We start from the raw sequence: 110663 nt of genomic DNA on the forward strand, positions 1-110663 counted from the left end.
TAGAAAAACAACTTTTTCGTCATTTCGAGGCGGAAAGTGGAAGATTCGTTCACTAGTAAAGCTGCACACGAGCGTTTTAAGCTGAAAACTATAATGCCCGAGGCGTAGCTTTTCTTTATGCCTCAATGTGCAGTTTTTTGCGGTTATTTCGAGGCATAAAGTTGAATATTCGCGCATTCGAAAAGCTGCATATGAAAATATTAACTGTGCATTTCCTAATTATGCCATAGCTTTTATATTTCCTTTAAAATGTTTATTAAAACAATTTTTCTTTATACCTTGGTATAGTACGCATCTTCTGCGCCTATTTCGAGACGCAAAGCTGAAGATTCTTGAATTGGTAAAGCTGCACATTAAAGTCTGAATCTGTTGACATGTGCAGCTTTACCAATGCAAGAATCTTCAGCTTTACGCCTCGAAATTGACGCAAAAACGCGTACTTTCGAACGAGGCATAAAAAAAGTTGTTTTCATATACAATTAAACTAGGTTGGTGGGGGCCATCTACAAAAGATGGATAATGCAGTGTCAGTTGAGAAAAATCGGGAAAGTGAAATACCAGAAGGAAAAGGAAGATCACGAAGTAATATGGGATAAGACGCAAAGAAGAATCTTGAAAAAGAAGAAAATGTCGTAGGTCAAAACGAAGGAATTAACTAAGTAGTAAAATTAACATCTCTACATTCTATAGGGTAAAAAGGTAACATATTGTATTTAAAATTAATTTAAAGACGTTTTTGTAAGTTTTTATGCTTCTTAATTAAGATTCTAATACTAAATCTAATCGAATTCGTCATAATTTTAAATCAACGTTCAAAAATTAGGAAAACATAATTATGGATGTAAATACCCAGTCGAATTGACAATATTCCAATAGACTAGCGTTCGCAGAACAACTTTTATGAAAATAGCCGCTGAACGCGTTGCACGTAACTGTCAAATGTGCACGTGGGTGGACCAGTGTTTCTATCCGATTCTGCCTTTATCCCCACTTTATTCAACAACTCGTACGGTTCCGAACAGTCCTGAGTAGTAATATACAAAAGTTCGAACAAACTTCTCTTATAATCTCGCCTCGAATATCTCGAAAATTTATTTGTATAACTCTGGCTATAATTTTTATTCAGTTTTCCACTTCTCTTAGTGATAATCTCCCGCCACGTTAATATTAACACCTTTTAGAAGACGAGGAATTGGTATTTGATTTACAAATTGATCGAGAATAGATTTTTAGAATTTTCAAATATTTTCAAATTTTTTTTCGAAATTTTCAACCTTATTTTGAAACCCCAAAAGTATAGAGGTAAATTGATCCCAATCCCAATATTTTAGACACCTCTATACGTTTATGCTTTTTATCTGGGACATCCTGTATATTATATTCCACCAAATTCGTAACATCGTCTGTTGGAGCTCACTTAAAAAATTCATCAAACAATATAAAGCCTTTTATAATATTTATCAAGTATTATCTTCATTAATTGACGGCCTCTCGAAAATTTTGAATGAATAGAACGTTTTCTGAATTGGACGCACCTTATTTTACTTTGTTTATCGATTGTGTAAATGGAACGTGATTAAAAAAATTATGTAAAGTCATTAAAATAAAATAAATATGTAAATAACGAAGATCGTAGCTAATTTGTCTACATAGTCAATTAGAATGTCATTAAAAGTTCGTCAAATACGGTCAACGATTTGGTAATTACCGTACCCGACGTGACCTCTAACGGACATTTACATAAAAGAGAGTGAATTTTAACGAAACACGGGGTTGTAAAGGAGAAACTAAATTTTGGTAATACCATTTCGAAAAATATTTAATGAACAATAGATACACACAACCAAATTTATGTAGAATCGCCTTGTAAATAGAAATTTATTTACTAGTAAGAGTACGAGGGTTGCATGATTTATTTCGTACAACTTTTGATAATGAAGCAACAGAACAACATACACAAAAATATGTACAAAGCTAAGTCGCGCGTGTCGAATCTCTAGGAGCAGCGTCTCACTTGGGTTCACGTAATTAAGGAATAGAAGGGGATGGAATGAAATAATGTAAAAGGTAGAAGAACTTTGTATTGTAGGTTTTTCCTAATACGTTTACCAGGTGTAGCGAAGTTAACTTCATGTTAATAGGACTTCAAGGAGGTTATATAAGAAAGGTGACTTGGAATTCTTGAGTTCGAAGGATTATTGTATTATTGAGGAAGTTGTTTAGGGAAACGTTCGAAAAATGAAAAATGTCTACCTGTATTATGTATTTTTAAATGTGAGAACACAAGGCTAGGTCGCCACAACTTGTATACTGTTTTTATATTGAATTTATTCAGGTTAAGGCGAATTCTATTTTCGAATTTTGGAATAAAAATAATAATAAAAAAAAAGTTATAATACTGGTCATGAAACAGCGAAAATCTTTACAAAAAGAGATACGAATCGCCCTACTGCGAACTGAATAGTAAACAAAATGTCCAGGTTTGCATTAAATATTTAATTTTCATAATCAGTGAGTTATTTAAAAGTATAGATAAACAACAACAACACATTGGGATTCCTGGTTACTTAATTGAATAAAACTGAAAAAATTATATTTTTAAGTTCCAAATAAAGTTTTAAAGCAACAAATTCGTCTTCGTATTTAATTTTACTGAAATTATCTTCGCTTATTGTATTAAGTACAACCAAGGGACGATTCTTTCGGTCATTTTGTCTGTGATCAATGGATAGATGGATGGAAAGGTAAAATTTCTCCACAGTTTTCAATATCTCAGGATTTTTCATAAAATTTTGAAAACATTTTGCTGAATAACACGAATATGACATAAGGCAAGTTATTGCATCCATTTAAGTTGAAAATATCAATTCAAAATAACGAATTCAATATTAAATCAGAATCTGACTTCAACTTTTGTGGATTCTAAGGTGATTTCAAAACAAACATCTCGTTATTTTAGTAGAAACGTATAGAACCATATTCGAAACCCACGTAAAATACGAATATAGAAAATATGTAGGCTCAATGTATATATACTCGTTTTGCGAATCGGAAAAATATCAGTTTCGACCTTCGAAAAGGTATGTAGTTAATGGATTGCTTAAAATTTTATACCTGTCAATACAATTATAAATGTGATTGATTCTTGATCATTTGTATAAATCAAAAATCTACTACCTACTTTATAATTAAAATGTAAAGACATACCGAGTGAATCGATCATTATTTCGATCAACGTTTAGAGAATAAGAAGGAACTTTACTCAAAAATAAGTTACGTAACTTAAAATTAAATCAATGATTACATAAACTGCTAGTTTCGACGAGAAATTAAAACATACAACAGGCATAACAACTTCATATTTCATTGACTGCTTATAATGATTCCAAAATAATTTTTTTCCAATTAAAATCTTCTCTCTTTTATAATATCCTTTGATATATTTTCTCATCCTGGCTTTAGGTTGTCATTCCACCTCAACGTCTACAATCCTGTCAATTATTTTTCATTTTGCCTGCAGCACTTCTGGCACTGTTGTCGATCCCGAGCCTGGAAAAAAGAAGGATCAGAAGTTAGTTACGGATATGGGGACTGAATTAACAATGACAGTCAGGATTGCCAACTCCGGGCGACAAAAATCCGAGACAATAAATCCAACCTCTTGACATGTGACTGTTTTTATAGAGATGATTTATTTTTGTTTGTTTGCAATCTAGAAACAGAATTATCTCGAAATTCCTTGGATATAAATAAGCGATGGTTTAGCAGCAGCTAAGGTCAGTAAATGTTATTTATTAATTAATTTAGCGTATAAATAAATTACGCACGTTTAAATAAATGAAAATAAAAGTAACTAGAGTTTCGACATTGAAATGAATTTATTATCCCATCAAGTATTTGACGGTGAATATTCATGAAATTCTTAAATCGAACATAATTTTTAATATAAACAAAATTCTAATATCGATAACCATATTAAGACACACCTAATTTCCAAAATACTTAATACAAAATGTGGGCGTTCGTAAGAGGTCATTGCATGAGCCACTTCGAGAAATGTAAAAGAAAACCAGGTGCACTTGTCAATTATAATATTTAAACGACGCTATTTACTTTGCATAAAAGTAAATGAGCGCTTGTCAACGGACTCTTTTACATTTCAATCTTGTTTCTAATGACAAAATTATTGCAAAAATTACAAAACGAAAAAAATTACGAAATATCTAATGAAAATGCTAAATTACTACAGATTCAAGCTGAAAGAAAATGGATAGAATAAAAGAATGGGATGTAATAAAATGGAAAATGAAGATGGTAGTTATAATCCTATTGTAGATGTACACGGGAATCGAGAGACCAATGGGGCAGTGGTTTGGGATACTAGAACTAGTCTGAACACCACGAGGAACAATCTCTTGAAGGCTGAAAGACTGGCTTGCATATGTGCAACCGGAATCGTTAGATCGTGACCAACAGCTGCACTAGATGTGATTCAAAACCTCGCACCAATAACCAAACTTGAGATATGCCTTAGGACGAAATACCAAAAAAGTTTAGCTTTGAAAAAAAAATTCAACTTAATAATAAATTGATTAGAAAGCATCAGATAGAACTGGAATAGTAATAGAGCATTTTTCAAGCAGAAATTTATGCTTTAGAGCTTTAAGCTCAAATGTCATTAGATCTAAATTCCAAATTGGGACAGAAAAACCCTTCATAGGACCTGAACCCTTCTGTGGTATCATCTACAATAGAAAAAGCATTGGGAAAAATGTAGGTAGGGGTGAAACCAACCTAGAGGAACAGAGACTCTCCTGGAAAACTATTATAACCAGAGGAGATCCGCTGAATGCATCAGGTTAAGTAAAACCTAGGAATACTAACAGGTGTCTCCTTAATGAACACTCGCTAGAATAAGTACAGAATGCAATGTGCAGATTCTGTTCTGCAGAGGGGACTGGGAAGAAAAACAAATAATTAACAACCACGTTATAAATCAAAATTTGAAAATATGGAATTTTTAATAATAATAAACTACGATTCTCTAAATTTGAAAGCGAATAAGTGAATTGAGTCAGCAGATTTTGAGTTGAATAAGTGTCTAATGGCATTATTTCTATTGGATATCGAGATTCAGCTCACCATTCCTTATGGAGAACCAACTTCATTCCTTAAGAGCTGTTAATCATATAGTTAAGTGATTCAAAGTGTCCCTTATTTATAACTAGCCACATTAATTTTATCATCACCAATGAATAGTTTACATCAATTTTGTATATTGTCAACTATAACCCCATCTTCAATTATTTATTTTTATCTTATATTAATGTGACTCCTAACGACCTTAAATACCCTTATCTACCGATTTTATAATTATTATTGTATACGATAAGATTTAGTATTTAAGGTAGCTTGTACACTGATACTATGTTCTTAATAGTTTGACATTCGTCGAGTACGCTAGTCAGATGATTAAAATTAACTTTATTTATTTTTTTTGCTTAATAAATTGTTTTTTTGGGGGGGGGGGGTATTAAGTTGTGTTTTTTTTATATAATATGGTATAAATCATTTTATAAGTAACGCTTCGTATATTAGCAGGAATCTATAAACACATGTTCAATTAACACCTTCGCGATATTAAACGAGTTTTTTTTCTTTTCTGTATGTGTTTGTGAATCTTTAATGAACGTTCTAGAGACTAAAACGGAATATTACCAAGTAAATGTAAGTTGAAAAATCGGAATCCCACGTTTCTTACGAACGATGAAATATTGCAGTTTTCATACCGGTTCTACTGCTACCTACAGTATCATTTTTCGACTTGTATTTATTAGAATGATTGTATGTAGGCTAAATACTTTATTGGGAGAAAAAATTTAAAGAAAAAACGACGCCATTCGTCTATATCTAAATCATATGTAACATATAAGTTTTCATCGTTAATTAATTTTTAAACGTCCCGGTAGATATCGTATATTTAGAGTATAAAACGAGAGTGTTGTTTCACGTACAGGGTTAGGCTTAATTACGACTTTTAAAAAACATTTTTTATATATTTTATATACTATTTTTTTAAATATGACGTTATCGGGTAATATTTTAAATGCAATACCCTGTATCTATCATTTTTTTGGTAGATATGATATTACTGATAACAATTTTTGAGGTTCAATTGTGAGTACTAATATTAATATAACAAGTGTGCCGATAAATGTTTTTTTGTGGCACCCGCATTTTAAAAGATATTTATAATTAGAATATTATTAATTAAGCCGGAGCTGAGTAGACGTGAAAGAATCACTTTATTATAATACAATTGCTTTTGGAAATACAAAGAAATCGTTACATGAGACCGATGATTTTTTTAATGATCCTGACGGAATTCCTCATATTTCAAAATGTAAAGTATCTCGAAATTTGAGATAATTTAATAAGACGGGTGTTTTGACATAATAATTTTTCATTTAAATTTATAAACATTTCACAAATGTAACCCATACAGAAATACAATCTCTTGTGTGTAATTCCGTTCTTTATTTTCACCCTCCATTATACTAATATTAATGTAACTGTGAAAAGTCATAAATTTAGCTACTAAAATATTGAAAGTTTATTATATTCATTTATGATACACGATTTTAATGGGGACCTACATAATAGATTATTGATTCCGGGTGTCCCTTGAACGTCTACTGATTTTGTTAATGCAGCGGAATGTAAAAAATAAAAATTTTCTATAGAACATTTGATGTCGAGTCATCAATATTTTTTATATAAATTAATCAAATCAAAATTTGTGTCCTATTAAATAAAAGTGAGTTTTCAAAAGAAGATTCGTATTTCGTTCGTTTAAATATCGAAAAAATGTCATCGGAATTAAAAATAGATATTTTTTTTGTCGATACAAGCACCTACGCACAAAATTTTTTGTATAAAGTAGTACGACTTTAATAAATAACCAAATTGCCTACGAGATAATCTTAAAAGTATTTAGAATGTCGTTTGATTCGTCGATATATTATACAGATTATTTGATGTCAGCAAAAACCTACGTTTTCATTTTAATATTATTTTGGGAAGTATCGCATTGCCGAAAATCTCTTTAAGCGTGAAATAGTCGTTAACACGGTTATTTTTCTTTTATAACGCCAAGACTTTCGACTATCAGTTTGTGGTTAATTATTTTGTTTTGCATAACAGAAATTTTTGATTATTGAGGGGGTCAATTCGAAAATTGAGCCAGACACAATGCAAAAAAAAAATAATAATTCAACTAACGTACTGGACGAAAATCAAACTATTAAGAACCCTTACAAACTGCCTTAAACACTAAATCCTTCTGCGTACAAAAGCTGTAACTAATAATAGAAATGGATATTTATGGATGATACAGAGAATATAAAATAAAATTAAGTAATTTGATACGTTAATGGTACTTCAAGTGTCTATGGTACACTTGGAATCGCTTAACTATGAGGTTGGTTCACATTAGGTCAGTGTACAAGTTGCCTTAAGTAATAAATCTTAACGTATACAATAATATTCGGTAGACAAGTTATGGTGCTTCACAGTTACATTAATATAGGACGAAAATTAGGTAACTCGAGATGATTCATTAATGGAGGGAGAAATAAGGGACACTTTGTATCCCTTATGTATGATGAACAGATCCTAATGGTTCCCATCAGGATTGGTGAGATAATTCACTGAGGTAAGTAATTACTACCATAAAAAGTAATTCCTGTTGGATTATTCCATTTTATGCCTTTTTTTCATAATTATTATCATTGATATCATTTATAAATCGTCCTCATTATCATTATAGACAGATTTTAACATGTTTTGAACTTCTTTTATCATTTTTTAGACTCTATTTGGTGTTAAAGATTCTAGTTCCACTACAGTAAGTAATTACTGCCATAAAAAGTAATTCCTGTTGGATTATTCCATTTTATGCCTTTTTTTCATAATTATTATCATTGATATCATTTATAAATCGTCCTCATTATCATTATAGACAGATTTTAACATGTTTTGAACTTCTTTTATCATTTTTTTAGACTCTATTTGGTGTTAAAGATTCAAGTTCCACTACAGTAAATAATTATTGCCATAAAAAGTAATTCCTGTTGGATTATTCCATTTTATGCCTTTTTTCATAATTATTATCATTGATATCATTTATAAATCGTCCTCATTATCATTATAGACAGATTTTAACATGTTTTGAACTTCTTTTATCATTTTTTAGACTCTATTTGGTGTTAAAGATTCTAGTTCCACTACAGTAAGTAATTACTGCCATAAAAAGTAATTCCTGTTGGATTATTCCATTTTATGCCTTTTTTTCATAATTATTATCATTGATATCATTTATAAATCGTCCTCATTATCATTATAGACAGATTTTAACATGTTTTGAACTTCTTTTATCATTTTTTTAGACTCTATTTGGTGTTAAAGATTCAAGTTCCACTACAGAAAGTAATTACTGCCATAAAAAGTAATTCCTGTTGGATTATTCCATTTTATGCCTTTTTTTCATAATTATTATCATTGATATCATTTATAAATCGTCCTCATTATCATTATAGACAGATTTTAACATGTTTTGAACTTCTTTTATCATTTTTTTAGACTCTATTTGGTGTTAAAGATTCTAGTTCCACTACAGTAAATAATTACTGCCATAAAAAGTAATTCCTATTGGATTATTCCATTTTATGCCTTTTTTTCATAATTATTATCATTGATATCATTTATAAATCGTCCTCATTATCATTATAGACAGATTTTAACATGTTTTGAACTTCTTTTATCATTTTTTTAGACTCTATTTGGTGTTAAAGATTCAAGTTCCACTACAGAAAGTAATTACTGCCATAAAAAGTAATTCCTGTTGGATTATTCCATTTTATGCCTTTTTTTCATAATTATTATCATTGATATCATTTATAAATCGTTCTCATTATCGTTATAGACAGATTTTAACATGTTTTGAACTTCCTTTATCATTTTTTTAGACTCTATTTGGTGTTAAAGATTCTAGTTCCACTACAGTAAATAATTATTGCCATAAAAAGTAATTCCTGTTGGATTATTCCATTTTATGCCTTTTTTTCATAATTATTATCATTGATATCATTTATAAATCGTCCTCATTATCATTATAGACAGATTTTAACATGTTTTGAGCTTCTTTTATCATTTTTTTAGACTCTATTTGGTGTTAAAGATTCTAGTTCCACTGCAGTAAGTAATTACTGCCATAAAAAGTAATTCCTGTTGGATTATTCCATTTTATGCCTTTTTTTCATAATTATTATCATTGATATCATTTATAAATCGTCCTCATTATCGTTATAGACAGATTTTAACATGTTTTGAACTTCCTTTATCATTTTTTTAGACTCTATTTGGTGTTAAAGATTCTAGTTCCACTACAGTAAATAATTATTGCCATAAAAAGTAATTCCTGTTGGATTATTCCATTTTATGCCTTTTTTTCATAATTATTATCATTGATATCATTTATAAATCGTCCTCATTATCATTATAGACAGATTTTAACATGTTTTGAGCTTCTTTTATCATTTTTTTAGACTCTATTTGGTGTTAAAGATTCTAGTTCCACTGCAGTAAGTAATTACTGCCATAAAAAGTAATTCCTGTTGGATTATTCCATTTTATGCCTTTTTTTCATAATTATTATCATTGATATCATTTATAAATCGTCCTCATTATCATTATAGACAGATTTTAACATGTTTTGAGCTTCTTTTATCATTTTTTTAGACTCTATTTGGTGTTAAAGATTCAAGTTCCACTACAGAAAGTAATTACTGCCATAAAAAGTAATTCCTGTTGGATTATTCCATTTTATGCCTTTTTTTCATAATTATTATCATTGATATCATTTATAAATCGTCCTCATTATCGTTACAGACAGATTTTAACATGTTTTGAACTTCCTTTATCATTTTTTTAGACTCTATTTGGTGTTAATTGATATCATTTATAAATCGTCCTCATTATCGTTATAGACAGATTTTAACATGTTTTGAACTTCCTTTATCATTTTTTTAGACTCTATTTGGTGTTAAAGATTCTAGTTCCACTACAGTAAATAATTATTGCCTTAAAAAGTAATTCCTGTTGGATTATTCCATTTTATGCCTTTTTTTCATAATTATTATCATTGATATCATTTATAAATCGTCCTCATTATCATTATAGACAGATTTTAACATGTTTTGAGCTTCTTTTATCATTTTTTTAGACTCTATTTGCTGTTAAAGATTCTAGTTCCACTGCAGTAAGTAATTACTGCCATAAAAAGTAATTCCTGTTGGATTATTCCATTTTATGCCTTTTTTTCATAATTATTATCATTGATATCATTTATAAATCGTCCTCATTATCATTATAGACAGATTTTAACATGTTTTGAGCTTCTTTTATCATTTTTTTAGACTCTATTTGGTGTTAAAGATTCAAATTCCACTACAGAAAGTAATTACTGCCATAAAAAGTAATTCCTGTTGGATTATTCCATTTTATGCCTTTTTTTCATAATTATTATCATTGATATCATTTATAAATCGTCCTCATTATCATTGTAGACAGATTTTAACATGTTTTGAACTTCTTTTATCATTTTTTAGACTCTATTTGGTGTTAAAGATTCTAGTTCCACTACAGTAAATAATTATTGCCATAAAAAGTAATTCCTGTTGGATTATTCCATTTTATGCCTTTTTTCATAATTATTATCATTGATATCATTTATAAATCGTCATCATTATCATTATAGACAGATTTTAACATGTTTTGAACTTCTTTTATCATTTTTTTAGACTCTATTTGGTGTTAAAGATTCAAGTTCCACTACAGAAAGTAATTATTGCCATAAAAAGTAATTCCTGTTGGATTATTCCATTTTATGCCTTTTTTTCATAATTATTATCATTGATATCATTTATAAATCGTCCTCATTATCATTATAGACAGATTTTAACATGTTTTGAGCTTCTTTTATCATTTTTTTAGACTCTATTTGGTGTTAAAGATTCAAGTTCCACTACAGAAAGTAATTACTGCCATAAAAAGTAATTCCTGTTGGATTATTACATCTCATGCCTTTTTTTCATAATTATTATCATTGATATCATTTATAAATCGTCCTCATTATCATTATAGACAGATTTTAACATGTTTTGAACTTCCTTTATCATTTTTTTAGACTCTATTTGGTGTTAAAGATTCTAGTTCCACTACAGTAAATAATTATTGCCATAAAAAGTAATTCCTGTTGGATTATTCCATTTTATGCCTTTTTTCATAATTATTATCATTGATATCATTTATAAATCGTCATCATTATCATTATAGACAGATTTTAACATGTTTTGAACTTCTTTTATCATTTTTTTAGACTCTATTTGGTGTTAAAGATTCAAGTTCCACTACAGAAAGTAATTATTGCCATAAAAAGTAATTCCTGTTGGATTATTCCATTTTATGCCTTTTTTTCATAATTATTATCATTGATATCATTTATAAATCGTCCTCATTATCATTATAGACAGATTTTAACATGTTTTGAGCTTCTTTTATCATTTTTTTAGACTCTATTTGGTGTTAAAGATTCAAGTTCCACTACAGAAAGTAATTACTGCCATAAAAAGTAATTCCTGTTGGATTATTACATCTCATGCCTTTTTTTCATAATTATTATCATTGATATCATTTATAAATCGTCCTCATTATCATTATAGACAGATTTTAACATGTTTTGAACTTCCTTTATCATTTTTTTAGACTCTATTTGGTGTTAAAGATTCTAGTTCCACTACAGTAAATAATTATTGCCATAAAAAGTAATTCCTGTTGGATTATTCCATTTTATGCCTTTTTTCATAATTATTATCATTGATATCATTTATAAATCGTCCTCATTATCATTATAGACAGATTTTAACATGTTTTGAACTTCTTTTATCATTTTTTAGACTCTATTTGGTGTTAAAGATTCAAGTTCCACTACAGAAAGTAATTACTGCCATAAAAAGTAATTCCTGTTGGATTATTACATTTCATGCCTTTTTTTCATAATTATTATCATTGATATCATTTATAAATCGTCCTCATTATCATTATAGACAGATTTTAACATGTTTTGAACTTCTTTTATCATTTTTTTAGACTCTATTTGGTGTTAAAGATTCAAGTTCCACTACAGTAAATAATTATTGCCATAAAAAGTAATTCCTGTTGGATTATTCCATTTTATGCCTTTTTTCATAATTATTATCATTGATATCATTTATAAATCGTCCTCATTATCATTATAGACAGATTTTAACATGTTTTGAACTTCTTTTATCATTTTTTAGACTCTATTTGGTGTTAAAGATTCTAGTTCCACTACAGTAAGTAATTACTGCCATAAAAAGTAATTCCTGTTGGATTATTCCACTTTATGCCTTTTTTTCATAATTATTATCATTGATATCTTTTATAAATCGTCCTCATTATCATTATAGACAGATTTTAACATGTTTTGAACTTCTTTTATCATTTTTTTAGACTCTATTTGGTGTTAAAGATTCAAGTTCCACTACAGAAAGTAATTACTGCCATAAAAAGTAATTCCTGTTGGATTATTACATTTCATGCCTTTTTTTCATAATTATTATCATTGATATCATTTATAAATCGTCCTCATTATCATTATAGACAGATTTTAACATGTTTTGAACTTCCTTTATCATTTTTTTAGACTCTATTTGGTGTTAAAGATTCTAGTTCCACTACAGTAAATAATTATTGCCATAAAAAGTAATTCCTGTTGGATTATTCCATTTTATGCCTTTTTTCATAATTATTATCATTGATATCATTTATAAATCGTCCTCATTATCATTATAGACAGATTTTAACATGTTTTGAACTTCTTTTATCATTTTTTAGACTCTATTTGGTGTTAAAGATTCAAGTTCCACTACAGAAAGTAATTACTGCCATAAAAAGTAATTCCTGTTGGATTATTACATTTCATGCCTTTTTTTCATAATTATTATCATTGATATCATTTATAAATCGTCCTCATTATCATTATAGACAGATTTTAACATGTTTTGAACTTCCTTTATCATTTTTTTAGACTCTATTTGGTGTTAAAGATTCTAGTTCCACTACAGTAAATAATTATTGCCATAAAAAGTAATTCCTGTTGGATTATTCCATTTTATGCATTTTTTCATAATTATTATCATTGATATCATTTATAAATCGTCCTCATTATCATTATAGACAGATTTTAACATGTTTTGAACTTCGTTTATCATTTTTTTAGACTCTATTTGGTGTTAAAGATTCAAATTCCACTACAGAAAGTAATTACTGCCATAAAAAGTAATTCCTATTGGATTATTCCATTTTATGCCTTTTTTCATAATTATTATCATTGATATCATTTATAAATCGTCCTCATTATCATTATAGACAGATTTTAACATGTTTTGAGCTTCTTTTATCATTTTTTTAGACTCTATTTGGTGTTAAAGATTCTAGTTCCACTACAGTAAGTAATTACTGCCATAAAAAGTAATTCCTGTTGGATTATTACATTTCATGCCTTTTTTTCATAATTATTATCATTGATATCATTTATAAATCGTCCTCATTATCGTTATAGACAGATTTTAACATGTTTTCAACTTCCTTTATCATTTTTTAGACTCTATTTGGTGTTAAAGATTCTAGTTCCACTACAGTAAGTAATTACTGCCATAAAAAGTAATTCCTGTTGGATTATTCCATTTTATGCCTTTTTTTTCATAATTATTATCATTGATATCATTTATAAATCGTCCTCATTATCATTATAGACAGATTTTAACATGTTTTGAACTTCTTTTATCATTTTTTAGACTCTATTTGGTGTTAAAGATTCTAGTTCCACTACAGTAAGTAATTACTGCCATAAAAAGTAATTCCTGTTGGATTATTCCATTTTATGCCTTTTTTTCATAATTATTATCATTGATATCATTTATAAATCGTCCTCATTATCATTATAGACAGATTTTAACATGTTTTGAACTTCGTTTATCATTTTTTTAGACTCTATTTGGTGTTAAAGATTCAAATTCCACTACAGAAAGTAATTACTGCCATAAAAAGTAATTCCTATTGGATTATTCCATTTTATGCCTTTTTTCATAATTATTATCATTGATATCATTTATAAATCGTCCTCATTATCATTATAGACAGATTTTAACATGTTTTGAGCTTCTTTTATCATTTTTTTAGACTCTATTTGGTGTTAAAGATTCTAGTTCCACTACAGTAAGTAATTACTGCCATAAAAAGTAATTCCTGTCGGATTATTACATTTCATGCCTTTTTTTCATAATTATTATCATTGATATCATTTATAAATCGTCCTCATTATCGTTATAGACAGATTTTAACATGTTTTCAACTTCCTTTATCATTTTTTAGACTCTATTTGGTGTTAAAGATTCTAGTTCCACTACAGTAAGTAATTACTGCCATAAAAAGTAATTCCTGTTGGATTATTCCATTTTATGCCTTTTTTTCATAATTATTATCATTGATATCATTTATAAATCGTCCTCATTATCATTATAGACAGATTTTAACATGTTTTGAACTTCTTTTATCATTTTTTAGACTCTATTTGGTGTTAAAGATTCTAGTTCCACTACAGTAAGTAATTACTGCCATAAAAAGTAATTCCTGTTGGATTATTCCATTTTATGCCTTTTTTTCATAATTATTATCATTGATATCATTTATAAATCGTCCTCATTATCATTATAGACAGATTTTAACATGTTTTGAACTTCTTTTATCATTTTTTAGACTCTATTTGGTGTTAAAGATTCTAGTTCCACTACAGTAAGTAATTACTGCCATAAAAAGTAATTCCTGTTGGATTATTCCATTTTATGCCTTTTTTTCATAATTATTATCATTGATATCATTTATAAATCGTCCTCATTATCATTATAGACAGATTTTAACATGTTTTGAACTTCTTTTATCATTTTTTTAGACTCTATTTGGTGTTAAAGATTCAAGTTCCACTACAGTAAGTAATTACCGCCATAAAAAGTAATTCCTGTTGGATTATTACATTTCATGCCTTTTTTTCATAATTATTATCATTGATATCATTTATAAATCGTCCTCATTATCATTATAGACAGATTTTAACATGTTTTGAACTTCTTTTATCATTTTTAGACTCTATTTGGTGTTAAAGATTCTAGTTCCACTACAGTAAGTAATTACTGCCATAAAAAGTAATTCCTGTTGGATTATTCCATTTTATGCCTTTTTTTCATAATTATTATCATTGATATCATTTATAAATCGTCCTCATTATCATTATAGACAGATTTTAACATGTTTTGAGCTTCTTTTATCATTTTTTTAGACTCTATTTGGTGTTAAAGATTCTAGTTCCACTACAGTAAGTAATTACTGCCATAAAAAGTAATTCCTGTTGGATTATTACATTTCATGCCTTTTTTTCATAATTATTATCATTGATATCATTTATAAATCGTCCTCATTATCATTATAGACAGATTTTAACATGTTTTGAACTTCTTTTATCATTTTTTTAGACTCTATTTGGTGTTAAAGATTCTAGTTCCACTACAGTAAATAATTATTGCCATAAAAAGTAATTCCTGTTGGATTATTCCATTTTATGCCTTTTTTCATAATTATTATCATTGATATCATTTATAAATCGTCCTCATTATCATTATAGACAGATTTTAACATGTTTCATTTTTTTACCTCTATTTGGTGTTGAAGATTCAAGTTCCACTCAAATTTATGCCTTTTTTCATAATTATTATCATTAATATCACTTATATAACGTTTTCTTATCTTCACAAACATATTTTTGAGTTTTTTTCAGCATTTTTCTTATCTCTGGGTTAATGTTAAACATCCATAAATAACAATTTGTGATCAATTGAAAGTTTTTTGTTACACCCTGTAGAATTTTTCACACATCACGTTACTTCTAAAACTTTTCCCTATATAGAATTTTTCGATCGTTTTTCAAGCAATTTTCCATTCCAAAAAATTGATGTGACATATTTCATAACAATCAAATATCTTTATCCAAATAAAGTAGAGAATTTTTTTTATTCACTCTGTTACACATTTATCAAAATTAAATTTCGATTCGTGGGTTGATATTTTGGAGAAAGGCGGGTACCAAATTTATTAAGTTAACTGTATTCACTTGATGACTGGTCTTTCAAATAATTAATAATTATGTTAATATTGTAGAGATGGCGATAATCTTTTGTTTCGTATAACTGATATATTAGTTAAAAAGTGATACTTTCCATCTCTATTCGAAATTACTAATCGGTCGAAATATTTTATTGACGGCAGGTCATCAATCTTTTTATTGTTCAAATATCTAAGAGGCCCACGAATATTCAACTATCCTACTATCGAAATAAAAAAAAATATATTTTTGTATGGTCCTCGTATATATTAACGTTTTTATTCGAATTTTTGTTACTGATAAATAAAATAATGTCGTAGTCGAAGTAATAAAAATTGAGTAAAACATGATGATAATAATAAGAGGCAAGCCTTTACCTATATAAGGTAACTATCACCACCTCCGCGCTTAAAACCCACCGCCTCCGGATTTTAAATCAGTTAAAAGCAAAAACATCCACTCAGGCCGATCCAAATCAGATGCAAATTCCTACGCGTGTTTCAAATCACCAATATAGTCAAATAGGTGTTTAAATAACTACCTGCATTTTCCTTATTGGTATCTTTTTGTCTTTTGTCTTCTTCATTTTATTTTTTTTTTAACGAAACCGCCTACATCACGACATAAATATTCGATTGTACATTTTTATGAGAAAATTAATGTAGCAAGTGAATTTTGAACTATAAAGCCATAGACTACGAGGTTTATCCAAAAAAATTGAGCATCCAGTGATTAAAAGTTCTACACTCGTCCACAAACGTAAACGACGAAGCGGGTCAAGTTCTATTATGTTAATAAAATCTAAGGTTTCGCTGATGCAGTAAATACAATTATTAGAAGAACAATTTAAAACAACGACAATTTCTTTATATTGTTTTTATAACTTATTTACAACATGTTGTGGCAATTTTTTATAAAATCAATTTCTAATTAGAGATTTCAAGCATTCTGGATACGATTAAAGTGTATATAAACAAGCCGCAGATGAGAGCAATTAATATGGTGTCATCTCGAATATAAGTAGATAAGTAAACAATGAATTTAAATAAATTAGACAGAAGTGTTTAGTGTATAGTTTAGTGAATAGTGTTAATATGAAAATAAATAAGACAGTTTGATTTTTTGACACGCACGCAAATGGGAGAGAAATGTGTAGATAATTATTTACGAATGTTAAATTTTTGACAACTAAATTGAAACGTAAGATTGACTGGCGACAAGAGTCTGGAACTGCAGAAAAGTTCACCAAATCGAACTGGACGAACGAATTGTTAAACCACCCATAGTAATCACCAGATCTGGCCTTCTAACCTCAAAATTTCAATTGCAGCTGAGAGATTTTCATCATATGAGGATGTGTACGGAAGAGAAAGGACCTAAAAGGAAAAAATATTGAAATATAAAAATGATAATGGAAAGAAAAATAACCCTCGTACACTGTGTCGCATGTACTTAAGGCAACCGACGATTTATTTTTACTTCGTATGAAAATATACAGGAAATAATCGAAATATAATTAGTGGTTCGTCTGAAGATGCTATTTTCTCATGTTGACGAAACATTAAGGGTAAAAGACAGCCGATGATGACCGAACAACCAAAAAACCGTAAATATAATGCTTCTTTTTTTGATATAATTTTTCGTCGAAATTCAAAATTCCAATAATTCACTGGACTATAGTGAATTTTTTTAATTAAAACACGTTTTTTCGTCGACAAAAATATTGAAATACTTCCAGTTTGTATCAATTGAAGTAACTAGTGGAACTTTCGTAAAAGTTTTTGATTATTTCATTAGATTTCGATAAAAATATGTCGTTTCCAAGAGCAAAAAGGTTCAATTACAAATACCCTGGTAAGTTTTTATCAATTCAAAATTGTTTTGACAATTAAATCGCCATTTGTTTTTAGATTTTAATGCCTCTCCAGCAGACTACTATATAACCTCCCAATTCGGAAACGGATTAACGATTCCGAAATGCACGAGGTTTTTTAAGGGAAATGATCAGTCTTCTTCAACATCTACAAGATGTGAGGTATGTACAATCTCGAATATTTCCAACTTTATGGGGGACAAGTATCGGAGACAGTTGGAAGATTTTAGTTGCCAACCTCTTTTTTCAAGCAAAAAATCGATTATTATCCAAAAATCTACCGAATCAACCAATATACTCCTAACAATCACCGATAGGTTAAGTTTTATAACCTCATTTCTTGAAGAAAATCGATTATCACCGTTAAATCTACCGATTCTACAGATGTATTGTTTCCAATAACTTTGTTTCTTAAGAAAAAAATCTATTATTATCGATCCAACCGACAAATTCCTGCCAATCACTAACAAAAATAGTTCTATAGACTAATTTTTTTTAACTAATTGATTATTACTAACAAATCTACCGATTTAATCGACAGATTTGTTCCAATTATCGATAGTTGAGTTTCCAACCTCTTTTTTGAGCAAAAAATCTATTATTACCGTTAAATCAACTGATTCAACCGATGTATTGTTTCCAATAACTGACAAATCTACCGTTTTAATCGACAGATTTGTTCCAATGATCGATAGTTGAGTTTCCAACCTCTTTTTTGAGCAAAAAATCTATTATTACCGTTAAATCAACTGATTCAACCGATGTATTGTTTCCAATAACTGACAAATCTACCGTTTTAATCGACAGATTTGTTCCAATTATCGATAGTTGAGTTTCCAACCTCTTTTTTGAGCAAAAAATCTATTATTACCGTTAAATCAACTGATTCAACCGATGTATTGTTTCCAATAACTGACAAATCTACCGTTTTAATCGACAGATTTGTTCCAATTATCGATAGTTGAGTTTCCAACCTCTTTTTTTGAGCAAAAAATCGATTATTACCGTTAAATCAACTGATTCAACCGATGTATTGTTTCCAATAACTGACAAATCTACCGTTTTAATCGACAGATTTGTTCCAATTATCGATAGTTGAGTTTCCAACCTCTTTTTTTGAGCAAAAAATCGATTATTACCGTTAAATCAACTGATTCAACCGATGTATTGTTTCCAATAACTGACAAATCTACCGTTTTAATCGACAGATTTGTTCCAATTATCGATAGTTGAGTTTCCAACCTCTTTTTTTGAGCAAAAAATCGATTATTACCGTTAAATCAACTGATTCAACCGATGTATTGTTTCCAATAACTGACAAATCTACCGTTTTAATCGACAGATTTGTTCCAATTATCGATAGTTGAGTTTCCAACCTCTTTTTTGAGCAAAAAATCTATTATTACCGTTAAATCAACTGATTCAACCGATGTATTGTTTCCAATAACTGACAAATCTACCGTTTTAATCGACAGATTTGTTCCAATTATCGATAGTTGAGTTTCCAACCTCTTTTTTGAGCAAAAAATCTATTATTACCGTTAAATCAACTGATTCAACCGATGTATTGTTTCCAATAACTGACAAATCTACCGTTTTAATCGACAGATTTGTTCCAATTATCGATAGTTGAGTTTCCAACCTCTTTTTTTGAGCAAAAAATCGATTATTACCGTTAAATCAACTGATTCAACCGATGTATTGTTTCCAATAACTGACAAATCTACCGTTTTAATCGACAGATTTGTTCCAATTATCGATAGTTGAGTTTCCAACCTCTTTTTTTGAGCAAAAAATCGATTATTACCGTTAAATCAACTGATTCAACCGATGTATTGTTTCCAATAACTGACAAATCTACCGTTTTAATCGACAGATTTGTTCCAATTATCGATAGTTGAGTTTCCAACCTCTTTTTTTGAGCAAAAAATCGATTATTACCGTTAAATCAACTGATTCAACCGATGTATTGTTTCCAATAACTGACAAATCTACCGTTTTAATCGACAGATTTGTTCCAATTATCGATAGTTGAGTTTCCAACCTCTTTTTTTGAGCAAAAAATCGATTATTACCGTTAAATCAACTGATTCAACCGATGTATTGTTTCCAATAACTGACAAATCTACCGTTTTAATCGACAGATTTGTTCCAATTATCGATAGTTGAGTTTCCAACCTCTTTTTTTGAGCAAAAAATCGATTATTACCGTTAAATCAACTGATTCAACCGATGTATTGTTTCCAATAACTGACAAATCTACCGATTTCATCGACAGATTTGTTCCAATTATCGATAGTTGAGTTTCCAACCTCTTTTTTGAGCAAAAAATCTATTATTACCGACAAATCTACCGACTCAATCGATAAATTCCTGACAATCACCGACAGGTTGAGTTTTATGACCTCATTTCTTGAAAAAAAAATCGATTATTACCGTTAAATCTACCGATTCAACCGATGTATTGTTTCCAATAACTGACAAATCTACCGTTTAAATCGATAGATTTGTTCCAATTATCGATAGTTGAGTTTCCAACCTCTTTTTTTGAGCCAAAAATCGATTATCACCGACAAATCTACCGACTCAATCGATAAATTCCTGCCAATCAACGACAGGTTGAGTTTTATGACCTCATTTCTTGAAAAAAATCGATTATTACCGTTAAATCTACCGATTCAACCGATGTATTGTTTCCAATAACTGACAAATCTACCGTTTTAATCGACAGATTTGTTCCAATTATCGATAGTTGAGTTTCCAACCTCTTTTTTTGAGCAAAAAATCGATTATTACCGTTAAATCAACTGATTCAACCGATGTATTGTTTCCAATAACTGACAAATCTACCGTTTTAATCGACAGATTTGTTCCAATTATCGATAGTTGAGTTTCCAACCTCTTTTTTTGAGCAAAAAATCGATTATTACCGTTAAATCAACTGATTCAACCGATGTATTGTTTCCAATAACTGACAAATCTACCGTTTTAATCGACAGATTTGTTCCAATTATCGATAGTTGAGTTTCCAACCTCTTTTTTTGAGCAAAAAATCGATTATTACCGTTAAATCAACTGATTCAACCGATGTATTGTTTCCAATAACTGACAAATCTACCGATTTAATCGACAGATTTGTTCCAATTATCGATAGTTGAGTTTCCAACCTCTTTTTTGAGCAAAAAATCGATTATTACCGTTAAATCAACTGATTCAACCGATGTATTGTTTCCAATAACTGACAAATCTACCGATTTAATCGACAGATTTGTTCCAATTATCGATAGTTGAGTTTCCAACCTCTTTTTTGAGCAAAAAATCGATTATTACCGTTAAATCAACTGATTCAACCGATGTATTGTTTCCAATAACTGACAAATCTACCGATTTAATCGACAGATTTGTTCCAATTATCGATAGTTGAGTTTCCAACCTCTTTTTTTGAGCAAAAAATCGATTATTACCGTTAAATCAACTGATTCAACCGATATATTGTTTCCAATAACTGACAAATCTACCGTTTTAATCGACAGATTTGTTCCAATTATCGATAGTTGAGTTTCCAACCTCTTTTTTGAGCAAAAAATCGATTATTACCGTTAAATCAACTGATTCAACCGATGTATTGTTTCCAATAACTGACAAATCTACCGTTTTAATCGACAGATTTGTTCCAATTATCGATAGTTGAGTTTCCAACCTCTTTTTTGAGCAAAAAATCGATTATTACCGTTAAATCAACTGATTCAACCGATGTATTGTTTCCAATAACTGACAAATCTACCGATTTAATCGACAGATTTGTTCCAATTATCGATAGTTGAGTTTCCAACCTCTTTTTTTGAGCAAAAAATCGATTATTACCGTTAAATCAACTGATTCAACCGATGTATTGTTTCCAATAACTGACAAATCTACCGTTTTAATCGACAGATTTGTTCCAATTATCGATAGTTGAGTTTCCAACCTCTTTTTTTGAGCAAAAAATCGATTATTACCGACAAATCTACCGACTCAATCGATAAATTCCTGACAATCACCGACAGGTTGAGTTTTATGACCTCATTTCTTGAAAAAAATCGATTATTATCGTTAAATCGACCGATTCAACCGACAGATTTGTTCTAATCATGGACAGTTGAGTTTCCAACCTCTTTTTTTGACCATAAAACTATTATTACCGACAAATAAACCGATTTAATCGATAAATTACTACCAATCACCGACGTTTGCCTTTCCAACCTTGTTCTTTTAAGAAAACCATCTATTATAACCGACAAAACCGACAAATCTTTGTTGCAGAGATTGGGGAAATACCAGAAGCGATAATATTTGTACAAAACAACAAATCTACTCTTTTTTATCACCCTGTACTTTTGTTATTATTATTATTATTTAAGTATATCATAAAAATTATAAATTTTTGTTGTTTTAGGGTTGTACTTGTAGTAGATGTCCATCAAATTCCACAAGATATGTCGATATAACTTCATTTTCTTCAAGAAATGTGAGTATTCATATAAGAAATACCTCAAGAAAATTACTTTTTAAGGCTTCAATGAACTCCAATTTTTGAGTCTAGAAAAGAAAAAAAATCACAAGATGCCGAATATAACGTATACGGAGGCTGAAGGTCTCGTTGTTAGTTAAATAAGATGTCTAGGGTCTCAAATAGACCCCGCCTGAGAGAACTCAGTTAAGATGAACTTTTTATGGCTGCAAGGTTTTTTAAACTTAGAAAATAGAAAAAAGTCACAAGGTAACAAATCTAGAGAATACGATGGCTGTTTGGCCAAATAAGAATTCTGGGATAGTATTACCAGAAGACGTTTCAAAATGACCTTTAACCTCTGAAATGGTGAATCATATAATACTACAACTGGAAGTGGGCAACTATATTTGAGCTCAGCTCCGTAATTTCAAATTTTTAATAGTTTTAATCAAAATTTCTCCCACTACATCCTATATATTATAAAATATGTAGACTCGATGTATGTCTTTGAGTTTTTTAGAGTTTGCGAGTAATGCCGGAAGCTTCTTCGACTCCAGACAAATCAAAATCCAGGAATTCGTATAAAACGAAAAACCAAGGGAATATTTTTAATAGAAATAACATTAACGCTCGTTCGTTTCGACGTAAAGGGCCTAATAAACAATATTTAGAAACAAAAAACGAAGAAAACTCCGATTGGGCGAGTAACGATTTATTTGACGACGACTACCACAGTTACACAAGCTCTGAAGAATTGGACAGTATGAAAAGATATCAACGACAAACTGATAACTTCGAGACGAACGTATTGAAACAAATGGAACGTATAAACTTGAACATACAAAAATTTCAAATCTATTTGAAAGAATTAAAAGACGATTTAAAATCGAAACAAAACGAATCGCGAACAATCCGAATTTCGGAAGGCGTTAAATACGTAGTATACAATGCGATCGAAAAAATGCGTAACGAATTCGAATCTACGCAAAATTTGATTTCATCCCAAGCTCTTAAACGTATCGATTGTATGGCTAAGGAGATTCGCGACGCTACTAATTTATCCAAATATAAAATCGATGAATTTTGCGGTAAAATTGCCGCCGATATGATCGAACGTATTTTCGAATTTTCGGAAAAAGACGACACTTTGGAATATGAAGTTTCTAACGTATGCGACGAACAATTACAACGAATCGATAGTATTCTAAGTCCCGATTTTATGGGATACGAAAGCGTTTGTAAAGTTTTATCGGATCATCTTCAAATTAGTCAGAAGGAATTGAATGATTTGAACGAAGAAAATTCTAGTATGATGAAAAAATTCGGTAGCGCCAAACAAGCTGTAAGTATAATTTTATTCTCCGATCAAAAATTCTCCTTAGGTTAATGAAAATACCTCATCGTTTCTCTCTTCGATTAATCAATTTTTTGGTGGTTTTTAAACGCGTTTTCTCAGATTTCGAAATGTACCTAAAAACAAAAGATATATTGATTGCTAATTCTCCCAAGGGGGTTATTTTTTTAAAAATTTTCATCTCCCAATTCACTAGGTGTCTAAGGGTATAATACTAGTAGAACATCCGCTGTCTTGATTTGCTTGGAGAGTCGTTTGTATCTATACCTACAAGATGTTTTGTAAATAACTCTCTATCTTATTGTTCTGCTTCCAAAATACGTCGACTTTTCCGAAAGGAAAGCTGTTTTTATATCCCAATTCTCAAGGTTTTACCATTATTCCTTCTAGGTATCTAAAAGAAGGATATTCTTGGAGTAAATCCTCCGCTGTCTTCATTACTTCCTTACTCTGTCTTAAGGTGACCTGTTCTCACTATTCTGCTCCCAAAATACGTCAAATCCTCCCAAATAAACCGTATTTTCTTGTTTTTATATCCCACATCTCAAAGTTTAACAATTACTCCCTCTAGGTATCTAAAAGAAGGATATTCTTGGAGTAAATCCTCCGCTGTCTTCATTACTTCCTTCCTCTGTCTTAAGGTGACCTATTCTCACTATTCTGCTCCCAAAATACGTCAAATCCTCCCAAATAAACCATTGGTTTCTTGTTTTTATATCCCACATCTCAAAGTTAACAATTACTCCCTCTAGGTATCTAAAAGAAGGATATTCTTGGAGTAAATCCTCCGCTGTCTTCATTACTTCCTTACTCTGTCTTAAGGTGACCCGTTCTCACTATTCTGCTCCCAAAATACGTCAAATCCTCCCAAATAAACCGTTTTTTCTTGTTTTTATATCCCACATCTCAAAGTTTAACAATTACTCCCTCTAGGTATCTAAAAGAAGGATATTCTTGGAGTAAATCCTCCGCTGTCTTCATTACTTCCTTACTCTGTCTTAAGGTGACCTGTTCTCACTATTCTGCTCCCAAAATACGTCAAATCCTCCCAAATAAACCGTTTTTTCTTGTTTTTATATCCCACATCTCAAAGTTTAACAATTACTCCCTCTAGATATCTAAAAGAAGGATATTCTTGGAGTAAATCCTCCGCTGTCTTCATTACTTCCTTCCTCTGTCTTAAGGTGACCTATTCTCACTATTCTGCTCCCAAAATACGTCAAATCCTCCCAAATAAACCATTGTTTTCTTGTTTTTATATCCCACATCTCAAAGTTTAACAATTACTCCCTCTAGGTATCTAAAAGAAGGATATTCTTGGAGTAAATCCTCCGATGTCTTCATTACTTCCTTCCTCTGTCTTAAGGTGACCTGTTCTCACTATTCTGCTCCCAAAATACGTCAAATCCTCCCAAATAAACCGTTTTTTCTTGTTTTTATATCCCACATCTCAAAGTTTAACAATTACTCCCTCTAGGTATCTAAAAGAAGGATATTCTTGGAGTAAATCCTCCGCTGTCTTCATTACTTCCTTACTCTGTCTTAAGGTGACCTGTTCTCACTATTCTGCTCCCAAAATACGTCAAATCCTCCCAAATAAACCGTTTTTTCTTGTTTTTATATCCCACATCTCAAAGTTTAACAATTACTCCCTCTAGGTATCTAAAAGAAGGATATTCTTGGAGTAAATCCTCCGCTGTCTTCATTACTTCCTTCCTCTGTCTTAAGGTGACCTATTCTCACTATTCTGCTCCCAAAATACGTCAAATCCTCCCAAATAAACCATTGTTTTCTTGTTTTTATATCCCACATCTCAAAGTTTAACAATTACTCCCTCTAGGTATCTAAAAGAAGGATATTCTTGGAGTAAATCCTCCGATGTCTTCATTACTTCCTTCCTCTGTCTTAAGGTGACCTATTCTCACTATTCTGCTCCCAAAATACGTCAAATCCTCCCAAATAAACCATTGTTTTCTTGTTTTTATATCCCACATCTCAAAGTTTAACAATTACTCCCTCTAGGTATCTAAAAGAAGGATATTCTTGGAGTAAATCCTCCGCTGTCTTCATTACTTCCTTCTTCTGTCTTAAGGTGACCTGTTCTCACTATTTTGCTCCTAAAATACGTCAAATCCTCCCAAATAAACCATTGTTTTCTTGTTTTTATATCCCACATCTCAAAGTTTAACAATTACTCCCTCTAGGTATCTAAAAGAAGGATATTCTTGGAGTAAATCCTCCGCTGTCTTGATTACTTCCTTCTTCTGTCTTAAGGTGACCTGTTCTCACTATTTTGCTCCTAAAATACGTCAAATCCTCCCAAATAAACCATTGTTTTCTTGTTTTTATATCCCACATCTCAAAGTTTAACAATTACTCCCTCTAGGTATCTAAAAGAAGGATATTCTTGGAGTAAATCCTTCGATGTCTTCATTACTTCCTTCCTTCCTCTGTCTTAAGGTGACCTGTTCTCACTATTCTGCTCCCAAAATACGTCAAATCCTCCCAAATAAACCATTGTTTTCTTGTTTTTATATCCCACATCTCAAAGTTTAACAATTACTCCCTCTAGGTATCTAAAAGAAGGATATTCTTGGAGTAAATCCTCCGCTGTCTTCATTACTTCCTTCCTCTGTCTTAAGGTGACATATTCTCACTATTCTGCTCCCAAAATACGTCAAATCCTCCCAAATAAACCGTTTTTTCTTGTTTTTATATCCCACATCTCAAAGTTTAACAATTACTCCCTCTAGGTATCTAATAGAAGGATATTCTTGGAGTAAATCCTTCGATGTCTTCATTACTTCCTTCCTCTGTCTTAAGGTGACCTGTTCTCACTATTCTGCTACCAAAATACGTCAAATCCTCCCAAATAAACCATTGTTTTCTTGTTTTTATATCCCACATCTCAAAGTTTAACAATTACTCCCTCTAGGTATCTAAAAGAAGGATATTCTTGGAGTAAATCCTCCGCTGTCTTCATTACTTCCTTCCTCTGTCTTAAGGTGACATATTCTCACTATTCTGCTCCCAAAATACGTTAAATCCTCCCAAATAAACCGTTTTTTCTTGTTTTTATATCCCACATCTCAAAGTTTAACAATTACTCCCTCTAGGTATCTAAAAGAAGGATATTCTTGGAGTAAATCCTCCGCTGTCTTCATTACTTCCTTCTTCTGTCTTAAGGTGACCTGTTCTCACTATTTTGCTCCTAAAATATGTCAAATCCTCCCGAAGAAGAACATTTTTTTGTTGTTTTCATGTCCCGATTGCCTAGGTGTTACCATTACTCCTTTTATGTACCTAAAGGCTGAAGATTCACGAAGTAAATCCTCATTACTTCCTCGTGGAATCTTCAGTTGTCATCCTCTTCCATTCTTATCGGTTCAAGGAGATCTCTAAGTAGAACAACCTCCAGTTTAATGTCGTTTTTTGTCGGATTCCAAATCATGGTAAATCCGAAATGCACCAAGTGCATAACCATAGGCAAAGTGTCCCTAATGTCATGATATTAGCACCACTCACTCAAGATGCCTAAGGGCAGATCTTATGCTCTTTTCATGGTTTCCTATAGTCGTTATCCTGACATATTATCGACCTCCAGTTTAATGCCGTTTTATCTTAGGTTCCAAATCGTGATGCACCAAGAACCATAGATAAAATGATTGCTACTTGATTAGTTTTTGATTTTAACCTAAATCGATCTGGGAGGATTGTTAGACCATTTACATCTATATTTAGAAGTTATTTTCCAAAATTCGTCAAGTCGTCAAGTCCTCCAAAAGGAGGTTTATTTTTCTAGGGTTTTTATGTCCCGATCACGAAATGCTGGCAATACTTCTTCGAGGTACCTAAGGACAGAACATTCGCAGACCAAAACCGTGTTGAGTTCATAGCTTGTTCTCAGAATCTGCAGTTTCTGTCATTCCCAAGTGATAGTTGATGGACAGTCACATGACAGAAGACTTACCACCAGTTTAATGTCGTTTCACGAGAATTTGGTTATAAATATCATGAATTATTTTAGACTTGAAGTGTTTGTTCAACAAAACTTCAAGGATCACTGGGTTCTGGTTCAAAATACGGTCGTTGGTATACCCCAGTGGCTATATTAGGGTTGTTCCGTTACCAAATGCTTCTAGAGTTTGTTAACATGTCATTTTTGACGTGTACTCCATATCTCAGGACAAACATGGTCGCTTGGCTATCGAAAAATCGATTCTATTGGTTCCTCGAGCAACTTGATATATCCTGGTGGCTACTTCAGAGTTTTTATGTTACCAAGTGATTTTAGAGTTTGTTAACACGTCATGCATTAAATAACTTAGGACCTACAAAGTCGTTTGGCTATTAGAGAGAACTAAAAGTTGATTTTATTCACTTTTCAACAAATTTACTTAAAAAATAGTGAAAATAGTGAGTTCTTGTCCTAGTGATAGACATAAAATTTGCTTTTTAATCCAAAAATGCCTTTCGACATTCAAATATGGGTTTACCAAAGAGATACTTGTAGATTACCATTTGGAAAGATGACAGAAAAAACAATGAGAGCTAATTTATTGACTAAATGATCGATTCGAATTATTTGTTATCGATTTCAACTTCCACATAAAGGGTATTCGAATTTTATAGCTGTTTAATTTGTCTTTTATATTTTTAGATAGACGCCCAATCGACAATTATAATGAAACTATATAAAAATCTAGCGGATCTCAAAAATAGTTACAAAAAATGAAATGTCGTATGTATTTAGAGGAGAAATAAATTTTTTTTGCCCAAATTTGTATTTTGGACTATTGATATTTCAAAAATTGAAAAAATAGAAATAAAAAGTCGTTAAACCATTTACTTACTACTTAATCCTTTTTTCTTTGTTAATTTTCTCGTTTTTTAATCCTTTATTTGTCATAGTACATCCTCTATTCCCAGTATTAATTTAGTCCTTCTACGACTTCGTCTACTTCTGGTCCTTATTGTTCCCAATAGTTCTTTGCTCATTTTACCATAAAAATCAAAAATTCATTAAAACATATAATAAAAAACGAAAAATTCTGTTTATTTGTTTTTCTTTTCGTTATTTTCTTTAATAAAAAATTTCTTAAATATAAAAATTAATAAATATTTTGTAATTAACAATAGAGTTATTAAAACTACACTGATAAAAATGATGATATCGATGTAGTACGACTGATACCATCGGAGATTTAAAGCCGGCGATCGTAGATGCTGCGCCCCCTTGTGTCTGATAACGTATTCACACCAAAAAACCGCTTCGTCAATTTGTTTGATCGGCTGATCGTGCATTATAGATGAACGTTCTTTTGCCGCCTCCCTATAACTACAAGTCGAGAATATTTAGACGACATCTTGAATATGATTATGAATTGGAAAGAACTGAGGAAAATCGTGGAAGAAACGGGATAAACGGAGGAGAATTTCGATGATATCTTATCGATAACCAAATTATCGTCTTCAGATATTTTAGACAAACAGTTTACCTTCAGTCTCTGAAACCGGTAACTCGGTTATCGAAACGCACTTTATATCGTGTAATTGTGAGTGTTAATACCAAAAATGTTCAAATAGAATCTTTACTAGGGAATTGGCGAGTTATTGAAATTCTAGCTGTCAAAGTTCCCTTTGAATAAAATAAAAAACTTTCATCCATATATCCCATAGGTCTGGTGGGTACCTAAATAACTTAACCTAACTTTACCAAGGTCAAGGTCATAGGAGAGTTGTACCCTTAAAGATAAAATTGCCAAATTATAGGTTAGGTTAGTTTTGTACCCATTTGACCAATGGGAACAGTGAGCTGAAGATATAAAGGCATAGTACACTATGAAAACTGAAAAAAACGAGGTTTTAAACGAAAAAAAATATATTTAGGAAGCATGAACACCATATATAGAATCAGAAGGTACCAGAAATGATATATTTGAAGGTTGAGGTCATAGCAAAGTTGTACTCCAAAAGATAGAGTCCCCAAATGTTTTCCACCTGAAACAGATGACTTGTAAACACCGATTTTGTTAAAAAAAGTACCAAGAATCACGTAAATTGGATAGAAGAAGAGAAAGAAAAACAAAATAACAAAAATTTTCTACCTAGTTTCAAAAATATAGCAGACACTTGTCTTCTTCTGTTGCTGCTTGCGTTTTGAACCATCGTCATTATCGTTGAAATGTTTATCACCAAAAAGAGATTCTAAGTGTAAGAAGAGTTACTAGGAGCGAGATCTGCACTATATAGAGTATATTCAAATACATCTAAACCAAATGCTTTTTTTGCTACGTTCGCAGTGTGGGAAGAAAACTTTTTTGACCTGTAATTTCGGAATGAACACGCAGTAACTATGCGCTTGGATTATTTGGTCTCGTGGGACGAAATCAATCAGCAAAATGCCTTTTCTGCCCCCGAAAAAAAAAAATGAAATACATTGTGAAAAGTGATCGCTTCAAATATGACAGGATTAAATGTAGAAGAACTTAATTGAAGACATGCGAAATCAAGAAACAAAAATCAAAATTTTTCAACTATTTTTAACGGTATTAAATCAATGAAAGGGTAAAATTTCATAAGCGAACTGTAAGCTAACTAAATGAAAAAATAAGGGTTGGGTTCCGTTCCCGTCATTCTATTTCTCGATTTGTCATTCAATTAAATAAACATTAATTGACATACGACGAATGTCTTTTATTTGATTCACAAAAAGAAGAAACACGTTTATTTTCCCGTCAATTAATGACGTATTTCGATTAAAAACGTTAATATTTCGTTATAATAAAGAAAATTCCAGTAAAAATGGCGAATCTGTTGGACGAAAATTTCTTTTACAACAGCATGTTGGCTAAAGCGATGGTCACACTATTACCTCCGAACGATAGGAAGATCATGAGAATTTGGTTCGATAAGATGCTCGAATTGGACAAAACCGATAAAGAAAAATCGATCAGAAACGAATACATGTGGTTCATGTTACTGATGTTGCAAGTACGTAAAATCCGCGAACCGTTCAACAAATTACCGCCCAACGAAATAGGAGATCTCAGAGATTTGGTACCTACGAAAGTTTACGAAGAAGTGCTTATCGCAAACGATGATAATATGGAATTAGATGAAAAATCCGACGAAAAGAAAGTGTCGTTTCAATTATCTGCCCCTACGAATTTCCTAGCGAACCAACCGGTACCTTGCGAAGGGATAATTTGTTATTTTTCAGCTTTCAGCGATAGAGGAGCGTGAGGAATATTCAAGGAACGAATCAGGGATTTTACTTTTTCTTTTTTTTACTATAACACACCAAATTTTTTAAAGAATTTATCGATATATAAAGAAAAAAATATAAAATTACATACGTTGGATTATTTAAAATTTCGTTCAAAGAGTCTCCGAATGATTTTTCATCGAGATTGTGGAAATCTAATTTGACGGCGAATCCTTTGGAAACCGCCACGTCGACGTTTTTAATTTGATCCCAAAATATTGGTAATCCCAATATGGGTACTCCGTGGTATACTGCTTCGGTGGTACCCAGTAGTCCACCGTGCGAAATGAAACCTAACACGTTTCGATGGGCTAAAAAAAATCAATTTCATATCAACAACAGTTTAAAAATTAAGCAAAAAAAGGTAATAATAGAAACGAAATAAAGTTCTATCAAAAGGGCGGTAGAAATTCGTAAAATATTCAACGGTAAGTCTTAGATTTAATATATTCCTGTGAAATTTATGCATAAATAAAAAATAAATTAAAATTTTCCACTACAGAATACAATGTAAACAAAATTTATACCGTGTGAGTAGAACATATGGAGTACAACGTTAGATATAAGAATATACCCAATGGGTACACTACAAATGATTCTAAATCTCTCACGTGTCCATATATATTATTATAAAATGTGGCGGAAACAACATCAATCAGAATTGTGCGGTTACGTTAGGTAAGGTTGTTAAAGGTTAATTTTACATCACGATAAATAGAAAACGTGCAATTCGATTCGTTTAACAATCACGTGCCGTTAAATACCTTTGGAACTCAGTAATATAGAGAGACAGTGACTTTGTTTTCATAGAAGTAAGTAAACCACAGTATTGAGTTTTTAAGAGGGTTTGGTTTTTTTTACAAGTAAAAGTATAAGTGAATAAGAAAAACATTACATTAGTAACTTTACCTAAAATATCCGATTGCGGTAACCAATTTGAAATTTTTACATTTTTCGGTTTATCCGGTAAATCCGTTTCAAATTTCCACAAAACTTTTTGTTTTAATTTTGAAAACGCGTTCAAAATGGCTTTCCTTTTTTCCGGATGGAAATCCGCGCTTTTAAGATTCGATCCCATGGAAAAAATGACGACACCTTCTGGTGAATTATCCATAAATTCTTGTAAATCCTTAGGTAAGGGTTTGGGTGGTTGGACGTGGTATCCGCCGATTTCTTTAACGTTTTGCTGCAAAGGTATCGGATCGTAGAAACTGGAATGGGACGCTGCTAGAATCAAACTGGCGTCGTACAAAATCGAGGTTAATTCGGGAGCGTCCGGGAACAATTCTTTAAGAACTTGGTTCTGTTTTGGAATCAAGATATTGTGGATGAATATTTCTCCGACTAATTCGCGAATTATGTTTGAAAATCTTTGCCAAAAATTCATATCAGCCCCGTAATCGGCTAATAAATTAGTAACGTATGAAGGCGGTGAAGGATTCGCCACTAAATAGTTACTGAATAAATTAGTCGAACCAGGAGTCAGGATAATTAAAGGGCATTTGAATTTGTAAGCGAAATAAGCAAAAGCGTCGCTAAAAAGGTGATTTGATATAACGAGATCGAAAGTTTCGTTAGATTTTAATAAATTTTGAACGTTTTTATTTTTGAAAATTAATCTTGATTTTACTGCTCCTAAATCGGCCACCCAGTTTAATTGTTTCCAATATGACCATTCACCCAAATCAACCAATTTTGTAGTGTAATCTAAAAAAAAAAAATAAAAAATTCAATATTTCTTACGAAAAAATAGGAAAATTTGGATTCTGAAGGTTTCCACAATCCAAACAGAACCAAAAACAGAAGAAGAACCATTTCTAAGTAACTAAAGAAGGAAGTAGGTAGAAAGAAATATCGAAATAGTTCAAAAAATATAATTTGTGATAAATGAAGGAAAATATTAAATGTGTCGAAAGATATATTATAAAAAGGATAACCAAATCGAATAATGAGTTATGGAAAAGGATAAAGATGAAAGCAAAAAGATACAAAAATGTAAGTATTAGAGACTAAAAAAAAAAGAATCTTAGCAGTTGAAACCTGTAGAAAGAGTTAGGTTAGAAAAGGGGGAGGGAATAGAATATTCAGTCATAGAAAAAGAAGCAGATACAGGAATGAATAAAAAATATGAAAGGAGATAGAAATAAAAATAATGAACTGAGATCACAAGAGCTATAAGAAGAGAGAATGAAAGTAAAATGAGAAAATTGAATATTTAATCATGGAAAATAATGGATAACGAAGAAAAGAGCTACAAGAATGAATAAAAATAGAGAAACGAGATTGAAAATAATAATAGACTAAGATCACAACAACTGTAGAAAAAAATTGGATGGAAAAATCGAAAATTCAGTCATGGAAAATAATAGAAAAGTAAGGAAAGGGATGCAAGAATGAAATAATAAATGTAGCGCATTTAAAGAGTTGGTAAATGAAGAATTTGAATGAAATATACAAGAAATATAAAAAAATTGAGTAGTGAGAAGCTTTAATGACATATTAAAAAAAATTACATATACAAGAAAAACTATTAAAAAGAGTAGAAATTGAAATAAGTGTAGAAAGAAATAATAAAAATAGAACGAGAAAATCAAATGAAAAGAAACAAAAATATAAAAAGATAAATAAAAATAGTGTAGAAAGAGAGTTGGAAGATAATTAAATAATTAATAAAATATGTATAAATAAGAAAATTGAATGATTTTTCTAATATCTAATAATTTTTGGTAATTATTAGAAAAAAAAGATTTTATTCGTGAAAAAAATACAAAAACTTCAAATCTAAAAGTATATTAAAACTAAAAGCTTGATGAAATAAATAATAAAATCTATGTATTAATTAGTTATTATTTTTTTTTAATAAATCGAGGCAAAAATATTTTCAAAAATGAAATAATCTTGTTAATAAACAACAAAATATACTACAAACATATTAAAATTAATAAAGTCGATTTATTTACCTTCGAAGATCTTTTTGATCTCCTCCGTAGACACATCCCTGATATTTTTAACGGGCACTTTTTGGGGATGACTATTAATAAAAGTTACTTCGTGACCTTTATCGGCTAGAGCCTTCATCAAACGAAACCCCAACGTGAAATGACTGTGAGGCGGAGCAGGCACCACTCCCAAAATCTTGTAAGAATTTGACAAATTCCCGACGCAAAATAACAAAAATATAAATAAATTATTTAAAAAAAAATATTTCATATTGTCTTATTCAAGACGATTATTCGCATTTGTTGTAGTAAACTGTTTCTATAATCGTTTTAAAATTTATATCTTACATAATTATTATTATTAACGATCATTAATTACAACCTTGAATGGTTCGTAGAATTTTACAACAAATTTTATATATACAGGAAGATAAATGAATATTAAATAATAATAAACTCTAATTACTTCTGATAAAAATCATGTTACGAAAATGTAGTTATTGAAATTTGTTTATTTAAACGAGAACAGTTTTAATGATTATATCTATTAGATAATATTTTTTTTATTATATTCCTTATATTTAATTGATAATTAAATATAAGGAAAATATTTTCCAATTTATCTCGTCCCTCTCTTATGTATACAAAAGAGATGACTCCGTAAATAAAAAATTGTTTACCAATTTAAGATAAAAATAATCAAATGATTATATTTTTATATCTAACAATTTTTTATCATATTTATTTGTAGTAGATATAAATATAAAAATTTTTTAAAATATGTTGACATAACCTATTTTTCGTATTAACACAAATCGGAAGATTAAAACAAAAGATAAACGAGTGAAATGGAGGAATTAGGATACAAAAAGGAAATATAGGAACTTTTAAAAACGGAAATATATGAAAAAATAACCGTATTAACATTTGGATTAGAAATACGGATACAAGAATAAATACAAGGTACAAAAATGGAATTTCTAAGAAAAATTGAGAATAAAACAAGATACAACAACGAAATAAGGTACAAAAGAAATTAAAAACAAAATAGAGAAAAGGCACCAAAGATGATTTGGTGAAGCCATGATAATGGGAGATCAACTTGAAACATATGCGAAACATGAAATTGAAAAAACAATAAACAAGAAAGGAAAAGAACGGATAAAAGACATGAAAGTAATAGAAAACGGAACAAAAGACACTAATATAGAAAAATACAAAATAGAGAAATGGAATTTCCAAGAAAAATAAAGGATGAAACAATAAACAACAAGGTACAAAACATATTGAAAACAAAGAAAAAATAATTGAGGTGATTAGGCTGAACCACGAGAATGAGAGAATGATTTGGAAGATATGCGAAAGAAAGAATGGGTAAATGGCATAAAGATAACACGAAATGAAATAAAAAACACTAATACAGGAATAGAAGAGCGTTTTGAGAATAGTGCATAGAATAAGCACGATTTAAAAAAATAAGAAAGACGGGAGTGTAGAGAAGAAATAATGATGATAGGAAATGGAACAAAAGACATGGAAATAGCTATTGAAAAATGATTCTACTTACACGTGAAAAAATAGAAAAGTATCAGGATTAAACTAAGTCTCTTTGAAATCGTAAAGGAATTATGCAATTGCAATAAAAATGTACAGGATATTTTTAGTAATTTTCCGCAGGAAATCTTTCTAGCAAAAGAATTCTCCTTAATACTGAAAATTGGGTTATAACTCATTTTTAAACATTTTGTTGATCCTTTTAGATAAAATTTACTAGTTGCGCTTCGAAATTTGTTTACTACCCACCGTATTCACCAGATCTGGTTCGAAGTGACTTTTTCTTGTTTCTTAACTTTAAAGTTTAAAGTTTTAAAAAAATAAACAGGGATTTTGAATAATATTTTAATTTTCATAACTGTTTATCGAAAATAAATTATGTATATTAAATAAAGGAGAAGATACTAGCTTCATCCCTTAATAATGTAATAGCAATATTAGTAACTCTAATTTGGGGGGTGATAATACGAAATTTTGTCATAATAAAAATTCTACATAAAATAATGAATTTTTTTCGTGTAAACTGAAAAATTTATATAAATATACTGATGAGGCCCGAGAAAACTAAAACTGCATATTATTTTTTATACAATTCCAATATTTTAACGAATCTGGTTACATCTAGTATTAAGTCAAAATTTTAGTAATCAAAATTTCAGTTCCATTTTTTCACTTTTTTCGATCTGATTTTCTGTATCCTTTTATATATTTTAATTATTAAATCACACAAAATATACAGTTAAATTGTAATAAAAGAAATCAAACGAAAAAAAATCATTTATTTTTCTTTTCGTTATTTTCTTCAATAAAAAATTTCTTAAATATAAAAATTAATAAATATCTTGTAATTAACAATAGAGTTATTAAAACTACACTGATGAAAATGATTATATCGATGTAGTACGACTGATACCATCGGAGATTTAAAGCCGGCGATCGTAGATGCTGCGCCCCCTTGTGTCTGATAACGTATTCACACCAAAAAACCGCTTCGTCAATTTGTTTGATCGGCTGATCGTGCATTATAGATGAACGTTCTTTTGCCGCCTCCCTATAACTAAAAGTCGAGAATATTTAGACGACATCGTCAAAAACATTAGAAATTAAAAGGATGTAAGGAAAATATGGGACAAAAAAAGTAGAAAATACTCATTCAGATAATGAGGATAAGTACCGAGAAAGTACGAAACAAATAAATGAGGATGAAAAGTACAAAATAAAATAGAAAAAAAAGTTTACATAGAATGTCGAGTTTAGTAAAACATATACATAATTGTAGTTCTTTTCTACTATTACGAACTCGTCCACGAAGTAGACCGTGGAGCCGGTCCCGTCCGGTTATAATGGAAGTCTAAAATTTTCAGTGGCGAGTTTTTTACATTATTTTTTTAGAATCAATTTCTAGAAAGAACTAGTTATTTATATGTTTTTCTTCGTCTACATTGATTAGTTACAGAACCGGTAAAAATATACGAAATAGTAATTGTAGCGTATACATTTAAAAAAATGGAAAAAAAGTAGACATATTGATAAAGACAGACCTGAAAATAGAAATAAACTTCACAGAATGCAATTAATGAAATCAAAAAGAGAACAAATGAAAAATTTCATAATGGATAAATGAAATAGGAAATAGAGAGACTTGAACAATATTTAAGGGTTGAATTAAAAATTTATAATAATGAAATGAATAAAAATATTTTCAAAACAAAATTTATCAATATACAAATAAAATTACATACGTTGGATTATTTAAAATTTCGTTCAAAGCGTCACCGAATGATTTTTCATCGAGATTGTGGAAATCCAATTTGACGGCGAATCCTTTGAAAACCGCCACGTCGACGTTTTTAATTTGATCCCAAAATATTGGTAATCCCAATATGGGTACTCCGTGGTATACTGCTTCGGTGGTACCCAGTAGTCCACCGTGCGAAATGAAACCTAACACGTTTCGATGGGCTAAAAAAAATAAATTATAAGAAATTAAAAGAAGAAACAATAGAAATTCAATATATATATATATATATATATATATATATATATATATATATATATATATATATATATATATATATCATCATTTTTTAAATGAATTGTAAAAGTAAATATCGTGAGGTGAAGTTTTGATTTAATATTGTTACGGACTCGTCTACGACATAGATCGTAAAAAGGGTCCTGTTAATAGAACTGAAATTTTGTCGACACGTCGGGTACATTCTTTGTACTATATATTTGAAAAACCATATAAATTAACTTACCTAAAATATCCGATTGCGGTAACCAATTCGAAATTTTTACATTTTTCGGTTTATCCGTCAAATCCGCTTCAAATTTCCACAAAACTTTTTGTTTTATTTTAGAAAACGCGTTCAAAATGGCTCTCCTTTTTTCCGGATGGAAATCTGCGCTTTTAAGATTCGATCCCATGGAAAAAATGACGACACCTTCTGGTGAATTATCCATAAATTCTTGTAAATCCTTAGGTAAGGGTTTGGGTGGTTGGACGTGGTATCCGCCGATTTCTTTAACGTTTTGCTGCAAAGGTATCGGATCGTAGAAACTGGAATGGGACGCTGCTAGAATCAAACTGGCGTCGTACAAAATCGAGGTTAATTCGGGAGCGTCCGGGAACAATTCTTTAAGAACTTGGTTCTGTTTTGGAATCAAGATATTGTGGATGAATATTTCTCCGACTAATTCGCGAATTATGTTTGAAAATCTTTGCCAAAAATTCATATCAGCCCCGTAATCGGCTAATAAATTAGTAACGTACGAAGGCGGGGAAGGATTCGCCACTAAATAGTTACTGAATAAATTAGTCGAACCAGGAATCAGGATTATTGAAGGGCATTTGAATTTGTAAGCGAAATAAGCGAAAGAGTCGCTAAATAAATTAGTACTAATGACGAGATCGAAAGTTTCGTTAGATTTTAATAAATTTTGAACGTTTTTATTTTTGAAAGTTAACGTGGATTTTTTTATTCCTAATTCAGTCACCCAATTCAGTTGTTTCCAATAGGAGAGTCCAGAAAAATCAACTACATTCGAAGTATAATCTAAAAATGTTGAAAATTCAAAATTATTTCGTAAAATAATAAAATAAAAAAAATTAATGTGAAGTAGTTTTTGGGGTTTCCTAAGAAAAAAACAGAAAGAACAATTTCAAAGTAGTAGAAAGTAGAAAATTCCAAGATTTTGATAATAATTTGAAATAAATACAAAAAAAAGAAAACAATTAAAAAAATATAAAGATTTTTTAGAATAAAAATCGAAAAAAAGGTCCAAAAAATCAAATAATATGTTGGGCAGTATTGGAAGTGATATTGCCAATAATTGACTAATTAGTTTAGGGGGTGAATAAATTTTGTGAAGCCCCTGTATATCATCGTGTGTTACACACGATTACAACATCAAAACAGAACAAACAAAATTTAAATAAAACTACCAATAAAAAAACTGGAAATCATTCAGAGGATAATACACAGAATCAAAGAATAATTTTTTTTAGTGAAAAGGTTCCAAAAATAATTGAATATTTAATAAAATGTGAAAATTGCATCGAAAAAAATATATTTTCGTTCCGAAAGTTACAACAACCAAACATTAGATCGATATGCAATCATTTAAAAACCATTGACATTTTGGAAAACTTCTAAGATCAAAAATGGAAAAAATTGTTTGTGAAAAGATGGAGAAAATAATTAAATATTCAATAATTTATGAAAGAAGTTATTAAAAATATACTTTTTGTCAAATGTGTGTATGTAAAATATCAAAAATCAAATTTTTCTCATTAATTTCACTCCAAAAGTCACAACAACCAAAATTTAGATACAACAAATAAAAACATAGTCACTTTTTGAAAATCGTCTACATCAACTTAGATCCAATTTTATGTGAAAAAAGACATTGAAAAGCAAATTTTTTGTGTAATGTGTGTATATAAAACATCAAAATCAACTTTTTTTCAATAATTTCCCTCTAAAAGTCACAACAACCAAAATTTAGATCGATATACAACAAATAAAAACACAGTCACTTTTTGAAAATCGTCTACATCAACTTAGATCCAATTTTATGTGAAAAAAGACATTGAAAAATAAATTTTTTCTGTAATGTGTGTATGTAAAACATCAAAATCAACTTTTTTTTTCAATAATTTCTCTACAAAAGTCAAAATTAGCAAAATATAGATCGACATACAACAAATAAAAGCACAGTCAATTTTTGGAAAACGTTCACACCAACTAAAAATAATTTTTCTCGTGAATAAGTTACAAAAATAATTAAATAATCTCAATAAAATGTTTTACCTTCCAAGACTTTTTTGATATCCTCCGTAGATACATCCCTGATATTTTTAAGGGGCACTTTTTGCGGATAACTATTAACGAAAGTTACTTGATGACCTTTATCGGCCAAAGCCTTCATCAAACGGAGCCCCAATGTAAATTGACTGTAAGGCAGTGCAGGCACCACCCCCAAAATTTTATAAGATTTTATTGAATTCACGACGTATAATAATAATAACAAATTTTCGAAAACAAAATGTCGCATTTTGTCCTATTGAAGACGATTAGGGTGGTAATACTATTATCGGAAATAATCGCGGCTTTAAGTAATTTATTATACATTAAAACAAATTTAATAAAACTATTTGTTTATTGATAAAAGTAGTTTGGAATTGAGGGAAAAAAATATTTGGAAAACGTCTTTATAAGAAAAATCTTTTACTTCATCTTTACCACTTTTGAATACGCTATGTACTACATATCAATAAAAAAAGAAGAGTATAACAAGGAGGGTGGGGGGTAATATATGAAGTTTAAAAAAAAAATTTAATATCCAAAAGAAACGTTTATACAATCAACCTGAATCGTTATTTGTATTTGAAACATTCTGTATATACTCATTTATAATTCATTAATCTAAAGGAATGAATGTAAAATTTTCGGAAGTATTTGTATCTAATTACCGAATAAACAATTTTGAATTTTATTTAAACAAGTTAGGAAACAAACAAATTTGTATAATTCAGGAAATTGTTTAAATAAACTAATAGATTATACGGGGGAAATATTAAAAATCGAAATGTCTTGTAATTAATTATTAAATGTATTTAATAAAATTTCAAATGATTAAATAAGAAGTAGATCGAAATACTGTTATAGGGATGATATTTATTGGGCTTAATATTGTCAATTTTATTTTATATACCTAAAGATTTTTTGTCACAATAGACAACACTAATCATAATTAAAAGCCCTAATTTTTTAATCAAATTATAAATTACGAATTTCCCTATATAGGAATCGAATATAGTATTCGGATCCAAAATCCAGTACCCCAACTTTGAGTCATCCACTCCTGATTCATACAATGTGAAGAAACAAAATGGAATACATCCCCTATTGACGAATAATGAAAAAAAATGTCAGGTGACACGTAAAGTTCATTGTTTAATCGAACGCGCCTTTAATAACTTCATCAAAATGGCAAAGGCATTTTTAGCTCAAGTCCGATTATATCGGTTTCTATTATGTAGAGTTTACTTTAGCTTCGATTAGAGCAGGTTATGTTCAATTATTTTAGCTTAGCTCCAATTATTTTAGCTTGTGTCCGATTATTTTAGCTTAGGTCCGATTTATTTTAGCTTCCATAAGGTTAGGTTCATTTAAGTTTGGATTGAATTGAGTTTTCATCGATTTTAGCTCAGATCCGATTATTTCAGTTTCGATCAAGTTAGGTTTATTTTAGCTTAGTTCCAATTGTTTTAGCTTCGATTATGTTAGTTTAGGTCAATTATTTCAGCTTAGGTCCGACTTATTTTAGCTTCAATAGAGTTAGGTTTACTTTTGCTTCGTTTAGACTAGGTTAGGTTCGATTGTTTTAGCTTAGCTCCAATTATTTTTGCTTGTGTCCGATTATTTTAGCTTAGGACCGATTTATTTTAGCTTCAATAAGGTTAGATTTACTTTTGCTTCGATTAGACTAAGTTAGGTTCGATTATTTTAGCTTCAATAGGGTTAGGTTTACTTTTGCTTCGTTTAGACTAGGTTATGTTCGATTATTTCAGCTTATGTTCGATTATTTTAACTTCAATTTACTTTAGCTTGGATTAAATTAGGTTAGGTTCGATTGTTTTAGCTTAGCTCTAATTATTTTAGCTTGTGTCCGATTATTTTAGCTTAGGACCGATTTATTTTAGCTTCAATAACGTTAGATTTACTTTTGCTTCGTTTAGACTAGGTTATGTTCGATTATTTCAGCTTATGTTCGATTATTTTAACTTCAATTTACTTTAGCTTGGATTAAATTAGGTTAGGTTCGATTGTTTCAGCTTAGCTCCAATTATTTTAGCTTGTGTCCGATTATTTTAGCTTAGGACCGATTTATTTTAGCTTCAATAACGTTAGATTTACTTTTGCTTCGTTTAGACTAGGTTATGTTCGATTATTTCAGCTTATGTTCGATTATTTTAACTTCAATTTACTTTAGCTTGGATTAAATTAGGTTAGGTTCGATTGTTTCAGCTTAGCTCCAATTATTTTAGCTTGTGTCCGATTATTTTAGCTTAGGACCGATTTATTTTAGCTTCAATAACGTTAGATTTACTTTTGCTTCGTTTAGACTAGGTTATGTTCGATTATTTCAGCTTATGTTCGATTATTTTAACTTCAATTTACTTTAGCTTGGATTAAATTAGGTTAGGTTCGATTGTTTTAGCTTAGCTCCAATTATTTTAGCTTGGATCCGATTATTTTAGCTTAGGACCGATTTATTTTAGCTTCAATAAGGTTAGATTTACTTTTGCTTCGATTAGACTAAGTTAGGTTCGATTATTTTAGCTTCAATAGGGTTAGGTTTACTTTTGTTTCGATTAGACTAGATTATGCTCGATTATTTCAGCTTATGTCCGATTATTTTAACTTCAATTTACTTTAGCTTGGATTAAATTAGGTTAGGTTCGATTGTTTTAGCTTAGCTCCAATTATTTTAGCTTGTGTCCGATTATTTTAGCTTAGGACCGATTTATTTTAGCTTCAATAAGGTTAGATTTACTTTTGCTTCGATTAGACTAAGTTAGGTTCGATTATTTTAGCTTCAATAGGGTTAGGTTTACTTTTGTTTCGATTAGACTAGATTATGCTCGATTATTTCAGCTTATGTTCGATTATTTTAACTTCAATTTACTTTAGCTTGGATTAAATTAGGTTAGGTTCGATTGTTTTAGCTTAGCTCCAATTATTTTAGCTTGTGTCCGATTATTTTAGCTTAGGACCGATTTATTTTAGCTTCAATAAGGTTAGATTTACTTTTGCTTCGATAAGACTAGGTTAGGTTCAATTATTTTAGCTTGGGTCCGTTTATTTTATCACTAACTAGATTGTGAGTTCTCGAAAACGCTAAACTAACGTGTTTTTATTAAGTTTCGATATTTTCGGATATCTATAAATAAAACAATCGTAAATAGAGTTCAAATATGAACGAGTCATTTAAAAATTCCCAGAATAAAGAAAATATAATCTCCTTGAATTGTCACCATATGCGAATATCTAGATACTAAATTAGTAGATAAAATTTAAAAAAAATACTTATTTGAGTTATTATATACACATCAATAGAAATACGAGTCTGTTTTGATCCACTATATACTAAAACTAGAAAATATTAACTGACAGCTTCGTCTTTAACGTCAATGATAATGGTTGTTTTCGGTTTCCTCACGTGTCTGATGAACATTTCTATAGACCACAACAATATGACAACTATCGCCATGATGTTTAACGTGTGAATACACGCACCGTAGCTCCACAAATCTTTCAACAAACCTAAAAACAAAATAACACTGTTACTTCGATTTTAATATATAAAGCGGAAGATTTAACCGTAGTAATAAATAAACAATTTTTTTTAAATAAATTAGTGTGTTAAGTGTTAGTGAATAGTTTAGTGTATAAATCCCCCTCGTCCGTTTTGTGATTAAAACCGTTTAAATATGAAACGATACGTACCCAAACTTTGTCCTACCGTTAATGATAATAAAGCTTTGGTAACCATATTAAGACCAACGGCAGATGGTAATTTCTCTTTTGAAATATACTCGGATATGACCAAATTTTGATTTATCACGGCGACTGCTCGCCAATAACCAACAATAAACGCAACTATCATTAAAGAAGTATAATTCGGCATCAAAATCTCAACTAAAACAAAAATATCAATCGCGTTAGGTACTGAAAACGTTTTTTTTTTTTGAAAAATCGGTACTAACCTGAACGCATAAGCGACAACATTACGGTACCGAACATGAAGAATTTTCTATTACTGAATTTCATTCTTCTGCAAATTTCCGAAGCGGTGATCCTTCCTAATACGTCTGCCGATGATAAACAAGTCATCACGGTTGTCGTTTGAAACACCGTCAAATCGGCTTCGTCTTGTAAAAATATAGGAAAAAATGCCCCGAACGAGACGGTCGAAACGTAAACTAAACCTAAACCTACTACAATATGAACGTAGATAGGATCTTTTAGTAAATCGAAACCTAAGGTATTGATGATTTTTCGGAACCAGTGGTGATTTTTATCTTCATGATTCAGCTTGAAATGGCCTGTAATGAAAAAAAGCTGCCGGAAAAGGTACAAACAAACTCTAATACTCACTATTTCCTAGTTCCATAGCAGATTCGTTATAATTATCTTCGATGTGGCTTTTCAGTATTCCTTGACTATAAGATTTGATCATTCCTTTCGCCGATGAAATTTTACGTTCCGTATTCGAGATTTTCCTTCCGCTGCTGACAGGTTTATTGTCGTTATTCGAAACGGTGGTATCGCCGTTAGAAATATTCCGATCGTTTATCGAAACTTTTCTTTCAACAATTGGAGCTTTCAGCAATTTCTCTTCTTCCGGTTTAGTTACGGTATTAACTTCATTTTGAACATCCCCCGTAGGTTTTACGGAAGCGTTTTCGATGCTCGCAACGTCCTCTGTTGGACCCCATTTTTTACAACAGAATACCGGCTGAAAATTTCGAATTTACTTATAGAATTAATCGATTTGCTTCGGAATTTTGTTACCTTGAAAAATGCGGCTCCGATGATGCCAGTATAACTTACGAAACCTAAAATAAGAGTAGTGCCACTATAATCGTATTTCTTCAACAACATTCCTATGAAAGGTGGCATTGTCATTTGTCCTACTGAAGTCCCCGCCATTGAGATTCCTACAGCTGTACTTTTTTTCGTTGTAAAATACTCATTTATAACTAAAAATGTACCAGAAGCCAAAAGTCCCAAACCAAATCCTACAAATTAGATTTGTTTAAACAAAACGATTTTATAATTAAATGAAAAATAAATTTTGGTATAACCCTCGTATATATATAAAATAGAAAAAGAAGAATATAATATCTGGTTGTACATTTAAGATATCCAGCATACGATTAATATAATAACGAAGAAGAAAATGACGTATAGTTTTATAGGTTATAGTTGATCGTAACCTACCAGTATGTACAAATTTGAATATTATAATTTTATAAAGTGATTTTATTATTTATTTTTATCAGTATGGATTGTGAGGTATGTATTATAATATCAAATAAAATTTTTATCAACTTTCTAATTAATCTTTTAGGGTTTAGTGACTAAAGTTGATTCGTTTTATGGTTATTTTGAAGTTGACGATAAATACCGAATATATTTGTGCCTATTGAAAAACAGTAATGACGAAATTAAATTACCACAATTGCATTCAATGTCCGAATCAAAAAAGTTGCATAAATCATTAAATACTTTCGTAGCTTGTTCATCTTCTACTGTAACGAGCAAATCAAAAAATATTACAAAGTCGAATTATTTTACGAATTTAATTAAAACGAATAAGTTAGGCGCTGCAGATGTATTTATAATTGATCGAGCTTTACGAATATTTGAAAAACATTTCAGTTTTGAAAATGATATAACGGGTAAAAAAGTTTTTAGTAACCTGGTTGAAACGATTATCGAATTGAATGTGTCACCAGGCGAAATTCACAATCGACGTTGTTTGAATAAATGTTTAACTAATTTTTCGATTTCTTCTATAAATTCTTGTAAACATGTCGAAATTAATTCTTCGAAATACAATGATTTTCCCCCTTGGTCATTTGGAGTACATAAGAAACCAAAAACTGACAATTATCTTTTTGGATTCGTTTATGTCGATCCTCAATACGGTTTTTTAATGTTGAAAGATAATTTTCACAAGATCGTCTGTATTTTTCATGGTAACGAAGATATTGTAGAAAATTCTTACGTTCTTATAAAAAATTATAAAATTATTTCGGAAATATATAAAGAAAAGAAAATACCCAATTTAGAATATTTATTAACACATTCTGAGGATGTTATTATTGTACACAATAATAAAAAGCATTTAGAAATGTACGGACACGTTCTACCGAAAAAATTCAAATACACAATGGATTTTATAATTATAAGGAAAAGTACTGTAAGTTTAACTAGATGCTTTACAATTCACTTTTAGTTACCGGATTCGTTACTATATTGTTGCTTTTCTTGAACTTCGACATTCTTTATTATTTTTCCCCCCAACAAATCAACTTTTCCGTTGGAAATTATAGTTTCGACATCAGAATCCGAACTGTCGTCAGAAGAATCGTCACGACCTATTCCCGGTAAAATTGCGACGCATTTTAAAGCAGATTTTGGAACTTTTACTAAATATTGAACGTTTCCGTTAGATTCACCTTTTCCTCCAGATTCATCAGCCATCGGTCTTTTTCTATTATTCTGTTGCAAATTGCTCATATTCCCTTTCAATTTTAATTACTAAACGTAATTGTAATTAGTCGTATCCTCCTTTCGTTCTTTTTATTTATCTATATTTATACCAACTTTTCATTATCACAAATTCAATTTTTAATAAGTTAGTAAATTCAAACGAAACTTTTTTATGTTCAAAACACTAAATTTTTGCAAGTTCGCCTGAACGTATTTAGATATCATTATATGTCAAATATGTGGGAGAAGTAAAAATAATTGTCAGCTGTCAGATTTACCGATGTTACCCGATTGTATTGACCTGTGGTGTATTTAAAATTTTTGTCCTCAATTTTTTCACATAACATTGAATACAATATTTTTCCAGGAGGGGATAATGAAAAATATCATACAGGGCGTTTAAAATCCAAGCAAAATTTACAATTATACTAAAATTATTTTTGTTTCTTATTCCAAAACAGAACACAACAAATTTGGATTTATTCCATCATAGATTTAAAAAAAATGTATATGAATAACATTTTGTTAATATTAATTGCCATAGAAAAGGCTAAAAAAATATTCTTCCTGAACCACAGTTTCTATAATTTGTCATCTAATCAATCTGAACACTGTCTGCCATGCGTTTCAGAAATTCGAAGTTTTTCCCATTTCATTTATTTATTGTAATTGATACTGTAAGTTAGGTTAGGTTAGGTTATAATAAGTAATATTTTGAATAAATCTTACGACATATTAGGTAGTAGAAAACAAGGTTATTCAAATTTTATTTCGAAACAATGTAATAAATTGTTTTTTAAAATGTAATAAATTATTTGTTCGAAAAAAATCTATCAAATAAATAACAGTTATTCAAAACATAATAATAAATACTTTATCTTTCTAATTGATAATTATTAAAATTATTTTTAATTTCATCATGTAAATATTTTTTGAGTACACCTCTGTACTAGTCGATCGGGTAAAATCGGAAATTGAGGCAGCCATTATTATACCTATTAGGTTAAGTTTGGGGAATTGTTTTGTTTATTGTTATTTAAAATTTTGAATAATTTAATAATTATTATTATAACAAGATGAATTTTATACGGTAAAACAATTTGTGAATAAATATTCAGATTATATACTCAACTTTAAAAAGTTGAAAGTAAAAGTGGCTAGAACGATTTCGTAATGTTTGTAATTTCTTCGATAAATGTCTTAATTTGAGAATTAAATTATACAATGAACAATATATACAATAATATCGAAAATGATGTTACTATTTTTACAAAAAGTCTACAGTAAAACAACAAATATACGATAAATCATTTTAGCTATGCGTGGGATACAGCAAAACACCAGAAACGTATTTGCAAATAAAAATAATAAAGAAAAACGACGATAAAATTGAGGACACTATTTTTATAACTTTACCTTCTCAATATACTATAATTGTTTTACATTTGAAAGAAGGTTTCAAGTACAGACTTCATCACAATGAACCTTTGTAAGTATAAGTGTTTACTTCATTTTACAATGAAGTTTGTAGATAGATAAGTATATTGAAGACCCGATTATTATACTGATTAAGTTCCAAATTAATCACATAATACAGGTGGTCAAAAAAAGATAATATCCGAATTGTGATCTAGATAATATTGTAGATTATCCTCTTAGTTGAAATAATATAAATAAATAATTGACATAGGACCTAAAGTGTAAATACAGGATGTTTGATCCGATAAAATTGAGTTTTTTGATATTTTTGAGTACAAAATGTATGATTCCTCGTTCGTTAAAATTAATACTTTTTATAATTTTTCCTAAACGTGAGATTTAAATGTAATTGAAACTACAAATGTTTTACAATTTTTCTGCTATCTGTTAATTCCAGATTTTCTTAGGTCTGCCTGTTATTTGATTGCACCTTAACTTTATTTGTTATTTTGACATATCGTTTCAATTATTCATTCGTCCTCTACTTCTTTCTTTCTTATTCTGTCCATATCAACATATCAGTGAACGTATTACACGGTAACCATAATAACAATTGTCCCTATAACTATTCTACTGAACGTGTTGTGTAATCGACCAAAATTACACGTTTTTGATTAATCATGGCAACCTTATTAATCTGTTTCTTTTACATGAATTGTCACCCCTAAATATTTAATAATTTCCTCTTCCATCACTATGTTTATCTGTTTATTTTTCCCCTATATATACTACTTTTGATTTCTCAACCTTACTCTTCAGATTTCTCTTCTTGTAATTATAAAGATTGGAGATTCCAAGTTGTTTTTGTTAATAATTGTATATATAATATTTTAAGGAGAGAAGAATTGAATACAGAACTTTATTCTATAGAAAAGCTAAAAAATTTAACGATTAATGAAAACGATGCTTATTTTGAGGAGTTGGAAATATCTGATAACGAATTATGTACACCTGTTTTAAAAATAAGAGATTGCAAAGAGTATTTATCTAAAAATTCGAACCTGTTCTCTTTCGAGGGGGTTATAGAGCAAAGGGGATTTGTTAAGAACCTTTCTCAAAAATTACTAAGAACATCATTGTATGGTTTTTCAACACCAGGTTAGTATTATTTATAAAGTAAAATATTTTCCCCTCACCTCATTTTTTTAGGTAAAGAAACTCACACTTTAAAATTTGGTTACCAAGAAAATGGTAACGACTCGAACGTTACTGTATATTTAAACGATTGGATAAATAGATTGATGCCGTTGGGCTTGATACCACAAATGAGGGTGAAATTGAAACACGTCCAACCCAAATCTACTTATATAAAATCAACAATCTTCACTTCAATAGAAATTATGTCTTATGATCAAACTGTCGATTTCCATACAGTAAATCTGTGAGTCACTTCTTTATACTGCTTACTAACCAGATAATATTTTCTTTACCAGCTCAAAATGCTTGGTTATTTAAAATTTATTTTTTTCTTATTTTTAGCTTTGAAAATCACGAGATTGATTGGGGACCACCGTATTTTCTCAGTAAGGGAAATTATATACCTCAAGGTGTGATAGTTTGGTCAAAAGTTTATAACTTTCACATCCTCGAGTTAAAAATGAGTAATAGTTGTAAAGAATGTGATATTATTGTTGAACGTTCTGGTAAATGCAGTTACTGTGGCCGGAACGAAACTTTATTTAAATTTTTCATGATGTAAGTTAAGACCGTTTATATAATAGTTTCTTTTTATTTTTATTTTTTAATAATCATTATTAGAATGCACGTAAACGATGTTTTCGGAATAAGCAGGATAATTGTGAAAGATGCAAAATTTTTGAGGATAGTGTTGAATCTAACAGAAGCACAATTTTCCGTATGGTTAGAAGCGTTTAAAAGTATTGGAGAATTTTCTTTCAATATCCATGAAAAGAACATGCAGTTTAGTCAAGTGAGTTTAAAACGCACTTGAATTTTTTTTTTTTTCAAAAGTAGTTCAAACGAACAAAATATTTTTGTTTTTTTCCTTCTAGATCAAGTGAGTTTAAATCGTACTTAAATTTTGATTTTTCGAGTTTTTTTTTTCAAAAGTAGTTCAAACAAACAAAATATTTTTTGATTTTTATCTTCCAGATTGAGTTTAAACCGTACTAGAATTTTGACTTTTTTAATTTTATTTTCAAAAGTAGTTCAAACGAACAAAATAATTTTTGTTTTTTGTCGTCTAGATGTTCGATATGAATAATTTTGAAAATGTTTTATCGCAATACATCACGACTTTCAACAATTCATTGTCGGACAACGTGGAGTTGAAATGTCGCAAATTGGTACCGAAAAAGAATACGAAAAATGTTTATCCGAATTGGTACTACTTGGATGCTAGAAGAAGTTGACAATTTTCATCAAAAATCCATATATTTTCCTAATTTTAATTATAACATTGTACTTAAAAATAATTTTTGTTTCATTTCAACCATTTATAAAGAATTTTTATAGATTTATCATTTTACGAGGGATGTTTGAAAAGCTTCCTATTCCAAATAAAAACATATTATTTTTAAATAAAGTAAGATATTACATCCTCGTTTAATAAAATATTTATCTTCAATGAAAAAAATCGGAAAAATTTACTGCGGGCTGGATCTGGAGAATACTGTTAACTAATTCAAACTCATTAAAAAAGGATTTTTTCTTTTTAAAACTTATTTTTATTTGTTCTCACTTTCTCCTTAAATCTTATCGAGCAATGATGCTTCTTCACTTTGATATTTTTCAAGTCTCATTTTGATCTATTTTTATAATTATACGAGGATAATTTTTACGTCAATACATTTCCAAAATGTTCAATTTTCTTCAAATATGAGAACAGAATTTTTTTGATGTTAAAGAATAGGAAAAGGTCACTGGAGACCAGATTTGGAGAATAAATTTAAAATGTAATTTTATCCATGGTGATAGCTGAAATGTAAACATGCACCTAGACATGATGGAAAAGCACTTTTTCATGATTTTTTGTCTATTTTAGTGGAAATCCATGCCTCCTTAAATTGATTTAAAACTTGGGGAATGGGAAAAGTTGCTATGGGGCAGTTCTGGAAAATCAATTCAACATGTGATTTTGTCGATGGTGATAGCTGGAGTGTAAAAATGCACCTAGACATGATGGGAAAGCACTTTTTCACGATCTTTTCCTTCCCGAGAGTGATTATAGCTTCTCGATGTCGCTTTTCAAAGTTAATTTCCTCGTTCTATGGCAATTTCTATCCCCAAAACTAAATCTAAAAGTCAAGACTTGAGAAGAAGTCACTGTGAACCAGATATAGATCATTCAGTGTCTGGTCATTTCATTTAAATTGTGATTTTATCCACGGTGATGATTTATTCCTTCAGATGAGTCAATATTCCTTATTCAAATCCATTTCCCAAATCGATATAGTTCACATAATAGACTTCAGTTTTCTTGTCTGACGAAAATCTCTGTTCCTAATGCTCAATTATGAGATTACAGAATAAAAAAAATTCATTGTGTGCTAAATCTGGAGAATGTGGTGCAGGATCAATCGATTAAAAGTGTAATTTGAGTCAAGGTGACTACTGAAGTGTGAACAGGTTTTCCTGAAGGAGGAGAATAATTTTTCACGATTTCTACCCTTTCATGAGTAAATCGAAATCAAAGTTTAATCTTTTACATAGTAGTGTTTGCAAACTAGACTATAATTTCCTGGGTGGATGACTATTTCTGTACCAAAACCCAAAATTTTGAGTTAAAGGAATAGAAAAAAATCACTGGGAGATAAATCTGGAGAATATAATGTAGAATTAATAACTTTTAGTGTAATTTAGATGATGTGTTGTCCTAAATGAGAAACACATTTTTTCGTAGTTTCCACCTTTTTATGTGTAAATATTTTTTCTCAAAGTTTTTATTTCAAGTAAATACACATTTACAAAATAAGCTATTATTTGCCCCTTCGACGAAAATCTATACAAAAACGTAGATTAGGAAAAAGTTACTTGGGACCAGATCTGGGGAATACGGTGGATCTTAATTAATTGATTTTTGATATTTCTTTAGTTTTCCATGGAATAATTACAAGAATCGATTTCGAAAAAAAAAGAGGTTAGAAATGTCGAAATCTTACCTGTCATTACACTGTATCCGATAACGATGTGCCATGTGGCGGTACCAAAACTGGAAACGATCATACCGGTACCCACGAAACCGATACCGATCAACGTAAAAGTCCTAATATCTAATAATTTCAGTAGAGGTCCTACTATAAGTCCCGTACAATTAGTCACTACAACGCTCAAAGCTAACACTAAAGTGATTCCAGTCGCGTGACCGCCTCCGATTTTTTTCAGGTATTCCCCAAAAATCAGTCCAAAGTTGGCGAACATCGCCTGATTCACCATCTGTAACAAAAAAAAAACTACAGCAAAATGTCGATATTCAATTGAATCGTTTAGAAAAATAAATAACAAAGAATTCCGCCGTTTTTATCAGAATTTTTATATTGAGTTGTGTTAGAATGGATTATCGAGACTTTCCAAAAAGAAAAGTTTCTTAGCGGGGTTACTAACTAGTGAAATGAGTATTATAAGCGCTTCTTTAAAATTCGTCCCGGTATATAATTTTTGCGATCGGAATTCTTCGATGATTTTCGCAGTTCTTCAAGTTGGAATACAGGTTAAGTGCATGTCATATAAGCATAGTGTTAATGTTGAGGGCTCTGCAACCTGCAAGCTTCTAGAGCTACAGGATGCTTGGAAACGAGGTCGACGTCAGGATTTTAAAAAATTGATGAAAGATCTAGTTTTGTACGAGACTAATCTCAATGGTTCGTTGTATCTCGAAATTTCAGTTTGGCGGTACAATGTACATGGATAATAAGGGAAAAGGCGAATACTGTCGTCCAAAACGCCCGTCAACATAATGAGGTGAAGAAGTTGATGAATTCTGATCACAAATCAATTGGGTGTCCAGAAAACCATCCAGCATTCTAGGAACCTCCTCCACGCGATATTCCTCAAGAGTGGACTACCCGATGTATAACAAAATCAGCGTCATACCCTTAGATCCCCGATTTCGCGTTGCCAGACTTTCTTTTATTCTCAAAAGATTGCAGAAAAGACTAGATTTTGAGACGATGTCTCTTAAGGATATATCCGTTCAAGGTTTCCAGGTACCAGATCTTGACACATTATTTTTCCGGAAAAAGGTCTAGGAAATGAGCGAAAGGGATAAGATGGATAAGTGGCGCCATTGTATCTACGCCATATTCCCTCATCACGACAATATGGCGTCAATTTTTTTACGTAATTACCACCCGCCAGGATGTTGGTGTCAATTTTTGAGATACAATTGAAATATGGGAAATTGCGTTTATGAATAGATTGATTTGACCACGAAAGGTACAAAAATTAAAAACGATCGATATAATACACGTTAGCTAAATTTTATATTTTTCTCATTATTCATAAACGAGATAATTAAAATTTTTTTCATCTGATTACAGTTATCGGTACTTATCGATTACCACAGATATATATTTATCAAAAAAAAAATTATACTTAAATTTTTTTCAAACTACATGTGTATGGTTTCGAAATAAATTTTATTTTTCCGTAAAAAAATTCCATAAAACGTATTAATGTTCCAAATTGTTAAATTTATTCAAAAATAACAGTAAAACTACGAGGTGTGATCAATAATTAAAATATGATGCTTTTAGCTGGCCTTGTAGTTCAACCAAAGTTAAATCTTAAACAAAAAGTCGCGTGGTACTAAGTTTGGTATATATACAGGATAAAAACATGCATAAAAAAGCGAAATATGACATACGATAAAGAAGAATGTCGTTGATACATATTACGAGTCACATCACTCACATTGTGTGTGTTTTTGAAGTTATTCCTCATCCTTAATTCTCTTTTTAACCCTGTACTACTTGCAAACAGACGTCAATTAAAAGCTATACACCCTGTATAAATATAAAGATGTCACTTTTATCAGAAATTGTTTTTAGTAGAAAAAAATCAGATAAATAAGTGGACGTCTTTTTTTTCATATGTATCTAATAAATTCAAGAAAATGTTCCATTTTTTACAAAACTATACCTTTTTTTATTCATATAACATCACTCAATAAGTCGCATGACTGACACACAGATGGCGCTGCTATTGTCAAATCTATATGAAGTACCAACTGTCAAAAGACTATGTATCAAATGTCATGACATTTCGATTAGACAGATAAAAGTGACAGCTATTTAAGTGAAGCTGCTTCATCAAAAAATACTGTACAAGTACAGCGATGGTTTAAAAAGTAACAAATTGTAATTGGTTTGCTGAATTTGCGTAGACGATGATGGTGAACGTTCTGGTCGTCAAAATGAGGTGGTTACTCCAAAAAACATCAAATTAAGTCCACAAATTGGTTATATCTAATAGGAAATTGAAATTTCGAAAGATAACTGACGATGAGCTTTTTTCAAAGTGGGTGCCGCGTTTACTCACAGTCGATCAAAACCAACAACGTGTCGATGATTCAGACCAGTGTTTGGTCATGTTTACACGTCGTGAAACAGATTTGTGACAATGGATCCATCACTTCACTCAGGAATCAAAACGATCATCATCTGAGTGGACTGCAGCTGATAAACCATGTTCAAAGCGTTCAAAGTCACAATAATCAGCTGTGAAGGTTATGGCTTCAGTATTTTGGGATGCGCATGCTCGACTATCTCCAATCAATACCATATAGAGTTGTTGGATCGTGTGAATACAAAATCCAAGAAAAAACGGCCTCATATGTCGAAGAAAAAACCACTGATTCACCAAAATAATGCACCGATTCACAAATCGAAGATAACGATGGTTAAATTGCTTCCACATCCACCGTGTAGTGCAGATCTGATCACCTGTGACTACTGAACACAAAAAAATGATAGTCAGTAAGAGATTCAGCTCAATTGGAGCTTATTTTGAGGCAAATGATTGTATTGCTCTTGAAGGAGATTTCATCGATGAATAAAATCGATTTCTGACAAAAAAATGTGTCACGACTTATTAAGTGATGATGATACTCGTTACTCGATTCTTGATACTACGAATATAAAATACATCCTGTATATATGAGATAAGCTGTGTGCAAACCACATTATACATAAATATTTGAGATATAAACGTCATTATCTCTGTTTAAAATTAAAATAGTTTTTTTTTAATTGTTTTATTTAACGAGCGTTCTTATCAAACAAATTGTGTTGATTTCAATTGTACTGACAATAAACACCAACAAACAATATTTTTAAGTATTTTTTTATTAATTATACGCCAGGACCGAATCTAGCAGGTGTGCAGCGCTCGAATTTGACGCAAAATTATCTGCAACGTTCTGCATACACTCAAATAGGTAGATGTAAAATAAGTATATGTGAAACGATTCTTCGCGTCTCGCATGTAAAAAATGTTTTAATCATGTTTTCATTAATCATTTAGGGACCAGCTCGACATCATCTAAATATACAGAGTGGTTGTTTTCAATTTTAATGCCTAGACTAGCGCATCTTGTAGACTTTCTAACCATCCACACTCTTTATTTATTATTTGAGGCGCGTCCGTAAAACCGACACGACAGACATTCGAGCGTACCGTCCACACTAAATCGGGCTTAAGGTCGCACACTTAAAGAAAGCAGCTTAATAGTTCAAACTGGATTCCATTCGTGATCGGACTTTTAGGTTCGTGCATTTATTTTTCGAATTATATTACGTAGAAAGACTTTGGCTTTATATGGATACAAAGAAGTTTCGTTTCGACATAAATTAAATTCCTAGTAACACTAAATACAACAAATATTATTTTTTTTTTTCATTGATTTGTTATCATCGATTCAATCAACTTATCGTTTTCCAATATTTTCATTGCAATATTTAAAATTCATTTTTTTATTGTTGAAATATTTGCTATAACGAAACGAACGACATAATCACGTGTGTTTTTTCAGCATTTATCGTGTTTTTATGTATCACGCCGCGTCCACATGTTCACGATCGAATAACAAAACTCATATTAAGGCGACATCGCTTTTGTTTTCAACCTATTTATAAATACCCGTAAATATGTACCAGTCGTTTGTTGGGCAAACAATTTTTAATTATTACAACACACATACACATTCATAGTCAAGTAACATTGAAAAAAAAAATTTGCTGATATCAAAGGTCAAAAAAACGACACGTTGAAAGTTTGAACAAGTTTTGTATGCAGGACCGTCTTCGTCATACTGGAAAGTGAAACCACTTGTGAATCGTTTACAAAATGAATTAAAAAAAATTATTATAACACATAGTTTTTTTATATTAAAATTAAACCCTTACAGATACAAATAACGTTTTTCGAAACAAAAAATTGATCATTGTATTAATAAAAAATGATCTGAATAACCAGGTGGTTGGTACACGTGTGCAGAATGATTGCAAACATCACAATTGGAGAGAGAACGAATTAGAATAGAAAGAGACAGGACGAAAAAGACATGGATAGGAGAGTTAATTACAAATTTGAGAAGAGTGGAGTTGAGTTTTTGGAATATATGTGGTTTTCAAGGCCTGAAGTGCTGAAATATAATGTAATTTCATTTCCTCGGTCAACTTACAAGGAATAGGTAGATTGAGGCTTTGGAATCGGATCTTTTATTACCAATGAAGAAATAGCCACCCTATTCCTACCCTTCTCTTGATAATGGTTTTAAACTGGAAGCCGAAACGTTGAGAATTTTGAAAATTTCAACGTACATATATATACATATCGTTTAGATTTTGAAAAAATAAATTATATAAAGATTCCACATTCTAATCGACTTGTTTTAACTTTAATTTTTTTAATTTCAAAAAAGTTAGTAACAAAAATCAAAAAACTCTATATTTATCTCTATTGTCATTTTAAATGTTATTTTTTGAATCTAATAATAAAATGATGTAAATAATTCTCCATTTTTTCATATTTTCATACAATATATAGTTAATTGAAAGCTTGGGACGTCTATTAAAAATAGTACGCTTTGGTGTTTGATTGCCACAGTCCCACAACTTTTACGTCCGTTAATGATAATCAAATCCTAATTGTGGGTATATTGAATGGAAAATCCCTTTCTTTCAAGATATTATACTATTATAATAAAAACTAATATAATTTTGAAAGTAAAGTTTTCTATTTTAAAACATTTTTAACCTTGTTCAAGAATATATTTTGGTTTTTGAGCTAAAGGTTATAAAACCAGGTATAAGTTTAAATATAAAATCGATAATACAATTCCAAAATATATTAAATTTAGGTAGTAGGTAGTTAGTTCTCTCCGATCCTTAACATTTTAAGGAGATAACTCCGAAACTCTAGCAGAAATAAAACAAAAAAATTATCTGTACAATGTTAAATTAGAGACTATGAAAATATATGTTTTGTACTTTTCCATTTTTTTTTCTAATGGAGAAACGATGAAAAGGGGGAATACTTTGCCTTCAGCAATTCAATCATTCAACTAGTTTCAAATTTAATGCGATAAAAAATCAATAACGATAATTATTATTAATTAATTTCAGTCCAACAACCTTTCACTAACATTAAAAAAATCATCATCATCTTTTTATGTGTTAATCAACTACCGACATAGTTAGTTAGTGGTAGTATCTGGATTTATCAACACTTTCCCTTAATCTGTTTAATATATCGAAAACTTGTTTTCATGAAAAATTTATCTATTGAATATAACAATTATCGAAATATGTTCAAAATATTTATATTGGATACGAGTTGAATTTTGTTATGTTATCGGTTACCTAATGTTCAAGTATAAGTTTTTAATCAAAATATTAGATAAAGTAATTTATTATCAAAACGTACGTCATCAAATAAATGAGCTGTAAATCGTTTACTGATTAGGATTACTCAAAAATCCGTTTTTGGATCATTTGTAAAACAATAAGATAACGAGAAAATTTGAAATGAAAAAAAAAACAACTCCTTTCGTGGGTATATGCCGCGACGAATAATGAATTAAATTTTTCTTAAAAACGACTCCGTAAACCATATTTTTTCCGTGTTTATAATTGTAGTTTAGTCCCAGACGTGACTTTTTAGCAAATTCGGATTTGGAAGTTTCGAAATGGATACAACTAAGAAAATATCGTCTTAAAGATTATACAGAAGGTGTATCATAAGTAACGAAGAACCGCATCGAGTTTACGAAAATGCTAATTTCAAACATAATTTAGTTCGTAAGGCAATACTGAGAAATGTTAGATTGAAATTTGCAAGTTCAAGTTACTATAACTTTATAAGGTAAATCTTTTATTCATGTCATACGGTGATCTAACACATGTTGACCTTGATTAATATATTTAACAGTATCTGTATAAATTTATTTTTTTTTTCACTGCTATACGTAAAAAATTAACAAATAATAATAATGGGTTAACGTTGTGCTTTTTATTTATATTAAATTATAATTATATAGAATTTATTCAAGTACCTACAGGGGGTTTACAACTAATTCAGTTCGAAAAAGTCTTTGAAAACTTAAGAGCAAGAATTAAAAAAAAAACCAACTTGCCAGGGGGCTATTTTAAAGAGGTACAATTCGAAAATAGCGTTGAAACTAGTCATTTAAATATCAAAATTGAATGAATGAAAAACAAATTATCAAATGTATCAAATAACTATGGATTAAAATACACTAATTCATTCATTTCACCGAAATTTTGAAACAATTTTTGGGAAAAATGCAAATTTTGTCTGTATTGCTTCTAAAATAGATGATCAAATTAATAATTTTGCGAGGCCCCTACGTGGTAGGCGCTGCTTTATACGTGATTCAAGACACGTGGTCATTTCTAATAAAGAACTGAAATTCTCAGAATTATTCAATATAAATGTTGTAGCCACGAAAATTTTAATTTTTACTCAAATGATTCGTCCAGAATACAGCTCCAGCTAATTTTCCAATTGTTTTTGAGACACCCTCTATATTTTGATCTAATTATAAGATATCGTAGAGCTTCAACTCGATAGGGTTGCTTTGTTAATAATTAAGTATTATTTTGAATACGTCCCTGTTGTTTTTTTTTGTGAAATATTTTAGAAGAAAATAGAAAAATTATTTTTACATTACGAAGTAATTAACATGAAAGATCCTTCACTTTAACGGAATACAAAATATTCAAAGAAATGTTTGCAATAAAATACAAAAGCACGTAGCGTGGTAAATGGGACGTTAAAACTTGTGTTGAGGTCAACAGGCTTCACATCGCTGCATATTTCAACTATGTAGAATTATTTTCACCAAATATCGAATAAAATCGCATTTAAATAATTTTTTTTAAAGTTGTTTCATTTTTATTAATAAATTAGTACATTTATTTATGTTTCTAATCAAATACGACATATTAGAACAATTCGTTACGTTTTTTTTTGTGGGTTTTTCGTCTTTTATGGAAGCTGTTTCGTAAATCAGAGGTTCCCAAAATTTTTTAATTCTCAGATTACTTTCAATACAAAATAGTTTAGAAATTTTATATTTTCACGGTCCCCTCGTTTTTTGGATCTACAAAATCGAAAAATCGTCCGATTTCAATGAATTTTTTTAAAATCTTCGTTTTCACGGCGGATTTACAAAAAAAATTATGGGAACAAAAAAGGTTTGAAAAGCAGACCAAATTTAAACATTTTTTCTGAATTTTTAGCACACCCCCCCTAATCTAAGCTAACCTAATCAATGTTTTTTAATTTTTTTGTCATAAATCCACCGTAAAAACGAAGATTTTACAAAAAAAAATCATCGAAATCAGATGATTTTCTCGAGCCAAAAAAAACGAGGGGACCGCGAAAATATAAAATTACCAACAGTTTGGCTGTAAATTTGTGCTGCATTTTTAAAACTCGTATTTTAGAATAAATCAATGAAATAAATCAAATTTAATAGTATTTTTGAGTAAACAGCACGCAAATTTATTTTTTCATTTGAAAAATTTGTTAGAATATTTTACAATTATTACGATATATTGCAAATTATTTGAAAAAAAAACACATTGACGACGTGCTGAATCAATAATAAAAATTTTACGTTTCCAACAAAACTTTCGTCGTTTTTTTCAAATTGTCTGTCTTGTAACTTGTCAGATAACCCACGTAGTTGAAAAATTTCGAGAATCAAAACACTTTTAATAATATAGTATGGGTGGGTAGATCATTAAAAAAACTTATAGTCTTCAAATAAATGCATACAGATAACGAGAATTGTTTTATTAAGGATAAGTTGATGGGATCAACTAAACAAATAATTTCTATAAAACCCCAGACTTTAGTGTCAATAAAGCTTAGATCTAGATTTGAGACGGCTTAAAGTTATGTTACGAGGATGGTTCTAAAAGTACCTGGTCCAACAAAGAAAACACAAAAAATTTTATATGAGAATCGACAAGTTTCTATGTGACGACATCGCTTTTCCTTTATTGAAAAAATTTCGACCATCGAGGGGGCTAAATCTGGCGAATAGGGTACTTCTTAGTCATTTACGGCCGTTTTTGCTTGATTTGTACGCTGAATAAGTTCGCATAATACTTGCCGTTGATAGTTTTTCTTTTTTCAAGATAGTCAATGGAAAAAATCTCACAAAACCTGCAGTTGGAACGGTTTTCGTCTTCTTTAGAGCCCATTCTCCCTATTCAGTGCATCCCGACGCGAAAATTCGACTTAACTTTTGTGAAACACTCGATGGAACATCTATCTTCAGGACGATGTTTTTGTTCCATTGTAAGCAAACGCCAAATTTCCAGTTTATACGCGATGTACTGCACTTTTTGAAATGTCTACTAGGCCTAGTAGCTCGCGCACTTTCAGTCGACGATCACCAAGTTCCGCTTCATGGTTTTTGTTTAACATTTCTGGTTTCATCACCTCATTTAATCGACTATTGCGCTGCTGGTCTCCGCAGATCGTACAGTCTCCTTTGAACCTTTTCACCCTTAATAACGAAAGGGCAGTTTCATCCAGAAAAGAATCTAGTTCAGCTTTTATTTTCCATGTTAACTAATTCACTGGAAACGTTCACCTTTGATAGCAGCCCAACAAATACTAAACAACGTGGTATCTTCAAACTACGGTGGTATTTTCAAGCAACTACCGCCATCTCTAGGTCATGCCAGGTACTTCTGGGACTTTTTTCGTTACGTCGTACGTCGTCTGTCAAAATTTTGACGTTAGAAAATAGTAAAAAGTTACTGAGAGACAAATATTGTGAATACGGTGGGTCACTCAGGAATATAATTAAATATCCAGATTAAACCGCTTCAATAAAGCCTCTTAAATCATTCAGTAGCATTTGTTTAGTTTTTTTCGATGATATTATCGCAGGTTTTTATTATGTCGAACGTGAGTCAAATTGATATAACCAAGTTTGAATTTTGCCGCCGAAAATTCGACGATCATAAACTAATTTTTAGGTCGATATTCAATTTTCTATATTTTCGGAAAAATTTCCAAATATGCGATTGTTAAGGCTTCCACAATGGCGGATTTTTCAGTAAAAAACTCTCGATATGTTATAAAAGTGCTGACTTTTCATACAACCCTCGTAAAACGATTTTGAGTATTGTTAATTGATTTAAAAATTTCTGAAAGTAATGAAATATGTTGATTTATCGGAAAAAAAACAAACAAAAATATTTATTTTGTTGTTATAAATACATTTTCCATCCCACTCATTTCTATTATTGTCATCGCGATATTTATGGAAAATTTTGTGCGTTGATTAATGAAATTAATAAAAAAAAAATTCTTACGTTGATAAGAGCAGCGCCACAAACTACCATCCATCCCCATCCCCCGTCAGGAGGCGTTTTAGAAGCACTTTGTGATTTATCCATTTTCCAAAAAAAAATGTCACTCAAAATTATATCCCGCAAAGTATCACCTCCCGGATAATACTGATTTTATTAGAGAAATCGAAAAGTATATGTACCATCATCACACATGACATCTCTTATCACTTCAATTCCGTGGATAAATTCTCACTATCGGATGATAATCTCTGATTGTCATAGGAACGTCGTCGATTACGAAAACGGTTTTCTCAACACCAATAATAAAAATACAATAAATGTGTGGTAGTTAATTAGCGGTTTTCATTTAGTGTAGCCGATACGGCGACAGTTCGACTAGCGCTCGTTTTAAAAATAACCGAATTGAATTTATTTACAATTTCGTACCGACGACCCGAACACGTAAATCCCATCGTTTAATCTAAGCGGAAATATCAGCGATAATCGTTATTTGGTATGTGTGAGTGTTTTATAGAGAAAGGTATTCAGTAACATCCAGTTTATATGGACTAAATTCCGATTGGAGTAAACTGTTCGAAAATTCCCGCGTTTAAATTAAAAATCTTCAAAAGGAGAACGAATTCATTCAGTCCGATGTAGACCAGGGTCGAAGCCTTCGAAAAATTGTGAAAAAATAATAATAATGGGGTAAAACATTCATTAACATCCAGTTTATATGGACTAAATTCCGATTGGAGTAAATTGTTCGAAAATTCCCGCGTTTAAATGAAAAATCTTCAAAAGGAGAACGAATTCATTCAGTCCGATGTAGACCAGGGTCGAAGCCTTCGAAAAATTGTGAAAAAATAATAATAATGGGGTAAAACATTCATTAACATCCAGTTTATATGGACTAAATTCCGATTGGAGTAAATTGTTCGAAAATTCCCGCGTTTAAATGAAAAATCTTCAAAAGGAGAACGTATTCATTCAGTCCGATGTAGACCAGGGTCGAAGCCTTCGAAAAATTGTGAAAAAATAATAATAATGGGGTAAAACATTCATTAACATCCAGTTTATATGGACTAAATTCCGATTGGAGTAAATTGTTCGAAAATTCCCGCGTTTAAATGAAAAATCTTCAAAAGGAGAACGAATTCATTCAGTTCGATATATACCAGGGTCGAGGCCTTCGAAAAATTGTGAAAAAATAATAATAATGGGGTAAAACATTCATTAACATCCAGTTTATATGGACTAAATTCCGATTGGAGTAAATTGTTCGAAAATTCCCGCGTTTAAATGAAAAATCTTCAAAAGGAGAACGAATTCATTCAGTCCGATGTAGACCAGGGTCGAAGCCTTCGAAAAATTGTGAAAAAATAATAATAATGGAGTAAAACATTCATTAACATCCAGTTTATATGGACTAAATTCCGATTGGAGTAAATTGTTCGAAAATTCCCGCGTTTAAATGAAAAATCTTCAAAAGGAGAACGAATTCATTCAGTCCGATGTAGACCAGGGTCGAAGCCTTCGAAAAATTGTGAAAAAATAATAATAATGGAGTAAAACATTCATTAACATCCAGTTTATATGGACTAAATTCCGATTGGAGTAAACTGTTCGAAAATTCCCGCGTTTAAATTAAAAATCTTCAAAAGGAGAACGAATTCATTCAGTCCGATGTAGACCAGGGTCGAAGCCTTCGAAAAATTGTGAAAAAATAATAATAATGGGGTAAAACATTCATTAACATCCAGTTTATATGGACTAAATTCCGATTGGAGTAAATTGTTCGAAAATTCCCGCGTTTAAATGAAAAATCTTCAAAAGGAGAACGAATTCATTCAGTCCGATGTAGACCAGGGTCGAAGCCTTCGAAAAATTGTGAAAAAATAATAATAATGGAGTAAAACATTCATTAACATCCAGTTTATATGGACTAAATTCCGATTGGAGTAAATTGTTCGAAAATTCCCGCGTTTAAATGAAAAATCTTCAAAAAGAGAATGAATTCATTCAGTCCGATGTAGACCAGGGTCGAAGCCTTCGAAAAATTGTGAAAAAATAATAATAATGGAGTAAAACATTCATTAACATCCAGTTTATATGGACTAAATTCCGATTGGAGTAAACTGTTCGAAAATTCCCGCGTTTAAATTAAAAATCTTCAAAAGGAGAACGAATTCATTCAGTCCGATGTAGACCAGGGTCGAAGCCTTCGAAAAATTGTGAAAAAATAATAATAATGGGGTAAAACATTCATTAACATCCAGTTTATATGGACTAAATTCCGATTGGAGTAAATTGTTCGAAAATTCGCGCGTTTAAATTAAAAATCTTCAAAAGGAGAACGAATTCATTCAGTCCGATGTAGACCAGGGTCGAAGCCTTCGAAAAATTGTGAAAAAATAATAATAATGGGGTAAAACATTCATTAACATCCAGTTTATATGGACTAAATTCCGATTGGAGTAAATTGTTCGAAAATTCCCGCGTTTAAATGAAAAATCTTCAAAAGGAGAACGAATTCATTCAGTCCGATGTAGACCAGGGTCGAAGCCTTCGAAAAATTGTGAAAAAATAATAATAATGGAGTAAAACATTCATTAACATTCAGTTTATATGGACTAAATTCCGATTGGAGTAAACTGTTCGAAAATTCCCGCGTTTAAATTAAAAATCTTCAAAAGGAGAACGAATTCATTCAGTCCGATGTAGACCAGGGTCGAAGCCTTCGAAAAATTGTGAAAAAATAATAATAATGGGGTAAAACATTCATTAACATTCAGTTTATATGGACTAAATTCCGATTGGAGTAAACTGTTCGAAAATTCCCGCGTTTAAATTAAAAATCTTCAAAAGGAGAACGAATTCATTCAGTCCGATGTAGACCAGGGTCGAAGCCTTCGAAAAATTGTGAAAAAATAATAATAATGGGGTAAAACATTCATTAACATCCAGTTTATATGGACTAAATTCCGATTGGAGTAAATTGTTCGAAAATTCCCGCGTTTAAATGAAAAATCTTCAAAAGGAGAACGAATTCATTCAGTTCGATATATACCAGGGTCGAAGCCTTCGAAAAATTGTGAAAAAATAATAATAATGGGGTAAAACATTCATTAACATCCAGTTTATATGGACTAAATTCCGATTGGAGTAAACTGTTCGAAAATTCCCGCGTTTAAATTAAAAATCTTCAAAAGGAGAACGAATTCATTCAGTCCAATGTAGACCAGGGTCGAAACCTTCGAAAAATTGTGAAAAAATAATAATAATGGGGTAAAATTTATTGAAAAAGAAGGAAAATATTATAAAAATGGAAGGATAAATAAAGTACGATCTATCTGAGTCCGGGAAAAAAGTAATAGAAATATCTATAACTTTTGTATTCACAATTTTCTCACATAATCTCAAAATTTATGTGTAAAATTCAAATAACTTTTAAGGTTATGTGAAAAAATTGTGAACACAAAAGTTGTAGATCTTTTTATTATTTATTTACAAAATTAAGAAATTTGGAAATCGGAAATTGCACTTTGAAAAACGTTTATTCTTGGTATTTTTATATAATTTCTTTTTCGAAATTCATTCTAAATATTTTGAAAATTCATTTTTTGTATGAAATATAGAATAATTTTTGATCAATAATTTACGGTAATTTCATTTTTTTAGTGTTCATTTCGAGAATTCTACGCTGAATCATTTGTGTGGAAAATTGCGTAAATTTAATGTGAATTCCGAAGAAAACAATCTAAATGAGACAATTGTTGACCAACTAACCTCAATAAATTATTTTTATCTCTATACGAGACATTAAAACAAACTTAATTTTTTGTTGCGGTCTCCTAGAATAGCGTCTTACCGCAATTACTAAAAACCATATAATTTTTCAATTACCTCGTATTATTTCTATCTTTCCGTATAGAATTTAAAACAGAAACCAATACAATAGATACCATTATTGACTTTACTAGTTATTATTGTTAGAATTCCTATTATAGATAAAAATAAAACACTTTGTATAACAATGGATATTCAAATAACTTCAAATTGTGTTATTTTCCATTTTTAAAACAATCTACTAATTTATCATAAATAGACGTAGAAAAAATATTTATACAAGTTGATATGACAAGGTATTATAACTGCCCTTCTAAACCCATTTGAAGACACCTTATTGTTATTGCTTTCAGTCAGGTATTTCATTTTCGTATGATGTATGAATGGACTATAACAATTCACTGCACTTTAAAATAACTAAATAAGATTTCGAAGAAAATTAGGAGCGAAAAAGTCCAAAGGAAACACACCTTTTCCATTTTTAGACGAACTTTATGCAATCTACTAATTCTTCATAAACAGACGTAGTATAAAAATATTTATACAACTAGATTTGTCGAGATTTAAGACGAATTAACACAAGGTACTCTAGCTACCCTTCTAAACCCATTTGAAGACACTTTATTGTTATTGCTTTCAATCAGGTGTTTTGTTTTCGTGACCTAAATGAATGGACTATAAAAATTTAGTTTTGAACCAAAAAAATTACTTTCAATATTAACTGCACTGTAGAATTTCTAAATAAATTTCGAAGAAGGTTAGGGAGAAAAAAGTCAAAAGGAAACTCAATTTTGTTTTTCAATTATCGTTTATCATATAAAAATAGTACAATTAGAAATGAAAAATATTCATATAAAACAATTAAAATAAATGATTATTCCACGTCTTTCCGATAAATGCATTTGTTCATAAACAGTCCAAATAATACAGTATGTTTCTAAACTCGTGTCATTTAAAACCACGTTTGTTATATGAGTTTCAAGTACCACTGTATAGGTAATCATCCTGATAGGGATCATAAATTAAGAAACAAATTTATATCGTAAAAAAGTTTGTCGTTTTCGAAAAAAATTTATGTCCAAATTATTAAAATTTTTTGTAACACAAATTTTTGAAACACACTGTACACAAATAGGATAATTTAAATATTTAAAAAAATATATTTCGCATCATTTCAACAATATATGTGAGTAAAAGGCACGTTGATAACATTTGATTAAATATTGTTTTAGAAAATTAATACAGGGTCTACCAAAATTCAAGAGCTATAAATTCACAAGAAATTTATTTTTAAAAAAATATTATTGAGTGACTTTTGAATTCGTTATAATTTTGTGAATCAATTAAAAGTCGTTTTATTTAGAAAATGAATGAAAACCGAAATTGGACAATTATTTTCAAAGTTTAATTGTTTTAAATTGAGTGCATTGAAAAAATTCAACTACAAACAGTTTTAATACAATTGTTTAAATGGATATCACTGAATGATCAATTATTATGAGAATTTTTCATTTAATTATCATCGGAATCAAGTCAATTGGAATCATTTAAATATTAATTAAAAAATTCCATCAAGACAAACATACAGAGTTAAATAAAGTGATTCGATCAATAAAAATCTTAATTCGGGACTCATTATATATTTGTAGCATAACTTGATATTAAAATTGAAAAAAAAAATCATTTTCCAGTAGGACAATAAACCCAAGGATAGTTCCGAATTATGCAGGGGATATTTGGAAGAGAAAGAACCACAAAGGGTGATAATATGTCTCCTCGAAGCCCTGATCTCAATTCCATTGAACTTTTGTGGGAAGAAATTGATAAGAACGTCCGTTATTGTAGTCCATACTCGAGAGAAGAAATGCGGAATTGTTTATGAGAAAATTGGAGCAAAATACCAACAAATTGATTGCCCTTATTACCGAAACTTGAGAAAAAAGTCATTATTATTATTCCGAGATATTTATGCAATAGTAGTAGAAACATTTCGATCCAAGTATACAGAAATATAAAAACCCAAATGGAAAATAACGAAAAAAACTGTTCTAAAATCGATTTTTAACAATTTTTTCAGATCTAATCTCCTCTTTTTGGAATCTACCGTCACATACTAACAACAATCACGTTCACAAATCTTTGGACATGTGCTGCATCCACTTTTTACTATACTCGATGGTAACAAACAAAGAGGCAGTTGAAGGTACCGTCCTAATCAAAGTGGGTAATAACCCGCAGTATAAAGCACCTATACCTTCTTGTCTACTTATCCTGAAGATGAGGCTCACCATATTTTCGTTTAAATTATTTACTTGTATGCGAGACTTTGCTACATCGGCAGGGAAAAGAATCGTCCAAAAACATGCTCCTCCCATACCTCCGGCTATCATAGTTTTCACTAAACCAATATCATCTTTCTTTTGGTTTGGTTTCCGTAAAAGTTCTCTAGTACCTATAAAAATAATAATAACAATATAATTAAATATATGAAGATTATTTAAAATATGACTTAATACCTTCATAGGCGCCGAAAAAGAAGAAATATCCTGGCATTTCTCGCACGAGTGTTGGAATCATTCCTCTAAATAGTCCTTTGAATCCTTCAGTTTTAAAAACATCGGCTGTAAGTTGTAAGGGACCCATACTTTTGATTTGTACTCCCAAATGGGCTTGTTGTTTTTTAACTTCATGCATCGCTTGTAATTTACATTTGATCAATTCCGTTGGGCAAATGACTAGAGAAGAGAAGAAAGCTGCTAAAAAACCAGCAGTGGCGTTACTGGTGACACTAAGTTTATCTACGGTTTCGCATTTTGTGATTTTTTGCATAAATTTTTGACAAAAACCGTAAGCGAAAAATAAAACTGAATTTTCCGCTACGTTCGTAGCTAAAGCTGGGACTGTACCGGCGTATAACCCTCTCCGAATACCATCAGTTTTGAAAGTTGTCGTGAAACAATCAAACATGTTTTTGTATAACGTTGGGAATGTTTGCATCTTGACTTTGATCGTATCTAAAGGTTGTCCTACGTAAACTAAAGCTATCCCTCCTAAAATCGTATTTTTCCATTAATAAAGTACGTTAATTTTATTATTAACTTACCAAGAGATCCTCCTATAAAATCTATAACACCGTCTTTTACGTGTTGTTTTCCACTCACTTTTAAAGCGTTCGAATTTACCTCCAATTCCCCCATTTTTTTCAAAATTCAAATTAAAACAATAAAAAAAGTACTACTCGTTCATAATACGATAAAAATGATATAAAAGGAACCTTGATATAAGCGAGATTATAATATTTTTATTTTGTTAAACATTTTCTGTGATAATTTAGAAAATTTTGATAATATTTAATTTATTACGAAATGATAGATATTATAATGTAAATAATAATAAAGTTTGGTACGGAATAATCACGTCAAAATGGATGTATTAACAATCGATATATGGCTAATATTACGCAAGAAAAAGAAGAAGAACAAAAGTCGTGGTTTTTAATTTGTCATACGTGGACGTTTTTGTGTCAAAATAAAACTAATATGTTAATAAATATATTTTTCTTTATAATTTTATAGGTGATTGTTTACAAATGTATAGTACACGCGATTTTTCCAATGGATACGTGTTTTAGGTGAAATATAATGTGGAAGAAACCGGATCCGGACCCTGGTGGCCAGGGCCCCGAGCCCCCCAGGGAAATAAAAGATTTGCGAGATCAAAACGAACAGCAACAAGTACTTATAGCTCAACTGAAAGAAATGTTGAGGAAAGAACAAAGTACTGTCCCGCAAGAAAAAGTTGAAGAATACGTAAATACTCTTAGTAAAGTGAAAGCTAAAAAATCTAGATTAAAGAAAGACGAACTTGGCGGTGTAGATAGAAGTAGCGGTAGTTCTATGGATAATAAGAAACATGAAAGAGTCAACTTATTGAAACAACAATTGGAGGAAAATAAGTAATACGCTCTTTCAATAATTAATTATTTTTAAAGAAAAGAGACGGTTTTATACGTTTCTTCTTAAATTATTTTAGGGCTAGACTAGCGGAAAGAGGTATGAGGCAAAAGGATATTGAAGAAATGGTGACTGCTATTAAAACTCAACTTAACGACTCTCAACCGATTATTAATGTAACTCAAACTTCTGAAAAGAATTTAGATTATAACAAAAGCACCAATCCGGAAGAACTTTACAACATACTTTTGGTTAAAGAGAGAAAAATAACTGACCTTTTGGAAAAAACGCAAAAGCAGGAAGGTCAGTATCTTTTTTAAATAAATAATCTATTGTTATTACATATAAATATAGTGTAATAATTATCAAATAATCAAAATTTTAATTACATCACCAATAGCTGCGAATTATTTAAAATACTTTAACTTTCTATTAATTTTTATCACTTTTATTAGCCAATAAATAATCCAAAAACCATAAATTCCTCGATTTGTGTACTGTGCTACAACTTTTTTTTTGAAAAATGTATTTTTTCAAGATACTACATAAGAAAACAAGATTTTAAAAGAAGGATTTACATAATTTAACCAATTTTTTTAAATTCCATACTCTTAAGACCCCTTTTATGTTTTTGTTGATAAATTATCTCAAATTTCCATCTCTTTCAATTAAAATTTCGTTTTAAACATATAATAAGTCAAAATGTTAATAGTATTTGCTTTGAAACTAAATTTCAATTAAAAGAGATCTAAAATCAACAAAATTTTTAGTAATTTATAAAAATTATGATATTTAATGTTTTTCTCTTTCAAATTGTTTCTTTTTGTATGTACTTTCTGAAAACAATACATACAAGACATTCTTAAAAAAATTTTCAAGTACAGTTTTTGAAGACAAATTTATGAGTTTATGGTTTTTAGATTTTTTATTGACTGTAAAATGTTAAAATTTTGGTTTTCACAATTAGTTCTTAATTTTTATCATCATACAAAAACGAACAAAAAACATAAATATCAATTTTTTTATTGTTTACGACCAAAAACAGGCCCTGCTACTAAATAATAATTGCAATAAAAATTCACCTTAACAAATACTTCTATTTGCATGGAAACTGCCTTCAAATAAGAAAATCTTAAATTAAATCACAATTACACGTTCATTGAGAATTTTTAAAGATTTTACAGTGTTTTTAATATGTTCACATTTTCACTATACTTTTATACTCCTCAGGTATCAGTAATTATTTGAAAACTAATGAACTATTCAAAACTTTCATTTAAAAATTCAAAAACTATCACTTTACTTTTGTAAAACCAAGCTAATATCTTTAAAAACAAATTTTATGTCACATGTTTTTATACCTGTCATATTTACCATGTTCATTTGTGGCCTTATTCTGATGTTCAATTGTCTTTTTGGTGGCAACCATCTTTTTAAAGAACATTGAATATCACATGTTTTCATTTGTTTAAAATCCCGGCTTCTCATTGACCAAGAAAGAAATCCATGAATCCATTTTTTTTCCTATTGGTCCAAAACAATTAATGTTTTAATGGCGGATATATGTCAACTGTCATTTGAACATTTGATTTTATTTTGAAAATATAATATAAAAACATGGATTGTGAGAAATTCCTTATCTTAGATCAAAAGGTAAGTGAAGATAGTAAAATTTTTTATTATAGTTCATTATAGCCTCAGACGTTTTATTAATTTGTGAATTGGTTTTTATTTTTTAAGGTATTATATTGGATTTACAAGAGAATCTTAAGGAAAAGGATCAAGTTATTGATGCCAGAACTAAAGCTATAACTTTGATGACTGATAATTTGAGTAAAAAGGGAAAAGATACACTAGATGCTTTAGACGAAACTAAAGAGCAAATGAGGAAGATGCAAGAGAATTTCATTATTTTGGAAACTGAGATGAAAGCTCGGCAGATGGTTTTGCTCAATGATTTGAAGTCAAAAAATTTGGAAATCGCGGAACTTCAAGAACAAAATGAAAAATTAATTGAAGAGAAAAATGAAATAGTAAGAAATTCCGTAACGTCAGGTAATTGAACAAATATTTATTGAGAGTAATTTCTAATTAGCATTGTAACATTTTTCTTACTTTTTATGTTATTAAAATATCAAGTTTTTGAATAATTTTCTTCTCTTTAGAAAAATCTGATATTGATAATCACGAAATTATCATTAAGGATCTCCAACAAAAATTAGCAGATTCTAAAACTTTAATAGAAGAATATACCACGAAAATTAAAGATTTAGAATCTAAAGTTGAAGTAATTGAAGAAAGCCATAGCCCCTCGCAAAATTCGACTATAGAAAAACTCAAAAAACAATTAGATGAAAGTAACAAAAATATGATTAAAGTGAAAGCTCAAAATAAGAGTAAAATCAAGGAATTAAACAAAAAATTGGACGCTTTCAAGAAAATGAGCGACGCCAATGTTATGATTGTCAATTTACAAAACGAAATAACCAAATTGAACGAGAAAATTGCCGAATTAGAAGATGAAAAAGGAAACGTGCAGCTGAAGATGGTCGAATCGATTGATACTTTCAAAGGTAAGTGAATTCAACAAAAAAACACTGGTCACATTATTTTCATATCGTTTTGAACTTTAACAACCCCAATTAAAGGTAAAATTATCATCAATTGAGGAAAATTATCATCAATTGAGGAAAATTTGGAAAAGAACATACGCTGATGGTCATAAGTAATTGATTTATGGTCAGGGATTTTATGGAATCTCCTCATCAAATAGAAAATTAAATGTAAACTCAAAAAATCAATACAGCAGTTGATTCCTAAAAAGTCTACCCGATATAGTGCCAAAATACTGAAGGAAGTATCAAATAGGGGGTTGAAGTTCCCAATACAATGCAGTACGGGGTATTTCCAAATTTTGTGGAAAGTAGTCAGTGAAACACTACATCTTACAGACCAACTAGCCTATTACCCATTTTGTCTGCTTTTTTAGATATCGCCTGGGCGATATCTAAAAGGTCTGACACTACCTGCAAAATAGACACTTTCAAGTCAAAATCAAAGATTACAACACAATTACGTCAGGAGTTCCTGAATAAAATAAATGAAAATAAATCTGTTCGTGTTACCTACACCCAACGAGGAGAGGAACCTGTCCAACTGTAATATTAAAGGCACAACTAACCTGGAGCACACCTATACTAACCAAGAGAAAACAATTGGTTCTAAAACTCAGCAAACTGTACTGATTAATAAGCTGAAGTTTACAAATAACAATCGACAACGAGCTGCTAATATACAAAGTCACATTAAAACCTATCTGGAGTTACGATATACAACTATTGGGCACTGCGACTGAAATGTCCCCTGTTCTTGCTGCGATATTGGAGAACCCGGTATTTACGGCTGATCTGTTGATCCCATTCCTTTTAAAAAGTCTACAATGTTGAATGGTTGTACATGTTACAGATCTTCATCTTCTATTTCATACAATCCCAGCTATAGTGCTGTATTGTTAAGTCTAGCATCTTGGAGTGTCCATTGAGGCGACAGTGCCCCAATAGGACTTTTATTGATACTTTCAGAATATTTACTCTGATTATAGTTTTCCATCAGAACTCGAATATATTTCAGTCAAAAGTACTCAGAATTATTGGTATGTACCCAACACAGTTATTGCTTATGAAAAAAATGTTTAACCGTATTGAAACTCATCCCAAAGCATTGGCCCAACCTCTGATGGGACCTCTGATCCAGTGAAGGCTTAAGCATTTTCCGTGTAACCTTCCTGATGACAGATTTTAGTGTCATAGTGATGTGTTGTGCAGTTATCCCTCAATTTTTTGCAAATAAAAAAGGGGTTGCTTCTTAAATTTTTATTTTTTAAGCTAAAATGTCCAATTCTATAATTGTATTTAATCCCTTGCAATCTATAGGTTCTCTCTATGCAGAGGAAGTGAAGGAATTGCAAGATAAATTGAACAGGAATGCCGAAGAATTTGAGGAAAAAGAAAAAGTGATCGGATTATTAGAAAGTGGTGTGTATATATTTATATGTGAATTGAAACCATTAGTTTATGAACGTTTTCGTAGTGGGATTGTGGCAATATTAAACACGATAGTGTACTAATTCTAATATATATCCAAGCTCTTGAATACCTCTGTATTCGTTATCATAGAATTAATTAGCAGAGAATTGGGATGTCTTAAATTTTGTTTTTTTTTAAATCGTTAAATCTATCAAAATAAAAAATATTCATATTTCTATCAAGTGTCAATTTTAATATTTTGATGTTTTAACTTTGCCACAATCCCACTACGAAAACGCTTATATTTAAAAATATCTCTAAAAAAATGTATTTTCCAGAAATAATTTCCTTAAAATCGAATATAACGGATTTAACTGAACAAAACGAGAGATTGTCTCAATTGCAAAACGATCAAGTTACTTCCGAAATGAAATCTATCCAAATAGAAGAACAATTGGAGCAATCGCAAAAAGAAAATAATAAATTGAGAGGAGAAATTGAAAAACTTAATAAAGAAAAAGATGAATTGTTTGAAAAAATCGAAGAATTTAAAAAAGAAAAATTAGATCTATCTGCTAAATTAGATAATTATATCCAGGTAACGTTTTTAATTATCTAATTTTTAAATTTTTTCAAAATTTACAATTACTTGTTTAAAGCCCCTCCATGAATTCAAAGACATGTTTCCCTCAACTACCACTTTCAACTCATTTTTTTTAGGAAAATATGGAATTAATTGATAAATTAGAAAAGCTGAGCGCTGAAAAAGTTTCGTCTGCGGAAAGTATAGAGATAGTGGAAGGTTTAACGCAACAAGAGAAGCTGGAATATCAAAAGAATATGGAAGAACCTTCAAAGGCTTTAGATGAAGAAGTAGCACCGTCTGAATTAAACGAAACCGTTTCCCAGCTAACGGAAGATTCGACAGAATTATTGAAGAGAATCGAAATGTTTAACGTTGAAAGGAAAGAAGTTATGTTGAAATTAGATGCGTTAAGAGAAGAAAATAATCAATTATGTATGAAGATAAACGAAATAGAAAACTACAGGGATATTTTAGTGGAAACTTACGAGCAAGTACAAAGTGAAAAAGACGATTTACAAAAAGAAAATAAACACCTCGTGGAAAAATTAAAACGATTAGAAGATGTAGATGAAGATAAAGAAGAAATTTCGAAATTGCGAAACCTACAGGGCGATTACGAAAAGTTGTTGGAAGAAAATAAATACCTCGAAAAATCCCTCAAAGATTTAGATTCGAAAATACACGAAAAGGATAATTTAGAAACAGAATTGATGGAAACTAAAGAAAAATTAAGCGAATTAGAAGATAAACTAAAAGAAAATATTGAAGAAATTACTAATTATCGATTGATAATTGAAGAAAATAAAACTGAATTAATAAATTCTTCGAGTTTGATTAATAAACTTCAAACCGAGTTAGGTGAAAGAGAAAACGACGTCAAGGAATTAAACGTATTGATAAACGATCTAAATACTGTAGTCGGGGGTTTACAGGTAGCCAACGAAAAGTTAGGCAACTTTGAATTCATGGAAAATCAAGTAAAATCTCTAAACGAACAAGTCCAAGATTTTAAAGAAGAAATCGCTTTTAACAAATCAGAAAACGAAACTTTATACGACGAATTGAAGCGTAAAGAAGAAATAATAAAAAATCTGGAAAAGCAACTACAAGAAAAAGATACAAAAATACACGAAATCATCGAAGAAATGAAACAAAAATATCTGGGACTTCAACAACAACTGGATAACAATAACGGTTCATTGGAAACGCAGATACAAGAATTATCCAATAAAAATAAAGAACAATTGGAAAAAATGAAGAAAATAGCGGCGAATTTGAAAAAGAAAACGCAGGCATATCAGGAATTGGAAAGTAGGTATAAGGAAGAAAAAGAAAAATGGGAAACTGAAATAAATACTGACAAAGAGATGAATGAACTCCGAATAGAAATAGAAGCAATAAAGAAGGAGATAGAAGAGAAAACTTTAGCTTTGGATAATTCCGAAAGGAAATTAAAAGAAATGTCGGATATAATCGATACGTTACAACAACAAAATTCGGATTTGCAAAATATGTTGATAGAAACTCGACAGAAGCAAGAAAAAATAACAGAAGTAAGTTTAAAACAAGAATTATCGAGAAGTTTACATGAGGAATTCGATAACTTACACGGAAGTAACGAATCGACAAACGAAGATAAAATAAACGAATTGCAATTGATAATAGAAACGAACGAATCCGAATTGAATCATTATAAAGAACGGAACGAAAAATTGGAACAGGATCTCGATAGATTATTGGAAGAAAAAGAAGATTTAACTAATAAATTTAAAGATATCGAAGATAAATTGATTATAAATGAAAATAATTTGAAAGAAAAGATATTAATGGAAAAACAAATGAGCGAAAAGCTCAAAGATATAACTAACAACGAAGAAGTCTTATTGACTGCTTTGGAAGAAATCAAAGAGGAAAATGGAGATTTGATAAAGAGGAATAGAGAACAAGAAGAATTGATACACAAATTGAAAGTGAAAGTAAAAAAATCACAAGAAAAAGTTGGGCAATTGAAAATTGTACAGGGTAATTTAGAAGAGCAGGAACAGGTGAACGCGGAATTGAAAAAACAATTGATACATTTAGAAACGGTACAAAAACAGACGCAGATTGAAAACGAGGAATTACAAAAGCGAAACCAAAGAGATTACGAAAAAATTGAAAACGATTATCAGATACAATTGGAGGAATTGATAGGAAAGAATAACGAATTGACGTTCCAAAGGGAAAAACTAGAAGAAACGGTCAAGGTTCTAAAAGAAAGAGAAGAAGAATTATCGATAGAAAATAACGAATTGAAAGGAAAAATAAATAGATTAGAAGAAAATTTGTACCTAGCTTCGACCAATTGGGAAATTTCGATGAAAAAATCCGAAACTTTGGAACGAAAATTGATGATAAAAGATAAAGGAACAGAAACAGTTAACGATGTTATTAACGAAGCCAAAAATAAAATTTACGATTTAAATACAAAAGAAACGCAAACCGAAGAAAATAACACCAAAGAAGATTTAGAAACGAAAATAAAAGCGTTAGAAATTTTATTGTTCAACGTCGATAAAGAAAATGAAAAAGTAGTCGATGATTGTTCGGATATGTTTAACGAATTTACTAAATCGCTTTATAAAAAACTGGAAAACAAACCGGAAGATTCGTTGGAATGTCAAATAATGTCGAACGAAGAAATCGATGGTCTTCGAGATCCCGATTCGCTTCGACGATTAGAATACGAAAAATGCGAAAACGAATTTTTAGGTTATCAAAATGATCCGGTACAAGAAGAACCGATCCAACAGTCGAAAGCTTACTTGACTTATCAAATAGGGGAAGAAAACGACGACGGATGGGCTTGGGGACCGGAAGAAGTTAGATTAGAAGAAGAACATCAATACAGAAACGAAAACGTTCTAAAAACACAACTGAACAAATTACAAGCCGATAACGAAGCGCATCAAAAAGAAATCCAACAACTACAAATCAAAATCGGTAAATTAACGAAGAAATGTAAAGAACTGAAGATGAAAAACGAAACGTTGTCAAAACAGACTGCTATTAATAAAAACGATTTCTTCGATTTGGAACAGACGATACAAGACGAACTGAAAATGCAAGTGGAAGAATTGGAAAAAAAAATCGAAGAATGTACTGGATTATTGAATAAAGAAAAAGAAGAAAAAGCGAAATTATCGAACCGATTAGATATACTCACGGTTACCAATGAAAAAATGATCCAACAAAAAGAAATACAAGATTGCGAATTACTAAAATGGAAAAGGAAATATGAGGAATCCTTAAATTCGTTCGATTGGGAAGAAAATCCAAGTATTTCCAAAACACATGATGTAGAAGAATCCAAAGAAAATATAGAAGAATTGAAAACGTTGATTAAAGATCTGACGGCTGATAACGAAGAGCTACAAGCTCTGTTGGACGATCAAAAACAGCTAAGGGTGGAATTAGAGAAAAGCAGAAACGTCGGTAACGAAACGAGGATGCGAAACTTGGAGGAAGAATTGAAAATCAAAATCGATCTATTAGTAGATTTGGAAAAGAAATTTGTAAAATTGAAAGAAGAATTCGACGTTAATTACGAGGAAAAGGGAAAACTGTTACAACAAATCGATTTTCTTGAAGAAAAATTGAAAATTGAAACTTCAAAAGCTGAAGAAATTAAAATTATCGTTAACGATTTAACAAAAGAAAATGAACAATTTCGAATTTTATTGGAAAATCAAAAACAATCGGAGATGGAATTGGAGGGTAACGGGGTGCGAAACTCGGAGGAGGAATTGAATAAAATAATCGAAGAAAAACGTGTATTAGAAGAAGAATTGAAAATAAAAATCGATTCATTAGTAGATTTGGAAAAGAAATTTGTAGATTTGAAAGAAGAATTCAACGTTAATTGCGTGGAAAAGGAAAAAATGTCGAACCAAATCGACGTTCTTACAGCTGCCAATGAAAAGTTAACTGATTTAAAAGAAACGCAAGAAAAATTAAAATTGGAAGCTTCCAGATACGAAGAAAAAGAAAATATTGAAAAACTAAAAATAATTGTCGATAATTTAACAAAAGAAAATGAAGAATTGCGAGTTTTGATACAAAAAGATTCAGAAGGAGAATTAAACAGACTCAAAAACGAAGAATTACCTAATAAAATCAATTTAATAGAAAATTTAGAAGAAAAATTGACACGGATACAAGAAACCAATAAAGAATTGTCGATGGAAAAATCTAATTTGGTCCAACAATATCAAATACTTTATTCGGAATTTGAAAAATTGAAAGAAAGCAGTTCGAACGTTATCAATAACTTACAGGGTGAATTTGAAACGCAACGCATAAAGGAATTGAGTGGAAATAGAGCGGAAAATCTCGAACAATTGATCGATATATTTAAAAGAAACGAAGAAGAATCGAAAGGAAAATATATGGAAATTGAACGGCGATATCAGAACCTTCAAGATACGTCTTCCAGGAATATACTAGAATTGCAAACGGAATTGGAGGATTTCAGGAAACTTCAAAACAAAACTAAAGAATCGAGCGAAAAAATCGAAGAATTACGAACAGTAATCGAGGATCTTCGTAAAGAAAAACTTGCTTCCGACGAAGAAATTGGAACGTTAAAGAAAGATTTGAACGCCAAACAAATGGAAATGGACAGAATCGTTACGGAAATGGAAAATAAATTGGTCGATACCGTTACAGATTTGGAGGAAAAATGGGCGGCCCAAGTCGACGAAAGGGGTGAGTTTTTTTTTCTAAATTCGTTTATCGCAAATTAATTTTTTTATTATTTTAGGTAATACAGTCGCCGAAAGTTGGAAATATCATTTGAGTATAGTCGAAACTGATTTTGCTGCTATACAAGAAAAACTTAAAAACGAAATTAACGATTTAGAAGAAAAATGTAATAGTTTGGTAAACGAAAATAACGAATTAAGAAAAAACGTCGATGTCGAAATTAAAAACGAAGTCGATAGAATTTCGGCTCTACAACAACAGATAAATGACAGACAACACGCGATTAACGATTTGAACCAATTGCTAATTAACGAACAGACAGAAAAATCCGTTTTGGCCAAACAGGTGAACGAAACCATTTCGATCTTAATACATATTCCTTTTACTAATCGTAGATCCTTTTAGGTGACCGATTTCGAAGCTATCCAACAACTATTGGCCGATAAAGAGGTGGAATTATCCAGTTTGAAGACGTTAGCCGAAACGACTCGTCAACAGTTGGACGAAAAACGCGAAGTCGTCGAAGAAATTGTGAAAATATTGGAAAAGAACACGTCGTTTCCTCTGTCCTGCGAAAAACAGGATATACTCGTCGAAATTCAAAGGCAGCTCGGTTTATCAGCGGAAAACGAACGACAAGTTGAAACCCGAATCGAAAATATGAATATTGAATTGCAAAATTATCGCGAATCGGTTCGAGAAAAAGAAGAGGAGTTAATTCGATTGCGATCTCAATATAGCGACGGTCAAGAAAAAGATTTGCAAATAGCGAAATTGCAAACGCAAGTGGATCAGATTTTGGTAAAGGATCGAGAAATTTTGGAGCTTCGACAAAATGTCGAATATCTAAAAGAACAATTACAACAGTTGAATGAAAAAGAAAATGAGATTTTGAGGTTACAAGAAATTGTGGAAGAGTATAAGGTACAAGTGAATTCAATTTAACCATATTTTTCCCTTTGACGCTCATTTCTAGCGTCTTTTTCCCTTTAATTATTTATTTCAAGATTCCGCTTCTTTTCTATGCTTTTATTGTTTTTTTCTTTCGTATAACTGTTTATTTTGAGTTTCCACATCCATTTATACTTCCAATTTTGATGTTTTACTATTCATTCAAGCTCTTTTTCGCTTTTTTCACCATCGTTTTGCATTCTGTCGTTCATTTACAACCCCGTTTCCTTTTATCTACACATTTCACGTTTTTCTTCTCTTTTTAAACCCTATTCTGTATTTTTAATTCCCCTTCACCTTTATTTGTCTATTTATTTTATTCTAAGATCCTGCTTCATGTTTTTCTTTTTCTTTACGCCTCTTTGCAATGCTTCTATACTTTTGACACCCTCAAATTTTCTTATCTCTATAATTCCATTCAAACACTATTTCGATTTTTCTATTTTGTTTGACGTTTATTTTATCTTTTTTCTATTTATTCAACCCTCTTCTTCCTTTATCTATTTATTTCTAGTTTCTGATTCTATTTACTCAAGTCACATTTTCATATTATTTTTAATTTTAAATTTTAATGCCCCTTTTTAAGCTCCATATAGTTTTCTCTCTCAAATTTCAGCCTCAATTTCCTGGATATATATTTCAACCCCAATTTTGAAGATTTTCTATATTTTCAGCCACTTTACATGTTGATTTGAATTCCCAATACTTTTTCATTCCTACATTTAAGCCTCATGTTGTCTTTTATTACAAATTTTCGACGTTTTCATATTTATTTAGCCACGTTTACACGATACTGTTAATTTGAAGCTTCGGCATTTTTTGTATCCATTTCAAAGCCCTATATTGTATTTTCTCTCTTATTTTAGCCTTAATCTCCTTGTTTCAACCCCAATTTTGAAGTTTCTATTTTTTTCAGGTTACTATTTGAATTCCCAAAATTATTTTATTCAAGCTTCATATTGTCTTTCCATTCAAATTTCAATTCCATTCCTCTATTATCCATTAAGTTCATTTTGCTCTTTGTCATTTATTCTAAGCTAGTATTTCATATTTTTCTACTTCTCAAGCTTCATTTCCATTTTTCTCATATTTCAGCCTTATGTTTTGTTTATCATCTTATTTAACCATCTATTCAGAGCTTTTTGATGCATTTCTATTCATTCAAGCCTCATTTTGTCCTGTATTGTTCATTTCAAAATTTTCTTTCCTCTATATGCATATACTCAAGTCCTATTTGATTAAAGTACGTTTTCATTTCAATTATTTGAACCTGTTTCACTATAATTTCATATTTTAGCTCTATTTTGCCTCCTTTTTTGATCCTCTTGCCATGTACTAAATCTATCATTTTTTTCTGTTTATTATTAACTTCATTTCATCTTTTTCTGTCAATTAATTTCAAACTCCAGTCTTGATTTTCACTAATTTTCTTTACTGTTTTCTCTATTACCATTATTTTTTCATATCACGCCCACTTTTTAGTATCTCTCGTTCGTTTCCAACCCCTCAGTAGTAAATTTATTTCTATTTAATAACATTCTATATACCAAGTTCTTAATTTGATTTGTGATAAACTTACGACTCTTCAAGAAATACTTATTTTTATAATGAATGAATAGTCTGTTAATTTCTTGTTTTATTTATTAATTTTAAAACAATTTTAGAGCTACAGCAACAATTCCATGGTGTTTTAATGTCGATTTATGTTTTGGAAAAGCATCCAATTTGATATTTGTATTATTCAAAATTGTTCGCTAATATGTTTTTATTTTTTTTTAGCATCGACAAGAAACGGATCAACAAGAATTATTGAACGTGCACAAACAGTATAACGAAGCACAATATGCTGCAGAAGAATTAAAACTTAAACTCGAAGAGTACCACCAAAGTAATATAAATCTTCAGACTTTGGTAGACGAAAAAAATCATCAGATCACATTATTAAACAAACAATTACAGCTTTCAATGGACAACAAAGAGACACATAAATTAGAAACGGAATTATCGCAGTACAAACAAGATTATTTAACTCTTCAACAATCACTCGCCGAATGTCAACAACAACTTTTCGACATCACTCAAGATTTAGCGACAAAATCGCACGAATGCGAAACCCTCAATCAGCAACTCTCCTATTCCCAACAAAACGCCGAATTGCTGCAAATTGAAATCAATAAATTAAACGAAACTTTAATCAACAAAGAACAAGAATTCGCCTTATTGATGGAAAATTTAAAAACAACCCGTTACAAAGAATTGGAAAGCCATTACGAAGAACTGATATCAGCCAAAGATTTAGACGTTGAAGCTCTAAAAACCCAAGTGGCCGAATCCCTTTACAACGCCAACGAACAATACAGGGTCAGAACGGAATTAGAACAACTAATGAAACAACAACAACAAGAACATACCGGATTGAAAGAAGAATTAGAAACTAGAATTCGACAATTGGAAGAAAAACTTGCAGAACAATCGACGTTAGCCGAAGAAGAAAATAAACAATTAGACGAGATGAGGGGTATAATCGAAGAGCAAGTCGTTAAAATTGAACAATTGAAAAAAGAATTATTCGAAAAGAGTAAAGATTACGACAGTTTAATCGCCGAAATGGACATCAGCAGGAACGCTATAACTCAACAACCCGTATCCACAGGAATAAGGGTGAGTTTTTATTTGATTTTATTAACTCAATTACTTATATTTGTATATTTAGATCGGTTCGCAATCCGAAAAACAACCAGCTTCCGATGACGATCTATCCGCAACCGTAAACCGAGCAGAATTAGATATAGCTTTGTACATGTTACATCAAAGAGACGTACGTTGCGAAGAACTAACCGTCGAATTAACCCATTTATTAGAAGAAAGAGACACCTTGCAATTGAGATTATCTAATGCTATTAGAGAAAAAGAAGAAATACGAAGAAAATATAGCGGAACTAGTGAGAAACTTATCTGTTTAAACATTCACCAAATAATCTAATTAATAATTTATTTTAGATCCAGTTGAACAGTCGATTTCTTCGAACATGGTACCTGAAAGTACCGAACTATCTTTGGAAGCATCCGGTACCGAAATAGCTAGTAAACCACAGGAAAAAATAACTAAACAAGATCTTGCTAGCAAGTAAGTTATTTATTTATATTTATATCTAAGAAAAATTTCAACGCACAGTATCTTTTGGTCTGTAGTTCTTTTGTGTCTTTTTTATGATAAGACTCACAACAAATTTTAAGAATATAAATGAAAGAGAAGAAGAACTGTCCTCTTCAATATGTTGATGGTTTCCTTTCGGTTTGTCCATTTCTGTACTTTTTTACATTTCTTTTATTGCCTTACCCATTTTCCCAATTCTTTTGAGGTTTCTCTTCTTTTGGTCATTAGTTCTTTTATGTCGTCTTCTTTTTTATGATTAGAATGACTAAGACACTCAGCAAATTGTTAAAATATAAATTGAAGGAAAGAAGAACTATCCTCTTCAATATATTGATCGAAATTAGTCATAATGGCAAGGTTTTAAGCGACTTCGTGATGTTTTTCTTTCGGTTTTTCCATTTTTATTTCAATTTCTCTACTTTTATACATTTTTTTCATTGCCTTACCCATTTTTCCCAATTCTTTTGAGGTTTCTCTTCATTTGGTCTTTAGTTCTTTAATGCCGTCTTCTTTTTTATGATTAGATTGGCCAAGACTCACAGCAAATTGTAAAAATATAAGTAAAAGCGAAGATAATTTATATTATAGGTTATCAGAATTGAAACAAATCGGTTACAAAAAAGATAAGACGTTTGTGGACGAACAAGAACTTAGGAGTCTACAACAAATGTCGATAATGCAACAACATATTAAAGAAGTCTCCAAATTACCACCGGAAGCCGCTGCTAAATTAGTGGACGCTAGTTATACGCTTTGTAAGTATTTTTCGCAAAAATCACATTAAATCAATAAATTTATTGGGTAACATTAAAAGATTAATTAATTTCTCATTAGTACGAAATAATTGTTTGTTCTTGTTTATAATTTTTCCATTTTTTTTTGGATGTATAAAATTACAATTTAAATTTTTTACAAATCCAACGGTGGGCCCCAAAATTTCATTAAATTATATATAAAAGTCGAGAATTTGGATATTCTTTTATTTCCATGCCTCACTTCTTTGGTTCTATTTCTTCATTTTTTAATAAATTTTTATAACTTTTAGTTTCTTTGATTATTCGGTTCCATTCTCTTCTATTTCTCAACTTGAATATTAATTTTTTTTATATTTTCTTTCACTTGGTCTTCCACCTCTCTAGGCATCCATATCAATTCATTATTAATTTATGTGTCTTGTCCTTAAGTTCCTGATTCACTAGCATTCTTATTCATTTTCATCAATTTCTTTTCGGTTATTTAAAGATTTTTCTTGCGATAATCAGATCTATTAATTTCTTTGATGATAAACAGTTCAATATATGGGTTAGCTTTAGCTGCTGAATATCTTCATTTTGCCAATTCGCATTTTTTTTCTGGAATTCCATATCTCTAACTGAAACTACATGTTCTAAACCTAACGTCTTCAGGTGTCCATTGACTTGACAATTCCCCAACAGGACTCCTGTATAAGTAAACTGACTAACTAAAATGGTTGTTTTTTTCATATAATAAATGTTTTTGATATTGTCACAAAAAATTTTCATTTCAACCATTTTTAGAAAAAAATAATAAAAGTTTGTTATATCTTATCAACTTTTTTATACATACTGTATAATTTATCACGTTTATAATAATAAAATTTTGTTACTTTTTGTTTGAAGTAAACATTAATTAAGTTACTGACTTTGTATCCCATCTTTAAACTAATCGTATATCCAATTTTCTACACGTGTTGTATACAGTCATTTTCCAACGACCTATGTTTTATAAAATCGTGTATTTCGTTCTATAAAAAACTGAAATTTTAGTTCCCTAATAGGGTTTTTTAAAACATAATGAGTAATTGGGAATTTTCCAATTTTTAAATGAATCTTGCGAGTATGATTCCAGTTTCACTAGTTGATTATTCACTTTTGTAAATATTAAATCGCAAATTTACTATTGTTTATTATTAAATATATAATTTTTTTTAGCGCGGGATATCCAAAGTCCTTCCAAAGTACTCCTCAATTGGTTGTGGGGTAGAAGCACTCCAAAAGTTAATGATACATAACGTTTACCATGTATGAGACTTACTTATTAAGTTATTAATACTTACGTGCCTAAAAAGTGTTTGTTATTATTCTGTTACTGTGGGTAAATAGTCAATAACGAATTCAGATTAAGAAATAAAAAAAAATTCAATGTCTATTTCCTATTTTCAGTTTTTCATATTCGATTCAATTCAAATTACTTTCTTCTCAAGCTGATCGCGTTTTTATCATCTCTTTTATTGGTCAATCTGCTTTTGTCATTTAATTTTTCGTTTTTCTTTCTATTTTCATAGTTTCCTTTAATTAATTCTTATAAACTTTGACACGATATTTTACTCAGAATAAAATAATTCTTTATTTTCAATCAGATTTGATAGTAAATCTAATGTTTATGACAAATGAAGAGATCGGGTCCTATAATTTTGTGAAATAAATTAAAATTACTTTTTTTGTATATTACCAAGCAAATTTTATTAAAATAAGTTCTAATTTGTACAGGTTCATTTTAAAAAAATGGCATTTATCATTTGTTGTCTGTGAATAAATTAGTTTTTTATATAAAATGTGTTTTATTGTCAAAAACATATACATGTTTTTGAAGTCCCCTCATAAAAACTTTAATTATATATAATTCGAATTCTGTAATCCATTAACGTCTTTTAGGAACAAATTTGTATCTATTATTAACAAATTTATCAAAGTAGAACGAGTTACCCCTGTATGATTATGTAAAATGAAGCAAATCCCCAAACTGAAAAGGATCTGAGCGACATCGACAGGGAAGGCGACTGTTCACACTCTCATTCCCTTGTAGAAAATGTAAATTGTGCATCAGGGTTTAAAGATATAAATAATTCGTAAATATCCTTAGAGTTTTTTCTTATCAATAAACTGCTTCAATTAAAAAGGCGCGACATACGACAGGTGACTAGTTATCAAACCCAAAATAGTCATCTAAGATACTATCTTCATACTTTAAGCATCAGGGAAGGTCCTGAATGCTGCAGGTACATGGTGGAAGAAGAAATTGCAGACCACATGCCCCACATCTACACTTACAAGGTTTAAACATTTGGGCAATTTGGGTACAATTTGTCTAGGGGCAGTAAAATGTTCAAGCTGAGGTGCCTGATAATTTATGAATTTCTATTTTTGATTTATTAAAAAATTTGGTTACTAGAAATACTAGAAAAATGTACAATTTTCAAGTCCGAACGCAGCAAGTTTGTATATAAAATTTGGAAAACTAACTACGCTGTTTCTTTTGGAGAAACTATATTATTTAGTTGTAATAGTAATGTAGTAATGCCAAGTAACATTTATTTTTAACCACATTTCAGAGTATTAAAGCGTATGTAACCGTGAAAATTGCTTGAATATTACGAAAAAGTAATTAAAACAATTCTCACCCCCATTAATTTACAAGTCCGTGCGCAAATATTGATGACTTATCTATAGTATTTTGACAATTTTATACGAAAAATTTTTAATCATAAAGTGGATAAAACAAAAAATGATGACTTCAGTAAAAACAAAACCACAAAATGCCCTTTAAAACGATTAAAAAATTAACATTCATACAAAATAATTCTTTTTGTTAGTAAATTCCATTTTGAAAAATATTATTGACATGACGTTTGAATGACAGGAAATAAAAAAGAAGAAATGTCAATCAATTTTTTTGGACTTTTTTCTTGCTAACAAGCAACCACTAAAAAAATAAAAAAAGAAAATAAGATTGACGGTCCAATAATCGAGGCCGGAATAAAAGAAGAAGAAATTACAACCGATTTTTTTTGTTTGGTTATATTATCTCAGTCGAATATTATATTTTGTCTGCTCGAAATGAGCGCTACAATTATTAAACATGAACCATGTGATGTTTTTGAATTACCAAACAATGTAGAATGTGGTTTAAGTTTTGCCAAAGTCAAATGTGAAGGCTACAACAGTAATTTAAAAGTTCAACAAACAACAATCTCAGGACGCGATGCAAATAATGAACTGAAAGCTGAGTCTAGTTATACTGATATTGAAAATCTAGACGTAATTGTACCAAAACTTGAAGAAGTTGAAGATCACTGCTTAGACTTGTCCGTAGGTGTTAGTGAAATTATTAGTATCAAGAAAGAAAAGAATAACTATACATTTTTAAATAAACAATGTAATGATGCTAAATTTAAAAAGAGGAAAGTTAGAAAACAATTCCATTGTCCTGTTTGTAATAAAGGTAAGTCGTTTGTGTTATTTTCGGCTCCAGCTATTGTCATTTGATATTTTCATTTTTTAACTAAAATGTTTGAATCCGGTTATGTTTTCGTCAATGTTTGGCTTTTTTCAACAAGTTAAGTTCGTTATAGAAAACTGTACCCCCTCATTTAGTTTACTATTTGACTGATTCATTTCCATTTTGATTGTAGATATCCCATCTGCGATCAAAAGGAATGAACATGTAAATTCACATTTTGGCAAGAATGTTCTTGCTTGCCAATTTTGTGGAGAATGTTTCGCAAACAAAGAGGATTTTTTACTGCATTGGATCCAATATAAAACAAAAAATAGTATAATACCAGTTAAAAATCGGCAAACTCTAATAAGAAAACCATTTCAATGTGAAATATGTTTGAAACAATATGTCCATAAACAATCACTCAGTAGACATGAAGTTATACATAAATTAGAACTTCCACATCAATGTACAGAATGTTTTAAAGGTTTTCCAACTAAAGGTCAGCTTGAAATACATACGGTCGTACATAAAGGAGAGAAACTGTACATTTGTGAAATTTGTTTGAGAGGATTCAGTTTCAAACATCATCTGAAATGTCACATGCTTTCCCATACAGGTGAAAAACCTCACAAATGCGAAATTTGTTTCAAGCAATTTTCCATTAAATCCACTCTGAAGAGACACATGCTTTGCCACACAAGAGAGAAACCTTACAAATGCTTAATATGTTCAAACGAATTCGCACAAAAAGCACATTTAAATAGCCACATGAGATGTCATACTGGAGAAAAACCCTATAAATGTGAAATTTGCTTCAAATCATTCAGATTTGCACAAACATTAAAAGGTCATATGCGTACTCATACCGGCGAAAAACCCTACGAATGTAGCGTTTGCTTGAAGAAATTTGCATTAAATAGAGATCTACAACGACATTTGTTGTGCCACACAGGAGAAAAACCCTATAAATGTGACGATTGTCCTGCGAAATTCGCACAAAGAGTCAATTTGAAACACCACAAACTATCCCATACCGGGGAAAAACGATTCATATGCACTATTTGTTCCAGACGGTTTGCTACAAAAAGAAGTTTAGATAATCACGCTCGCGGTCATACCGGAGAAAGACCGTTCAAATGCGAAATCTGTTTGGAAAATTTTAAAACTAAAGCGACTTTAGATCGTCACATTCGTTCGCATATGCAAGATAAACCGCACAAGTGCGAATTTTGTTTAAAACGATTTGTGCAAATTAAACATTTACAAAATCATATGTCATGTCACAATAAAAATAAACCGTTCGAGTGCGGTACTTGTACAAAACGATTCAAACAAAAAGGGCAGTTAGAAGATCACCTAAGGTCTCATATAGGTGTAAAACCGTTTTCTTGTTTTACTTGCTTGAGACAGTATACTTGGAAGAAGAATTTGAGGTATCATTTACGTACCAATCCAGGGCATTGAAATATTTTTTCCTACATATACAGGGTTTATCAAAATATTATTCAATTTTATTTGATATTCATATGCTCGCAATAAAATGATTTCGAAATTACCGCATTGGCAACGACGATTTTTTTATTATTTGTTGTCTCCCTATGGAAGCCAGTCTTCTTTAATTACGAGAGTTGTATGAAAAGTTTCTATCTTTTACTTGGAGATGAATGGATGGTAGCTAAATTTGTGGCGGTATACGCGCATTCAAGATGATCAAAAATTAGCGATACCATCGAAAAAGTTCACCAAATGGTGCTGGATAATCGTTGTATTAAGTTTAGAGGGATAAAAGAGGCTATTGGTATATATACTGGAGAATTATGTTTACGCAAGCAATCAGTCGAGTTTTTTTCGTCGATTCAAGACTGTATATGAAATATGGATCCACCACTATACTTTTGAAACGAAAAAACAATCAAAACACACGATTGCAAAGATTGAACCTTCTCAGAAAAAGGCTAAAACGTTTCCATTGGCCGGAAAAGAGGCGACTGATTTTTGGAATAGTCATTGTTTGATTGAGCATTCACTGTATTCGCTCGATTTGATTCACAGATATTTTCGCAAGTCGCTATCTTCTACGTGAACGTCTATTTTGAGTAGAAGAGAAGCGAAAGATTGCTTTACTAAGTGTATAGACTTTTATTTTGAAAAAAATTGGTTCTGAAACTTTTTATAAAACTCTCGTAATATAGGTTTCTCGATATGTGTTGATATACTAGATTGTGTTGTTGATATTGAATTCGTTTTGGTGCAGGTATCGCTATACAAGTGTTGAAGGAAAAACAAATTACTGGATCGAAATTTTTCTTTTTTCGGGAGTGTTTTCGATTATTTTAATTCGGGAGTTACTTCTACCAAACAAACCGCTACAGATATTATAAAATAGTATTTTTAGAAAATATTATAAATTTGCCATTTTGTTAATATCGTAAATAGTCACAGCAGTGTTGCCACGTCTCAAAGTAACTATGAAATGAAAAGTTTGTTTAAAATTTGATACATCGCGTATAGTATGAGAAAAAATGGTTTTTTTCTTATATTCATATCATTGTAAATAGATCGAAATACAATTTTAGATTAAAAAAACGTTCTTAACCTAATTTATACCCTTATTTATGTTGTTTTCATCGTAATTAATTCCAGATAATAATTCAACTCATTTCAATATTTTATTATGTTTTTTTTCAATCCATATCACCAAATAACGTATCTAATTAACGAAATACGAATTTTATTTATCTTTTTTATCATTAATATTCGTTACAGTCATTCTCTTGATAAAATATTTCAATAAATTATTTATTAATAAAATAAACGTTGAAATTATAATAAATATAAGTAAAAATACATCTAATTGATACAATTGGTACCATTTGAGATCCATAGCGGGCGATCTTAAATGGAAAGCGCCTCTATGACGAACGACGTATTCGCACCAAAAGACTGCCTCATCCAATGCTTTCGTAGGCTGGTCTCGCATTATAGCCGAACGTTGTTTAGCTACGTCTCTATATCTAAAAATATGTTTCATAATAATAGAAATCTCTATACTTTTTAATATTCTTTGTTCGATTTTAAACCATTTTTGTTTACGACAAAAAAAGAAGAAGAATATGTAATCAAATCAAATAAGTAATCAGTTATAACATGGATGAATTACTTTGGATTATTTAATATTTCATTCAAGGCCCATTCGAAAGCTTCTTCTTCTAAATCGTTATAATTTATTTTTAACGCGTATCCTATTTCAGCAGCCAATGCAATATTTCTTCCTTGATCGTAAAACACGGGTATTCCCAAAATCGGAACTCCGTAATAAAGACTTTCGGTGATTCCCAATAAACCACCGTGTGATATAAACGCAACAACGTTAGGATGATCTGAAACGTAAAAAAATAATACCATGGAGTGAGATATATACATATTTATAGTTACTCACTTAGAACATCAGATTGTGGAATCCACTTGAATATTTGCACATTATCGGGTATATCTCGGAGATCCTCTTCGAATTTCCATAAAACTTTTTGTCGTATTTTCGAAAACGCGTTCAATACGATATTTTTTTTATCCAATGCGAAATTTGAACTTTTTATCATTGATCCCATGGAAAATATTATGGCGCCTTCAGTGGCGTTATCCAAAAAGTCTTTTATGGGCTTAGGTAACGGTTGTGGTTGCGGTATGGTGTAACCACCGATTTCTTTGACATTTTGTTGTAAAGGTACCGGTCCAAATACACCAAGATGAGAAGCTACTAATAATAAACTGGTATTATATAAGATTTTTTTCAAATCCGGAGCATCGGGGACCAGTTGTTTCAAGTATCCGGTTTGTTCTGGTATTTGTACAAAATTCATATAAAATTCTCCCAAAATTTCCGCATACAAGTTCTCCATTCTTTCCCATAGGCTCATTTTGGAATTTGTATCGAATTGAAATAAATTGGTGATGTAAGAACTCGGCGCTGGATTCGAAAATATGTAATTAGAAAGAAACGAGACCGGACCCGCTGAAATCATTATCAAAGGAGCGCCGAATTTATAAGCGAAAAACGTCATGAATTCGAAGTAGAAATTTTCACTTATCACCAGATCAAAAGTCTCGTTAGATTTGACTAGTTTGTGAATATTCTCGTTTTTTAATAAACCCGTTGCCAACAGATTTTCAAAATAACTCGCTTCTTTATACCATCGGTAGAATGAAAATTTTTGTTGTTGGATTATCGATGACATATCATAGAATTCTACAACGAAAAATAATTTAATTTCAAATTACAAACTACTCAAATTACTAGAAATGATTTTCTGTTACGACGTTTTTGATTTTGGGAAAAAAGATTGTTGTCTTATTTGGATCCCAAATTTGTATAGTTTAGGACTTTGGGGTTACTTTAGAGTGATCTCGGGAAGCTGAATAGATAGAGGAAATTTATAAGGTAGTTGGGGGGGGGGGTTAGTTTAACTTTATCAATTTAAATTTCATAATAAGCCTTCAAATACGATAATTCAGTCAATTTATACGATAATTATTTTCGCTATTAATTCATGGCACTTACATTATTTTATAAAATGGAAATATTGTTTTCTGGAAGCTACTTCGAAGTATTATAAGTTAGTAGATAAATAATTAATGGTATTATTAAAATAAACGTGATATGAAAAAATTCTCATGTTGTTTTAATGATCCCGATGATGAAATGACATAATTCCAAGATAAAAAAGTGCTACGCTGGATAAGTGGATAAAGGAAATCAACAATAAGAACTAGCAGAAAATTTTGGTACAGTTAGTTTGGTAGAAGTTAATATACACGTTTAATTAAAAATTTGTATAACTTACTGAGCAGGTTACTTTTTATGCTTTCCACTGAAATATCTTTCAAGTTTTTAATTGGTTTTTCTTGAGGAAAACAATTTATGAAGCTGACTTGGTGTCCCCGATCGGCTAATTCTTTCATTAACCTGAATCCAAGTGTGAAATGACTTTGTCCACATATTGGAAACATTCCCAATATTTTGTATGTTTCAGTTAAAGAAAAAACGTACAAAATTACAACATACGAACAAACGTGTCTCATTTTGTTACAATTTGCAATGATAACGTCTGGTTTTTGCTAAACCCGAATTTTTACTATGAATATTTATCAGTTATTAAAACAGGAAAAGAATATTTTAAATTATTATTTAGTTGTAATCAGCGTTGATATGTTATTTAAAAAAAACAAATTAATTGTCTTTTCTTTATTAAAAATTTTGTACAATCAAATAACCTTAAAACTTATTGTATATCACCATCAATTCAATAATATAAATAAATAAAAATCTCGTTTTGTTTCAATTTCAATTGTAGATCTTTATACGAGGGTTGCTATTTAAGTTTTGAGATAAATAAATAAAATCACATATTCAAAATTGTTTTTCAATACATTCTTGCATGAGTTTGAACCAATTGTAGAAGTATTTTCTCAATTCCGATTGAGGTACTTCCAAAACATGTTATTTGAACTACTTCTGATGTAGAAAAACGTCGATTTCTCAATTTATTTTTAATCTGCGGTATTAAGAAGAAATCATTGGGTGCCAAACACTCATCAGTTCGTTTTTTTGACCGTCCAAAAACGTTTTTAGTTTGAACTGATGTTTGAGAGCTCGCTTTGTCGTGTTGGAGAATGATTCGTCTTGGTTTCCTTGATTTTTTCGATATCCAGTGACTCAGAGGAAACGTGCAATCATTTGGTTCGAAGGGCTTCGAGCACGAACAACTTGTTGAGAATTGATCAATTGACAGCTGACCCGAACCCAACCCAACCTTGACCCTATCCAACGTCACACTATACTTTTGTTTTATATAGAGTCAAAGTTGGTAATTATGTATTCTGATTTTATTAAATTAATAGGCGATAAGCACCTTTTGACAGTTTCATGTAATAGTGACACGAGCGAAAAGAAAGGCGAAAGAAAAACGTGCTCCGAAATTGTTATTCCGTTATTATTGTTATTTGAACGCACTTTTGAAATGCTGTTCAATAAATCGAACATTGATCAAGATTGGACTCAATTTATTTGCAACTACAAACCCAAAACCCACTGTAAATGAAACAACAGGTTATGGGCCCAGGGCAGCTGTAAAAGGGTTTTGTTGTAAATAAAGCCAGGAAAGCGACGGCGAAGTCCAGAAAGCAGTTCAAAACGTCAGTCAGGCACGCAGTCAGACGACCACATCCGGCTCGCACAGCAAGTCAACGTTGAACAACGCACACGCAAGTCGTTTTAAGTCAGAAAATCGCCACGAAAGATTGTAAATTCATTTTGTTTATTTAAAAAAAAATTGTCAGAAGTCAGTCAAATTGTAGAATTTAAATGCAAAATGGATACTGTAAAATCTCAGTTGGAGATGTTAAGTGAAGATAGTCAGGGGAATGTCAACTTTATTTCTTGGCGATTTAAATTAAACCTAGTACTTAAGAACAAAGACCTGTTTGAGATTGTATCAGGCACGAAAGTCAGACCAGCAGGTGCTGCGTCAAATGCAACTGTTTCAGCTTGGACAAAGAAAGATGTCGAAGCTCAAACACTGATAGGTTTAAATGTAAACAGTAAGATAGCTAACAAAATTGCAAATTGTAAAACTTCCAAAGACATGATAGACAAATTAGTTAGTTTATATGGTACAAAGACTGATGTAACTTTAGAAACGTCCCGAATCAAATTCTTTACCTTTGAGTATGATGAGAGCAAGTCAGCAATAGAGAACTGTATGGAGATCATGGACTTGGCAGAGGAATTGTCAACTGAAAATGATCCAATGAGAGAAAGTTGGGTCATGACGAGGATTTTGAGTGTCTTACCGCCAAAACTGGCACATTTCAGAACTGCGTGGAACAACGTGACGGGACATGCAAAGAACTTGGATACACTCATCGAACGTCTGAGACTTGAGGACGAGCAGCTTAGAGAACCGACGACAAACGCAGAGGGCAGTACCAGCAACGCTCTCATGGCAAAACGTGGAAAACAAGGGCAGTCGTCGAGCAAGCAGGACAAGTCACAGTTCACATGTTACAAATGTGGGAAGCCAGGTCACATGATCAAGGAGTGCAGAGGAAAGGCATGTCAGAAGTACATTGAGTATTGCAAGAAGAAATACTCATGTAACAATTGTAAGCAGAAAGGCCACTTCGCAAAGGATTGTCCATTCCGAGAAGAAGAAAATAAGTCAGCAAATGGAAAACCCAAGAAGGCATTTTTGACCACAGCTCTCTCGACAGTGGACAACGACATCTCGCAGGACAGGGCAACTTCATGGTATCAAGACAGTGGAGCCAGTCAACACATGACGTCTCATCGAGAATGGTTTGTACAGCTTGTCGAGCTGGACGACCAATCCCAATTGTGATCGGAGATTCAACTAGGCTAGATGGCGTTGCAGTCGGGAACATTGAGATGGAGGCTTTTGATGGTCAAAAGTGGTATCCAGTGGTACTTGAAGATGTGATCTATGTACCAAATCTCAACTTTAATCTTTTCTCAGTCAGTCAGATGTTAGACAAGGGACATGTACAGAAGGCAGATGAAAACGAGTCGATATTCCATTGTAAGAAAAGCAACGAGGTTGTGGCAGTAGCAAGGCGCAAAGGAAATTTATACAAAATGATGCTCAGAAGAGAAGGACAGGAAGAAGAGGCAAGTTTGATGGTTCAGTCGATCAAAGTATGGCATGAAAGACTCGCCCATCAAAACGTGAAGTATGTGAGGGACATACTGAAAAGGAAAGGGATCAAGTATGTTGACTGGAATAATTATGTGTGCACAGGGTGCATATATGGCAAGCAACATCGATCCGCACATCCGAACAATCCCAAGACAGCCCAGCAGCCGTTAGATCTTGTTCATGTCGACACTGGAGAGATGAACATCCCATCCCTGGGAGGAGCAAAGTATTGGCTCATGTTGAAGGACGACTTCACTCACTACCGAAGCTGTTATTTCATGAAGACGAAAAGTGAGGCCCCTGAGAAGATTGCAAGCTACCTGAGACTTGTAGAAAATCAACTAGGAAAGAGAGTGAAGAGCCTGAGATCGAACAACGGCACGGAACTGAAGAATGCAAAAACGAAAGAACTCATGGACAAGTTGGGAATCTTTCACACCTTTACGAATGTACACACGCCAGAGCAAAATGGAAGGGTTGAAAGAGAAATGAGAACTATTGTCCAAGCAGCCAGGGCAGTGATACATGAAGATGGATTGAACGAGAAACTATGGGCAGAGGCAATGAACCACGTGATCTTCACGATCAACCAGACAGGAACCAGCAACGTACCAGGAAAGAGTCCAGCAGAATTGTGGTTTGGAAGGAAAATGAAGATTGAGAAACTGCGACCTTTTGGCTGTGAATGTTATGTGCTGACCCAAGCACAAAAGAGAGGCAAAATAAATAGAAAATCAGAAAAGGGAATTCTGGTTGGCTATGACATTGATTCGCCCTGTTACAGGATTTACATGAAAGAGAAAAGAGAGGTCATTACTTCAGACAATGTAATCTTCGACGAGGAGAGGATACGACAGAGGCAAGGCACTGAAGTTGAGACATCGGCAACAGAGGGTACACTTGAGAAGAAAGAAGAAAGCAGCAGTGAGTCAGACGAAGAAGAAGACAACTGGACGACTGGAGAAAGTGCTGAAGAGGAAAGTGAGAACGAAAGTGGGACACAACCGCCAGAAGAAGAGCCAGGAAGGAGAAGTTTGCGAGATCGTCGAACTTTGCAACCACCACCGAGACTGAAAGACTATGTACTTAATAACAGACATGGAGGAATGAGCGCAAAAGTAGCCATGATTGGTGAAGCTAAAGACATTCCGGTGAGTCAGGCACTTAAAGATGAAAAGTGGAGAAAAGCAATGCAGGAGGAGTACGACTCGCTAATGGAAATGAAAACTTGGGAACTGGTGGACTGCCCTGAAGGAGTGAAACCTATCACATGTCGGTGGGTACTTCGAGAGAAAGCAGATGGAAGATACAAGGCCAGACTCGTAGCCAGAGGATTTGAACAGAAGGAAGGAGTGGACTACAAGGAAACATTCAGCCCAGTAGCCCGCCATGCATCGATTCGACTACTACTAAGTCACGCAGCGTCAGAGAAAATGAAGTTGGTATCGTTCGATGTGAAAATGTCATTCTTGTATGGAAATCTGGAACAAGTCATCTACATGAATCAGCCTGAAGGATTCGACGATGGATCAGGTAAAGTTTGCAGGTTGGATAAGAGTCTTTACGGACTCAAGCAAGCCTCAAAGATGTGGAACGAGAGAGTCACTACACACTTTGTAAAGAAAGTTGGCCTGATCAACGCAGATGACGACCCGTGTATTTACTACACCAAGGACAAGAGCATTATGCTCTCACTCTTCGTGGATGATGGACTGATAATTGGGAAAGATGAAAAGAGAATATACAGACTTTTGAAGGAAATAAGCAAGGAGTTTCAGATCACTTACAGTGAGAAAGTTCAGGACAAGTTGACGTACTTGGGCATGGAAATCAAGGTCGACAAAGATGGAATCTTCGTGAATCAGCCTCGGTACACGGAGAAGATCTTGAGGAGGATGAAACTCGAACAGTGCAACCCAGCATCCACACCAATTGAGCAAGGAATGATCACCAAGGAAACAGATTTCAAGAACGACGAGGCACTACCGGCGAAGAACAACTATCGCGAGGCGATAGGGAGTTTGTTGTACCTCGCTACAATATCTCGACCAGACATCAGTTTCGCCGTGAACTACCTCAGTCGATTCTGCAACAATCCCATGAAAAGCCATCAGGCGATGGTGAAACATGTATTCCAGTACTTGAGAGGGACAGTGACAGCAGGAATCTACTTCAGAGGAGGCAAAGAACTCGTAGCATACACCGATTCAGACTTCGGAGGAGACCCTGAGACAGGAAAGTCGACAAGTGGAGTATTGGTGATGAGAGAAGGACCAGTAGTCTGGTACTCACAGAAGCAGCGTTTGGTAGCGACTTCAACCGCAGAAGCCGAGTACCGAGCCGCAGTGTCTGTGATTGGAGATGTGTGCTGGATCAAGAGACTCGCACTGGAACTTGGTATCCTGGAAAGTGATCAGCCGATCACTCTGAAAATCGACAACATGTCAGCGATTCACATGCTACAGAATGCACACGAAGGAAAGACAACCAGATGCAAGAGACACATTGAGATACCACGAAAACACATTCAGCAACACGTCGGCAACACTGTGACACTGCAACACGTCGAGAGCAGCAAACAGATTGCAGACATTTTCACAAAAGCACTCAACAGAAAAGTTTTTGAGACACTTCGCTGTAAATTGATCAAGGAGGAGTGTTGAGAATTGATCAATTGACAGCTGACCCGAACCCAACCCAACCTTTACCCTATCCAACTTCACACTATACTTTTGTTTTATATAGAGTCAAAGTTGGTAATTATGTATTCTGATTTTATTAAATTAGTAGGCGATAAGCACCTTTTAACAGTTTCATGTAATAGTGACACGAGCGAAAAGAAAGGCGAAAGAAAAACGTGCTCCGAAATTGTTATTCCGTTATTATTGTTATTTGAACGCACTTTTGAAATGCTGTTCAATAAATCGAACATTGATCAAGATTGGACTCAATTTATTTGCAACTACAAACCCAAAACCCACTGTAAATGAAACAACACAACTTTTGTTGGATTTGGCTCGTCTTGGAAGACACAGTCGATTGTGGTTTAGTCTCTAGTTCATATACATAGATCCATCAGTTTACGTACATCATTGATATTTTCTGGTACAACACCCGGTATTGGACGAACTGTAGCGAATTGCGACCACCAAAGAATATGTTTAATTTCGCGTTTTGACCAAGATGAATGTTTCAAGTATTTGTAAACAATTCAAATAGCACTCGTAGAACAAAACGTCCATCTTTAAAAATGTCAAACTTCATCATGTAAATGTCAGATTTGACATATTTATATCAACGTTGCCGTATCTTAAAACTTTATGGACTTTTCGTCATCATATTCCAATATCATTTTGATTGATTTTTCATATTTCAAAAACTCAAAAAATCCGCTTTTGAAAATGTATCATGAGTCCATTGAAATCATTAAAGGCGTATGAAAAATTGAATCAAACTCGATTGTGAAGTAAATATTTAAAAATTTTGAACTTACTAATATTTATTGTTAATGATATTAAAGTAGAGATTAATTTCTTCGAATATACATTCTGAATACACTGTTTACGTCAATATTCATGACTACACTGTTTGACGCGCGTTTCTACAACCAAATTATCTGTCAACTGTCAGTTTACCTTCAGTGTCTGAAGAGGATAACTAGGTTGTAAAAACCCGTGTCTAAACGACTATATATACATTGTTTTCATATGAATATTTTATAAAATTTGTTTAGGAAACGACATAAAATCGATTGTTTAAATAATTATTTCTGTAATGATAGAAATGTTCTGCGCAAAATGCGATAAAAGAAACCCCAACGCATATTGCGTATAATAAAAAAACCTTAAAAATTTCAGATAGTTTAAGAGGCGGAACGTTAATGATTTTTTTGTGTCTCTGCATCATTATTAAATCATTAGCGGCGTTAATATTTTTATAAATATCATCGACGAAACCGTTTTCTTTGATTATCATTAAATATTCGTTGAATTTATCGTATTGAGGATGTCCCATTTTGAAAAAATAATTAAAGAAAACCGTATTCAATTTGTAATTTTTCAAAATATATATGAGTGGAGTACCGTCTTCTCCTATATAATATCGCGGTAATAGATAATTAATCGACTTTTCTAATTTCGCAGTAGCGAAATTTTTCTCGAATGCAGTTTTGTTGAGACAAGCCGAATCTACTTTACAAGTATCACTATGTTCGGCTAAATATTTCTCGTAGAAGTTGTTAGATTTAATCATAGTTCTCGAAGCAACATAATGAAGTCCGACATTTAATTTTTTGTTTACTATGTCTTCGATTGTGCCGTATACTTGTCGAGGATTTTCGTTAACGCTGGAATTGAATAATTTACTTTTATAACAGTTGCTCATTATAGTGATGAAATATAAGAGGACAGTGAAGAGAATTTTGAGCGATGTGGTATTGGGTTTTTTAAAATTTGGGACTTCTAATAACGAACGAAATATTATAAAACCGATTTCTAGTTTAGTATACTTCCGATCTAATTTCAAAATATTCATAATATAATAAAATTGCAATCCTAGAATAATCAGGATTAGAAATATAACGATCCATAAATGAGTGGTGAAAATACGAAAAATCGACAACCTCTCGACGTCTTCTAATAAATATGGTACAGCGAAATACGAACTATCTTCTAGAGGTGAAAAAGTTTGTTCGAAATAACCCATTTCCGTACCTTCTGGTACTACTAATCCAGCGAACATATCGTAAGGTCCTTCTAATAACATTTTCCATATTCCTGTGAAATTATCTTTAAAAATGTATGAATCAATTTTGAATTCTTGGAACGTATAAGTTACATTCAAACCTAATTTTTCCAATGCTAAATTTACTACCTAAAAATAAATAGAAGTGTCATAAGAAAGAAAAAATATTGGACTGAACAAGATTTTTCATTTCAAAATTAATTTTTTTAAAACCGTTTTATCATTTACAACATTCAGAATCGATAATACGAGGGTTGATACTTAAGTTTTGATTTTTTTCCATTACGCAATTCGTTTTTGATCTTCGGAAATAAGAAAAAATCATTGGGTACCGAATAAGGAGTGTACGTCGTGGTGGAAAATGCTGTACCATAGACAAATAAAAGATCAATACATTCTTGCATGAGTTTGAACCAATTGACGAAGTATTTTCTCAATTCCGATTGAGTTACTTCCAGAACATGTGGTCAACCTTCTGGCGTAGAAAAACGTTGATCTTGCAATTTATTTTTGATCTACGGGAATAAGAAGGAATCATTGGGTGCCAAACAAGGGCTTTACATTGGATGACCCATCATTTCGATGTTTTGACTGTTCAAAAACGTTTTTATTTGAACTGAAACAACTTTTTTTGGATTTGGCTCGTCTTGAAAGAGCCATACAGTCGTTGTTGTTTGTTTCTGTTCTATATTCATGGATTTGTCGCCTGTCACAACAAATAAATGTCTTTTGAGGCACCTCGATTGGGATGACCCATCGATTCGATGTTTTGGCTGTTCAAAAACGTTTTTATTTGAACTGTAAGAGTTGTGTTGGTGGAGAATCATTCGTCATGATTTTCCTAATGTTTTCGAAGCAACTAAATACCATTCAGAATCGACCGTTTTACTTTTCTCTAATGGAACGGTGATATTAGATCCAGTTTTTCCAAAAAAAAACAGGCGATCATTAACTTCGAAGTCGATTGTTTTTTAAATTCGGGTTTATGTGCATAGATCTATAATTCGTCGCTTGTCACGATCTTGTAGACGTTTTTCGAAACACCACGTTCGATTTTTTTTTGCGATATCCAAACATTTGATGCAATATGGAATGTATGCGAGTGGAATTAATGTCCAAGTATGCCTCAATCTCATGGTACGCTGATTATGAACGAAATCAATCTTGTAAGAAAGTTCCACCCCGATTGGAAAACCAGCGAAATTGATCGGCATATTTCGTAAGTCATAGAAAATCATCGTACAAAAATTGATTGATATAAACGCTTCCGATAACCGTTCCAAGTACGGTCCTGACTAGTAGGCTGGTAAATCCAAATGTTAACAATGTGTTTTAATTAAAACTTTTCACCTTATTGCTTATTCCAGTGTATTTATCGTTATAAACGTATGGCGGATAAATCCCAGCTAAAACTCGAACATTTTCAAATTTCCTTTTACTGAACTTTGGTTTCGAGATTTCATTCGATTTTAACAACTTGTCGCAATTTCCCAAATGTGTATAATGTAATTTATTTTCTTTTGTTTGTGTGTATTGCATAATTTGTAAATTATCTGTATCCAATCGAATGAATATAACATTTTGTATATAAAATCTGAAAATAACATCATGAAAATGTTTGCGAATTCGATATTTCTAATTGAAATAAATATTAATAAAAGGTTATAAACACTTTTTGTTTCTGTTAAATCATGTGAACTTTGTAAAACTACAAGAAATGTTTGTTGTAGAATCATTTTGTCTTAGTAAAAGACTGTAATTGAAATTAACGACAAAACTATATCGACGAGAAATAATCAATGATACGATACCTAGAACAAAACTTTCGTTAACCTCAAAACATCGAAATAAGTGACTACAACTTATTAGGTATCGTTTAGACTAGAAAACTCACCAGTAACTTTCAAATAAGTCAAAAAATAACTTACAAACGAGAACTATCTATCTACAGCTATGCGATTTATTCTTTTTGGATTTATAAAACTCACAGAAGAGGTGTTTGGCTGTTTTCTTTGGTTTCTTACAGAAATTATAAATTTCTTTAATGTTGGTAATTCAAAATCATCAAAATGATCAATTCTGATGTTTACTATCAACAACTAATGACATTGGATAGAAGAAATGAAAGAAAAATGTCAAATCGGAAACGATCAATGGTCTATCATGAAACTGAAAGATCTTACACATCTTTGGAGACTCGTAGCTAACTATTGGAGCTTGGTTGTTTTGGCTCCATCCGATTACCATTTATTTCGATATTTGGACAATTATTTGAATGGTTAAAATTTCACAAACAACGATGACTTTCAATCGCACCTGGTTCAGTTTTTTGCTGATAAGGAGCAGTAATTTTATAAACGCGATATTATGAAGCTGAAAGAAAGATGTCAAAAAAGTAATTGAGGAAGATGGAAGTGAGCTTCAGTTCTAATCCTCAAAGGCTCCAGAAATTCCTTCGAAAACATTCAAACTTTGGCCATTTTCAGTACAACTAAGTGAAGTTGTGAAAAATCCTGAGCTGCATCACCAGTTTTTTTTAGTTGAATTGAACAGTATATAAAACTAAACGAGTTGGTCATACCATATAAGAAACTGGTCACCAAGATCGTGTGATTTAGCCCCAAAAAATGATTTTCTTTGAGGTTATGCGAAGTTGTTAATAAACCAGAATTGATATATCAGATTGCACCAAATAAAAATTTCTGTTTAATAAAGCTCGTTTTATTGGCGGCAAAAATAGATTTCAAACTATTGAAATTGGTAAAAAATAGTCTAAATAAATCTAAAAAACCTATTCCTTACAACCTATTTCAATTAATTTTGAAACTAGGTAAGTTTAAGTCGATTTATCATGATGATTCTTAACAGTTTAAGTGATTTCTTTGGAAACAAATTATGTTTAGTTGTAATGAATTGGTATTACCTATGCAAAGTTTCCAAAATTTCTATATCCTGTTTATAGATTTTCAAAATAAAAGTAGATTTTACGTCCAATTGGTTGGACATGTATAAAAATTTGAACAAATCTTCGGCGTTTCCATCGATGTTTACAAAATAAAACAGTTTCGTAGTTTTGTATTGTTTGTTTATAAAAAATGAATAATTTTTTAATTGATAGTTGTAATATACGCGATGTCCTATTATTTCTTTAATATTATCATTGTTAATAGAAACAACAACTTCTTGTTGTGTGGAATAATCAGCTACAAGATTTTTAACGCAAACATCCGTTGTTTTAACGTTATTTTTGACAATTTTTTGTAATAGTGAACATTCCATTAAAGTAAAAATACTTAGAAATATTATCAACATTTTGGATTAACTGCTTATCATACAATGAATTACTTTTTAATCGTCGAATGAAATAATATTAGTTTTAAATAATAATTGAAGGTAAAGTTATTAAACAAATGGATTCATTAAAGAATTTCAACAGAGAAACGCCCAACAAACACTTTCATTGTTCGTAATCAACTTCTAATTCTTTTTATCGAAAAATTAGTCACGCCTACAAGGTTAATTCAATAAAAATGTTCTTTTTTGTATAGACAAAATAAACGATGTATTTGAATAACTATGAATAGTAAACAAATTTCAAAAAGTTATTATTTTGGATAATATTATATTTTTCAATGTAAAAATCAAACACAAAAAGGTAAATCATTTTCCACTCGAATACTTAAAGTTATTAGATTTGATCTTAAACCTCTGTAGCTAATAGTGTTCAGGAAAAACAAAAATTTGACGTTCTAGGCGTTTGTGAGCCACATCTGTTTGTTGGTTAGGTTTTGTAGATACTGTTCTAGGTGGAGTTATGCTGGACAGCCCCGTAAAGCATCAACCGTGATAGTATCGATTGAACAAAGTTAGTTCAACAATATTTTTCTATGATCTAAGATTCGAAGTTTCTAATCAACTCTGGATCGCCTATAAGTCTCTTCTGCATTGATTTGAGCATCCTCAGGGTATTTTTGGGAGCCGAGCTCCAAATGTACGATCAATACTCTAAATATAAACGATTTTAGAACTTGTAGAGGATCAGAAGCTGTTGGGGGGTATGGAGCTTGATTGTCTTAACGTTTTTGTGAATTTGCCTTAGCTAATAATAATAATTACTTCAAACCTCAACAATTTGTAGTGTTATTCTAATCAATGGAATCGAAATTTTCAAAAAAAGGCGTAGCTAGTTTTCAAATTTTATTTATTTTGTTTTGAGATTATTTTTTTTACCGATCAATTTTCAACAATTGGCTAGTTATGAAATGATATAAATGTTCCGAAAAAAATATCAAAATTGAAACCCCAACGGCTATTCCATATAAAAAAAATAATTTATCAAAATCAAATAAACTCATAGGTTCGAACCGAATTGTTTTTTCGTATCGTTTCATCATCGCCAAATTAACTTTGTCTAAATCTTTATAAATTTTATCAACGAATCCGTTTTCTTTGATTATCATTAAATATTCATTGAATTTATCGTATACAGGATGTCCCATTTTGAAAAAATAATTCAAGAAAACCGTATTTACTTTGAAATCTCTCATGATATAAATCAGTGGCGTTCCGTATTCGTTTATGTACGTTCGAGGTATTATAAATTTTAAATACTTTTCTAATTTAACTGTAGCGAAATTTTTCTCGAAGGCAGTTTTGTTTAGACAAGTAGAATCAACACTACAAAAAATACTGTTTTCTGCTAAATATTTTTCGTAAAAATTACCGGATCTAATCATAGTTCTTTTAGCTACGGCGTGTAATCCGACATTTAATTTTTTGTTGACTATATCTTCGATTGTTCCGTATACTTGTCTCGAATGTTCGTTAACGCTGGAATTGAATAATTTACTTTTATAACAGTTGCTTATTATCATAGTGAAAAATAAAATTCCAGTGAAGAGAATTTTGAGCGATGTGGTATTGGGTCTTTTAAAAGTTGGGACTTCTAATAACGAACGAAATATTATAAAACCGATTTCTAGTTTAGTATACTTCCGATCTAATTTCAAAATATTCATAATATAATAAAATTGCAATCCTAGAATAATCAGGATTAGAAATATAACGATCCATAAATGAGTGGTGAAAATACGAAAAATCGACAACCTCTCGACGTCTTCTAATAAATATGGTACAGCGAAATACGAACTATCTTCTAGAGGTGAAAAAGTTTGTTCGAAATAACCCATTTCCGTACCTTCTGGTACTACTACTCCAACGAACATATCGTAAGGTCCTTCTAATAATATTTTCCACATTCCCGTGAAATTATCATTTATAATACATCCTTCAATTTGTGTTTTGTATGTATAAATGACGTTTATCTGTAGTTTTTTGTATATCATATTAATTATCTAAAAAAAAGAAGTTTTTTATACAACTTGAATCAACTTTATATTATCTGTTTGCTTCGCCCTTTTTTCTACTTTATTTTTTGAATTATCGTGTTGTATTTCCATCTTTTCATTTGGTTCTATGATAAAGTAGGTTACTGTAATGTATTAATAAAGTTTTTCTGAATATACGTTAAAGTTAGACAAGTATTTGATCGTCACGCATTGCTCGTTACGATCTATTTTGATACTGAAATATAACTCGCAATTTTTTGTTATAATAAATCATTGTTTTGATTTAAAAATAAGCCAGGAGCTATTCAAATGGACCGAGGTATTTTATTAGAATATATAATTGTTTTTAAAGACTACCTTTTCCAAAAACAAACAGTCAATTGTCTTTAAAGACTGATTTTTATGAAGACTAATCGTCAATTGTGGTTGGAGACTGTTTCTTTACAGAAACAAATTGTAATTTGAGTTCAGAGACTTTTTTACAAAAATAAACAATGAATTGTCTTTAGAGACTGTCTTTTCAAAAAAAAAAACAGTCAATTGTCTTTAAAGACTGTTTTTTATAAAATCTAATCGTCAATCGTCGTTTGAGACTGTTTCTTAACTGAAACAAATCGGAATTTGTGCTTAGAGAATATCTTTTGGAAAAACAAAACGTCATTTATAGTCAGAGAGAGAGATGGAGTACCTAGCGACATCTATCGTAACTTTTTTGAACAAGTTTTTTTTTATAGAAGAGAATCGAGGGAAAATTACCTCGTTGCTTATTCCAATCTTTTCGTCATTAGATAAATAGGGTGGATAAAGTTGAGCGAAAACTTTTATTTTTTCAAAGACTCTGCGTTTGAATCGTTTTCGTTTAATAATTTGATCAGTTTCTAATAGTTTGTTGCAATTTCCCAAATATACGTATTTCGGGGTATTTTCTTTATCGTAAATATATTCCATAATATCAAAATTTTTGGTATCCACGTTGATAAATATTACGTTGTAGATATAGTACCTGGAAAATAAATGATTTTATACTTTACATACTTCTTTGTACGTCTATTGAACATTTTAAAATTAAATGTCGAGGCAATTTTGGCCTAGCAATGCTGCTTTATTTGACAATCCATTTGACAGATTGTTTAATTTGATTTGACATTTCATTATGGATAGATTGAATGTGAATTTTTTTAACAACTGTACAGGAAAGCAATGATGAAGATTACAGATGTTTTCTCTTTTCATTTTAAGAAAGATTTTACGATAAGATGTTAATTTGAAAGCTTTCAAGCCAAACGTTCATCGTAACCGCCCCCAATTCAGCGACAGAGCTGAAAATTTTGTTCTTTGATCGAGTCGGTGAATAAATAATCAGAATTTTCGCATTCAGGCGAACTCGGTTTTCATAAACCACGTCTACCTGTCGAGTATGTCTTGCAAATTTTGCTCTAGGTGGATTGGTAAGAAAGCATCTGTCCTGGTTAGATCAAGCATTTTCAGATCAAATCCTCAGTTGCTTCACCAGTTTTCTCTGGTTGAATTGAACAGTATATAAAACTAAATGAGTTGGTCATACCACATAAGAAACTGGTCACCAAGATCGTGTGATTTGGCCCCAAAAAATGATTTTCTTCGAGGTTATGCAATAATAAACCAGAATTGATATATCAGATTGCACCACATAAAAATTTCTGTTCAATAAAGCTCGTTTTATTGATGGCAAAAATAGATTTGAAACTATTGAAATTGGTAAAAAATAGTCTAAATAAACCTAAAAAACCTATTCCTTACAGCCTATTTCAATTAATTTTGAAACTAGGTAAATTTAAGTCGATTTATCATGATGATTCTTAACAGCTTAAGTAATTTCTTTGGAAACAAATTATGTTTAGTTGTAATGAATTGGTATTACCTATGCAAAATTTCCAAAATTTCTATATCCTGTTTATAGATTTTCAAAATAAAAGTAGATTTTACGTCCAATTGGTTGGACATGTATAAAAATGTGAACAAATCTTCCGCGTTTCCATCGATGTTTACAAAATAAAACAGTTTCGTAGTTTTGTATTGTTTGTTTATAAAAAATGAATAATTTTTTAATTGATAGTTGTAATATACGCGATGTCCTATTATTTCTTTGATATTATCATTGTTAATAGAAACAACAACTTCTTGTTGTTTGGAATAATCAGCTATAAGATTTTTAACGCAAACATCCGATGTTTTAACGTTATTTTCGACAATTTTTTGTAATAGTGAACATTCCATTAAAGTAACAATACTTAGAAATATTATCAACATTTCGGATTAACTGCTTATCATAACACGTATTACTTTATATAAAAATTCTAGCTGTAAATATTTTTTTACGTAAAAACGAATCTTTTTTTTAAATAATGAACAATTAGTGGAGTGGAAATTTATCAACTTAATAGATGTATATTTGTTATGAATGCATCAACCAACTCATTATTTTCAGAAAATAATTATTTTGAAAACACTTTTTTACGTTAATATTTAATTAGATCTATTTAGGCAGGAAATAACAGGAAAAAACACGATTTAAAATTTCCATATAATCAGTACAACGTTAAATATGAAGTTTTTTACCAATTTCGTTGTCAAATTTTTTTAACAGCAATTGGTTTATAAAAATAAATATTTACGTGATTGGAATCAAGTTCTATCTATATATTATTCACCAAGTTACATGCGAAGAATTCCTGAAGGACATTTTTGAAACAATACCATTGTATCAAATATCATAAACATGTATCAGCATTTATTCTATTTTTGTATCAAATAACGTAAACATGTATCAGCACTATTTTACTATAAATAAGATGTTTGTAAACAATTCGATGATATTTAATGTTTATAATTAGTTCGATCTTGAGATTAATTGTATTCATATAAATATTCAAAAATAAAGTTTTTTAAAAATAAATTTCGATACCCGAAATTTATAATTGGCGCAGTCATTCGGATTAGTGCGGTCGCGAGTTTACGCAAAGTGCGATAAAGTTCCGGCTAAGTACTCCAGTACCTCAGCACTAGATCTACGTATTCAACGAGGGACAGGACTTCAGATAGCTGTAAGTGCCAAGTCTCCTTATTATTTTGATTCCTTATTATCCATCCTTATCAAAACTTTGAATAGGGAAGAGATAATTTAATAATTTTAAATATATTATTTTATGAACGATTTTGATAAATTATTAAATACATTCAGTGAATTAAACTTAAAAGATAATTCAGAATATATAAAAATGGCAACGTCAAATCCAAAAATCCTAAATTGGGATTTATTTAAATTAAAGTTAGAAAATATTAAACCTTATGATGGAAATAAAAATACATTAAATAAATTTATAAATCGATGTGAGAACCTTATAGAGACGTATTCAGTTTATAATGATCAAGATATTAATAATCACGTATTAGAATGCATACAAGAAAAATTAATAGATAAAGCCGAGTTAATGGTGGGAAATAGAATTGAGTTGAATACATGGTTTAAATTAAAAGAAGCCTTGATTCAATGTTTTGCAGATAGGCGCGATTTGGATTGTATTTTACAAGAATTAACGATAACACGACCATTTAAAAATGAAAATTTGATAGCTTTTGGTAACAGATTGCAATTATTATAAAGTCAGACTATACAAATTATCAGTAATAATTTAAACTTAGGAGAAATCGATAAAAGATGTCAAATTAATCACTGTGAGAAAACAGCTTTGAACACCTTTATTGCGGGATGTTCAGGCGTTATACGTAACAATATGTACTTAAAAAAGCCTAACTCTCTAGAAAACGCTATGGCTTATGTAGACGAGTTTGAAAATTTCGAAAAACTTTATGGTCAATTTTACGAACCTAAAGTTAAATATAATAATAATAATACTAATGTTCAAATGAATCCGTCAAGAAATAATAGAAACAATCAACATAACAATTGCAATTCTTTCTACCGACAACCTAATGATAACAATTATGATAGATATAATAAAAATAACTATTATAATGAAAGATACAATAATAATAATAATAACAATAATTTCCCTAGTCAACCTATAAACGTAAATCCAATACCGCAAAGAAGACAAAATTACCCAACGAATGCGCAAGTATTTGGTCCTAGGAAAAATGTTTTCCGCCCGAACCAAATACCTGTAAATCGTTTACCTAGACCTGAGCCGATGTCAACGACATCAAGAAATTTTTATGACAAACCAAGTAGACGTATAAATAATAATAATAATAATAATACAAATAATAACAAATATTTCAAATCACGAAATGAATCGAATTTTACTTCTGAAGAACTATATAATAATAATTACAAAAATAAAGAAGAAGAAGAAGAAATAATTGATTTTCACCATTTGTTTGAACGCGAAGAAGATAATGATCGAATCGTAAATTTTCGGAAAGAGCCTCGGAAGAAAAATTAAAAGTAATTGAAATAAACATAGCCGCAAACAACCCTTTACCTTATATTGAAGTTAAAAAACCAAATTTAAAGTTATTAATAGACACAGGAAATAACAAATCAATACTAAAACCTTCAATTGTAGAGAAATATTATCCTCAATGTATATATAACTCAAATGTAGAAATTAGAACATCATTAACTAGTAAAATAATTCGACATCAGGCAAAAATCTCCGCATTTAAAGAATTCAATTATAATGATACAATAGATTTTATTTTATACGATTTTCACGACTTTTTTGACGGAATATTAGGTATAGAGGACATGATGAGAATGAAACGTTTCAATTCCAATAAAATTTAGAAAACCAACTGACATAAAACTCTCATTTGACATTAGACCGACTGAAAAATTATTAAAGTCTGTACCAGTAAATGTATTAAATGGAGAAATATTAATAAACAAAACACAATTAGGAAAAGCATATATTCCAGAAACACTAACAATAGCTCGAAATGGTTATGCTATAGTTGAGATTATAAATGAATCATTTAAAACAATACCCCTTAAAGCTCAACCATTTGAAATAAATCAATACGAAATTCACAATTTTAATTATTCAAAAGAAGATAAAAAATTAATTAACGAAAATCATAATAGGCACGTAACTTATAATCGGCAAAAAAAAAATAAAATAGATACAGGGTGCGGCAGCATAACTTCCTTTTTTAAAAAGTTCGCCATTTAGTCGGTAGATGTCGTAACGGAGTGCTAGTGGTCTCGTTCGAGAGGGGGGACTATAAAGTTTTGTCCCGGCACAGTTCAGTCGCCATCATGCGTTGGAACAGTGAGGAGCGTGCGTTTGCCGTTGAGGTTTACTTTTCGAGCGGATGTTCTGTGATCGCAACCCAGCGCGCCTTTCGGAATCGCTTTAATTTAGCCCCCTTGACCCCTGTCCCGGACCGGAAATCAATTGTTACGTGGGTCACTACGTTCAGACAAACTGCAAGTGTGACAAGACGAAGAACTGGAGTCCCTCGGCCCATTAGATCACCGGAGAACATTGAGTTAGTTAGAACTTCAG

General features: G+C 30.9%; 11 protein-coding genes across 13 annotated transcripts; 6 read left to right on the top strand and 5 right to left on the bottom strand.

Moving 5' to 3' along the window:
• Nucleotides 1-4298: 4298 nt before the first annotated feature.
• LOC130445263 (nuclear pore complex protein DDB_G0274915-like) lies at nucleotides 4299-15731 on the top strand. The gene is made up of 31 exons (XM_056780825.1): nucleotides 4299-4457; nucleotides 7871-7906; nucleotides 8064-8099; nucleotides 8255-8290; nucleotides 8448-8506; nucleotides 8834-8873; nucleotides 9027-9062; nucleotides 9220-9255; nucleotides 9413-9448; nucleotides 9606-9641; nucleotides 10090-10125; nucleotides 10283-10318; nucleotides 10668-10703; nucleotides 10860-10918; nucleotides 12015-12054; nucleotides 12208-12243; nucleotides 12399-12434; nucleotides 12592-12650; nucleotides 12976-13015; nucleotides 13169-13204; nucleotides 13553-13588; nucleotides 13745-13780; nucleotides 13938-13973; nucleotides 14323-14358; nucleotides 14515-14550; nucleotides 14707-14742; nucleotides 14899-14934; nucleotides 15092-15127; nucleotides 15283-15318; nucleotides 15476-15511; nucleotides 15669-15731. Exons 1-31 carry the CDS (start codon nucleotides 4299-4301, stop codon nucleotides 15729-15731), a joined length of 1347 nt encoding a protein of 448 aa, XP_056636803.1.
• Nucleotides 15732-17975: 2244 nt separating this feature from the next.
• Nucleotides 17976-28861, top strand: LOC130445481 (uncharacterized). Its single transcript, XM_056781114.1, has 5 exons — nucleotides 17976-18148; nucleotides 18205-18329; nucleotides 22603-22674; nucleotides 23180-24001; nucleotides 28674-28861. The coding sequence occupies exons 1-5, from the start codon at nucleotides 18106-18108 to the stop codon at nucleotides 28746-28748; spliced, it is 1137 nt and encodes a 378-aa protein (XP_056637092.1). The 5' UTR covers nucleotides 17976-18105; the 3' UTR covers nucleotides 28749-28861.
• Nucleotides 28859-34608, bottom strand: LOC130445480 (UDP-glucosyltransferase 2-like). Its single transcript, XM_056781112.1, has 4 exons — nucleotides 34241-34608; nucleotides 32190-32987; nucleotides 31372-31591; nucleotides 28859-29351 (listed from the first exon to the last, which is right to left on the bottom strand). The coding sequence occupies exons 1-4, from the start codon at nucleotides 34488-34490 to the stop codon at nucleotides 29069-29071; spliced, it is 1551 nt and encodes a 516-aa protein (XP_056637090.1). The 5' UTR covers nucleotides 34491-34608; the 3' UTR covers nucleotides 28859-29068.
• On the top strand, nucleotides 30167-31322 carry LOC130445482 (uncharacterized). Its single transcript, XM_056781115.1, has one exon. The coding sequence runs from the start codon at nucleotides 30818-30820 to the stop codon at nucleotides 31256-31258; it is 441 nt and encodes a 146-aa protein (XP_056637093.1). The 5' UTR covers nucleotides 30167-30817; the 3' UTR covers nucleotides 31259-31322.
• A 2014-nt stretch (nucleotides 34609-36622) lies between the features above and the next one.
• On the bottom strand, nucleotides 36623-40761 carry LOC130445266 (UDP-glycosyltransferase UGT5-like; the record flags this gene model as incomplete). The annotated part of the gene is made up of 4 exons (XM_056780829.1): nucleotides 40081-40761; nucleotides 38035-38928; nucleotides 37516-37735; nucleotides 36623-36830 (listed from the first exon to the last, which is right to left on the bottom strand). Coding segments are annotated over exons 1-4 (1575 nt in total), but the record flags the coding sequence as incomplete, so codon positions are not given.
• A 1955-nt stretch (nucleotides 40762-42716) lies between these two features.
• On the bottom strand, nucleotides 42717-62496 carry LOC130445352 (uncharacterized). Its single transcript, XM_056780931.1, has 7 exons — nucleotides 61866-62496; nucleotides 52167-52440; nucleotides 44860-45086; nucleotides 44443-44803; nucleotides 44052-44390; nucleotides 43792-43983; nucleotides 42717-43608 (listed from the first exon to the last, which is right to left on the bottom strand). The coding sequence occupies exons 1-7, from the start codon at nucleotides 61947-61949 to the stop codon at nucleotides 43448-43450; spliced, it is 1638 nt and encodes a 545-aa protein (XP_056636909.1). The 5' UTR covers nucleotides 61950-62496; the 3' UTR covers nucleotides 42717-43447.
• On the top strand, nucleotides 45244-50477 carry LOC130445350 (uncharacterized). Of its 2 annotated transcripts, XM_056780929.1 has the most exons (8): nucleotides 45244-45363; nucleotides 45419-46273; nucleotides 47883-48055; nucleotides 48881-49143; nucleotides 49195-49426; nucleotides 49525-49740; nucleotides 49804-49975; nucleotides 50253-50477. In XM_056780929.1, exons 1-8 carry the CDS (start codon nucleotides 45352-45354, stop codon nucleotides 50415-50417), a joined length of 2088 nt encoding a protein of 695 aa, XP_056636907.1. In that variant the 5' UTR covers nucleotides 45244-45351; the 3' UTR covers nucleotides 50418-50477. The 2 variants fall into 2 exon arrangements, with proteins under 2 accessions (XP_056636907.1, XP_056636908.1); XM_056780930.1 differs by lacking the exon at nucleotides 45419-46273 and having other exon boundaries at nucleotides 45250-45363.
• Nucleotides 62497-66482: 3986 nt separating the features above from the next.
• Nucleotides 66483-69141, bottom strand: LOC130445359 (mitochondrial ornithine transporter 2). The gene is made up of 3 exons (XM_056780939.1): nucleotides 68797-69141; nucleotides 68210-68743; nucleotides 66483-68145 (listed from the first exon to the last, which is right to left on the bottom strand). Exons 1-3 carry the CDS (start codon nucleotides 68888-68890, stop codon nucleotides 67823-67825), a joined length of 951 nt encoding a protein of 316 aa, XP_056636917.1. The 5' UTR covers nucleotides 68891-69141; the 3' UTR covers nucleotides 66483-67822.
• Nucleotides 69128-85683, top strand: LOC130445353 (repetitive organellar protein-like). 2 transcript variants are annotated; one of them, XM_056780932.1, is made up of 15 exons: nucleotides 69128-69268; nucleotides 69325-69648; nucleotides 69726-69949; nucleotides 71387-71701; nucleotides 71812-72219; nucleotides 73579-73680; nucleotides 74010-74269; nucleotides 74392-79003; nucleotides 79059-79345; nucleotides 79406-79924; nucleotides 81731-82612; nucleotides 82665-82893; nucleotides 82952-83078; nucleotides 83697-83863; nucleotides 85061-85683. In XM_056780932.1, exons 2-15 carry the CDS (start codon nucleotides 69335-69337, stop codon nucleotides 85138-85140), a joined length of 8526 nt encoding a protein of 2841 aa, XP_056636910.1. In that variant the 5' UTR covers nucleotides 69128-69268; nucleotides 69325-69334; the 3' UTR covers nucleotides 85141-85683. The 2 variants fall into 2 exon arrangements, with proteins under 2 accessions (XP_056636910.1, XP_056636911.1); XM_056780933.1 differs by having other exon boundaries at nucleotides 69174-69648.
• A 1213-nt stretch (nucleotides 85684-86896) lies between these two features.
• Nucleotides 86897-92016, top strand: LOC130445354 (gastrula zinc finger protein XlCGF57.1-like). The gene is made up of 2 exons (XM_056780934.1): nucleotides 86897-87350; nucleotides 87541-92016. Exons 1-2 carry the CDS (start codon nucleotides 86966-86968, stop codon nucleotides 88812-88814), a joined length of 1659 nt encoding a protein of 552 aa, XP_056636912.1. The 5' UTR covers nucleotides 86897-86965; the 3' UTR covers nucleotides 88815-92016.
• Nucleotides 90082-92710, bottom strand: LOC130445357 (UDP-glucosyltransferase 2-like). The gene is made up of 4 exons (XM_056780936.1): nucleotides 92192-92710; nucleotides 90790-91596; nucleotides 90511-90730; nucleotides 90082-90364 (listed from the first exon to the last, which is right to left on the bottom strand). Exons 1-4 carry the CDS (start codon nucleotides 92427-92429, stop codon nucleotides 90082-90084), a joined length of 1548 nt encoding a protein of 515 aa, XP_056636914.1. The 5' UTR covers nucleotides 92430-92710.
• Nucleotides 92711-110663: the final 17953 nt, after the last annotated feature.

This window comes from Diorhabda sublineata, chromosome 6 (assembly GCF_026230105.1).
Source record: "Diorhabda sublineata isolate icDioSubl1.1 chromosome 6, icDioSubl1.1, whole genome shotgun sequence".
NCBI classification, from domain to species: Eukaryota; Metazoa; Arthropoda; class Insecta; order Coleoptera; family Chrysomelidae; genus Diorhabda; species Diorhabda sublineata.

Coding starts and splice junctions, on each gene's coding strand:
- LOC130445263 (XM_056780825.1), top strand. CDS start 4,299: ATGGAAAATGAAGATGGTAGTTATAATCCTATTGTAGATGTACACGGG. Junction 7,907..8,063: donor AAGATTCTAGTTCCACTACA/GTAAGTAATTAC, acceptor TCATTTTTTTAG/ACTCTATTTGGTGTTAAAGA. Junction 12,055..12,207: donor TTCAAGTTCCACTACAGAAA/GTAATTACTGCC, acceptor TCATTTTTTTAG/ACTCTATTTGGTGTTAAAGA.
- LOC130445481 (XM_056781114.1), top strand. CDS start 18,106: ATGTCGTTTCCAAGAGCAAAAAGGTTCAATTACAAATACCCTG. Junction 22,675..23,179: donor CTTCATTTTCTTCAAGAAAT/GTGAGTATTCAT, acceptor TGAGTTTTTTAG/AGTTTGCGAGTAATGCCGGA. Junction 24,002..28,673: donor TCGGTAGCGCCAAACAAGCT/GTAAGTATAATT, acceptor TTATATTTTTAG/ATAGACGCCCAATCGACAAT.
- LOC130445482 (XM_056781115.1), top strand. CDS start 30,818: ATGGCGAATCTGTTGGACGAAAATTTCTTTTACAACAGCATGTTGGCT.
- LOC130445480 (XM_056781112.1), bottom strand. CDS start 34,490: ATGAAATATTTTTTTTTAAATAATTTATTTATATTTTTGTTATTTTGC. Junction 31,592..32,189: donor ACCGCAATCGGATATTTTAG/GTAAAGTTACTA, acceptor GATTTTTTTTAG/CCCATCGAAACGTGTTAGGT. Junction 29,352..31,371: donor GAAATTTTAAATAATCCAAC/GTATGTAATTTT, acceptor CTCGACTTGTAG/TTATAGGGAGGCGGCAAAAG.
- LOC130445350 (XM_056780929.1), top strand. Junction 49,144..49,194: donor GTATGGTTTTTCAACACCAG/GTTAGTATTATT, acceptor TCATTTTTTTAG/GTAAAGAAACTCACACTTTA. Junction 49,976..50,252: donor AGAACATGCAGTTTAGTCAA/GTGAGTTTAAAA, acceptor TTTGTCGTCTAG/ATGTTCGATATGAATAATTT.
- LOC130445352 (XM_056780931.1), bottom strand. CDS start 61,949: ATGGATAAATCACAAAGTGCTTCTAAAACGCCTCCTGACGGGGGATGG. Junction 45,087..52,166: donor CGGATACAGTGTAATGACAG/GTAAGATTTCGA, acceptor TCTAATTTGTAG/GATTTGGTTTGGGACTTTTG. Junction 43,984..44,051: donor GTTGTCGCTTATGCGTTCAG/GTTAGTACCGAT, acceptor TTTTTGTTTTAG/TTGAGATTTTGATGCCGAAT.
- LOC130445359 (XM_056780939.1), bottom strand. CDS start 68,890: ATGGGGGAATTGGAGGTAAATTCGAACGCTTTAAAAGTGAGTGGAAAA. Junction 68,744..68,796: donor TTTTATAGGAGGATCTCTTG/GTAAGTTAATAA, acceptor ATACGATTTTAG/GAGGGATAGCTTTAGTTTAC. Junction 68,146..68,209: donor CTTTTTCGGCGCCTATGAAG/GTATTAAGTCAT, acceptor TTATTTTTATAG/GTACTAGAGAACTTTTACGG.
- LOC130445353 (XM_056780932.1), top strand. CDS start 69,335: ATGTGGAAGAAACCGGATCCGGACCCTGGTGGCCAGGGCCCCGAGCCC. Junction 71,702..71,811: donor AAGAAATTCCGTAACGTCAG/GTAATTGAACAA, acceptor TCTTCTCTTTAG/AAAAATCTGATATTGATAAT. Junction 82,613..82,664: donor CCGTATCCACAGGAATAAGG/GTGAGTTTTTAT, acceptor TTGTATATTTAG/ATCGGTTCGCAATCCGAAAA.
- LOC130445354 (XM_056780934.1), top strand. CDS start 86,966: ATGAGCGCTACAATTATTAAACATGAACCATGTGATGTTTTTGAATTA. Junction 87,351..87,540: donor TTGTCCTGTTTGTAATAAAG/GTAAGTCGTTTG, acceptor TTTTGATTGTAG/ATATCCCATCTGCGATCAAA.
- LOC130445357 (XM_056780936.1), bottom strand. CDS start 92,429: ATGAGACACGTTTGTTCGTATGTTGTAATTTTGTACGTTTTTTCTTTA. Junction 90,731..90,789: donor TCCACAATCTGATGTTCTAA/GTGAGTAACTAT, acceptor TTTACGTTTCAG/ATCATCCTAACGTTGTTGCG. Junction 90,365..90,510: donor GAAATATTAAATAATCCAAA/GTAATTCATCCA, acceptor ACATATTTTTAG/ATATAGAGACGTAGCTAAAC.